The 144,179-nt window shown below is 38.2% G+C and overlaps 7 protein-coding genes across 11 annotated transcripts; 5 read left to right on the forward strand and 2 right to left on the reverse strand.

Annotated features, from left to right (window-relative positions):
- Positions 1-14,552: 14,552 nt before the first annotated feature.
- Positions 14,553-33,168, forward strand: LOC310937892 (PALM2-AKAP2 fusion protein-like). 2 transcript variants are annotated; one of them, XM_083902275.1, is made up of 9 exons: positions 14,553-14,699; positions 21,083-21,283; positions 22,335-22,700; positions 23,126-23,224; positions 23,336-23,437; positions 24,242-25,589; positions 25,797-25,975; positions 27,923-27,961; positions 29,358-33,168. In XM_083902275.1, exons 2-9 carry the CDS (start codon positions 21,194-21,196, stop codon positions 29,490-29,492), a joined length of 2,358 nt encoding a protein of 785 aa, XP_083758401.1. In that variant the 5' UTR covers positions 14,553-14,699; positions 21,083-21,193; the 3' UTR covers positions 29,493-33,168. The 2 variants fall into 2 exon arrangements, with proteins under 2 accessions (XP_083758401.1, XP_083758402.1); XM_083902276.1 differs by lacking the exon at positions 27,923-27,961.
- A 1,287-nt stretch (positions 33,169-34,455) lies between these two features.
- Positions 34,456-51,028, forward strand: slc46a2 (solute carrier family 46 member 2; the record flags this gene model as incomplete). The annotated part of the gene is made up of 7 exons (XM_083902359.1): positions 34,456-34,929; positions 35,838-36,008; positions 36,182-36,406; positions 37,197-37,368; positions 37,718-37,801; positions 47,422-47,578; positions 50,971-51,028. The coding sequence occupies 7 exons, from the start codon at positions 34,456-34,458 to the stop codon at positions 51,026-51,028; spliced, it is 1,341 nt and encodes a 446-aa protein (XP_083758485.1).
- Positions 51,029-58,399: 7,371 nt separating this feature from the next.
- Positions 58,400-80,887, reverse strand: snx30 (sorting nexin family member 30; the record flags this gene model as incomplete). Its single annotated transcript, XM_083902752.1, has 9 exons — positions 58,400-58,477; positions 58,936-59,088; positions 62,827-62,916; positions 63,308-63,507; positions 64,975-65,164; positions 67,475-67,633; positions 67,739-67,849; positions 69,169-69,384; positions 80,753-80,887. 9 exons carry the CDS (start codon positions 80,885-80,887, stop codon positions 58,400-58,402), a joined length of 1,332 nt encoding a protein of 443 aa, XP_083758878.1.
- Positions 80,888-81,942: 1,055 nt separating this feature from the next.
- Positions 81,943-84,396, forward strand: LOC310938619 (SOSS complex subunit C-like). Its single transcript, XM_083903158.1, has 4 exons — positions 81,943-82,227; positions 83,244-83,340; positions 83,457-83,529; positions 84,118-84,396. The coding sequence occupies exons 1-4, from the start codon at positions 82,203-82,205 to the stop codon at positions 84,214-84,216; spliced, it is 294 nt and encodes a 97-aa protein (XP_083759284.1). The 5' UTR covers positions 81,943-82,202; the 3' UTR covers positions 84,217-84,396.
- Positions 84,397-86,268: 1,872 nt separating this feature from the next.
- On the forward strand, positions 86,269-96,774 carry LOC310937971 (sorting nexin-18-like; the record flags this gene model as incomplete). The annotated part of the gene is made up of 4 exons (XM_083902361.1): positions 86,269-87,047; positions 89,433-89,726; positions 90,124-90,506; positions 96,542-96,774. The coding sequence occupies 4 exons, from the start codon at positions 86,269-86,271 to the stop codon at positions 96,772-96,774; spliced, it is 1,689 nt and encodes a 562-aa protein (XP_083758487.1).
- A 3,921-nt stretch (positions 96,775-100,695) lies between these two features.
- Positions 100,696-101,671, reverse strand: LOC310938111 (heat shock protein 30-like). The gene is given in 2 exon segments (XM_083902551.1): positions 100,696-101,078; positions 101,080-101,671. Coding segments are annotated over 2 exon segments (591 nt in total). The 5' UTR covers positions 101,604-101,671; the 3' UTR covers positions 100,696-101,011.
- A 2,455-nt stretch (positions 101,672-104,126) lies between these two features.
- Positions 104,127-120,017, forward strand: stbd1 (starch binding domain 1). Of its 4 annotated transcripts, none has more exons than XM_083902131.1 (4): positions 104,127-104,654; positions 107,546-107,751; positions 111,409-113,568; positions 119,974-120,017. In XM_083902131.1, exons 1-3 carry the CDS (start codon positions 104,324-104,326, stop codon positions 113,536-113,538), a joined length of 2,667 nt encoding a protein of 888 aa, XP_083758257.1. In that variant the 5' UTR covers positions 104,127-104,323; the 3' UTR covers positions 113,539-113,568; positions 119,974-120,017. The 4 variants fall into 4 exon arrangements, with proteins under 4 accessions (XP_083758257.1, XP_083758258.1, XP_083758256.1 ...); XM_083902132.1 differs by lacking the exon at positions 119,974-120,017 and adding an exon at positions 117,018-117,124; XM_083902130.1 differs by lacking the exon at positions 119,974-120,017 and adding an exon at positions 115,612-115,635.
- The last annotated feature ends 24,162 nt before the right edge of the window (positions 120,018-144,179 follow it).

The raw sequence follows: 144,179 nt of genomic DNA on the forward strand, positions 1-144,179 counted from the left end.
AGCCTAATGAGCCAGTTTCCGGAAATAGACAAGTGATTAACCCTGTAAGACCCAAATTAAGAAAAACCTAAAAAAAAAATTATTTGACCATTCAGATGTTGTTGTAGGAGGCCTTTGATGCAGAAATCAAAGAGTTTTTGGAAAAAAAATGTTTATGTATGTTTTTAGAGAAACGTTGTAATTTTGCAACGTTGGGCTTTGGTGGAAGCAGAATTTCTGTCTTTTTGCTCACTTTGTCTGAACAACAATTCACAACAACTAAGGGTTCATTTGCAAGTTTGATTGCTTACTTAGCTCCATAAATGTATATAACATTTAAAAATAATCACACATTAGTCATATTTTTATGAAATCATTTATTAAAAATAAATACATAAATAAATAAACAGGATAAAACTCTATCTTTTTCTAGCAACTTCTTCATTCCTTTTTTTCTTTTCATGACAAACTTTCATTGTTAGTGAAAGTCCTAAAAACAGTTCTTGTCCTCTGAAAAGCAAAGGCACTTGCTGCATTGTGTGTTGGTGAATCCTTTATCGCAGCATCCTCTCCCTGTCTTCATGTCCTTGTGTTCATCCAATAACAGGTGTGCACATCTCTTGGATGGTCTCTTCTGAGCATTCAGAGGCTTCATGATGTCACTGTCTGTGTTGCTGGGCTCTCTTTGCCTGAAGATCTTATCCAGACCAGAAAAATCTGTATTGTGACTGATGAAATATTTCTTCGGCCAGCGACACCTGTCACGGTGCATGGTGTGTTTGTGTGTTTTTGGCTCGATGTCCACGTAATTATCAGCTGGACAGTCCATGGGTGGTTGGTTTTCTTTGTCCACTTGTTGACAGACATCTTCATCTGAGTCTTCATCACTCTCATCAGTGTCATTGAGTTCCATCTCAATTTCACTCTCTCCAGTTTGGATGATATCAATCACATCCTGCACACTGTATCATGGCTCTCTCCTTGCTGGTGGCATTCTGGGGAAAAAAAGCAATGAATTAACATGTATAAATATGCTTTGTATATTGTAGTACATAACCTGAAGGAATAGATAGGGTGATAGACCAAGTCCTCTGGGTAGAAATGCTTTCAAGGCAGACAATACTGTCTGCTGATTGTAAGTCGCTTTGGACTAAAGGCCACATTATACTTCTCCGACTGCGTATGCGTTATCCGTCTGCGTCACCACGGAGACGCCTCGAGCATTTATACTTCTGCGTCGTGGTGACGGACACTCGCTGCAATTTCCCGCCCGATCAGTAGGGGTCGCTGCGCAAGGTTGTTGTGCTTCTGGCTACAGTGAGCAATGGCGTCCGAGAAAGAAAGAGAGAGAAAGACTGTTGTTGTTGAAACAGTAGCCGTTTCTCACTTTTCTGTGTGACGGAACGCAGTTTTAAGATAATTTGAGGCGAGAAATTGGCCATTTAGGGTCTAAACATGTGCTGTGTGTGTATAGATATGACGTATTTATAGTTCGGCAGCGGCGTTATCGGCGGGGATCAGCTCCGCCTCTGTCGGGACGCCCGGAGCGCACTGAGAGCCGGCACAGAGCAGCTTCGCTCGGCCTGTCCTGAGGACCAATCGCAGCTCTTGCCGTCTCCGTTGTCCCTTGACGGAGTGACGGACACTTAAAAAATATTTCGTGCAGACGGAGACGACGCAGAGGCTCTTCGACAGTCTCTGCGTCGACGCAGAGTCTCTACGTAGCCTACGCAGAGCACTTTACGCAGAAGTATAAATTGGGCTTAAAGCATCTGCTAAATGCCCTAAATGTAAATGTAATTGTCTTAGCCTATGGTCACTACTTATCATACTAAAAGAAAGCATGCAAACCCCCACTTACATCCACACCCCACATTCAGGAACATTTACACCTTTCCCAGAACTGAATTGTCTGTTGAAATCCTCTTTGTGGACAAAGACAGGGGATTTTAGCTCAGTCTGATCAAATTAACTACACATAAAACTTTAAAAACAGTTAAATTTGACCAGAACACAACACAAGGGTATAATGTATGTAATGTATACTGTTCATGTATAAAGAAAATCCTCTGTTTCAGGCAGTGGTGTTGTGGAGTGAATATCACATGTTTGTGTCCATTGAAACAAGCCTGCTATTTTTGCTACCACCAAGACCCAGTGTTGTAAAATTACAACAATTATGTAACATGCTCTAAATGAAATTTGATGCATCTATTCCACAATAACTAAATATGTACATGCTCTACATATTATAATAACATCCAAAAAAAATATAAAAGACATTTTACTTACTTTAATCTGATGAATCCAGTCCAATGAAACAAAGAGGTTTTGTTCGGAGGAAATCTTGAAAAGTTGTATGCGTTCATGGCCATTAAGTGGAACTAATAAACAAATGTAACATCCACTAACAGTGTTAGACTGAACAATAAGACCCAATGACTATGTACATGTGGTAAAAAACCAGATAAAATATAACAGATAGTTTTTAGGGATGGCTAAAGTTAACGTAAATTTACAACCGTGGGTCTTACAGGGTTAACAGGCTGCTCCACTCAGTGTGAGCCACAGCAGTGCTATTGATGCTATGAGCTAGCACTGAGAAGCAGCTCACTCTCAAGCCCAATTCCTACTCCTGCGTATAGTGCTCTGCGTAGGTTACACAGAGCCCTCTGCGTCGACGCAGAGCCTGTCGTAGAGTCTCTGCGTCGTCTCCGACTGCACAAAATATCTTTTAAGTGTTTACTCTGTAACTATAAAGTTTTCATATTTGGCAGTATATTTTGCCAATTGATAAATTGGTTGGACTCTACTTCAGCTATTGTTTAACTATGTTTGTCAATATAGGGCTCTTGGAGGAAGGAGATGTTTTCCTCGTACTACGCCAGCTTGTCGCCTAGTGATAAAGGAAGTTATGCTTGGAAATTCACCTTGGTGAATGGGATACAGCTTGATGACACATATGCTTAAGTGAGCACTGTAAATTCTTGCTTCTTATCATTTGTTCGTTCCAGTCGCTTCTTAAATGTGAATATTTTCTGGTTCCTTTGTTCCATATAACAAAGAAATCACTAAAATGGAATAGTTGGTTTGGTGGACAAACCAAGACATTCAAGGACATCATCATGTCCAGGTTTGGGGAATACTGAGCAACATTTTCTGATATTTTATGGACTAAATAAGTACTCAGTTCAGCGTTAATTGCAGCACTGGTTGTCACTGATGCTTGGAAATAGAGGTTGTTGAGCTTTTGTAGAATCACTGTGTGGTCTCTTGAGTGAAAGCCTTGAGACCAAACACGAAAATCGCCTGATTCATGTAAAGAAAAGGATTAGAATGATATGCTCAGTCATCCATGTGTCTGCTCCTGATCCAGTAAGATCATGTGAGACATTACACTTTGTTTTTTAATAATGTCTGACTCTAATGAGACTCATTTGTCTTGTTCTGAGATGACTTTTCTGGATTGTGGATTGTGTTTTTTGATTTGTTGCATTCACCGAGTGTTTCTGTGTGTCATCTGATATGAAACAAAGGGAGTGATAGCTGACATATACTCTGTGTCCTGCTTGATTAACAGCAGGGGGGAACTGAACAGTTATGTAACCATTGGAGGCCGAGGGAAGGAAGGAAAGGGTACAGCTTGTAAAAAAAAAAAAAGTTATTTGAAAGGGTGTGACATTTTCTTATTCCTGTTTAAGGTGGAAAATCAGAGATATGATGACAGATAGAAAGGCTGTGGAAATTAAATACTTCTGACTTCATGACATATCTACAAACTTTTACATAACAAAGGGCAGGAACATGTGAATTGGATATGTTCTCTGCAGGCTTCTTGATTCTTACAGGAATACATCTCTAATCTTCGATTTTTAATCAATAATTTGTGTGTGGATCACACACAAAAGTTCACTCTTATTACTTATTACAAGATTGCATGCCAATCATTTGCCTGACTAATGCCAGACTGTTTTTCAATCTCATTTTAGATTGTAAGTAAGTAATTGGACAAATCTACAACCAATCAGATGAATGATCCGGCAAAACCATGTCATCATTCCATTAAGCTCGACTTTAGCACCAGTTTATGATTGGTTCCCTTTTTTTTGGGAGAGCCTGTACTGTGTGCACAGATCCAGGTCCTAGATTTATTTAAAGAGCGATACAATTACTGCTTTGACAGAACACCAGAAAGTTCTTAAAGATATGTGGCAGGTCAGTGTTGCTGCTTCTCTGGGATGCTCTTCCTTGCTCTTGTTCTCTCAAGGGTTAATCTGGTTCGGGGTCGTACCTTTTTTTTAAAAAAAAGGGTCCGATGTTCCCCGTTTTTCCCAAAAAATGTCCTATGTTCCCCACTTTGTGGAAGCCTGGGTGTGGAGCTCCAGGGTAAAGGGTTAGGGTTAGGGTTAGGGTTAGGGTTTGGGTTAGAGAGAGAGAGTGAGATGTTCACCGCTGTTCACCCAAAGGGTCCTATGTTCCCCGCTTTGTATGTGACCGGGGAACATAGGACCCTTTTTTAGGGTCCTTTTGGTGAAAGCATCTCTGAGTGTTGTGTGTGTGTGTGTGTGTGTGTGTGTGTGTGTGTGTGTGTGTGTGTGTGTGTGTGTGTGTGTGTGTGTGTGTGTGTGTGTGTGCTTGTGTGTGTAATACCTCTGTCCCTACACTAGGTAAAACTCATAGTTTAAGGTCCAGGTTAGAATTATGGTTTGGATGAAGAGGCAAGAGGGCAGATATTATGTCAATGAGTGTCCTCGTAGCTGAGAAAGATAAGTATGTTTGTGAGCAAAGTGCAGCATTAGTATTCAGGCTGGTGAGTCCTCGCTGAAGAGCCCAACAAGCCTTTTGTTGTTGTTCTGTGAAGGGTCTCAGGCAGGAGGTCTGGACTCTGTGTGTGGTGTGATGAGAGGCTTCAAGAAGGGACACTAAAATAGTGGCCATTAGTCCAGGCATGTCGTGCATTCCTCTGTAACACTCAAACTTCAGAAAGGCACCTGACAATGATTTCAGTCTGGTTGTTGTTTCAGGCTCTCTGGCAGTGGGTAGGTGAAAAATCAGCTTCATTCTTATTCGTTCTTATTGCACTGCAGTGTGTTGTCATTGTGCAAGACCGGGAATTACTCAATGCTTCTGGTATTGGCTGCCATGTGTTAACTCCACACAAGTCAGTGTGGGTTTTGTCACGATTGCTTTGATTTGGCTTAACTTTTGAATATGAACAAAGTCCTGTTGCATTATTGTCAAATGATATCACGCAATGATTGAGTCTATCTGTCTGTCTCTTCTCAGTACAACAGTTTTATGTCAAGGCCCTTTGAAGATTGCCTAGACATGGGTCCTTGCAAGTGCTTGTATTTTGTGCAGATTGATATTTAGGTAAATGTCTACCTGGTTTGTTACGACGCCACCTACTGTTGCATGCCCTGCATTGCTTGATGTACGTAGAGTAGGCCTTACTAGCAGTGTTGTGGATACTATGTCTACTCTCTTCGCCATTGTTGTTAGATTCCATGCAGAACAATGAGCGAGTAAAGTTAAAGGTGAAGTAAGTAGTTTATAGTAACATAGAGGAGAGGCTGAAATTTACAACTAAGAACTGCTCCTCTGCTCACCCCCTCCCTTCCCTGAGCACTACGGTGTCCGCAGCTTGTCAAATGTCTTCCTCGTCTTTCTCCATGTCAGCAGATGAGGTTTGTACGGTGGCCGACAGGGGCAAACGCACTGCAAACCCCAAAACACCAGCCAATAAGAAAACACTGGCAAACAAGAAAACACCGACATTGCATCTCGTCGATCTATTTATATCAAAAATAAAATAAAATAAAATAAATAAAATCTACAAGGCTTTGTTGAGAATAAATACAACAGTGAAAACAAATCAATCACAACAAGGCAATAAAGGTTACACTCGAGGTATCCTTTCTAAATGACAAGATGCAATTTTATATTCCCTTTGAGGTATTTTGTATATGTGTATATGTGTACTGGAAAAGTTTAAATAAAGTTTGTAAAAAAAAAAAGTTTTGACCCAACACTGCGATAGTACCCAGCTGCAGCCACGGAGACCAACACCCTGGCGTGACAGATTTTATTTAGTTAGTTTTGCAAACAAACTTACAACAATAATCACCGTTCAAACAATAAAAAATAGAAACCTTTATTGTAAAATTACGACATGACAATTTTTTAAATTTTATTTTTAAGATTTAGTTTAGTTAGTTTTACAAATAAACAATGAGTAGTAGTATAGGGAAGAAACATTGATATCTGACAAGGTTTTATTAGTTAATAGTGTGAAAAATGTGTAAAACGGTGAAAAAAGTATAACAGCGGAGCTCCAGGGGGTGTGTGTATGTGGTGCTTGTTGTATCCGCTCTGGGGCTCCAGGGAGGCGGTTAGGTGGTGGTTGTTGTCCCTGCTGTGGCGCTCAATATATGGACAGGCTAACATACTTTTATATTCTTCCTCTGTTCTTGTTTAAGATAAAAATCACTTCTGTCAAACCACTCCCGTCGTTTCGGTGTGTATATAAAGTTTTTAGAAAAAAATCCCGTACATTAAACCACTATTATCACGCCAGGGTGTTGTTGTCACGCCAGGGTGTTGGTCTCCGGGGCTGCAGCTGGATGCTACTCCAACAGTGCGAGTCAACAGGTTGGTCGAAGACCTGCACGACAGCGCCCCCACAGACCCGGAGCACTTCCGTTTTGTTACTTGCTGGTGTTTTCTTACTTGCCGGTGTTTTCTTATTTGCTGGTGTTTTCTTAATTGCCGGTGTTTTCTTACTTGCCGGTGTTTTCTTACTTGCCGGTGTTTTCTTATTTGCTGGTGTTTTCTTTTTGCTGGCGTTTTATTACTTGCTGGCGTTTTCTTACTTGCTGGCGTTTTCTTATTTGCTGGTGTTTTCTTAATTGCCGGTGTTTTCTTACTTGCCGGTGTTTTCTTACTTGCCGGTGTTTTCTTATTTGCTGGTGTTTTCTTAATTGCCGGTGTTTTCTTACTTGCCGGTGTTTTCTTTATTGCCGGTGTTTTCTTACTTGCTGGTGTTTTCTTTTTGCTGGCGTTTTATTACTTGCTGGTGTTTTCTTACTTGCCAGCGTTTTCTTATTTGCTGGTGTTTTCTTACTTGCCGGTGTTTTCTTACTTGCCGGTGTTTTCTTATTTGCTGGCGTTTTGTTACTTGCTGGTGTTTTCTTATTTGCTGGCATTTTGTTACTTGCTGGCGTTTTCTTATATGCTGGCGTTTTCTTATTTGCTGGTGTTTTGGGGTTTGCAGTGCATTTGCCCCTGTCGGCCACCGTAGGTTTGTGAGGCGAGGGAGAGGGCGAGCTACCGCGGCCGTAGCAGACGAAGCGGAGAGGGTGGAGGCGGGATCGCTTGATTTGTTCTCTCGCGTTTGTCCTTACAGGCTCCGGTAGAAACATGGCGTCTCGCTGCTAACAGTGGCAATGCAACCGCGGCCCGCGACCATGTTATTTTACATGACTTTTTGAAACAAAACGAAAATGAAACAAAAGATATAATACAGCGACTAGACAATGCAGGAGCACATAATATGTATAAAAAAGTGGATTTTGGGTTATATAAACCCATAAATACTACACAGTGTCCCTTTAAGCAAGAGCGAGCAAATGACGACGGGATGCATGGGAAATACAAAAGACTGACATTGACCAAGATCCCAAGGAAGATCGATCACTTGTCCGAACGTAGAGCGTGCTGCAAATGTGGCAGCCATGGGAGAAGCAGCTCTTACAATTTGCCCTCCCATCTCTTGAACATTTGGGCCTTGAATTTGAGGGAATTGGTCCAAGAAAGTCCTTGAAAGGCCCTTGACATTGATATCAACCAAGGTGTGGGAACCCTTGGTTGACTGAAAACACAAAGAAGCTTCTATGAAATGCTTCATTTCTGATAGTGTTGCCTGACAGAGACCAGAATAATAACATTATCAACAACCAAAAAAATCAAATCCATCGATTCATTTTGTTTCTATTTCCCAAACATTGACCTCAGTGAACTTCACAGCATGCTGCCAGCACCTTGTGTTTTTGTTAGTCCTGGCAGAGGTGGCCTCTAGTTTTTGGTGCATTTCCAACCTTGAGGGCCATTTCCGTGGATACAAGTCAGCGCTGCTTCCTGGTTTCCTGTTTAGATGAACCTGAGTGCTCTGATAGGCTTTTATCCAATCAGTCGTTTCCTTTTTACTTCGCAGCATCATTTGTTTTAGTCTCTCTCAAGGCGTGTCCACTGCCCTTCTTTTTATTTTGTTGTCACCGTCTTTATCCTCCAGAAAGATTTGAGTGTTTTGAGAGTGAAGACTGAAGAGTTTACAAGGATTCACTGAAGATTGTGTGAACTCTGTATTTGGTAAATTTTGTGTGAAGGAGTTGGCGTCGATTTGACTTTATAGCCTTCGTAAAAGCAATTATATGCAACTGAGTTTGCTCCAGACAGTCATTACATCAGTTACAGGAATGGTAATTTTCTTGCAAACTCAGACCCTTGGTTTGTCCTCTAAAAATAGTTTTTTAACTGTTATAAATGGTACTGAAATATGTCTCTTTTTTATTTTAACAAACTGAGGCTAAAGTGGCAGGTTTATCGCCTTCTTTTGGCTTGAAATGTGAATAGTTCATAATAACTCATACTCTGTTGTGGAGATTCCTCCAAACCAACATTCTTTCCTCTCCACCCTCACTGTTGGAGCTTAAAATCCATCTGAATCAGTACAACTTCAGTGTTCAAAGATTGGTAGCACCTGTACAAAAGTACACATTTCCAGTGTTCTAATGGTACATTGTGTGTGTTTGCTAATCGCGTTAGAAGGCTATTGGATGATTAGAAAACCCTTGTGTAATTATGTTAGCACAGCTGAAAACAGTTCTGCTGGTTCTTAGACAAAAGCGCAAAACTTATTATTTTGAATAAATATCATTATTTCTAATCTTGTCAATGGCTTGACATAACTTTCTATTCATTTAGTAACTCTTTTGATGAATAAAAGTGTGATTTTTAATGGGAAACAGAACAAAATTCTATAGATGACCCCAAACCTTTGAATGGTAGCCTATAGAATATAAAAAATATGGTCATTTTTGGGCATACTCAATTAATTGGAGGCTAAAAGGTCAGGTTAACTTTGTACAATGCCTATTTAAAAGGGTGGTGCAGGAAGTTGTCAAGACGGATCATGTGTGGTGGTTAATTGTGTCATCTGCTGTGTTTCTAATCAATCAGCCTCCGTGATATAAAGCAGCTCTGGGCTTTGTTTTTTATCGACCTGACTGCATTGACCCAGTTACAGATATTCACACAGACACGTGTATCAGCTGTCACACACAGTTCTTCTTCAGTGTGACTTTGACAACGATGCCTTTTCATCCGTCACACATTAGTAACTCTCGAGTCATTATCTTTTGCTCCCTGTAAAACCGCTCGTGCTGGGATAATGACACCGGTCTCTTTTGTGTGTTACGAGCCATTCGGGGTATTGAAATCTTCCATACAGTAATTAGGTCACTGTCCTGATTTTCTGTGACCAACTTCTCGCTCACTGTCATGTGGTTGGATAATGCTATCCTGGGAGTTTCACTAAGAACTCGGAATCTGTTATTTAAACCAGACAATTGAATGTGGGGGGGGGGGGTGTGACACAGCTCACATTCTAATTTATTTTTCCTTTGTTCCCCTGTTGTTTTTTTTAATGTTTCCCTTAGAAAATCACAGGAAGATGTAAAGGGACAGCAGCAGTGTGATGCACTCCTGACAGGGGATAATGCTAAAAATGGGCACACGTGGCGTTTTCCTCTGCAGCTACGATGTAGGATAACCCCTCTGACCTTTAGACCACCCTGCTCATATCCTTCACGCTGCCACCATTTCATTCAGTTTTTAGCGCAGATGCAAAGTTACAGAGAAGCAGGGGCTGATCTACTGGGTACATAGATAAATCAGGCACTTTTCTGGGGGGCCTAAACTGTGAGGAGAACCCCAAGAATGGCAACATGGCGACTCGCACTCACAGGCGATTAGTACACGTCATCCTCACAAGTTTCTTCTTCAATTGCCCGCAGTAGCTTCGTTACAAACTCTTGTGTAAGTCCATGATTTCACCCATTATTGATTTGCTCGTCACAGACATCGGCTATTGACTACAGCGATCTGTCCCTTCCTGGGTTTCGGCACCAAAATGTAGGGGACTGAACTGTGACGGCCTTTCATGCTTTACCAAATTGATGACAAACGATACAGAAGCTGGTACACACAACTCGAGACGCTTCTTCTTGGTTGGTTCGTGTATTGGGGTTTAAATGGGTGGAGACGTTCCTTGTTTGTCCTTTCATGGTGGCAGAATATTATTCTGCCACCCTCTTCTGCTTCCTCTTCTGTGCTGTAACCTTTGGTGCTGGGCATGTGAAGTCTTTTGCCTCATCAGAACAGAAAGGCCTGATTTTTTCAAAAAGATACGTCTGCCTGTCCATGGTCAGTCAAGGTGGGGCCAGGACGGGAAGACTGTCAACAGGGGGCAGAACTCCTGAGTTGCGCAGTAGCTGAAACTCGTGAGTTTGAGCAAGCACCACACCTGGTCTGTTGACATCAAAGCTGTGACAGAATAGAAGCACACAACAGGATATTTAAAACATGGCTCACTGTTCACATGGAACACTATTATGTCCATTCATGATTTTTTTATTTATAAAATGCAGAAGTTTGAATATAAATACCTAAAGGGCTGATAACTCTTGATCTGTGGGAGCTTTCCAAAGTAGGGACTCAGATGTGTCTGCCAGTCGATGGTCTTTACTATCACTCTGCCATCTGCCGTTCGAACAAGCTGTGGAATATTGAGGCGACTTTCAGGAGAGCTGTGTTCCACTACCTAAGAACCACAATGAAAATAATTATTTTACTTTTCCCAAAAAAAATCACATTGTACACATTACATATTGCAGTCTAATAAAATGAACTAACCTGAGCGATGTCTGCCAAAGTATTGACTCTGGTCCTCATGAATGCTTGCTTGATTAGTCCAAAGCCACAGTCGGGGGCAAATTTGGTGTGGCCAACAATCAGGAAGTGGATGCTGAGCGTGGAGTGAAGCTTGGTGTCCAACACGCCAGGCACCGTACCAGAGCATGAAGTTGTTTTTGTTTTGTCCACTGCAGTTGTCACAATGAAGATCCACATCTGTTTCTCCAACTCCAAAGTTGCTGAAGAAATGATGCATGTAGCTGATGACTTCATTGCTCCCTTTACTTGACGACAGTGCTTTGAAGCTTGATTTACAAACTGCACGTTCACCTGAAAAGACAAATATTATGTTTATGTTCATTCTAATGGCTCATAGTGTTACTGGTCAATATAAGCATTTGGCTATTGTTTAGAAATTAATTTTTACACATACCTAGAGCCTTAGCCTCATGTATAGACGCCACACTGAGGTCTTGGACACATGGGTTGGCAGCAACTTCACATGCCAATCCTTATGCCCAGGATTCTGAAAAAAAATAAATACTTGTTTCAGATCATGGTTCATGTTAACAGGCACTTTATCACTGAATCAGTATAGATTGATCAGTAGTATTGCATTGAATGATGTGTGAATGCCACACCTTTGCATGCATGAATCACACGTGATTAACACAATGTGTGATTCATGCATGCAAAGGTGTGGCATTCACACATCATTCAATGCAATGTTAGGTTTCGAACACGGGAGATCGTCTCAAAGCATATGAATTATCAAACTGAACCTGCGGGTGTACAAAATCTCAAAGAGGGCTGTGACATGCTCCCCTTACGGTATTATTTTTAACACACCAATAGTGAGCTAGCCAATCTCTTGTATAGCTAATAACCGTTATGGCAACATAACGTTCTGAAACGCACCAGAAGTGTGTTATCCACACGTTATTCTTGCACAGCAGAGGTCATATGCTCCCGTACATATCGATCAGATGATCGTAGCTTATAATACGAGTGCCGAGCTAGCAAGCTAGGGAGCTAAGCAGGCACAGCTAATAACAATGTAGCCAAACGGCGTTATGAAACGCACAGTGGATTATTAAAAGACAGCGTCCCTATGTGCGTCTGTATGTGACTTTGAATGAACACTAACATAACATAGATAAACAACGTTAATGAAAACTCACCCCATAAGAAACTGAAACATGTTTCAGTTTCTTATGGGGCAGACTTCAGTGCCTCCGATCAGATAAGAGGCCCAGGCGTGCTTCCTTTTCGTCGCAGTTTTACGTCTGTTCGCCTCCAAATGTCCAATTAGATAGGAGATAGAGCGGTGCTGGCGTCATTTCATCATCTCAGACAACTACCGTGTCTGTCCTGCTCTCTTTCAGCCGCTGAATAATCGATCTGTTTGTTGTTTTTGTGACGATGAAGTCTGCTAACACGTTAGCATAAAGATCGCTAGCTTAAAATGCTAACAGTCCACACACCAGCCGTCTCTCTGCTGTCTCTGTCTTTGTGCCACAGCTGACTTATTCTCCAGTTTTCTTTGTTTTCCTTTGTTCAACAAAGCTTTGATGATGACTGCTTTGATGACAATCATGATTTTTGAATTTCACACTGCACACATACACTGCACACACACATACTGCGCCAACACACACACAACTGCTGGACAGACAATCTCTCCCCCTCGTGCATATTAATTAGCCATGTGTATTCTCCATCTCGTCAGCTGATTGGCTGAAAAAGCAACAAAGGCTCTGGAATGTGAGATCGCCACACCCAAACTAGGAGCGATTCACAGCGATAAAACAACCTTAATTCAAACACAAAGTTTATGGTTTTAAGACCCACAATACTGTGATTTGAAGCATGTAGTGGCTTCTTCAAAACTTCAACTTGTGTAATTTTGAAAAAAACAGAAATCCCTAATTTTGGAAAAAAAAACTTTTTCCTGTTTTTTCTCGTTTTGCGCTTTGCCGACTTGTTCCCGCGTAGTCCGTGGCGGGTCACATATGGCAGACTATTAAAGCAAAGCCCTTTTCTTAAAGCACTCTTTAAAAGGTAATGAAAGTAATAAAAACTTTGTTCATTTTCGATTCCAATCAGCTACACTGGCATCATAGTCAGAAAATGTATTGATACCTTAAGCAACAAAGTTGCTGCTAACATTTCTTAACTTCTTCATAATTTCAGAATAAGACTGTAGGTCAGTGTAATGTTGGTATGTTTAATAAATTATCTTTGACAAGAAAAGTTTAATTTATAACAGCATAATAATGGGATGTTCAGTGAGTTAATAATTAGTTAATAGTAATCCTTTCAGGACAGTTTATAAGTAAAATATTTTAAAACAGTGCACACAATTGTCACTTGAAATTGAAAGTTAAAACAAATTATCTTCCTTCAGTGCACTTATTTTCTTAATTAATAACAAAGTGTAAATTAGCATTGCACACCAAATGTTACAAACAAATTATTTTCTTTCAAGTAGAAAGGGATGATTCAATGGGATAAGTGTATTATTTCAAGGTCTTGGCATACTTTACACTTTTTTGAGTTGGCTAAAGTAACAAATTACCGGACAGGACAGGAACTGAAGTATCGATATTATTACGCTGGTATTGATCAATATCAATACCAACGTTAGATCCATATATCAATATTTTTGGACGAGGGAATGTAGGCAATTCAAAGAGAGACGTGTTGTACATTTTTGTTTTCAGGGTCATAAAAATGTATTATCGATTGCACTGAATTTCGTAGCTGCATTATTCAACCGCCGGCGACACAATATCGCTAACCGGTTGTGTAAATTGGAAGGAAAGTGTTTCCACTTCCATTGCGTCTCCCTTGTTGTTGCATTTGTGAGCAGTGAGAGTGAACCATGACTCAGGTTCAGCTCTGGTTTCCACCGGCCTGATCCTATGACCTGACACACACACACACACACACACACACACACACACACACACACACACACACACACACACACACACACACACACACACACACACACACACACACACACACACGTAACCTTAACCTAGCACTAATAATAATAAAATACACAGAAATGATTAGGTTGTTATTAAAATGTGAATACAACCAGAATATGAGTCCTGATGATGGCTTTATCATCGTGTCCTCCTCCTCTTTTTGTCACTCATCATCTCCTCATCAACTGTTGGGTTCTGACAGGAGCTGCAGGTTAAAGGAGGGGAAAACATGGGGGCAAGAGACAGACACAGGGCTGAGGTGGAGGAGAAGGACTGGTCATACACAGGAAGGGAGGAGCGGGGAGTTACAGGGTGGATGTTGTCCTCCACAGAGGGGTCTTTGTGGGTGAGGGCATCTGGACACACACACAAAACACACTGGGCCCATGACATCACAGCCTGCAGAATAGGCCTCTCCTTTACTGGAGAGCCTCTCCTTTACTGAGAAAGGAGAGGCTTTGTGGAGGAGAGGAAAGAGACGGGAGGGCAGGAAAAGGAGGAGAAGAAGAGTAGGAAAGAAAGGCTTGGCTGGGGGAAAAAGTCCAGCACTCCCACAATCTGGAGCAGGACGGACTGAAGTGAGCAGAGCTGAGTGAGGGAAACAGGGTGAAGCTTAAGAAAAGGAAGCACATCGTTATTGTGTTTTTTTTTGTTTTTTTAATAATTCATGTCATATTATAGGATTATAGGAGGCTCATTTTTGAGAATGACACCATGGATGTACTGATATCACAAAACCTGTAAGAGCAAAAGGTGAGTACTGATCATCTTTATGGAGTTTACAAATCAGTTTATCTATCAATACACTGATTTTAGTCTGTTTTGATGAGGAAAAAAAGAGGAGCAGTAGTTTAACAGCTGTTCTGTTGAAAATAATTCAGTTTGCGCTTCTTCTTTTTGAATCCAGTGTTGGAAAAGCTGTAACTCTCTAAGCTGTTCCCTATTTAGCCACAGAGGGAACTGGATTAACTGTAATGGGAAAAAGGAGGATGTGTCGTAATATAGAAAAGACAGTGTTTAACAAATGTATTGTTTGAGTGGTGATTTTATTTTTGGTGTTGATGTTATCATTCTGCCTCTGTTTGGAATGATGTAACTTGAAGTCAAGCAAAAGTGTCAGACCTGACGGAGAGAGTGTTTGTGTGTATACAGCAGCAGGACAGCAAAAATGTTGACATAAAACACTTATTTTGAGTTTGTGTCACTTTTGTGTTTAAAACAAAGAGCCTGAGTGCATCAGACCATCTGAAGTAATCCTCTTTGAATCGTTAAGAAAGATAAGACAGTAGTCTTGGCCATGTCATATCCACTGATGTGTAAATGCAGTAAAAAGATCACTTTTGTGATAAACTTTTATAGAGACACAACGTTTTTTTAGCAATATTTGAGAGGTTTCTTGAAATGTAGCTGTTTTTTACAGCGATATTTAGGTTTTGCGCATTTCTATGGATAATGGAAACCCAAACTAGTGACAATATTGCTCTCCACACTGGGTTTGTGCTTTGAAAATGGGGCGAACACAAGGAAACTAAACTTTCCTCCTGAGCGGACAATTATGACAGTAAAGCATCTATCTGTAAGGAACAAATCTGTAGTCATTAGCTTAGCCGTTAGCGCCACCCTAATCAAGCGGCATATCCAAATGTTTTTAAAAATATTTTGGTTGAAACATCTTTACTTTTTTTTTGAAAAAGTGATAGTCTAAGTGTCCAACACAGGGATGTCGCCGGGTGACACGAGGTCACCGCTATCATTGTTACACCTAATAATCCACTAGACTCAGTTCGATTGGGGGTTGCAACATTCAGTAAGTTGAGTTTACGTTCAGTTTTGCACTTTAGTGAACTGAAACGAAACCTTTTGAATAACGTATAACGTATTCCCTGAATCAGAATTACTGAAGGAGAAGACGAGACTCATCAGCTCATCTGTTTGTTAATGCAGGACAACTTCTGTTTTCAGGCCTCATAAGAGCAAAAACATGGAGCGGAATCAAATCCCATCGCTCTTGGGTTTTTCCTCAGATTGTCCTCCTGCCTCTCGAGCAGATAAACACTCTGTCAACTCAGCCAATTATGTATTTTATCACTGTTACTCAAGCAGACCCACACTGAAATCATGAATAAGTACACAACAGCACTGTCAGGGTTCTGTGTGGAGCACCGGGGCTCCAGTTACTGCACAGGATCGTATTTAACCAGGAGACAGAGACGAGGGAAACGCTGACTCTGTCTCTCTCTGTGTGTGTGTGTGTGAGTAGACATTTATCATCAGGCTCTTATTTTTTTTACATCTGTCCACAGTGGGTGAGCACTTTAACAGACCACGACTGTATGACGTGGTATTAAAGGAACGTTCGAATTGTGAAACCTGAATGATGGTGTCTGTCAGACGTCGTATGGATTTGTATTTGTGATGTAGTTTTATTTCAGTTTTATTTTCAGTGTTTTGCGCTCGTGAATCCCCCTAAGCGTCTGTGGCATGCAGCCAAGTGTGTATGCTTAAAGTTTGTGTGTGTCCGTGTGTGTATTTTGTAATATTTGTGCATCAGAGTCTAAGTATCTCCAGATGTGATGGAAATGAATTCAGACAGAGAATGAGACAGCAGATGGACAGAGTATTAGACAAGAAACAGTCAGCTGACTCTGACAGACTCACTTTTGTATTACTGAAGACTCTCTTTTGACTTCATTGGCTAATTCTTGATATTACTGACCCCATGCACACAGTTACATACCTGAACTAACTTGTGCGCCTTCTAAAGATATGTACCTATAAAAGAAAACCTCCAGCGCAGCATAAACCAACTCTAGATTAATCATAATGTGAGTAACTGAGCTTTATTTCCAGTTCCTTTTTTCTATTTTGCATTTTTTGCTCTGCTTTTTGTGAAATATATATATATATATATATATATATATATATATATATATATATATATATATATATATATATGTATACATATCCAATTGATAAAATCTAATTATCCATCACTATTGATGTCAGAAACCCAATCCTACCCCTGGTCTCTGATTAGTTCAACAGTTTTAGATACTCATTGTTTTCCCTGAGTGTTTCATGATTAGATAAAAACTAAACTATTATCTCTGTTGTGAAGTTCTGATTTTAGAAGACTTTAACATCCATGTCTGTTGCTCAGAATATTTTACTTTAATACTTTAATCAATTTATTGATTACTAAATTTTTGGCCATTTTTTTTATTTCAGTGCATTGAATGAGAATGTTTCTGGTTTCTTTGCTTAATGTAACATTGAAATCATTAATCATCATGACTTTTAATCTTTAAACTCAGGCTTGTTTCAGGACCTTTTCATATCAGCGGCCAAACTCTTGATCTCCTCCTTTCTCACGGCTTCTCATTAGATGTGTTCTTATGTAAAGAGTGAGTCTGTAACTTTGATCACATCTGTGTCCAACTGTGACTTCCATATAATCAATTCAATAATCAAGCGAACTAACCGTCCAAGATCCAACCCCAGCCTGAACCAAATCCTCTGATCTTACTTCTTCAACCAAATGTACACAGATTCTAAAATTAAAACCTTAAAGGCCTCACGCCGGCTGCCAAGAAACGATTTACCTTCAACTTTTCTCCCTTTTTTGGAAGAAATCTCAAACCACAGCCGATCGTGGTGATCCTGCAGGTCCATTATGTAATGTAATGTACCAAAGTGCTTTACAAAATAAAAGCATGACAGACAAACAGCGTTGAAACAGCATGAAAATACAAATTAAAATATATCACTATCGATGCTGTATATCACCATAAATCAAAATGTCCCAAACATAGACTGAAGGAGACTTGACCTTTAACCCTAACCCTGCCATTCTGACTGTGTAACATTAAAAACACACAGCTGCACAGTTCCCTTCATCGCTTGTATTAAGTTCAGAGATTTGAGGACAGACAGGTATTCCTGGAATGTCTGTTCACCGCAGCGAGAGACACACACTCACACACACACACACACACACACACACACACACACACACACACACACAGACGGACACATTGACACACACCTGCTACAATTACAAGACACACTGATGCACAACTACAATCCCATACACATTACCTCTGCATGTGTGTGTGTGTGCAGCGGAGCAGCATTGCATATGAGACATTCCTGTCCTCTTGTACTGTTTTCCTGAGGCAGTAACAGGATATCCTCCCCCTCTGTACTGTCCTGCTGTTGGACACACACTCCTACACTTACACATTCCAGCACATATTATTAACTTAATCGACTTCAAACTATTTTTTGACAAGTTGTCTGATTTCAGCCTCTTAAATTGGATTATATTCTGGGTTCTTTGCTATTTTTATTCAGATTGTAAGGATGTTATCATTTATAGGTTTGGAATTTTCATTTTGCGAAATCTAATGACCAAATGTATTTACAGATTGATCGATGATTAAAAATGATGATTAGTTGTCACACACATCAATACATATAGTGAATAAATTCAATTTACGTATAAAAAGGCCAGAATGCTTTAGTAAGAATGTAACATACAAAAACAGGAGACCTTACCAGTTAGCTACAGGAGATGCCCATTATAAAATAGTAAATTAATCACAATCACATACTCGCTCAGAAATTCACAAACTAGCTCAGAAAACCTTTTTCTGAAGTCGAAACAGATCTAATAAATGCTGACCTAAGAGCAGTGAAATTAAAATGTCATGGATCTGTAACTTCAGTAGATTTGAACTGCACATCTGCTGCAGTGTTTTCCTTGAAGGGGATGCTTTTATTTTGACGTCTGCGCCACATTTTGGTTTGATGAGACAGTGAAAGACGAGCGGCCTGCATGTGACTTTCAGATGGATCAGCGTGACTCCACTGACTACTGTTCCTTCTCTTGAAAAGTCCCAGCGAGGAAGGAACAGATGCACGAGTAGTGAAGAACAAGAGAGATGAAGTAAAGTTTCAATTAAAAAAAATGTGAGAAAAAAGTGTGATTAGTGAATTAGAAATAACATTTATTTGGAATTGGTTTTAAAAAATGTCTATTCGATCGTTCAGATCTTTCTCTGTAAACCTTCGATAATCAACACAACTGACACCAATAGGGCTCGACCACTTATACTAACAACATATCATTAAGTACTTACAAAGTGCTCTCAGTGGTAATTAGAATCCATTACCAAATCTCCATATAAATGACAAAATAAACAAAACAACAAAAGAATAATAGGGTTATATTTTTGAATTTAGCTCATTAGAGGGCAGGTCCAGAATTAGAGGACAGCTTACACACCATTGCATTTATGATTTTGTATTTATTAATTTGATTTAATCAACAGTTTTGTTGATTAAGATAAAATGTTGGTTATCTGCTTCATTAAATAGGAATGATCTATCGATATTGGTCGACCACTAGACACCAACGACCTTCACGCCTAAATGCATTGATTTGCTGCCATGTAATTGGCAAGTGTTTCCCATGAAGCATTTTTTAAAGTTCTTTCAAGTTTAAAAGTATGTTAAAAAGTGTTTCCTCCCTGTGACTGTGTGTGTGTGTGCGTGCGTGCGTGCGTGCGTGCGTGCGTGCGTGCGTGTAGTAACTAAACAAAGAATGCTCCTCATTAAATCCCCTCACACACACTTAAGCATGTCACAAAGACTGGGGTCAACAGTTCCTCGTGGAGGCAAACACCCTCTGAGTGGACGTGTAATAAGTACAAGGCAGTAAAACCATTTGTTTGTTTGTTTGTGTAGAAAACAGAAAAGACAAAGAAGAGAAAGACTTTCCTCTGGAATGTGTAATTCCTGTACTTCACTGCGTTTTCTAGTGTGTTCTCTGACATAAATCTTGGTTTCTCTCAAATAATACATCACATATACAACACATTTTGGTGAAATCTGTAGCCTATGTTCAGTATTTACTGTTTTATAGATTTAAATCAAGATGGAGCATCTCTACAAAATACCATAGAAATATTAATAATACATTGTAATTATAATATAATATAATAATGTAATGTCTTTACTTTTAATTCTGCTATAGTATTCATACTGGGTAAATGCAATTTGTCATTATTACTTAATCAAACCAGAGAAAACTGTAACAAGACAAAATGTAATGCGCCAACATCTCTTGCATTTGTTCTTTGAATTTTAATACATAACAGTCACAGACTTCATTTTGTTTCTGAGGCTTTTTAGATGGACACTGTGCTGCATTCTGACAGCTTATTTATCTGTTATACAATCAGGGACAACAGGCTTTGTCTCTAATTCAGTGGGGACATTTTAATTTTTTAGAAATCAATGAGAATTGTGTCCTCGAGCCAGCAACTTAATCCAGAGACATATAATGTGAAGAGAAAGTCTCTCACATCCTAAATGTCTCTATAGCTGCATGATGTGAAGTAAACGTTTTAGCCAGTTTTTTCACATATACATATACATATACATATTTTTATACCACACTGGCTAATGAAATAATATAATCACTGGCTAATGAAAGAAAAAAATATATATACATATATTATTAATATTATATTAGGTTGTTTGTGGTCTGTCAGGGAAAGAAAAAGCATATGCATCGCTCCCCCTAGTGGTGGTAACCAGTCAGAACACACTCTGCTGCAGAGTTTTCACTGAACACACAGTACTGCAATGCAGACAGATCTGTGTGCGTGTGTGTGTGTGGGGGGGGGGTGTGTGTGTGTGTGCGTGTGCGTGTGCGTGTGCGTGTGCGTGTGCGTGTGCGTGTGCGTGTGCGTGTGCGTGTGCGTGTGCGTGTGCGTGTGCGTGTAAACACCTTTGTGAGGACCCTCACAAAGGTGTTTACAGTTAGGAGTACAATTTGGTTTAGGTTAGGGTTCGGATTCTGAGAAAAAAGTCAGAATTATGAGCAAATAAATAGAATTCTGACTTTCATCTGAGAAGTCAGGTTGTTTTCCAATTTATATATTTTTTACATTTGGCCCTAATCCTCTTCAGGACTGTGCAATTTGTCTGCATATACCAACCAAATATTCACCCAACACACAAACTATATTATAGTTTGTGTGTTGGGTGAATATTTGGTTGTAAAATGTGTTAATATATTAATCGTTGTTAAAGTGTTTGTTTGTTTTTTGTTTTTTTTGTTGACACAGAAATCGTGGCCGGCAGCCGAGGATGCCAGTGACGCATCGCCGAGAGAGAAAGCCCTGAAGAGCGTCAGTTTCCAGGAATCGGTCAGCGTTATCACTGACACACCTACGACCATGGAAGTGGAGAGCCAGCACATGCAACATGGCTGCCTCCGTAACCGAGGCAACAGTGAAGGCGAGACTCCAGACAATGAAGTGGTTCAGGTACGCAGGTTCTGTTTTATTTAATTAAGTCCAAGGACAGTGTACCTATTTTATATATATATATCTATATATATATATATGTACGTATGTGTGGGATATCACGTGTATATATTGGATATCACGCACTACTCAAGGGCAACAGCATGTGTACTCAGCACAACTCAGTATTCCCAACGGCATTTTCTGAAGAAATGCACATGCTCTAGTTTCTATTAGTTGGTTATGCTGAGTCATCATCTTCTGTCCATTTTTTATCACCATCTCATTTTACAGTTTTCAGCTCCAGGGTTCCTACGCAGTATGGAAAAGTATGGAATTTAATTTGAGATTTGAGTAATTTCCAGGTCTGGTATGGAAAAAGGGACTAATCAAGCTTGGTTACCGTTCGCCGTACAACTGCAATTCTCATTTATTGAATTTTTTTCCATAACTGTCGTCGAGCCAGCAAGTTTTCCAAGGGCTGGCTTCATGAAGAATGAGTGAAGGATTTTAAAACCATTTATTTACATAATAAGCATCTAACAATTGATATTCAGATGTTTAATATTGACTGAAAAATCCCCAGAAAAGTCTGGAAATTTGAGTCTGGAAAATTACGGAATTTTGAAATGGAAAATGTGTAGGAGCTTATTTCAGTAATGCATACATCAAAATGTTTGGGCTTGTTCAAGACACTGTTTGTCCTACAAATGATTTTTGTTTCAGGTTTTTAATACATAGAAATAAATATTCAACATATCTTCAACTTCTCTCACATAGAGAAATTAATTGATTAATTAAAAGTAAAGTTTTTTGATTCAACTCTGCAATAATGTATCAGGATTAAATAAAATTAGTATTTGGATCAAATTTGTATTTATTTATGATTCACCCACTTCTTAATCTGCAGTTTTTTAAATTTGTGAACGTAGTTCAGTGCGAGGACTCAATGTTGCCAACTTTTTTCCTGGAATATGAACAAATTCTCTATTTTAACCACTGAATCTGATATTAGGAGTTTTATAAATATTGTTGTATATTACAGCATTCAGAGCATCTACTGTGTCTACAGGAGATTCGTTATCTGGACCAGGTGTTAGACGCAGCCTCCGAGATGCCCAAAAACGGGAACTCCTCGCCGTCAGAAAACACTAAACAATTCAGTGTTGATGGAATATCCCCCTCCGTCTGCGTGTCCTCGTCCTTCCCCATCGATCACTGGCCCGTCATCGTGGACGGCCAGAGACAAGCGACGACGTTTGTCCACCACAACGACACCGACGTCAGGACCAACGGGAACATGCAGGGGGAGGAGCCGGGGCACGGCCGGGCGAAGTTTGAGCTGAGGGCGTTTCAGGAGGAACGGCGGCCGGCGAAACTGTTCACGCCCGGAGAGGAGCAGCAGGTCAGGGTGACGAGGAGACGGCCTTCAGAGGAGGTAAAACCCGAAAGTCATTCATCCTCTGAAGGTCCAATATGTAAGATCTGACTGGTTTGTAACATAACGTGACTTTAAAAACAATTAATCCTACTTTAAATGTTGTGTTAATTTGTTCTATACCATTATTTGAGTTCCAAAAACCAAGAAACCAAGAAAATATTCACATGTAAGAAGCTAAAACAATCAGAAATCTTGTTTTAATCATGAAAAAAGCTTCAAACCGATTAACGATTATCAAAATAGTTGAGTAAGAAATTATGCAACAGCCGTGGTCAAAAGGTTGGTAAGAAGGTCACGTTTTTCTCTCATAGATAAAGACACAGTAACCATGGGAAGCCACCAAACTGCTGTCGCCGAAAAACGAAAAGTAAATTAAATTCATTGAGTTCATTGAGCTTAAGTTGTTGTCCTGGTTTGTTCAGGTTCAGGAGTTGGAGCGCGAGCGTCAGGAGCTGATCAAAGACCAGGCAGTGAAGAAGAACCCCGGGATCGCCCAGCGCTGGTGGAACCCTCCTCAGGAGGTGGTTGTCCATTCAATTCCCTTCAACTGTTTGTTGCTGACATTATTGATAAATGGCTTATTGACCAACTGACTGACTTGGTACATCTTTATTTATGGTATATCTCTGAAGGTTCCTTTGGAGGATCAGTTGGAAACAGAGCAGCTCCAGTCGTTGAGGAAATACCAGGAGAGGAAGCAACAGAAACAGATTCACACCTATACATACACACAGGTAACATACATACACATCTTTTACATCGTGATTTATGGTTTGCAGCCATGTTCAACTGAAAATCCATAATTGTAAATATGGCCTGTGAAATCATGTGTGTTCAAAATGCAGGTGAAACAAAAGTATTTTGTCAAACTGTCCTCAGGAGGGCGCCATAGAGCTGCCACAGTAGTAACAATACTGTATATATACACACATAGCACTACAGTTCACAAGTTTGGGGTCACCTATACAATTTGTTTGTGTTTTCCATTAAAAGTCACACTTTTATTCATCAAAAAGTTGCAAAATTAATAGAAAATATAGTCAAGACATTGACAAGATTAGAAATAATGATTTTTAATTCTAGATAATAATTTGCCCTTCAAAGTTTGCTTTCGTCAAAGAACCAGCAAAACTGTTCCAAAACAAGGTTTTTCTAATCATCCAATAGCCTTCTAACGCGATTAGCAAACACAATGTACCATTAGAACACTGGAAATGGACCTCTATACACCTATATACATATTCCATTAAAAACCAGACGTTTGCTGCTAGAATAGTCGTTTACCACATTAACAATGTATGTGTATTTCTGATTCATTTAATTTAATTCATTCATTTAAAAAAGTGATTTTCCTTCAAAAACAAGGACATTTCTAATTGACTGCAAACTTTTGAATGGTGGTGCACTATTTTATAGCTTTTATATTATCTCCATTAGGGATTGATTTATCTTTTACAGATGCCTCAATCTAATGAAGCTAAAATCAGTTGTCTTGCTCTGGTGTCGGTTAAAAGCCAGGTGTCTGTTTTTCTCTGCAGCCACAGGTGACCGGTCCACCCACAGTGGTGTCCTTGGATCCAGAGCTGCGAGAGGACATCGTGGAGAAGCAGATCGACTTCTCCGCTGCCAGGAAGCAGTTTCTACAAGCAGAAACCAACAGGAAAGACGTGGCTCCTCAGATCTACACGGCTAAGCCTTTCTCCAAATCCGTAACCAGGAGCAACCAAGTCAGCAGCGACATCATGGCAGAGACCGGAGAAAGTCACGTGACGTGGTCTGACGAAGGCATTGGCGGAGAGTTCACGTGCGCACGAGCCGTGATGGCGATCCTGCCTGACGAGGAAGAAGGGAAGGGTCACTTCCACCTGGCTTTTCACCCAGAGGAGTCTGACTCAGGATTGGACGAGTTGTCTCTCCGCTCTCAGGACACCACGGTGTTTAGCTTGGATAACATCTCCGATAGCGGGGCTTCGCTACCACTGACCCCAGTGTCGCCTCCGACCCCACAGCCCACCACACCAGTCAACGGTCAGAACAGCAGCAGTCCAGTAAATGACGATCTGGAGTACCGCGCCGGGGTTCTCGTCCAAAACGCCATCCAGAATGCTCTGGCTGCTCAGAACGGCGGCAGCGAAGACTGGCAGCCATCAGATTTGGATTCTTCACAGCTCAGCACTCCTGTGTCTCCATCCTCAGCTTCCACGAGCAGTCCATTACCAGCTTGTTTCACCCCAATGTCTTCCAGTGGAACTCCAAGTCTTCAGTCGCCTGTGTCCTCCAGTCCTGCGCTGTCCGAAGATGTTTCCCAGGAGAAATTGTCAGAATCACAGGAAGCACAGATCCAGACTCCTTCTCCTCCTGCTTCTCAGCCTGTCTCACCTCCACAGAGACCCAGAAACGGAGGCCCCAGGATCAAAATCCAGTCCTCTTACGCCCGAGCACTTGCCTCCTCGACTACGGCTCCAGCTCCAGATCCAGCTCTGGCCTCAGCAGCTCCGGTCCCCAGGCCCACCCCGGTCTACCGTCCACCTTCCCCACCAGGCCCAGAGAAAAACGAATTCAGCTACTTCAGCAAGTACTCGGAGGCAGCCGAGCTGCGCAGCACAGCGGTGGCTCCACGAGGCCCAGAGGTGGAGGCCAGTGGGCCGTTCCGCCTGCGCTCCAAGAAGCAGAGAACTCTGTCCATGATCGAGGAGGAGATCCGAGCGGCTCAGCAAAGGGAGGAGGAGCTGAAGAAGCAGCGGGAGACGCAGCCGGCAGTCGCCGTGCGAGACAGTCAGGGACAGATGAGAACGGGTGTGCGGAAAACCACCACCACACCTGCAGATAAGATGAAGAGCAACAGCCTCCCATCGAGACTCTCCCTGACGACGAAGACAGCACCAGGTGAGTGCAACTTCTCAAATTTCATTTTTATCAGAAAGCGGAACTCTTACCACATTAACAATGTATAGAGTGTATTTCTGATTCATTAAATGTTATATTCATTGAAAAAAGGTGCTTTTCCTTCAAAAAGGACATTTCTAAGTTACCCCAAACTTTTGGTCAAATCCCACAAAAAAACTTAAGGTAACTCTTTGTGCAATTTCGCAGGAAAGATCGAAAAGATTCGACCTGCGCCACCGGTCTCACCCTCGCCATCCGACGGAGCCTTGTCTGACGCCGGCAGCGAGGACTCGGTCGGCTCGCGGCCCAGAAACTTCATGCAGACACTCATGGAAGACTATGAATCACACAAGGTGAAGAGGAGGGAGAAGCTGGAGGACAACAGTGTGAGTATTCACAGCTGACAATGACTCATCAACACAGAAGTTGGTCAGATGTCTGTGCTTCGAGGATTTTAAGAAAAAACTAAAAAGGTCATGAGAATCAAAATAACACTATGGTACAACACTGTAACTAGAGATATTTTTGTGATTATTTTCATGGATCTCAGAGCCGCATAATACACAGTCATTATAAAACCTGCAAATGAGTAAAAAACTATTATAGCTATCAAAACACAAATTAAAGTGAAAAAAGTCTCACGTCTTGTGAGGTGTTTAAATTAAAAAACGCGACAATGTGTTAAAGTTTGACGACACTGAGAGGCTCCATACCACGCTGGGTTTTTGATTATCACCAGATTTTCTATTCATTCCTGTAAGACATTACTTTGCAGTATTTCACAATTTTAGATGTCATGGTGACACAAAAAGTGAAGAAAAGCATACAATATGTTTTTTTCTCAAAGCTGTATGACAAAAATGTAATAATACATGCAGTTATATTTACAATAAAATGACATTTTATTAAAGCGGACCTTCTAATTAACGCTGTTTTTTAGTCTGTATCTGCGTCATTACCTTGTTTATGAAGCCCTGAAGTTTCTCAGCCACTGCTGAGAACGCTGTGTTTTATTGTAATCTTGGGCTCAGCGAGATCTCTGAAAATCCCGTTATAGTTACGTAAACACGGGTTCTAACAGATCCTCCTGCTCCGGGCACTAGTCCGGACACATCCGGTTGCGCACATTGAACCGCAGAAGAAGAATAACATCCGTTGTGTAGGTGTTTCACGAGCGACAGTGTCTTCTGACTCTGGGTCTGACTCCGGGTCAAAGTCATAAAAGGGACTGCGGCGGGGAGTCGTGAAGAAGCTATTTTTAATCATTGTTAAAACAATGTTTTGATAATGAGGAGCAGTGCATCCACCGTTCCAGAAGGGGGAGCTGTGCTTCTGAGAGCGGGTGTGCTAATCCGTCACTTCCAGGTATTGGCCAATCACAAGACAGTTGGGACAGCTCTTGCTGGCTGGGCACAGCACAGTCTGTCTTGGGGGTGAGATTTCAGTCTGAAATATCGCGGCTGAGGAACAGCGTCAGAAAAGAGGATTTCTATCAGATTGTTTACAGCAACTAAGAGGTTTTTGACCATAAAAACAAGTTAATGTATGTAAGTAGACCTCCATAACTAACATATATGTGCAACAGGACCACTCTATGGGAGCTTTAATTTTTTTTCCCTTATTTACACTTTCTTAGACACTAAATTCCCAAATATTGAAACGTCACATAGAAATCTGCAATAAAAAAAAACAACATAATAAAGCTTCTCCTTTAGCTTCTGTTGTCAGAAGACAGACAGAGAGAAAATATTTCAAAATGTTCCTCAGTGTTACTCAAATAACAAGAAAAAGTAAAGTGAAAGTAGCTCAGAGGGAGTCAACCGCAGTTCATGAATCCCTGCGCCTGTGACTCACTGACATGAGCTAATACTGTACAACACCAGAGACCAAAGGGAAATGCCCAGACTGAAACCTGACATGAACCTGAAACAAAGTCAGGGACACACAACATCTCCTTTTAAGTGGGTTTTTTTTTAAAGATTTTTGGCATTGGTCGAGTTAGTGATAATTAGTGACATTTTTAGCACATATTTTAAAGCATTTATACACTTACACAAACATTACTTACAATTCCAGCCAATAATTCCTCCTCCTAAAATGTGGCACACTGGACCTTTAATTTCAAAATAAAGGTTTAAAAAAAAGGATGTTCAGGTCCTGTATATTCTCAGAAATCACATTTACAAAAAACACTTTGTTTTCAGTATTTCTCACTGATTAAATCCTGAATGGAGCTGTCCGTGTTGTTGTTTTTGTTGTTGTTTGTCCATGATGACATCACACATGTTGACATCTGTGTACTGTTGCTTCTCTCCTGCCGCTCGCTCGCTCAGTACGCCCGCTTGTTGCTGGCTAATGAGGTAACCACTGAGGTACCTGTTCACCCGTTCACCTGTCCACACACACACACACACAGACCTGGGCCAAACACAATCAAATACACTCATGTGTACATTTCTGCACTGTGTCTATTTCCATACAGCTGTAATATCACTGTGTCAACTCTACTTTTATACAACATAAACGTTTCTATCTCAGTGGAAAAGCTTCACATTCTGGATGATTGTTTGGTTACATGAGTCTTTTCACTCATTCTTCTACAGTATGTTTGAAACCAGTGCAGAAAATGATACATGGGGAAGTATGAAGTGGTGCCAGGTCTCACGGTGTTGTTGTTCTGCTCTGTGGTGTTGGTGCTGCATGTCCACTGATTTATGTGGGTGTGTGAGTGTGTGGGAGTGTGTGTGCGTGTGTGACCTCAACTTTAAAACACCTTAAAATGGAGTACACAAACATTTACACCTATAGCATCTGTCCAAATGTATTAAACAGCTATTAAATGACATAATTTTAAATAAAAGTCAATATTTACAAAGAATACATTTAAAAATCAGATCAATTTAATACATTTTATGGGTAAACACACATTATCTCAGTTAGGGCATACACTCTTAGAAATAAAATTGCTAAGTAGAACCATATAAGTTCTTCGGCTTGTCCTTGTCCCTTTTAAAACCCTTTATTCAGGAAAGGGGTTTTAAAAGGTTCCTTGGATCAAAATGGTTCTTACTGGAAGATGACTTTTATTGTGATGCTAATATGACTCGCAATAATTTTTTATATTTAGGAAAGTTCCCATTGAGCTACAAGATCTTTTCTTCCAGGGAGTTCCTGGTCAATATTCACAGCACAAATAGTGACACAAATGAGACAATTCCTTATGTAAAACTCAAAAAACTGAATGTAAAAGTTAAAATGAGGTTATTAAAAGAGAGCTATAATAAAGTAAAGTGGAAGATCCTTAATCCGAACCCCTAAATAATTAAAAAAGTGTAGTGTCCACAATGTTAATGTCTTTGTGTTTTGAGAATATTGGTCCTGGAAAGTCCGGTTTGGTTGTTAGTGTCTACCATTATTTGCCATAATGTCAGATATTAACACTTAAAACACACCACAGAATTTACTTCACCTTCACCCTGAATCTCCCCCATCCTTGTTTTTAAGGGCGTGTGATTGTGTGTTTGTGTGTTTTACTGTCAAATGGTGCAGGTGCTCTTCATTTATGGTGGTTGATTTGAACAAAAAGGGAAACATCTTTTCTTGCAGGGTGATTAAACCAAGCGCTCCCTCAGCGTTTGACAAGCACTGCATGTTTTTATTAAAGTCACAGTGGTGTGGGGTTGTTTTTTTTGTGATTGAGCTTGGAAAAAACATGGATTCAATCGAGTTGGTAGTGAAATTAGCTGATTTATTGTTTGTTTTGGTCAGGTTCTGGAGGCCACGCGCGTCACACGGAGGAAAAGTGACATGGCGCTGAGGTGGGAAGCCGGTATCTATACTAACGAGGATGGAGTGGGAGAACAAGAGGAAGGAGAAGAGGAGGAGGAGGAAGAGGAGGAGTAAACATCTCCTATTTTTTAAGAAGACGGTAAAAAGGATTGAAGGAAGGAGAAAGAAAGGAAACAGTATTTATTTTACGAAAAGTATTCTGACGACCGCATCGTCGAGGATTGAAGATTTGAGCATGTTACTAAAGACTAAAAGCATGACGTGTTGAAGTGAGATTGAAGAGGAAGTGATGGAAGAGACACTCTGGAAGGTTTTTCACAAAACTAGAGTCGGTTGACGCTGAATGACTGAAGTATTCAGAGAATGTGTTTTTTTCTAATCAAACTAAGGGGTTTTTACTTTGACAGATTTGACTGAGCCTTGATGGTGTCGGGAATGTGCGTTTTAATAAGTTTCTCTGAAGGTCCAGTGTGTAACATTTACTGTCGGAGGGATTATCGACTAGAATATTCTACTCGTACGTGTGTTTCTCCTGGTGTTTAATTGTGTAAAAATAGAGGTAAAAATTGGTTTATGTAGTTTCAGAGTAAGCCTTTAAGGCACATGTGTCAAACTCAAGGCCCGGGGGCCAGATGTGGCCCGCCACGTCATTTTATGTGGCCCGAAAGTGATTAATTGGTCTTAAAAATCTATGTTAAAATAGGTCTATGCTGCTTTAAGGCATGCCTTGACCATAAACTACATTTCCCACAATGCATGGCGATTGTGTTACCCGCAAAGTGACAGCAACGCCACTAGATCGGAGTGTATCATTGTATATGCATCATGCGACGAGTGAAATTGAACAAGTAATAAATACAGAAAGTTATTTAGCAATATGTTACCTTTATTTTACATTATATTTGGTTACATTTAGTTACATTTATTCTGTATGACAGTTACATCTGGCCCTTTGAGGGTAACCATTATGCTGATGTGGCCCTCAGTGAAAATGAGTTTGACACCCCTGCTTTAAGGCAAGGGTCTTGCTTAATGGAGGCGGCCATTTCGTGCCGCCACTGACGTCCATTTCACATTTAAATTTTTTTAGCAAAGCAACTAATTCTGAAAGAGGACTGGCAGAGCGAATGGTATGTGAAGGCCACTGTAGTTCCCTGTCGCATTTGGACGAACGTAGACCGCAATCTGCAGTCTCACCAGTAGATGTCTCACACACTGGACCTTTAAAAATGTGAGAAAGAGAGAGTTTTTTTGTGCGTAATTTGGGAATTTGACGACACTACGGGAAGCATGTGATGTTTGGTTGTTTTTTTTGCCCCACATTTTTGTTTATTCCTTTCACGCTTTCACTGCGTTAAGTCCAATCATAAGTGCCGGTTCCACAGAAGGTGTGCGACTTTGCCTCAGAGCCACTAGTCGTTTGAACGCATGATACGTATGATGTATTTTTTACCTTCTTTACCTATCGTCGTATTAACTACACTTTGAGTAGTGTTTAGAAGAAAAATATTAGCTGCCACATTTGATAGATTCTCCGTAGACTTCACGGAAGTGAGCGTAACTGTAGGTCGTGGCTGTGTCACTTCACTCAGTGTGTAATGAAAAGGGCTGGGTCCGGGGATTTTATATTCTTTAAAAAGAAATGAAGAGAAATCACTTATATTACTTTCGCTGTCGTCGTTGACCTGTGCTTCTTTCTTGGTTCAGAGAGCTTGTTTTTTTAATGTATTATACTAAGGTAGGACTGTGTATTTGATATATTATGAACATGTAAAGTTGAGGTTTTTTTTTTTGCCATCTGTCAACTAAACCTCGCGAGCTGAGGATAAAGTTTGGTGAGAAATATTTAAAGAAAATATGATTTTTTGTGTGTGTGTGATAACCAAAACAGTCAATGGTCAACCTTAGTTCTTATGTCTATTTTAAAAAAAAAAGAAAAGAAAAAAAGACTGATAGTGTGCATGGCATTTGATTTACTTCCTAATGTAAAACAAGCACAGACAAACAGAGGACTTGTGGTTTGTGTCTTTATAAAGTATTATGAGCTTTGATGATGAGGAGGATGTGATACTATTTTCCTGTGTTTTCTGATGATACTGTGGACCATCCTGATAGAATCCATGGAAAAACAAAACTGTCACCTTTGAGACTACAAGTCTAAGAGTGAAACGTAGAAAAGTGTCAATGTGGACTTTTAATACAGTGTTTTGAAAGCCTTTGACATTTCTCTCTCAGTATTAGAATGTATTTGCCCCTGTAAACCAAAGGTTACACTGAAAAATGTTTTTTCATCAACGTTTAAACAATAACTTCAATTGTTGACACCTAAAGAAAACTAATGAACTAAAATAAATTCATTCAAACTAAAGGAAGTGAAACAAAAGTAGAAATATGACTTTTATTTCAGTGTTTCTGGACAAAATCAAGCCTTTAGTATTAAATATTATTGTCCCTGTAAACCAAATGACTTAAATTGGTGACATGTAACAAACTAAAATAAGTTCATTCAAACTAAAAGGTAGAGAGTAGAAATGTGACTTTTATTTCAGTGTTTCTGGACATTGTTGTCCCTTTAAACCAAAGTGTACACTTAACATAACACAATAAATAAAATCTTACTCTTAAAAATGACTTAATGAATTAAGTTAATTCAAAGAAAATTGGAAATGTGAGTTTTGATTTTCCTCACCAAATGGGAAGTTTTAAAATGATAAAATTTGCATTTTTAGATGACAGCTCGCTCAATTTAGTTTGAATTAACTTCGCTCAGTTACCAATTTTAGTATTTTTAAGTTCCTTATTAGTGCAGTTTTTCCTGTTCAAGTGTCCTTCAGTCTTTAGTCCTTCATCTGCTCACGTATGCCAAAAAAACAAATAAAAAATACAAAATGTATATGAACTTACAGAAAATATAAAAAAGTGCAGAGCAGGACCATATACTTCTGTGCTTTATTTATTCAGTTATGAGTTTGAAGTTTGTCTCTGTGAGAAAACGTGGTGCCACCCTTTTAACTGAACAGAAGTGAAAACCAACGACTTCTGCCTCTGTGATGAAATCATTTCCCCTTGAAACAAAGAATCAACATACATGTTCTTGGTTTTTTATACAAACCTTTAATAATATATATTTTTATGGGGGGGGGGTGTTAAATGTAACGGAAGTGTCATTGAAGCAATAACTGATGGAACAGAAGTGCAGCGTTGCTGATTTGAGATTAATGTTGACACAAGACGACAAAGCGTTTTTTCCAGGAAGAGGAACGGGATTAAAGCTGACTAAAGATGTTTTAAATTAAAGAAAAGCACTCGTCATTGTTGTTTTCTGGTGGGAAATATAAGATTTTAGTCGTAACATGAGCTTTTGTTTTCATGAAACAGGTCGTGTCTTGAATGATTGTTTTTACTGTGGCCTAATCTGCTTTAGTCAATCAATCAATCACTCCAAAATTACGTTTAATTACAGCACCTAGTTTTACACCACAGTAAGTGTTGCACACAAACACTTAAATAAAAAACACTATCAGACATGGTGGACACTATAGGAGCTATAATTGTGTTGTTTATTATAATAATTATTATTACTATTATGCTTTTGTTGTTTGAATTGATGGTGCAGAGACGATTTATTTATCATTTGAAATGCTGGTGTTGCCTGTTGTGACGCCTGTGACGAAGCGATCCTGTCAATCATGTATGCGAGCATAACCTCTGACCCCCCCATATTTTAACCACTTGTACTTGTACTCATACTCTGCTTTGTTATTTTATAGCACATGTACGGCTCACAGTTATACACCTACTATATGAATATTTTCTCATTAAAAACAAAAACATGGAGATGTCAGACGTCTGAGTGGTTCATTCTCTTATTTTGTTAAAAGTAGAAAATGTGTTTCTCACATCAGTCTAGGATCGCCTCTGTCTATAGCTCCAGTACCAGAAATTTTACCTGGAACGCCGCCTCTGGATGCTTTTCCAACATCACAAATCCCACCACGGGATTCCAAAATGGAAGTATCAAGTATCTGGACAACGTTCTATTTTTGTTGACAACTTTAGTGGACTATGGGCTAACATTCTTTAAACATTTTGTTGAAACTCACGTTAGGGGACCCATGGGCTAACATTCTTTTTAGGAGAACCACGGGCTAACATTCTTTTTAGATGAACCACAGGCTAACGTTAGTTTTAGGAGAACCATGGGCTAACATTCTTTTTAGGAGAACCACGGGCTAACGTTAGTTTTAGGAGAACCATGGGCTAACATTCTTTTTAGGAGAACCACGGGCTAACGTTAGTTTTAGGAGAACCATGGGCTAAGACTCTTTTTAGGAGAACCATGTGCTAACATTCTTTTTAGGAGAACAACGGGCTAACATTCTTTTTAGGAGAACCACGGGCTAACATTATTTTTAGGAGAATGTTCTTTGAGCATTACTGTTCCAACTAACCTTAGAGAAAGTACGGCTAACTTTTGGTGCTAGTAGGGTAGCCTATAATCTGCTTTCTTTACTGATTTAAATAAGGTTAACAGTATCATTTGGTGTTTATATTTACAGGAATACAGTAAGGAATGGGAGGGTTTTTATCCCCATGTAAATGTCCTTCCTGGACTTTTTGATGCATGGACTTGGAAGGTAAGGTGACACCTCCGTGCTTCATACAAATATTCAAATATCTGTTGTATTTTTACAATCAAACAAATACAACCGCACGTAGAAGGTTTCAGTTTTTGGTTACCACATTTAGGGAACGTTGTCTTAAGTTGTTTTGGTTTGATTCTAGCTAACCATAGGATAACTATGGCCTATAAACTTCATTGGAAGTGTTGTGTTTGTTGAAAAATCTGCTTTATTCAGTCTTTAAATGGGGTCATTTTACAGGAACAGCTGTGTGTTAAGTGTGTTTGTGTCCACATATAAATATGTCCCTCATACACTGTGGACATGAAGAGGAAGTGGGAGTGACGCATTTATTATAACAACAGACACTTCTGTGTTTCTCCTCAGTTCGTCTGTCGCTTCACGTGTAAACTTCGAGTTACTTTAAAAACACATTTAAAAAAAAAGAAAAGAAAATGGTTCTGCTGAACTTGTGTCAAACCACCCTCGCGGTTCTCCGCCACATTGAGCCGATCATCGTGCTCGAGCAGCTGGGGAACTCCTTGTTTGACACCGCGCTGCAGCTTGTGGTCAAAGACCGGTACGCGAACGTCTCTTATCCCGGGGGGTCCCCGGAGCAGAGTCAGCAGAGAGCCATGGCGGACTTCTTCATGAACTACAACCTCATCATCCGCCTCGTGCCCATCTTACCCGCGCTTCTGCTCGCCAAACTCAGCGACCGCGGCTGGAGGAGAGCCCCCATCGTGGTGCCGCTCAGCGGGTACCTGCTCTCCAGGATCGTCCTGCTCATGGTGCTCCTCTTCCGGCTGCCGCTGCAGCTCATGTACGGCGCCGCGGTTCTCTTCGGTCTCTCCGGAGGATTCTGCGCCTTCTGGCCGGGAGTGATGACGCTGGTGTCGCTGAAATCCACAGCCACGGACCGATCCAAGGTCAGTGATTTAGTTTGATTTAACAGCAGTTATTATGGGCAATATTATATAGTATATATATATATATATATATAGAGAGAGAGAGTTTTTGTAAATGTTTATAGGAATAAAAGCGTAATTAAAAGTTAATGTGTAGTGTTAGGGCTGCAACTAATTCTTATTTTCATAATTGATTAATCTGGCGATTATTTTCTCGATTAATCAAAAGTAAAATGTAATAATAATAATAATGATGGGGGGAAAAAAGCAAGAAAATATTAACATTTAAGAAGCTGGAAAGTCATAAACATTTATTTATTATCAAAATGGTTGATGATTAATTTAGTAATTGATTAATCAAATTATCCTTGCAAAATACCACATTAATTTATTTTATGTACATATCACCTTCAGCTACAACATTAAGAACACTATAATAATAATAATAATAATAAGATAACAGTAATAAACTGGATAACAATTCTCAAAGCAAAGTTATATACTGTGTATATATTTGTTTGTTATTGACCTTGTTTATGTGATTTATTGATTTTATATTACCATTTTTTTTTTACATTGTTTCATATTCTGTTACAAAGTTCATAAAGTTTAAAAATCCTGTTGAAAATGCAAATATTGCACAGATAAGAATTTATCAAATGAAATATCAGTTTGTTAATGTTTGCAATAAGACCAAGAGCTAATATTATTTTGAAAGATTAAGGTTTGCTTTCATAAGTGTGTTAACTACGTTAATAAAGACAATAATAATGTAATGGCAAATGTCCTGATGTAGTCAGTCACCAGTTCAGAGGTGGCAGGTTTCTACATGTACAAGACAAATTAAAGTGAAAATAAATAGAAAAACAGAAAAGAAAATGTGGTCCATCTGTGCACGTCCGTGACCTTCACTTTCACCTCTGTGTCAGGTGATGATGAGGGTGGAGCTGCTGTACGGAGCGGCAGGTGTGGTGGGCAGTTTAGTGTCAGGTCATCTGTTCCTGTTGTACACGGTCAAACTGGCACAAGGAATCATTCTGCTGATCGTGAGTTCACTCATTCACCTGCTCATCCTCATCCTCTCCATCGTCCTGCTGCAGGTCAGTGTGTGTGCGTGTGTTCATATTATTCTGTATTCTCGTAATGTTGCACCTTTTTCTCCTCATTTATTCTCAAAAGCTTGAATATGTATTTTTTTTCTGTTGAAAAACAGGAAAAAAATACAATGACTGTCCCTTTGAGTCCCTAAAAACAGTGTCTCTGTCTTTAAAAGGTCAAACAAGTGTCCTCGTCAGAGTCAGAGGACAGTCACCTCCTGTCTCACAATAACGACGATGATGGAGACAACGACGGTGTCATAGTTCCTGCTGTGATCAACAAGGTGAACATGGTTCTTCTGTTCGCCGCCGCCATCTTGTACGACTTTGCGGTGGGCGGAGCTGTAGAGATACTGGGCATCTTTGTGTTGAAGGAGCCACTCAGCTGGACGGCCACGCAGGTGACACTCAATGTTCTTCTTCTTCTTCTGTCAAACTGGTTTTGTCTGGAAAAAACATTTGTCTCACCCGATTTTGAATTTTAAGTTTTTTTTTGTTTTGTTTTTTTTTAAATCGACTCCTGGAATTGTATAATTCACAGTTTTACTTTTATTTTTCAGCATCATTTGTTGTTGAAAACACAACAATTTAAAGTATTCGATTCATATACATTCAACAAGCTTAAAAATATGGGGGTATATTAACATCATTTGTTTAATGTAATTTTCTTATTTTTTGTGTGTTAAAAATTAGAAATTCAACAAATTCAAGGTCTAAAATATTCAAATAATCATACTCATATCCACTGTGCTTGAATAGGATACATTCACATTCACACCTGTGAATTCAACCAGTAATTCAAAATGTAATTTTTACATTAATTTTTCAGTATTCAAATATCTTTTATTTTGATAATTCAAGGTTTAAAAACATTCAAATAGTAAACATATAACCTGCTGCAACATTAAAAAGCCAACATCCTGAAATGTAAAGGTGTTTTTTTAACTAAATTTTAGATAAATAAGATTCAGAATCAACTTTAAATCTGAGATTTTTTTAATTTCTCAATTTTGTGGGTCACACTAAATTATTATAAATTAATTTACCCTGTTTTCTTTTAACATTGAAAAATAACACATAACATATTGAATTCAGAGGCAAAAAGTTCATCATTTAAATGCAGAAAGAAGAAAATCAGTCAGTGCCAGAAACGCCAGACTCACGTCCATGTTTTTGACCCCCTGTCCTCAGGTTGGTTATGGAAACGCCGCAGGCTGCACCATCTTCCTCACCAGCTTCCTCGGCGTCATGCTGTTCCGCCGCTGCTGCAGCGACATCATGCTCATCCTCATCGGCATGCTGTCGTTCGCCACGGGGATCTACTTCATGTCCTTCGTCACGGTGACGTATATGTTCTACCTCGGTGAGAATTGAGCTAAAACGCGGTTTTAACTGTTAAGGTTTATTCCTAAATACTTCTGGATTAAATGTGGGTTTCAAAACAGTTAAATTGACTGAAATAAAACTGTTATTAACCTTCTTTTGTATATAAGTCATTGATTTAAATCATCTGTTTATTGGATAGATGTCTATCTGTGACATATTAAGGCATCAATCTTGATAGATTTTTGCCTTCGTACTTTTGAACATTTTTAACCAACTAAGCTTCATTTAGCTGCCTGTAACAGCATCATATTACACAGCTGTGACTGAATTATTTTGTGAAACTGCTGACTGTGCAGGAAATTGCATTTATTATCTCCCCTCTGCAGCTCGATTGCTCACCCTTTTCGCTCTCATCCCAATGCCGACGATCAGATCTCTGCTCTCACAGCAGGTGCAGTCGACCTCGTATGGTGAGTTTGTGTGGAATTATTATTTACAGTGTTCACCGCTGCTGTTTTAAATTTACACTTCAATTCATTATTTAAGTCTCGTATTTGTTCCAAAAAAAACAACAGTCACAGGAACCAAAACGTGTTTAATGCGATGTAGTGTGCTGATATAAAGTATTCTCCATGTTTTCCTCTGAACAGCAGTTTTCCCACAGACTGTGGATTGATTTTCCAACTCAGTGATGTCACCAGTGTTGTTATTCTGTCGGGGTGTCTGTTGAGGTTTGTTTGTTTTAATATCAGCTGACTCGCTGGCACTCAGAGGAGTGGCAGCGTACAGGAATGTAAGGCCAGTCAGACTCGTTTAAATATGAAAAAACATGGACCAGCTTTTGGTCACATGTACTACTGGTCCAGACAGGAACAGTGTTTATGACAGAAAAGGGTCATAAGAAGGTCACAAAGTACACACTGACTTCTTACCACTAACTTAACTCAATTTTAACCCTAAATCCAGGTCTTAACCCTCAAAATGTCCTTTTAAATTTGCTCAAGTGTCCTCACAGAGACAGTTGTGTCCTCAACTGTACTACAAACACACACAGGTCTGCTCAGCTATTCTTCTCAGGAGACTACATTGACTTCCATTCATTTTGGACAAAGCCTTAACCATAATATAATGCATTATTATTATTATTATAATCTCAATCCAAATCTTGCTCTAAACTTAGTTCCAGTTCCTCAGAAATGATGTTCTGCCTCATTAGGACCAGGTTTTGGGTCTCAATGAGGACGACTGGTCCTGACAGGGATACTGTTTATGACAGAAAAGGTGCTAAAGAGGTCACAAAGTACTCACACTAACTCCTTAATGCCAATGTTAACCTTAAACCCAGGTCTTTATGCTCAAAATATCCTTTTAAAGTTGCGAGGACAAGCTCAAGAGTCCTCACAGAGACAGTTTTGTCCTCACAGCCTTTTACACACACACACACACACACACACACACACACACACACACACACACACACACACACACACACACACTGAGTTTACTGTTCATTACAGTTTTTCTTAATTGTTTACACACAAATTCTGGTACTTGAGACACAATGACCACAACAGGTAACTCATGAACCAACCCCTTCACCAACTCTGCTAAACTACAAGCACAATTCCTGCTTTACACTCAAGTTGCAGTTGTAAAACACACTTTTTTCAAAACAATACACACAATTATCTGCATTTGGCACATGAAGAAAATCTCTTGTTTTCACAAGGAACACACTGTCATTCAAAATTCTAAAGTTAATTTCCCTACTATGCAAACTGACTCATCACATGGGAAAACACCTGTGACACAGGTTTACAATGTGCAATCAGTGCGTTAGCATAAAAGGGTTCTGTTGACCACTGTGCAGACCACTGTGCAACTTTGTGTTGGTTGGGATGTACACTGTGTACATTGTTTTTGTGGGAAATATATAGGAATAAAATATATTTGTTACTGTGTATTTGTGTGTTTTGAGTATAAAAATAATCCATCCATTATCTAACGCTTCATCCTCCAGCGGAAGGTCGCAGGGTGACATAGGGCGATCTCTAGGGTCACACCCTGGACAGTTCACCAGTCCATCACAGGGCCTATAAAACGAAAGTTACGTATGTAACTACGGTTCTATGAATCCTGGATGACCGCCAGAGGCGGTGCTTTAGCACTGAATGTCTCCATCTTGCGCATGCGCAGGTTGAGTGTTTATACCAACAAAGTCACCCATGACCCCTGATGACGCCGGCTAGCCTATATCTTCCGGTGACATCAGAGGATCTGTTCCTGCAGAATCTTCTCGCGAAACCACGAGGATTCTGAGTGACAGAACGCTCTGGCGGTCATCCAGGATTCATAGAACCGTAGTTACATTCGTAACTTTCGTTCTATTTCATCCTTACTGACCGCCAGAGGCGGTGCTTTAGCACTGGATGACCCATAACAACAAAGTCACGAGGAATGCCTGTACGTACCTCAGTGAGAGTAAAGGGTAGAGGCGGCACATTCACCCTAAAGAATCTGGAGAGGGAAGCTGGTGATGCCCACCAGGGGCACGCCGCGCAGAGCATGATGTAGCGACAGCCCTAGTAGAGTGGCACCTCCCCCGGATGGCAGGGGATAACCACCGTGTTTGTACACCTGAGTGATGACGTCCATAATTCTGTGTGAGAGTAGCTGTTTGGAGGGAGCACGGCCTTATTAGGACGGCGTAGTAGAGAAACAGCTGTTCTGACCGTCTCAAGCTCGCGGTCGAAGTTATATAGACTCTTAAGGCCTGGACAGGGCACGGCCGTCATGGCCTTTCCTCCCCTGCTGGGAGGATAAACTGTGCCAGGTTTTTAAGGTTTGACGATGACAGAACCTGAGGAAGAAAAGCCCGTATTCGGCCACAGAGTGACCCCTGAGCCATCTGAGTCTGAGTTCGACCTCAGACATGAGTCCCACACAGAGAGAGCATGTAGCTCCTCAACACTCCTTACTAAAGTGATGGTGAGGAGAAAGGCAGTCTTCAACTCAAGGGGGTACAGAATTCTCTGTACCCTTGGTAGTTGTAGCCTTGAGGCTTCCCTTTAAGGAAAAAGACACGAGTCTGTGGCACTCCACGGTGTTGTCATCAACTTGAGTGTGTCGAGAGGAAAAGCCCGCCACATAAGCCCTCCCGTCCGCCATTCGGGAGTGGCTGTAGGAACTACAGAATTGTTGTAGTTGTATAGTAGACGGGGTCCTCGCCCCTGTCGGAACACCAGGCAGACAGTTTACACCTGTTCACATACTGCATTTGGGTAGAAAGCTCCATAGTTTTCAGTGTGGTACATTGGGCTGTGTCTGAACACTCTGCCCGGAGGTCGTGCCCTGCAGTGGCCAACCCAGAGCTGGAGGCAATGAGGGTCAGGATGCCAGACCTGGCCCCCTAACTGAGACAGGATATCCAACCTGTCGGGGAGACGCCGCGATGAGCTGCAGCAGAGCCTGTGCAGCAGAGGAAAACATGTCATCCCTGGCCAGAAAAGGGGGCCACCAGTAGCAGGTTGTGGCCCTGCTGGAGGACCCTCTGCAGTGTTGGAGGAATCAGCGGCTCTGTGGGAAGGCATAGATAAGAGCATCTGGGCGATCGTGGGCGAGAGCATCCTCGCGGCTGAGAAGGGCTGGCCTTCTCTTTCAAGGAGAACCGGGGGGGGGGGGCAATGGGTCGACTCCTCTGTGGCAAAATGATCCACCTCTGCCCTGCCGAAAAAACATCCCAGATATTAAATACCACCTCTACATCAGAGTGTGTGCAATTACGTCAGAGAGACGGTTGAGACATTGTCTGACCGTACTAGCACATGCCTCTACTGAAGGAACTGAAGAAAAAGCTGCAGTGCCATGTGCACTTCCCGTAGCTGTGAGGGATACATCAGTGTGACAGTCTCCCGAAGGGATGTAATGGAGCCCATGGGCGTGCCCTGAGGAAGAAACCATCTCACCCTCCGTGGGGCCAGAGCAGGCCTAGGAGGCAGGAGGCCAAGGAGGCAGCGTTGTGATGCCTTAAGCTTCCTGTGCTGGTGAACCCCCTGGTGACAGGGGTTTTTTCTGCCGGGTCGCGCATAATAGGCTGTAGGTTGGGGGTATCGGAACGGAAATTTGTACCCGTGGGGTTAAGGTGGAATCACCTAAGGGCCTGTGGTGAAAGCAGTCCAGTAGCTGAGCTGCTGCTGGAAAAAAGAAGCCGATAATCAGCCCCGGACTCTCCCCTGAGCTAGCCACTGGCGGCGAGTCTAAACAGTGGGGGAGCTGGGCTGGTTCACGCCTGAAGAGGCACTGGCAGGAGCCGGCTGAGCCTGTGGGGCCATGCGAATGGTGGCACCCATGGAGTTATACCCGCCACTGCTGGCTGGAGAGCGGGAGCTCACCCCAGAGGTGTGCGAGGCAGCATCTTGGGGAACCACATTGGCCCCATAGTTGGTGAACTCGGTGGCTGAAGCCACCACGGAGAGCACATCTTCCTCCGGTTCGACCGTGGCAGCGGGGAAGCGGAAAAACCTGCGTCTACTGCACCGGTCCCAGAACTGGACGGCTAGGAAGAGGGTCTTCATCTAGTTTAACTCCTCAGTCAGCTGGTCCACCCTGGAGGCCAGTTTAGACTCCTCGACCCTCTTCCCAGAGGGGGCGCCCAGAGCCTCTGCAGCCCGACGCTTAGGTCGGTTAGGCTGTGCTGGTGGCAGTCGCTGGGCTGGGGTCGGCTGGTCCGGTTCCGGAACATGACCCAGCAGGTGTTCAACCTCAGCCAGTCTGGCAACCTGCACTGCCCTGGGCATGAAGCTGCAGTTCATGCACGGATCCTCCGACAGCCCCTCCCTCAGGTGTTCGAGGCCAAGGCACGGAGGGCACCTATCATGACCGTCCTCCGGCTGCAGGGAGGCCATACAGGTCGCACAGGAGTGGTCACCAAGCATGGTGACAGTCGGCGGCTGTAGAGTGGGAGAAGCAACAGATGCTGGGAGAGGGAGCGAGCACACTGCCTTCACCAACAGGTGTCGCACAGCCGAATACAGTCAGGATTAGTGGTTCTTCACACTAACTATGAGGGCAACAGCATCCGCCTATGCTGGGAGCGGGAGCGAGAGCACTGCCTTCACCGGCAAAGGTCAGCTTGCTGCGCCAATACAGACCGTCGCCACCGAGCAGACGCAGCTCGAGATGTGGCTGTTACTGACAGTAAGTAGCATACACCTGTGATGGGAGAGGGAACGAGCGCACTGCCTTCACCAACAGGTGTCGCACAGACAAATACAGTTAGCCTTAGTGGGCTCTTCACACTTCTGCTAACTGGAGGGCAACAGCAGCCGCCTATGCTGGGAGTGGGAGCGAGAGCACTGCCTTCACCAGCAAAAGGTCGGCTTGCTGCGCCGAATACAACCATCCTGCCTAGCAACACAGCTCAAGATGTGGCTTTTACTAGAGGTAGTAGTATACACCTGCGATGGGAAAGGGAGCGAACACACTGCCTTCACAAACAGGTATCTAATGCAGTTAGCCTTAGTGGCACACGTCTGCTTACTACAGGGGACTAGAATGAAGAGTACAGCCAACGGTGTATCATCATCATCAACACAGTAAAAACCCAAAGCAAAAGCGGTACTCACTGTACAGTTACTCCCAGATAACTGTAGTACAGATGTCAGGAGAGGGAGCGAATACACTGGCTTCACCGACATATGTATAATGTACCGATTACACATACGCAAGGTCAAGCAAGCAGTGCTGACACTAGCGCCTGTAACTAAAAACACAAATGTCGGGAGAGAGAGCGCACACGCTGTCTTCACCGACACAGGAGAGTAAAAAAGAGAGACAGTACACATCGTACAGTTACTCATAGATACAGCAGAAGTACAAAGTTGGAAGAGGGAGCGAGTACGCTGGCTTCACAAACATACAACCACCACGAAAGGCGGGCCGGGTACAACCAGCTGTGTACCGATTACACAGACTCTAGGTCAAGCTTTTACGGATATAGCAGAAATACAGATGTCAGGAGAGGGAGCGAGTACGCTGGCTTCACCGACATTTGAAGCTACAACTGGAGGTGGGTACAAACAGCGGTGTAGCGATAACGCAGACGCTAGGTCAAGCAAGCAATGTTGACCGCCAGCGCAACAACCAAATGTCGGGAGAGAGAGCGCACACGCTGTCTTCACCAACACGTGAAAAGAAAAAAACAAAGCGAGAAACGGTACTCACTGTACAGTTACTCACGGATAAGAGTAGTACAGATGTCAGGAGAGGGAGCGAGTACACTGGCTTCACTGACATGTATAATGTACAGATTACGCAGACGCTAGATTAAGCAGCAGTGCTGACACTAGTGCCTGTAATTAAAACACAAATGTCGAAGAGAGAGCACACACGCTGTCTGCACTGACACATGACAATAAAAAGGAGAGAGGCAGTACACGTTGTTACTCATAGATACAGCATAAGTGCGGATGTCGGGAGAGGGAGCGAATACACTGGCTTCACCGACATACAACTACAACAAAAGGCGGGTACAACTTATTGTGTAGCAATTACACAGACTCTGTGTCAGCCTCTGCAGGTATAGCAGAAGTTCAGATGTCGGGAGAGGGAGCGAGTACGCTGGCTTCACCGACATATAAAGTACAACCGAAGGTGGGTACAACCGTCGGTGTAGCGATTAAAGCAATGCTGTCTTCATAACATGGATAAGTACAGATAAAAAACGGTACAAGTTGTACAATTACTCACAGATATAGGAGAAGTACAGATGTGGGGAGAGGGTGCAAGTACACTTTCTTCACCAACATATGACCGCAACAAAGCGGGTACGATCAGCTGTGTACCGATTATACAGACGCTAGGTCGAGCAGGCAATGCTAACCGCTAGCGCCCGTAACTAACACACAGAAATGTCGGGAGAGAGCGAGCACAACGCCTTCACTGACTTAATTTTACAGAGAAGACATATTCTCAAAGGAGGCGAAAGACGCCTGGTATACTCAGTCAGTTGTAGCGTTGGCTGATCCAACTTCTATTTCGGGGTGTTCACGGCAAACCGCCGTGAACACCCCGAAATAGAAGTTGCCACAAGCCACAAGTTGGCTCGTCGCCGCTCGTCGCAGCCCTTGGAGGGCGAGCAGCTCGCAGCTCCGACAGATTGTCACAAGGCTACCAGCGACGGAGCGGCAATGGACGCTTTAAGTTCAGCTAGCTTTTCGCTGACATGCGTCTACCTGCGAAAGCGAGAAGATGAAAAGGAACAGATCCTCTGATGTCACCGGAAGATATAGGCTAGCCGGCGTCATCAGGGGTCATGGGTGACTTTGTTGGTATAAACACTCGACCTGCGCATGCGCAAGATGGAGACATTCAGTGCTAAAGCACCGCCTCTGGCGGTCAGTTAGGATGAAATAGAAACAATATTCTAAAATATTTTATACACTTATGTATGTACTGTCTGTCTTAAGTGTAACACTAAACACTAAAAAAGGCCTAAGTCATTATGATCGATGAAGAAGAAGTGTTTTTCATTCATCATAGTGTTTTACGTTGATCACATCAGTGTTCAACTGGTTCTTATAAATGTCTATTGATATTATGGTTTGTGTGTGTCATTTGAAAACAAAATACCATTTTGAGAAGAAATAACATTGTTTTGAGTGTTACAGTTTTTTCTGATTGCATTTTTTCCAACCCATTTTTTGTAACTATTGGCTATTTTTGCAAAACTCTACACACAAATAAGAAAACCTTTCACCAAATTAGCAAAACATTGTACTTCTCTTGCAAAAGCGAACACAGCTAGATTAACTCTTCACACCTTCGTAAAAATTGTGTTTTTGTATCAAACAGTAAACACAAGCCATCATCTACTAAGCACACAATGTGCCAACTACACACTGATGGTATGAATACAAAACACATCTGGCTTTTGCTTTCTCTGTGCACAGATGTCAATTTGAGGTCATACTTTTGTCATAGTTCTGTAAACATACAAGGATCCAAACTTCAAGTATTGGTGTTTATTCACACTCATCAAAACCAAGACAAAGTCAGAACACAAAATAGTAATTTCACAAATAAAAAAGACAATCAGCCTACATCATGTCGCCTCTCTGGGTTCGGCCACAAAATTTCGTCCACATCACATGCGATATCATTCAGTCCAAGGCACCGGGGAAAATATCTCCTTGAATGCCGTATTCCAGGCCTGACATAGTCAATATCCCCACATGCTTCCTCCATTGCCTGTAAAAGAGCTACCTGTTGATGGGGATGACGTCGTACACTTTCCAGCGCCAGGCAGAGAAGAACTCTTCAATGGGATTTAAGAATCGAGAGTATGGAGGGAGGTTGAGTGCCATGAAGGGTGGGTGGTCTGTAAACCAGTTGCGGACCAAAGCAGCCCTATGGAAACTAACATTGTCCCATATGATGACATATCGGGTATGCTCTGGTCTCTGAACAGTGAGCATGTCATGTAAGGTGTCCAGGAATGCAATAATGTGTGCAGTGTTACATGGGCCTATGGTTGCATGATGGTGAACAACACCATTTTGGCTTATAGCTGCACACATGGTTATGTTACCACCACGTTGTCCTGGGACATTGATGATGGCACGGTGTCCAATAATGTTCCTGCCACGTCTCCTTGTTTTATTGAGGTTAAAACCGGCCTCATCTCCAAAAAACAGCTCATGTCCCATGGCATCTGCTTCCAGTTCCATCACTCTCTGGACAAGACAAAACAAATGCAACACATCAGGCCCATGCACAGCACTACAGCATGCACTTCCAGATTTACACGTTCAGTGTTTCTCTCGAAAGGAACTCTGTAAATTTGCTTCATTCTTATTCTGTGGCGCGCAAGTACACGACTTAGTGCAGAAAGGCTCACACTGTATATGGGTCTCTTGCGAGTGTGTTGGAAATTTGGTAATTGAGTGTAAGCAGTGAGTTGGGTTGAAAGTTCCGCAAAAAGGGTGTTGTGCAGTGAATTGTGCCTACAGTTTTGCAAAGTGTGTGTTACACAATTGCAAACTGAGTTTAAAGCAGGGTTTGTGCTTTTAGTTTTGCAAACTCAGTGAGAGGTTTTGCTATACGTATTAATAGTTTTAGAAATTGTGCTACAAGAATCACGATTAGCGCTTAAGCATTCAGAAAAAACTGTAAGTTTCATTTTGCAGGAGAATTGAGTGGTTTTGCCCATTGTGTGTGTTTTTTTGGATTTTGTGTGTAGAGTTCTGAGAGCATGAGGCAAGGTTTCAGAAAATGTGTGTGAACAATCGAGAAAAACTGTAACAGACCAGGGTTATATTATTATATTGTTATTATGTTTGCTTTGATGTGACGCTCATCAATGCAAACACACACACACACACACACCTACACAAACACTTGTGACCCTTTCCCGTCAACTCACACACATAGGAAGTTACACATTTTAAATAATGTACCTTTAATCAAAAAATAAGCACATAACATTAAGAAGATTTCAGAAAATAACCGTTTTTATTGAGTCTTTACCTGCACAGAGAGGATCTTCAGCAGTTGTCCATCATTAATGCAATAATTTCACATTTTTGAACATTTATTTCTCCAGAGTGAAAGCTTAAGAAACCATTTGATCATCATCATGGTTTAAAAATATACATCTGAGGTCAAACATTCAAAGTTTTGTACATATTTTGATTGAATTACTGTTTGTTACTCATTGTGCTAATTAACAATGTCGGACACATGAATGATTGACTGTAAAAGCCTTAACAATCGCCAAGTACTTATGTGTATATAAGTATATTTATACGTGTTTATAAATGATTAATAGTCTTTCCAGCTTCTTAAATGTGAATATTATCTGGGTTTCTTTGCTCCACATCACAAAGAAATCATTGAAAATAATTGTACTATTTTTTTGGACGTTACTCCCTGGTTGTTACCAGAAGTTTTCTGTATTTTGTTCCATGAATCATCTGCACTAAAAAAAAAGTTTCCATATTTAGAGAGAACTTGTGGAACATTTAGTCAAAGAAAAGAGAGGAGTCATTTCTTCTTCTTCTTTAACCATTTTTCCCTCTTTCCTTCCCATCAGGCACCATCCTTACATCCCTGCAGTTGGCTCTGAAGTTCGCAGGTCTGGCCTACATCCCCGCCTTCACGAAGATCTACCAGGGGACACTGGACTGGTTCCCGGGCTTTGTCTTCATGCTGTCCAGTGTCTTCACCGTCCTGGCAATGATTCCCATCAGGTAACTTTAATACCTAAAATACTAAAGGGGTTGGGGTCATAAAAATGATATATCCTTCCTCGTGCACAATGCGATAATCTATACTCCAGGGCAATTATTTGATCACATCGCGATAGTATTGGAATCTTGGACCATGTCTCACGTATCACATCGCGTTATTATTTGTATCTTGGACCATGTATCACGTATCCCATTGCGATATTATTGGTATCTTGAAGCATGTATCACATATCGTATCGTGATATTATTGGTATCTTGACGCATGTATCACATTGCGATAGTATTGGTATCTTGGACCATGGTCCAAGATTATTGATATCTTGGACCATATCGTCTCGCATCGCGTTATTATTGATATCTTGGACCATGTATCACATATCGCATCGTGTTATTATTGGTATCTTGGACCATGTATCACGTATCGTATTGTGATGTTATTGGTATCTTGGACGATGTATCACGTATCCCATTGCGATATTATTGGTATCTTGAAGTATGTATCACGTATCGTATCGTGATGTTATTGGTATCTTGGACCATGTATCACGTATCGTATTGTGATATTATTGGTATCTTGAAGCATGTATCACATTGCGATAGAATTGGTATCTTGGACCATGTATCATGTATCGCATCACGTTATTATTGGTATCTTGGAGCATGTATCACGTATCGTATTGTGATGTTATTGGTATCTTGGACCATGTATCACGTATCGTATTGTGATGTTATTGGTATCTTGGACCATGTATCCTATATGCGAAATTATTGGTATCTTGAAGCATGTATCACGTATTGTATCATGATGTTATTGATATCTTGAAGCATGTATCACATTGCGATAGTATTGTTGTCTTGGACCTTGTATCACATATTGTATCACAAAATTATTAGTATCTTGGGCCATGTATCGCGTATCGTATCACAACATTATTGGTATCTTGAGCCATGTATCGTGTATCATATTGCAATATTATTGGTATCTTGAAGCATCTATCACATTGCGATAGTATTGGTGTCTTGAACCATGTATCACTTATCATATCACAAAATTATTGGTATCTTGAACCATGTACCACATATCATATCACAAAATTATTGGTATCATGGACCATGTATTGCATATCGTATCGCAATATTATTGGTATCATGGACCATGTATTGCATATCGTATCGCAATATTATTGGTATCTTGGACCATGTATTGCATATCGTATCGCAATATTATTGGTATCTTGGACCATGTATTGCATATCGTATCGCAATATTATTGTATCATGGACCATGTATTGCATATCGTATCGCAATATTATTGGTATCTTGGACCATATATCAGGTATCGTATTGTGATATTATTGGTATCTTGAAGCATGTATCACATTGCGATAGTATTGGTGTCTTGGACCATGTATCACATATTGTATCACAAAATTATTGGTATCTTGGGCCATGTATCGTGTATCGTATTGCAATATTATTGGTATCTTGAAGCATCTATCACATTGCGATAGTATTGGTGTCTTGGACCATGTATCACATATCATATCACAAAATTATTGGTATCTTGGACCATGTATTGAATATCGTATCGCAATATTATTGATATCTTGGACCATGTATCAGGTATCGTATTGTGATATTATTGGTATCTTGAAGCATGTATCACATTGCGATAGTATTGGTGTCTTGGACCATGTATCACATATTGTATCACAAAATTATTGGTATCTTGGGCCATGTATTGTGTATCGTATTGCAATATTATTGGTATCTTGAAGCATCTATCACATTGCGATAGTATTGGTGTCTTGGACCATGTATCACATATCATATCACAAAATTATTGGTATCTTGGACCATGTATTGCATATCGTATCGCAATATTATTGGTATCTTGGACCATGTATTGCATATCGTATCGCAATATTATTGTATCATGGACCATGTATTGCATATCGTATCGCAATATTATTGGTATCTTGGACCATATATCAGGTATCGTATTGTGATATTATTGGTATCTTGAAGCATGTATCACATTACGATAGTATTGGTGTTTTGGACCATGTATCACATATTGTATCACAAAATTATTGGTAACTTGGGCCATGTATCGTGTATCGTATTGCAATATTATTGGTATCTTGAAGCATCTATCACATTGCGATAGTATTGGTGTCTTGGACCATGTATCACATATCATATCACAAAATTATTGGTATCTTGGACCATGTATTGAATATCGTATTGCAATATTATTGATATCTTGGACCATGTATCGGGTATCGTATCGCAATATTATTGGTATATTGGACCATGTATCGCATAACGTATCGCAATGTTATTGGTGTCTTGGACCATATATCAGGTATTATATTGCAATATTATTGGTATATTGGCTTTTTTGTCCGTCCCAACCTAATAAACGCGTGTACCAAAGTCCTGATCCATGCTGTCCCACTTTTTGGCAACATTCTAGGAGGGGTTGTCTGGCACATAAAAAGGGGCAGAGCTAGACACACTGCAGTTCTGTGATTGGTCAAAAATGTCACTTCTGTTCATGACGTCAGAGAAAGGGCGTTTGTTTGTTCACGGCATTACAGCACCACACACAGGCCTGGCATAGACACTACAGCATTCACAGCTGTTTTAGGGTGTGGGTTTAAACGTATGAAGGACCCTCACTTAAAGGTGAAGTACGTAGTTTATAGTGCCATCTAGAGGAGAGGCTGAAATTTACAAAATCTGCTCACCCCCTCCCTTCCCTGAGCGCTACGATATCCGCAACTGGTCAAATGTCGTCCTCGTCGTCTTTCTCCGTGTTAGCAGATGAGGTTCGTGAGGCGAGGGAGAGGACGAGCTACCGCGGCCGTAGCAGACGAAGCGGAGAGAGTGGAGGCGGGACTTCCGCTACAAGTAAAGAGACGCTTGATTTGTTCTCTCGCGTTTGTCCTTACAGGCTCCGGTAGAAACATGGCGTCTCGCTGCTAACTGTGGCTATGCAACCGCGGCCTGCAACCATCTTATTTTACATGACTTTTTGAAACACTACGAAAATGAAAAAAAAACTATTATACAGCGACTAGACAATGCAGGAGCACATAATATGTATAAAAAAGTGGATTTTGGGTTATATAAACCCATAAATACGACACAGTGTCCCTTTAAAATGAGGAAGTGGTTAAAAAAAATGCTTTAAAAACAAAACAATTTAGGATTTGACTGCTAATATTGTTTAAATAAAGTCGATTGAACTCCAAAAGAAACTTGTTAAACTTTTTTTTATAGTTTTGATTGACAGACACATCCACAGTGGGAGCTAAAGCCACACAAAGGTTTTTGATAAAACCTGAAATGGACTTTGTTTTTTGTCTTTTTTTTTCTCCCTCCAGCATCATGGGCTGCAGATCACCTCACAGTCAACGCTACAAGAGGATTCAGGGAGACTGAGCTCACACTGACTGATACAACAGGAAGTGAAACATGGAACTAGGGGGAAAAAAAGTGGGGGAGACTCACTTCCTTTGTAAACTTACGCTGTTCAATTTTATGTTTACAAGAGCATTTTTATTAAGAGACAGAGGTGATGCTGCCGCTGTGGGTTTGAAACACAACTTGTTGAAATGTGTCCATGACCTTTTCATGACCCCCAGCACATGAAGACAAACTCTGACCTCGGTCCACAGGGACTCACAGGGGTCAGTGACCCGGACACAACAACAACTCCACACCCTCAGTGATTTCGACATAAAGTAGACTTTGTGGTGAAGACGTCACACATAAAGAAAGTAAAAGTCCCTGATGAGACACAGTTGCCACTGTCCTAATCCATGTGTTTCTGCCTCCAAAACACTAGGTGGCAGTATTTCCCCCATTATCTAAAATATCCCATTCTTTAAAGGTTTAACAAAACAAAAAAACACGGTTCTTGCCATGTTTTTCTTGCTTTTCTTTTCTTGGTTTGTGTGTGTTCCAGCTTTGTGTGTCATTTCTCAAATGCGGTGGTTCAAACTGGAGGTATGTGGGTGAATGCACTAGTAGTTAAGCCAGATGTGTTTGTCCGACTCCGAGTAATGTTTTAGTGCAAGTTTAGCACACGTTTGCACTTATTTTACAGTTTGATTTTAATCCATTCAACACAATAATTCAAGTTAGTGTAAGTTTAGCACGTTTACACTCGTTTTTCACTTGGATTTTAGTCCATTCCACAGGACAATTAGGTTTAGTGCAAGTTAGCACGTTTGCACTTATTTTACAGTCTGATTTTAGTCAATTCCACAAAATAATTCAGTTCAGTGCAGGTTTAGCACACATTTGCACTTAGTTTACACAATTTAGCCCATGTTTGCACTTATTTCTGATTTTAGTCCATTCTGCACAATAATTTAATTTTTTTTAATGTCATGTATGATTTATTATTACAAAGTGACCTCTGTTTTGTTGTTGTTTGGGAAACTAACAAAATCACAAAACTCTGCTTCAAATAGTTTGTTCTTTTTCTAAGAAAAAGTCTACAAATTCACCCGGTAGTTCTTTCCAAATGATAATTGAACAAACATGCTAAGCCCAAAATTACAGACAACAAAGTTTAAAACACAACCAACCCAGATTAAAATGATTTAAAAACAGAGAGTCAGCACCTTCATGACATGACAACAAAATGAGCAGCATTTCTCTCACTCTACTGCTTTTATCTCCTGATCCAGACTGATGATTGCCCTCAGCTGTGAGAGCGACACAGGTTAACAAACAAAACCCTGACACCAAGATACTGGATTATGGTTCTTAAACAAGTGCCTTAAAAAAATAAAATAAAAAAGTACTATGAATAGTTTGTTGGACTTGTTGGATTAAAATGAAACAGCTTCTGTTATACAACAGGATTATGAAAGTGAGATTTAAATGTTTTTACCAGTTGGATTTACTGTAATATCCACCCATGCTGATATAACCTGCATAATCTTGTGATGTGTTTTGTATAAAGACTAAACATGTTAGGTAATGTTAGGAAGTTACTGTATGTTACCACCTTTTTTTTATTTTTTTATTCTTTTTTTTTTTATCTGTTTTTTTTATTCTATTTTGCAGAATTATGCTAAAATTTGGGATTTAAACCATTAACTGCAAGTGCAGATTATGGATTAAGTTGCAGCTGTAGAATAGAATTTTTTTTAAATAAAATGCACTTTATGGTATTTTTAGGTGACGGGTTAAAACCTGCAGGCCAGGAAATGCTGAAGATTTTGATTTAAAATGAGATTTTGGAACACGTTGGATACTTTTATTTGTATCCAACGTATTATTATTTGAGCTGTTTTAATCTGTTTTAATCTGTTTCACCGTGCACAGTTCGATTGTTTCACTAATTTAAATATCAATAACAAAAAGTCATGCAATACTGTTACTTTTTTCCCCTGACTTCCAGTGTAATAATCCATGATTAACAGTTTTAACAGTTATTATACACAACTGTGGAGCAGAAGGGAAGAAAATACACTTTATGTTATCATCCATTTTATTGCAAAGCACGTTTTTATGATTTTGTAAAAGTTTTTCGCATTAATGTCGCTGCTCCTGTGACTACATCATTTTATGTTTTGGGGTAAAAGGACATTTTTAAGTATGCAGTAATAATTATATCCGCGAGAAATTCGCGCGGATATTATGGAATCGGTCTCGCGCGTCGTCGTCGTCCGTGTCCGCAGATTTTTGCCGTTAACGCGATAACTGGAAAGGCGTTTGAGATAAAAAAAAATTTATGGGTCACATACCCCCTGTAGATGATCCCTATTGATTTTGAGCTGTCTACCATTATTATTAATTAGTTAATTAATTAATTAATTAATTAATTAATTAATTAATGATATAAAAACCATATTTTCGCCTGTATCATCCAAAGTATTGCAGGTATTGGCTTCAAATTTTGCATGGGCATCACATACCACCTGAGAACTATCCCTATCTTTGTAGCTTTATTATTAATTAGCAAATTAATTAATTTATTATGCTAAAAACACATTTTCGGCTTTATCTTCCAGACTGATAGAGATATTGCCTTCAAATGTTGTACAATGATTCATGTAACAACTATCTACAAGTACAATCATTATTACTTTGGCTATGATTGGTAATAGTTACATAATAAGTTAACTGGTTAACTTATTAGTGAACACAGAAAAAATAGTTAAGGCATTTTTTATTTATTTTATTATTGAGCTCATTTGGACACATTGAGGATATCATGGGTTTATTTAGCACTTATTCATAATATTTATTACATTATAATATACATTTATTAATTATCATATAAAAAAAGATTCAGCCTCCATTTCTTTATTAATGCATTGAATGGAAAGTTTGAACATATTGTATGCTTTTTCATGAAATTTAATAAACATAGTGTATGCTTTTTCATGAAATTTGGACACTTTGAAGATATGGCAGGTGTGGTTAGCATTTTAATATTCATAATATTTAACAAGGTATAATAGGTTAACTAATTTTATTAAAAACTAGAGAGAAATGTATGAGTTCAGGTATTCTGTGTTCAAAATCGAGTTTATATGGATACTTTGAACATGTATAAAGTGTAGTCAGCATTATATCATAATATTTAACCGTTATTTTGTTGAATTTATTAATAATTAATTAAAACAGTTAGTGGCAGGTGCGAGTGCGTATACTTTGGGTATATTGGAAGGTTGAGGATTGGACAAGTTCACGGATATACCCCTTGCTGTCGGCCCCCGACAGCGTAGGCTAGTTAATCATGAAGGTTGTTTTTCTTTTTAATAAAAGTTTTTTTTATTACTTTCTTTGTTGCTCAAGAAATAAATCCTGGATACCTCAATACCACTTCTTTGTGTGAAACAAATATCACAACCTTGATTATGCACAGACACTGAGATTACAGTCAGAAAATGGGAACTCTGAGATTAGAAGGTTGAAAAATCATATTGGGTTTTACTTTTTCTTGTTCCGATATATCGACTGAAATTCATCTTAATTCTACTTATAAAGGTGAAATAAATGAAAAAATAGACTACAGCTTCATTTCATGCATATATGGCCAGCCATGACAAAACCAAGAACAAGTCTGCCGAGGAACATTTCGAATTATTTACAGATTTCTCACAGATTTCACACAGAAGTGTGATTTCTTAGCTATTAAGTTCAACAGCTGAAAACCCATAAGTACAATGCGACAAAGGAAAAACAAAAATCACACCAGAGCAGCTGAGAAATATCAAATGAACTCATTATTTTTTTTATTATTATTATTGGTCCAATATATCCAAAAAAGAAATTAATTTGAGGTAAAGATAAATTGCATCAAAAACAACATCAAATATACAAGCGTATTTATAATTACAACAAGGTGTTATTCACATCCAAATGTACATTATTAGGAACTCTGAACGTAAACAGAACAGAAAGTTAAGAAAGACCAAAAAGACTGGATTTCACGCGTTCACGAGTCGTATGAGTTTAAAATTATATATAAGTTCCCCACTTTGATTGTTCACGTTTTTCCTGTGCTTCATGTGCGAGAAAGAGTGTGCAAGGAAGATGGGACGGGACATAAAGAACGGGAAATTTGGCTTAAAAATGATCGATTTGTACATTTAGAAAAAAGGAAATGTCAATGTTTTTCCTCCGTTTACAGGTTTTGTACAGTGGCGGCCATCTTAGTTGACCATTTTATAGGCGTATACAGTGGCGGCCATCTTTGTCAACCATTTTATAAGCATATACAGTGGCGGCCATTTTATAGGCGTATACAGTGGCGGCCATCTTAGTCGTCGATTTTATAGGCGTATACAGTGGCGGCCATTTTAGTACTCCATTTTGTAGGCATATACAGTGGTGGCCATTTTATAGGCTTATACAGTGGCGTCCATTTTAGTCGTCCATTTCATAGGCGTATACAGTGGCAGCCATCTTAGTCATCGATTCTATAGGCGTATACAGTGGCGGCCATTTTAGACCTCCCTTTTGTAGGCATATACAGTGGAGGCCATTTTATAGGCGTATACAGTGGCGTCCATTTTATAGGCGTATACAGTGGCATCCATTTTAGTCGTCCATTTTATAGGTGTATACAGTGGCGGCCATTTTAGCAGATCTAAACTGAATCAATCACTGAATCACACAAAATATGTCTCTCCTTTTTTTTTGGCAGGTTATCGAACTGATTTCTTATTTTGATCAGGCATTTCTGACAGGAGGTGGTGCTACATACATATATATATATATAAATATATATAGTGCAAACAATAATGAGCGGGCACACAGTATATATAGATATAATACAGGGCTTTTACAATGGCTATGGTTTAAGAGGGCGAAAAAACCAAGAGCATCAAGAATAAAGAAAAATTTTACCGACTTTGTTTTTGCCAGATTTACAAAAGAATCCCATCTAAAATGATAATATTCACATTCTCATCAGAACAACTTACAATATCCCTTTTTTGATACAAAAATAGACTACGCTGTACATTGGGGTAAACTGAATATACAGAATATTATCATTAGAGCAAAACAAAAGCGAAACAAAAGTTGTCGTCACTCAGCTACTTCATTTATACTGTGTAAATCCAATCTATTTTCGACACACGCATGTATGTAAACTTGTAACAATTAAAAGAATGCAAAGAGTGGAAAAGTAGCATTATGGTCATTTCAAGGCATGTAAATACAGTTATTTAGCCTTTTTAGCATCAGCCTCCATCCAACCTGCTGCTTTCTCTGCACTCCATTACATACACAACATTTGTGTCTTTAAAGCAGAACGAGGGACACAGGGAGGAGAATTGAGTTAACCATGGCTCAGGAAAGCAACATTAGCTCCAAATTAAAGCAAAGAGCAAAAATGCATGATTTAAAAGAGAATAATGCTGTTTTATGTTTTAAATAAAGAAAAAAAAACTACCAATGTTGCTGCCCCTGATGTCTAAAAGTCTGCTATAGAGATATTTTCAAACAGAAATTATGACCGTGGGATTTAAAAATGCAACATTTCTGCCATTTTTTAAGGTCACAACACGTGATTGTCAGGTAAATTATCACCTGCTCGAGAATCACCAGTCAAATATGGAGGATATAGGATTAAATTGTTGACATTATAGGTGTCATTCATGCTCAAACTCTCACTTACTTACAGTCTCTACAGTCAACAACAATCTCAGAAAAAGTCACCGTCATTGATGTCAGATTATCACAGATTAAGGCCAAACAACATGAGCTCGATTCGAGCCCAACAACAAATGTGACACATACGAGTCGACATCACATTACCAGACGTCTAGATCTGTGACTCATTTAAGTCTATATGTGAAATCAAGTGTCATTCATTTTTTTTTTTTTTTTTTTTTTATATCCCCCACGTCCAGGATTGAGTCACATCTAGTGCTGACACTGCAGAATAGATTCTCTTTTACGGGGCTTATGTAGCAACGTGGCAGACCCTGACAGAGAGACTTCCAATATATGCAGATAAATCAGACAATAAGGGTTTAAAACACAAATAGAAAATCAAACACACTGTGCCTTTAAATGTACCATTCCAACAGGCATAAACAATAAACCCAACGTGTGCAGAGAGAATTATTTAAATTATAACCAAAAAAAAAAAATATTATAATAATGGGAAGTGGAGATGTTTTGAAAGCAGTGTTTAGTTACAAGAAAATGGCATTTGAATAAAAAAAAAAAAACTGGATAAATTCAATTGTAATTGTGTCTCTTTATCACCAACTGAGAGCAGAAGTCCACAAAAACCATTGGTCATAAAGCATGGACACTATACAGAGTTTGACCACCAGGTGGCGCTGCCGCACTGTGCTTAAATTACAACACAGACATACAACGAAACACTAAATAAAAGAGAACAAGGAGACTCGAGGTATTCGACTCCGACATTCACACCATTGCCATCATTGTCAAAATCATCTTTGCCTCCAAAGAAATAATCCTTAAAATTGAGGAGAAAATTTGGTTTAAGTAGCTGTAGATTAAGCTTTTAATCCCCCCTATTCAAATAAGGAAATAATGATGTCCTTTCTGGTCTGTGAAGGCCACCGTAGTTCCCTGGTTCTCATGAAGAAAGGGGCAGATTTCTGCAGTCTCACCACTAGATGTCACTGTTTCTTACACTCGCTGCCTCTCATTACATGAACCGCTAATACCACGAAAACATTAGCTTCTTTTTTTTTGTACATTTTAACAATAGTGGAAGGGAAAAAAGAAGTAGTAGAAAAATGATCAACCATAACAAAACATGCAAGAATAACAAGTGTGGATGTGGAGTATAACATTAGCTTCCTTATTTATAGCAGATGAGACGCATTTCAGAATAATTTCTGTATCAGTGGAGCGTTTTAGTGTCCTTTAAGGAACTTCACATCCTCTCCAAAGAACAGTTCAGTCTGCCTTCAAAATAAAAGCTTAATTGTTCACCCTTCACATTTGGCTCAATGTGAAAATGGATGGAAAATAAACTGCGGTTAAATAAACACACGCAAAAAAAAACCCAACAAAAAAACATTGGCAACCGACAGAAAATAAGAAGTAGAAAAAGTTAATGTACACTGAGCAGAGATGTCCCGTGTCCCTGCTGTCCTTGAACGCACTGTTTGTTACCTCTGTTGCAGGACGATGGTGACGATGTCACCCGCTGTACAATCATCTCAGCGAACAGGAGCGGCTGCTCGGCTGTTCCTTTTCCTTGGCGTGACATTGAGTGTGTGTGTGATACAGAGAGTGTGAGAGAGAGAGAAAAGTCAGAGGCAGAAACAGGAGGAGGAGAAGTGTTGTCTCTCAGTTCGTCTCACTCCGTTTGTCTTCAGTCTGTTTGTCCTGGAGCAGAGTGATGAGCGACTCCCACGCTGCCTGACTCTGTGGACGAAGACCATTTGATACCATTTTCAGTTTCAGTTTCTTGTCCTGACTTTTAAGTTGCTTAACATTGAACCGTTCCTAACATTTATTGGAGTGTTTTAAACAAATTACACGGCCCTACGAGATGTGGAAACCTTTTCCTACTGGGCAATAAACTCATGGAAACACTGGTGTTCACAATTACACTGAACATTTTACAAGAGAGGTCTGTCTGACTTTATATCTGTCTTTGATTGAACTCATCTCTGGTGTATTTGAAACTGTGTGTGTGTGGATTATCAAGCTACCAGTTTGTTTTCACCACCATGTTGGCAGGAAAACTCTCCACAGAGATGCAGCTGTATACTGGCTGTATTAAATCGTAGAACCTGACAGACTGAATATATCTGACCTCATATAAAGCTGCCGGATGCAGGTGCAATTACAAGTCTGAAGTATTATTACTCGAGTTGTACCTTTTCGTAGTAGTTGATGTTTTTGTCGGCCATGCCGGTGAGGAGCTGCTTGAAGTCCTGCCGCTTGTTGCTCTGCCAGCGTTCCCAGTCGGCCTTCAGGTCAGCGTTGAAACATTCCAGCTTGTCCTGGCATTTCTCCACCTCCACGGGCATCTACAGAGACACAGAGAAAACTACAGCTACGGGGGGTTTGAAGGGACATAATACAACACTGCGTTTTACTATGGTCACAGGGAGAGTGTGTGGCTGGTTGTATGGAAGTGGACTGTTGGTTCACAGAAGCATATTGAAGGAAAACAGAGCTTTTTATTATTATTATTATTATTGTTATTATTATTAATAAAAAAAAGCTCAGTTTTTTTACGAAAAAAATGTATGCTCTATTTTCCCAAATTATGTAGACATTTTTTCATTAAAAAAATAAATCTCAGCTCTGTTTTTCTGAAATATCAAGAAACTCTTTATTTCATTGACATTACTTATATTAATTCAGGTGGGATTTTCTCATGGTTTTGTATGATATCTTTAATCCAGAATGACAGAACTGAAGTTTACTGGGGGTAATGTATTTTGAAAATTCAAGAAAAATTGATCTGAAATAGGGCTGTAAACCTTTAATAATTGAGTGTCGTTTTTTTTTTTTCAATAATTACAACAAGTTTTCGATTTTTCAGCTCCTTAAATGTGAATATTTTCGAGTTGCTTTCCTCCTTGTTACAAATAAATAAAACTGATCAACATCTTTTAAATTTCACAACATTTTATGGACCAAACAACTAATCGATAAATCTGTGGATTTTTTTTTGTTAAAGGGACACCGCGTAGTATTTATGGGTTTATATGACCCAAAATCCACTTTTTTATACATATTATGTGCTCCTGCATTGTCTAGTCGATGTATAAAAGTTTTTGTTTCATTTTTGTAGTGTTTCAATAAGTCATGTTAAATAACATGGTCACGGGCCGCTGTTGCATTGCCACTGTTCAGCAGCGAGATGCCATGTTTCTACTGGAGCCTGTATGGACAAACCTGAGAGAACAAATCAAGCGTCGCTTTACTTGTAGCGGAAGTCCCGCCTCCACTGACGGAGCAGAAGTCTGAGGTATAAACAGAGTGGAAAATACTGGTCGAGAAGAGGCTGAGAGCGGATCTTTTTACGTGTTTAGAATAGAGGACCACACGTATTTTGCAGCGATATACAAAAGACACACTTATACATCTGAATAAATACTAGAACCTCATCTGCTGACACGGAGAAAGAAGACGAGGATGACATTTGACCAGCTGAGTATACCGTAGCGCTCAGGGAAGTGAGGGGGTGAGCGCAGGAGCAGTTCGTTGTTGTAAATTTCAGCCTCTCCTCTAGATGTCACTATACACTATTTACTTCAACTTTAATTCAGAAAAACTGAGTTGAAATCATGTGTTGGGCCCAGCATGACTGTGAGGCCTCACTGTCCTCTTTGGGAAAACCTGAATGCAGCCCGGACCTAAAATGGCGGTCTGAAAGACCCCAGGAGCCACATGGGAAGAACAAAAGAGAAGGAATCTTTTCCCCCAAGGCGTCCAGCTGTGAGGCACTCATCCCCCACAACCCACTGCGGCAGATGACGTCCACGGCAGTCAGCCGTTCACCCATTGGTGGACACCACAGGATGCCCCGCCCCCTAGGCAAAGGTAATAAAACTGAACGGACCCCAGAGTTCGGTCTCTTCACCATATTTTCCTAGCGAGAGTGGATGTATGTGTTTAAGAAGAGGAAAACATCAAGAACATCTACATCCTTGCTGGCCAAGCTTTGAAGATTTTTCTTTGTTCACTCCTACTCCATTTTTGGTTTTTTCCCTTTTTGCTTTCTTTTGTTTTGATCAAAGACTGAGCGAATAACTCCCTGCGAGTTATTCCTCATCATTCCTGCAGAAGAGGAGATCGTGTTTGCTATACACACTCCTAACCACCGTCGACCTGCTGTTTCCTACCGTGAGTCGGTTGACTACGAGTAACACAGCTCTAGAGCCGCGCATGCAAGTGCTCTCTTATCTCTCCCATTCCGGCAGAACCAGCCGACGCACGGAGCAGAATTGCGCACCAAGGCGCTACTTTCGTCTCTCCCATTCCGGCAGAACCAGCCGACGCACGGAGCAAAATCGAACAACGCGATCCCAGCACCCCCTTTCTTACTCGGTGGAAGGCAACTCAACGAAGCTTGGCAACTCACTCAATTAGCTTATTTAAACTTGGTATAAACACGGGAGTGCACCCCGGTAGTTTAATTTTGTTGTTTATTGTTCGTACTTTTGTTTTCTTCATCGCCGCCGTGCGCATTACACACACGGCTGTACTGTTAGAATAGTGTTGATGTATTAAGTAAACTGTAGTTAACTCATTGATGTTAAGTCGCGGAGCTATCTGCACAACTGTTGAGTGTTTCCTGTTCTGTGTCTTGCGCTACGCGCGCACCAACAGCGCGATTGTAATAGGAGTCCCCATTCGACCGGTAAAACTACAGGCTTACTAGATAAACTCTAGCTAAACCTGTGTGGTTGAATCTGGCTCCTATTCCACCCATGTGATCCCCCCTTTGTGTACTGTGAGGTGTCCCCGTGTATCGCGATCCTGTGTCCTCAACACAGCCCGCGATCACTCATTGAGAGGAAACTTCCGTGATCTGTAAGAACCACAGTTTAAGTCGGACAAGCCGAATAAACTGTGTGATTACAGAAGTTTTCTGATCAGACTCGTTCCTTTGTCTATTTCACTTCTTGCCGCCATTACCTTTAAATTTTCCACGTCACTGCTGACTTCATTTCCTCCTTCAACTCTCCTCTTTTACTCAGCGCTTCCGCTGGTGAAAGACGGAAGAGCGTAGTGAAGAAATCAGAGCACGAGCGCCATCTCGCGTAGCCTCACGGTAACAGCGAGTGACGCCATTTTCACGTGACGTAACTTTTGGTAACCCGGAAGTGGGAGGCGCGTCGCCGTGACAACCGTCACGTCAGAGACCCCTCCTTCCTTTACCTTTTGGCTTTGTTTGTTGCTTCCTGTTTTACTTTGGCTTTGTTTTGTTCACTTCCTGTTACCTGCTGCTAAAGTGACACGCCCCCTTTTCACACATACACACACACACACACACACACACACACGCACGCACACACACACACACACACACACACACACACACACACACACACACACACACACACACACACACACACACACACACACACACACACACACACACACACACACACACACATTCCTGCACTCAGCTCCATACCCCTTTTTTTTTTATTTTACTTTCTTTCTTTTATATTGAAACGTTTTTACCAGCAGTTATTTTAGATTAAGGGATTGTTGTTTGTTGCTGTTATTAATTAATTTGAATGCTTTAATAAATGTTGAACCTTTACTTTAAAAGTACCGTTTCTGTCTTTTGTGCTTGCTTGTTTGTAACAAAGGGTAATTGAAAGAAGCCAGTGTACGATCTCACACCTTCTTTGTTATTTATTAATTAATATTAATATACTTATCATTAATTAGTTATAACTGATAGTCAAGAGACACTTGAAGGTTGTAAAGTAACAGTTTCTCAAATAAAATAATTAATCATTTGTGTTAATATTTTCCCACCAATTACTAAGTTGAATCACAACACATGTGTGAGTTAAAACATTACACTTCAGTGCACCTTGATGTCTTCATGTGTCAGTTAGACACATTTAAATTTAAATTAAAACAGTGTGGTGAATAATCAACTCTGGTTCACTGGTCTGGATAAACAACAGGGACACTTTGGGTGAAAATAACTTCAAAGTAAAGACACTTAAGGACATGTGAAAAGAAAACGCAGCCATTTTAAAAACGTCCACATGGGACAGGGAGACGCTTACAGGCATTTTGTCCTCCTGTCTGCGCAGTATGGCCGCCTCTAGCCGTCCCTCGTACTCGGCCTGGCTCTGGTCCCTCTTCCTCAAAACAGTCTGTAATCAAACATCAGAGTCGCATGTTATTAATAGCAAGGATCTGCTGAGTCATGAGTTAGAACAGGATGTGACATGAGCAGAATTCACAGATGACACTTCCATTTTAGGAGGGGTCAAAAGTAACACGTCTGCATCTGTGTGTGTGTGTGTCAAAGGATTACGGGTCTAAGGACGGCTTCTCTTTAACATATTTTACTGCTTTAACAACAAATCTGTGCGGAAAAACGAACAAATGTAATGAAAGTAAGAGATGAGCACTGCTTTAAACCTTCACCTTCATTGTGTACCTTCACATGAAAACTCTCTCTGTCTCTCTCTCTCTCTCGCTCTCTCTCTCCCTCTCTCTCTCTCTGTCTCTCTCTCTCTCTCTCTCTCTCGAGCGTCTCACCTTCATGGACTCCACGTAGAGAACGTACTCTCGGAGCACAGGCAGAAAGTCCTGGCTCATGTTCTCGCTCAGGTCCTCCATGGCACAGCAGCACTTTGACACGGTGGTGGCCACGCCCTCCAGGGGGCGATGCAGCTCCTCCTCCGAGCCCGCCCAGCTGGAGTACACGGAGCCGTATTCACGCTGCTCTGTCAGGTACTCTGGAGCAAAAATCGAGACATTACTTTTTGATACTTAAGCACAGAAAATGTCATAATACTTTAAGACTTTTACTTTTACAACGTTAACGCACGTTAACGCATGACATGTTTCCATCGCTACTGACCGGAAAAAGATGTGCGTGACGTCATGTTTATGTGCAGCAGCATCGATGTCCAGGCTCAATTTACCAGTTAGCTCCGTTATCTCCTTTAGTGCCGTGAGCACACATACAATCGAACAGGAGCTCTGTTTATTAAAGCTCCCATATGGTGTCCTATCGCACATATGTGTGAGTTATGGAGGTCTACTAACATACATTAACTTGTTTTTATGGTCAAAAACCTCCTAGTTGCTGTAAATGAGGCGACAGAAATCTCTCCTCACTGACGCTCTCGTCAGCTGCACTGTTTCAGACTGAAATCTCACACCAAGAAGACAGACAGCTTTCCCAACTGTCTTGTGATCGGCCAATACCTGTAAGTGACGTAATGAGCACACCAGCTCTCAGAAGCCCAGCTCCTACTCCTGCTACTCATTATCAAAACATTGTTTTAAAGCTCACACAGAGTGGTCCTGTTGCACATATGTTAGTTATGGAGGTCTACATACATTAACTTGTTTTTATGGTCAAAAGCCTCCTAGTTGCTGTAAACGAGCCAACAGAAATCTGTCTTTTCCAACGCTGCCCTGAGCCGCGATGTTTCAGACATAAATCTCACACCCAGAAGACAGAGTGTGTTGTGATTGGCCAGCCAGCGCAGAGCCTTACCAACTGTGTTGTGATTGGCCAGTACCCGGAAGTGACATATTCAGCAAACCAGCTCTCAGAAGCGCAGCTCCCCTCTCTGGAATGGTGGATGCACTGCTACTCATTATCAAAATATTGTTTTAACAATGTTTAAAAATAGCTTCTTCACGACTCCCCGCTGCAGTCCCTTTTATTACTTTGACCCGGAGTCAGACCCAGATTCAGAAGACACTGTCGCTCGTGAAACACCTCCACAACGGACGTTATTCTTCTTCTGCGGTTCAATTTACGCAACTGGATGTACCCGGACTAGTGCCCAGAGCAGGATGATCTGCTGCTCAGGAGAACCGTTGTTTACGTAACCGGATCTGTTTTTTTCAGAAATCTCGCTGAGCCCGAGATTACAATACAACACAGTGGAACATCCGTCCTATGGCCGTTTTAAACAAAAAGAGCAGCGCTACAAATAACCAACGTTCCTGTGTACTGCGTACGTGTGTCTCTTTTTTTAAAGTTTAGCATTACTTTAGAGACTAATTTTAACAATCGGGAGGCACTTGACCTCACGCGCATCTTTTTTTCCGTCAGTCATCATGGAAATGATAATGTAATCTAATGTGCATTATCGTTGACACTGACATGTTCACGGCGGCACCAAGAAAAAAAACGCATTTTCTGGTAACATACTTAGTTTTATAAAGTAGTTTTACTTTGTTACCTGACTGCTCCTTGAGGATCCTCTGAGCGATGCGGTCAATGGTCCCCAGTTTCTGCGTGAACGTGTCCAGGTACTCGCCCATGGCGCAGAACTCCGGCGGCCGTGCTCGCAGCTTGTAGCCTCCGGCCACGTGCTTCACCGACTCGCCCACTTTGGTCAGCAGAGCCAGACCCTGACGCTTGTTCAGGTCCTGCAGTCACAGAAGAAACTCGCCATGTTACACTGTCGCTCATGCTCTGCTTTCTCTTCCTTCACTGCCAGGTTTTCCCCTCGTAGGGATCAATAGAGTCTTGTCTCGCGTCTCTCTCACTACTTAGAGGCTGAATTTGTGGTTGCAGTAAGACGTGGCAACAATCGTGAGCCAAGTCGAGAGGCAGAGGAAGCAGCCCTGCATTCTGTGATTGTGCATCCGACTGGAAGGACTCAGAGTTTTGATTTGTATTGGACAGGCAGGAGAATAAAAAACCCAGCAGGAAAAGCTGAGTAATACAAGAAAGCGTGTTGTGGAGCCAAGTTCACAGTACAGAAATTGCTGTGGAAAACCCACACCACACTACACGACACGATGTCATGTGATTGGAAGATCTGTGGCGAGGCTCACATGCTACACCGTCTTTCACCAGGAGGAGGCGCCGGCTGATGTGTCTCATCACGGAATCACACAAGTGATGGCAGATAAAGTGGAAAACCTAGATTTAATTCTACAGCTGCACTGGTTTTTCTTCTTCTTCTTCTTCTTTAGATGGTTGTATTTTCTTATTATTATTCTTTCTGAACTGCTGTTGTTTTCTTGTTTAGTTTCAGCCATAAACTGTGTATAAAATACATAATACACCCTCCTAAGGCATTGATTGGCAAGTTTCCCGCATATATCGTACATAAAATAGACATACTGGAAGAATACTTCCAGTTTGAAATGGGAGGCCAGATGAAAGGTAGCAGTTTGCCACCAGGGGGTGAATCCACTAGTTGCAATGGAGAAATTAATAAGGTTTTGCTTCTCACTTGATTTTAAACATAAATGAGGAGTTAATGGTCTAAATTGCTAGTTTTATATCTTCTTCTATTTAAAATAGACAATAAAAACACAAAGTAATAGACACTAAGTGATTGACAGCTAGGGTTGTAGGCAACGTCTAAGAACGTTTGGTTTTAAAAAAAAAATCAGTCAAATCACAAATCTCAAGGCATTAAAACAGTGATTTCTCACATAAGGTCTATGAGTTTACATCTACTAAAGACTCCAGGTATCTTTTTCCTATCTTCTTATATATCTTAGATTTCTTCTTCTCTGTGATCAAACTCAGTTTTCCTGCTCAGGAAAATGAGATCAAGGGTCTAGGGGTGGAAATCTCTTGGCACCTCACGATTCGATTCAATTAAGATTCAGAGGTCAACGATTCAACGATTCTAAACCGATTATCGATGCATCTCGATCCATCTCGATGCAACAATTTTTTACTTTAATACTTAAGTACTCATTTAAAAGTAAGATAAAGCAACATAAATATAAATGTGGTAGTTCCCCCTCATTTGCCTCATCTGGTGCAGACAGTCCTTTTATTTCTGCGCACCGCCCCTGCGATGTTCTCTTCTCCCTCTCCTGCGCCGTTCGTCGCTCCTGCGTCTCCAAGCGCTCATTTGATTTTGATTTGATCTAAATCAGACTGGATCATTTCTCTACGTGTTTTATCCCCACATAAAAATAATGATCTTCATGACGAGGATGGAGTAAAGTCGCGATGAAGTGCAGGTGATCTGAGTGAAACGTGGTGACAGACTCTGAAGAGCTCCGTGGTCTTAATCTTTGTGAAAGAAGACGCCTTAACGCTGCAATTACGGGAATAAAAGATGCATCAGATGAGCTGATGTCTTTAGTTAACTGCTCAAAGAGAGAAAAGGTTCTCTGCTGTGAAGTGAATATCGCGGGGAGTTCATAATCTGTGCCGCACGCAGCCAAGTTTCACTTTTGCGCAGAGACTTTCCAGCGTTTAACAGGGGATATTCCACCGTGAACTCGCTCTGTTTCGACCGCCGAATTATCGGTGCATCCCTAAATATAATATCTTTATTGACAAGAACAATGTAACCATAATAATGACGCACTTGATAGTGTGACTTAGGTTTTAATCGGCACCTGGACAAGCGTGCGCTGCGCGGATTACATGGGGGAATGTGCGCTCTTGTTCCCCGGTATAGAAAAAGCTGAGGTGTATAAAAAAATCTATTTTAAATAAATAAACAAGCAACGCAAAGCCTGGCGGCCCGCTAGGCTTATGATACACTTTTTTTAATTCCGATTATTAACTTATCCGCATCGATTCGGAATCGTTCTAGAGAGAATCGTGATGCATCGAAGAATCGATTATTTATCCCACCCCTACAAGGGTCTATGGTACAAAGTCTTGTGTGAACCAGGCTTGATAGAACAGTGTACCGAGTGATAAATAGGACAAAAGGTACAGAAAAAAGGGACTTTCCTGTCCTCATGCAGTCTCACCTTGGCAGAGAGGAAAGTGTTCAGGTGTGGGTTAAAGGAGAGGACAGGATGGTCTGCTACTCTCTTCAGAAACTTGTCCAGCGCCTTCATCCTTGTCTCCACAAACTCTTCTGAGAAGCGGTCAACGACACCCTTCATCACAAACTTCTCTGGCAGCGGCTGAAGACACAGAGACACACAGAGGAGACAGGAGAGTGGAAAAGGTAAGTAAAACATGTTGTAAGTGGAAAACAACAGCAGTGAATGTGAGTGTGGTGAACCTACAGGGATGAGGTGAGTCGGCTGACTGTCTTCTAACTTGATCCTCAGCCAGTCAAAGTCCTGGTATCGTCGTCTCACGCAGTATTCAGGGAGGTCGAATTCTATCCGTGTCGTCTGAAGAAACATGAAGAATGTTAAGAAAAATGTAAAATAAGTACAAACGAGTTTTGATGATCCAGTCATTGGTTTCCAGTTTTGAAGAACTGGAAACCAATGTTGATATTTAGCTTTCAGTCACACGGGGCTGTGCCCAACTTTATCAGCAATTGTTCTCTAAATGGAAACATAACTTTAAAGAAAAAGACCAGAAACTATTGATTGAGACCATTAACTCCTCTCACTATAGATCAAGTGAGAGGTACTGTCGAAGCTTACTTTCAAGTCAGTACATAGGTAGGTAGATAGGTAGGTTGGTATCGACTGGTCGATTAAATTGGTCGACACGTTCTGGCTCGACTAAAACTGTGATTGGTTGACTCGATTATTTTTTTTATTTATACGTTTTTTTTATGGTGAATTTCATTAGGCGGAAAGTACCAAGTGCTAATAGGGGTGTTTTAGAGCACCCGTGTTTCGCAGGTAACGATCCAAAATCTAAATATTCCTCAACAGTTATTGTGCTGATATTACAAGTTGACATATTACATTATTTTAAGATATCACAGGCTATGGTATTGCACAGATGCACGTAATGCAAAACCGTCAGACTCTGTTGAACTCCAGCCACAGGCGCACTGCGGCTCTTTTAATTTGAAAAGAGCCCCACCCGCAAAGCACAGCCCTCCTATTAGTCGATTTTTAAACGAAATTTCAGGGATTTAGTCGACCAACAGTTTCTTTGGTTGCTGGTAAGTCAGTAAGTGCAAATCTAAAACAGAAATTCAAAGTTACTTTTCTACCAAAGAACACTTTAAAAATAGCCATCAACTCTTGTTTTAAATTAAGTCAGAGGGCCTGTAGAAGCTGATTTTCAAGTCAGTAGGTAGGTAAGTCAGAGCAAAACAGAAAATCAAAATCACTTTTCCTCCAAAGAACAGTTTAAAATAGCCATCAACTCTTGTTTTAAATCAAGCAAGAGTTACTGTCAAAGCTGATTTTCCCATAGACCTTCCACTCAAACGGAGTTCTTTTCGGCAACCAGCTGAGTCGCCCCTCAGTAGTTATTCAGTGTATTATTACGACTGGGTTTGCCTCATCCAGCAAACCAGAAGTATGAGTATGTACAACTTTTATACCATGTTCTATAATTTTAACCTCAATCTGACAGCAGACGGGGCCACGGGAAACAGAAGCTGGTTAACACATCTCAACTGAGACACAGAAAATCACTGAATAAAGTGAAATTATCAACACAAGTTTGAATAATTGAAATAAAAATGTACATCATCATCATGTTTTATCAGTAAATACGAGTGTGTAACAACATGGCCGACCTTGGTGGACACCCTGTAGGTGATGTAGGTCTCCATGGTGGACACGTGCTTCTTGGGGTCGTCCACGGTGACAAACAGGTCCTGCGTTTCCGTGGAGATGTACGGGTCGCGGCCGTCCGCCGCCAGGTCATCGTCCAGCTGCAGCCGGTTGAAGAGCGAGGACGCCGAGGCCGGGCTGGATGTCTCCACAGGCATCCCATTGGTCAACACCGCTTCCTGTGTGTGGGATAACAAGTGAAATCATATATTCGGACGCAGGACAAAGAGCCGATAGAGAGGAGCTGACGGTGAAGCGGTCGCGTCAATGATGCTCTTGTTTAGGCTTCACACACACAAGTTTACACAGCTAGTCTTATTAAGACACTGCATTGACTTCCACTCATTTGGAAAGTCAACACAAAGCGTAATCTTTGCCCTTAAGTTCTTCAGAGATGAGGTCCTGCCTCATTAGGACCAGGTTTTTTGGTCTACATGAAGACTATTAGTCGAGACGAGGTCAGTGTTTATGTAAGAACAGGTCCTAAAGAGGTAACAAATACAACACACACACACGCACGCACACACATCATCTGACACCACCCTCACCCTCCTATTTAATTGAATGATGGATGAGAAGTAAAATGTGTTTGCATTTGACGAAGACAGACATCAAACCATTTTACTGGTTTAACAATACCAAACAATCAGATTTTTTACATAATATTTCACAATATTTCTATGAAGAAACCCCCAATTTTCAGGTAATGTACATTCTTCTCCACACATTCAAAATGTGCAGATTTTAAAGATTAAACATTTATTTTATTGCATCTACTGTCTGTGTGCAAAAGAACAGATATGAGCTCAACAACAGCATTTGCAAATAACTAGAGATGTGGACGACTTTGCCAAAAAATGCTATTAGTTGATTTTGAAAGTTTTCATGATTAATCTTCAGGGAAAATCGAAGAAAGCAATAAATTGTGGTTTTAACCTCTTCTTCCCTGACCCTCTTGGAGTCCCTGCTTGAATATGATATGCCCAAACTGAATAGAGTAAATCTCCGCAGTTACAAGCTCTATGTGAATTATCTTGGTATCAAAATAAAGATAACACTGTGAGATTCCACCAGAGGTGTAAGTTTCACTGTAGATGCCGCCGTGTCAGAGTAAATATGGAACACAGCATAACTGAAGGATTTTTTTTCTCTCGCCTAAACAAATATCGCATTTTAAGCAAATATCACCTTTAAAATATGCAGTAGGAGCAAAGTCTGATGCTTTAGTAAAGAGATGTCGTGGTGTTCTCTGTTTGGCACAGTTTGGCACCATCTGTGTATATACAACCCATTTCATTTCATTTACATGTCACTATTGGTCTAAAAAGAACTTGCTTTTAAAAAAAACTTAAAAAAATAAATACATAAAAATATGATAACTCGCTGGAAATCGATGCTCCCTGTGCGAGGCGTAATAACAACTCTGCAGCGTCTTCAGTTACGCAGCGCCATAGCTCTGGCTTACCTTGGTCAATTTGTGTGATGGACAGCTCGTTTTAAACCTCTAAACCGGTGGAATCAGACCCCGGTCTCCAAATACGTATGAATCACTTCATTAGTGAGTCAAAAGGAGATAAATGCATATGATGCATTTGTGCGGACATTCTCCCTTCTCTAATCAGAACGATTTAATATCGCTCTGTAATGATCAATCAGACCGGGATTTGTTCCCAAAGCATGCTGGGAAGTGTAGTTCTTCATTAGAAGTGGTTTTGTTCCGGTGGAAATAACTTGTTTTGATAAACAGCAAAGGTAAGACAACATTTCTGTTTGCATTTCTTGAAAGTCAGTTGTTGTTTTGCTCTTATTTTGGGTCTGGATCCGTGAATCTTGGTATCGCTGGAATATGTAGATTTTCCACTGTCCAGTCGACACATGGTTTTTTTTGTTTACATAATCACGCTGGTGCTCCGGTGCCGCTTTTCAATGTGTGCACTGTAACGGTTTTTTTCGCTCCTGCTGTTTGATCCATGGGTGTTTTAACTGTTTGGTGAACATAAGAATGGTTTATATGAGCTTTTCGCTGAGTTTCTGACCTTTCTGTGGGTATGCAGCATGTCTGTGTTTGTTAAAGTTAGATATGGTTCTATGACGCTTTTGTCGCTGCGTCTGACGCTGCCCCCGGTACCGGGGGCAACCGTGAAGAAGAGGTAAATCTTCTTTTACGGACATAAAACTATGAAAATGTCACACATCAGAGATACAGAATTTAAAGTAATTATGACAACATGTATTGAACCTGTTGTGATATTGCCATTTTAGAAAATGATATATCCTAATAAATACAGTTTTAAACTGGACAAAAGTGCAAACTACGTCTCTTAAACTGAAGACACGACCTGTAGACTGTAGGAGAAAAGAGAATTTAGTGGTTAAATAGTATTTAATCTCCATTACACTCATAGATCACAGAGGGTATTAAAGAAATACATTACTGCAAGAGACTCGGGAGTGAAAAACATGATGGATTTGATGATGGCTTTTGTTGGGGTTTTTTCTCCCGCACATTAAGACAGGACTCTGAAGATCTCATTAGACGAGCAGCAGGAAGCAGAATGTTGAAAGCAAACAGTGACCAAAGTGCAAACTCTGTAACAGGAAGGTGGGAAAAAAAACACTGAGGCAGCAGCAGAACCGCATAATCACGACTGCTACAAAAACTTCACTTCACACGAGAGGAAGAAAAGACTTTTTCCCTGATATAATCTTCATCCGGTGTTTGGTATAATCTGACCAATTTGTACTTTTGTTTTCTGTTTCGTTACATCCTGTTCACATGTTAATAACGCATACATTCAAGCTCATTCTTTTACAAAAACGGTTAATCATTGCGCTTAAAACCTCATGTTATCCTCCACACTGAGCATTTGAATAACACAAAACTGCTAATCACCACTTTTTATTGGTTTTACCAAATGAATGGGTGAGACTATTTTATGGTCATCAAACAGATGGAAAACATTTTCATAAACACACACCACCACATAATGTAGCACTGATTTATGGGATGTGTGTGTTGATATAATTGCAGTTTCATACACTGGTTTTGGGTTAAAGCTAGCATCTAGCTTGTTAGCTAATGGGTGTTGTGATAAAGTGCCCATAGAACGGAAGTACCAATTAACGCTGTTTTTTTGGTGTGTATCTGCGCCATTGGGCTGTTTATGAAGCCCTGAAGGTTAGAAACAAACAGTTCAACCATTGCTGAGGACGTTGTGTTGTATTGTAATCTCGGGCTCAGCGAGATCTCTGAAAAAAACAGTTATGGTTACATAAACAGCAGTTCTCCTAAAGAGCAGATCCTCCTGCCCCGGGCACTAGTCCGGGCACATCGGGTTGCGTACATTGAACCGCCCCAAGTTGTGGAGGTGTTTGACGAGTGACAGTGTCTTCTGACTCTGGGTCTGACCCCGGGTCAAAGTCATAAAGGGACTGCAGTGGGAGTCGTGACGAAGCTATTGTTAAAACAATGTTTTGATAATGAGTAGCAGTGCATCCACCATTCCAGAGGGGGGAGCTGTGCTTCTGAGAGCTGGTGTGCTAATTACGTCACTTCCAGGTATTGGCCAATCACAAGACAGTTGGGACAGCTCTTGCTGGCTGGTCAATCACAACACAGTCTGTCTTCTGGGGGTGAGATTTCAATCTGAAACAGTGCGACTGACGAGAGCGTCAGTGAGGAGAGATTTGTATCGGCTCATTTACAACAACTAGGAGGATTTTGACCATAAAAACAAGTTAATGTATGTAAGTAGACCTGCATAACTCATGTGCGATAGGACCACTCTATGGTATCTTTAATATACAAGTAATAAAACACACACCGGTCACTAGATAAGTAGATTTTTGTATTGCTATTATAAGCTATATACAGTTAGGCCCATAAATATTTGGACATCGACACAGTTCTCTTTATTTTGGCTCAATGCACCACTACAATGGATTTGAAATGAAACGAACAAGATGTGCTTTAACTGCACACTTTCAGCTTTAATTTGAGGGCATTTACATCCAAATCAAGTGTAGGTGTAGGAATTACAACACTTTCTATATGTGCCTACCACTTTTTAGGGGACCAAAAGTAATTGGACAATTGACTGAAAAGCTATTTCATGGACAATTGTGGGCTATTCCCTCATTATTTCATCTTCAATGACACAGGTAAAGTTCTGGAGTTGATTCCAGGAGTGACATTTGCATTTTGAATATGTTGCTGTTAACTTTCTATATAAGATCCAAGGAGCTGTCACTGTCAGTGAAGCAAGCCATCATTAGGCTGAAAAATCAAAACAAACCCATCAGAGAAATAGCAAAAACATTAGGTGTGGCCAAATCAACTGTTTGGAACATTCTTTAAAAGAAAGAATGCACCGGTGAGCTCAGCAACACCAAAGGACCTGGAAGACCACAGAAAACCACTGTGGTGGACGACAGAAGAATTATTTCCCTGGTGAAGAAAAAGCCCTTCACAACAGTTGGCCAGATCAAAAACACTCTCCAGGAGGTAGGCGTTTGTGTTTCAAAGTCAACAATCAAAAGAAGACTTCACCAGAGTGAATACAGAGGGTTCACCACAAGATGGAAACCATTGGTGAGTCTCAAAAACAGGAAGACAAGATCAGAATTTGCCAAACAACACCTAAAAAAGCCATTATAATTCTGGAAGAACATCCTCTGGACAGATGAGACCAAGATCAACGTGTACCACATTGATGGGAAGAGAAGAGTGTGGAGAAGGAAAGGAACTGCTCATGATCCACAACATACCACCTCATCAGTGAAGCATCGTGGTGGTAGTGTCATGGCGTGGGCATGTATGGCTGCTAATGGAACTGGATCCCTTGTGTTTATTGATGATGTAACTGCTGACAAAAGCAGCAGGATGAATTCTGAAGTGTTTCCAGCAATATTATCTGCTCATATTCAGCCAAATGCTTCAGAACTCATTGGACGGAGCTTCATAGTGCAGATGCACAATGACCCAAATCATACTGCAAAAGCAACCAAAGAGTTTTTTAAGGCAAATATGGAATGTTATCAGTCAATCACCTGACCTGAATCTGATTGAGCATGCATTTCACTTGCTGGAGACCAAACTGAAGGGAAAATGCCCCAAGAACAAGCAGGAACTGAAGACCGTGTCAGTAGAGGCCTGACAGAGCATCACCAGGGATGATACCCAGCGTCTGGTGATGTCTATGCCTTCCAGACTTCAGGCTGGAATTGACTGCAAAGGATTTGTAACAAAGTATTAAACAATGAAAGTTTGATTTATGATTGTTTAGTTTGTCCAATTATTTTTGGTCCCCTAAAAAGTGGGAGGCACAAATAGAAAGTGTTGTAATTCCTACAGTTCACTTGATTTGGATGTAAATGCCCTCAAATTAAAGCTGAAAGTGTGCAGTTAAAGCACATCTTGTTCGTTTCATTTCAAATCCTTTGTAGTGGTGTATAGAGCCAAAATAAAGAGAACTGTGTCGATGTCCAAATATTTATGGGCCTAACTGTATAATGAAAACTTTGTTCGTGCTGAAGAATATCGATAAAAGCAACCAGCTAGCTTGCTAGCCAATGGGTTTTGTGTTAAAATATGAGCAATTAAAACACATATTATAACAATATTCATAAAAGCAAAAATAGGTAGCTAGAGTTTTGTGTTAATATAAGAGCAGTGATTATGTAAACAAAAAAACTAGGGCTGTCAAAAGATTAAAATTTTTAATCGTGATTAATCATAGGGTAGCTGTGGATTAATTACGATTAATTACCATTCGTAAATATGCCAGAAAAATTCTAATTATATTGTTGTAGGAACGGAGAGATAATTAAAGTATTTGAAAATATAAATGTAAAGAACAATAAAATACTGTAAAAAACTTGTAAAAACCTATACAAACTTAGTAACATTACATTGTCAAGAACCCACATTATAAGACATACATAGAAAAAATAAAATACTGTAAATAACTTTGAAAAACCTTTTTTTTTAAACTTCACATTGCACTGTAAATAACTCACATTATAAACAAATAGGTTAGGGGGGTTACCGACTGCGATGTCATTGTTGTTTAAGGTGGACGGGGATGCGGCTGCTCACTGGGGAATTTAGGCGAGTGTCGGGAGCCCCCCTTATCGGCTCGGGGCCCCAAGCAGTTGCCCGCCGCCTTGTCTGTTCATAAACTGCCCGTCTACCCGTAGCGCGATGAAAGTGAGAAAGTGCGTTAATGCGTTAAAAAAATGAATGCGTTAATTCCACAAATTAATCATCCTGCGTTAACACGTTAATTTTGACAGCCCTAAAAAAACATGTGTCGGCTGGACAGCGCAGAATAAACAGATTCCAGTGGTACCATTTTTATCACTCTACAACCAAAATTCACAGATCCAGCCCCAAAATAAGAGCAAAACAACAACTGACTTTCAAGAAATACAAGCAGAAATGTTGTCTTACCTTTGCTGTTTATCAAAACAAGTTATTTCCACCGGAACAAAACCACTTCTAATGAAGAACTACACTTTCCAGCATGCTTTGGGAACAAATCCCGGTCTGATTGATCATTACAGAGCGATATTAAATCGTTCTGATTAGAGAAGGGAGAATGTCCGCACAAATGCGTCACATGCATTTATGTCCTTTTGACTCGCTAATGAAGTGATTCACACGCATTTGGAGACCGGGGTCTGATTCCACCGGTTTAGAGGTTTAAAACGAGCTGTCCATCACACAAATTGACCAAGGTAAGCCAGAGCTATGGCGCTGCGTAGAGTTGTTATTACGCACCGCACGGGAAGCATTGATTTACAGCGAGTTATCATTCTTTTTTCTTTTCTTTCTTTTCAAAACAAGTTCTTTTTAGACCTGTAGTGACATATAAATAAAATTAAATGGGTTTTTAATAATCTGGTAGCTAAGAAATCTCAAATGGCACAGATGGTGCCAAACTGTGCCAAAAGTGAGAACGCCCAGACATATCTTCACTAAAACCTCTGTAATTTCACTCTGCTTCATTTCAGCAACATCAGACTTTGCACAGCTCATGTCCACATTTTGTTACATGACCTCCATGTGTTTTTAAGTTCCTCCTGCATATTTTAAAGGTGATATTTGCTTTAAAATGCAAAAAAAATTTAGGCGAGAGAAAAATATCCTTCAGTTATGCTGTGTTCCATGTACATTTGATGTTGCGATCTTATGGAGTTAGATTTGTGTCTTTATTATTCAATCAAAGAAGAAGTTGCTTCAAAAAAAAAAAAAATATTTTCAATTAAAAAAAATCACTTCAATCAAAAAAATAATTTTCAATCAAAGAAAAAAAGTGTTTGATTGCAAAAAATATTTTAGACTTTTTTTTCTTTGATTGAAAATGTTTTTTTTGATTGAAGTGAAAAAAGTTTTGAAGTAGTTTTTTTTTTGATTGAATAATTTTGACACAAACTTTCCGCAGTGAGCGGAGCCATGGGCTAACGCTATCAGCTAGCCGTTTGTGCACTATGACGGCGTGAGATATCTAACACCAAGCTTTATGTTTAATCGAAATATCAAACAGAGTGGGATAATAACACGACACAAATCATTTTAATACTGTTTTGCCACTGCACTGCGACCTTACTTGCTGGTGACCATGACTTGCTTGTCAGAAAGACATCGTTGGTGTAGACACTTGTCACTCAAACATGTCTGACCAATGGGGTAGCACCCACCGACTGTGGAACGTTTGTGTCAAAATGATTCAATCAAAAAAAAAGACTTCAAAACTTTTTTCACTTCAAATTGAAAAAAAACCCATTTTCAATCAAAAACAACCACACTTAATTTTTTTTCTTTGATTGAAAATATTTTTTTTGATTGAAGCAACTTTTTTTGCGATTGAATAATTAAGACACAACTGTCCTACCCATAATATGGCCCAAACGCAAAACAGCATTACTTCAATCAAAAACTTGCTTCAAACCAAAAAAACCTTCACTTCGATCAAAGAAAACATTTTCAATCAAAGAAAAAACAGTGTTCAAATGCATTTTTTTGAGTCTCAAATATATTTTTGCATCCAAACAATTTTTTTCTTTGATTAAAAAGGTTTTTTTTGATTGAAGTGAATGTTTTTTTGATTGAAAAAAATGTTTTTGATTGAAGCAAACTTTTTTTTGATTGAATAATAAAGACACAAATCTAACTCCATACGATCTTAGTTTCCCTGCTGATATAGTGTATAATATATACAGCCACCTTTGCCTGACCCAGACGATATCAATGCTTTTTTAGATTTTTCCTGCGTTTAAAACCAGTCCAAAAGAACGAACAAACAAAAGAAAGGTACATAGGTAGGTCAGTAAGTGAGTAGGTACATAGATAGCGTAGGTAGATCAGAAGGTCAGGAGGTAGGTAGTTCAGAAGGTAGATAGGTAGGTAGGTTGGTAGGTCAGAAAGTCAGTAGGTACATAGGAAGGTAGGTAAGTAAGTAGGTAGGTAGGTCAGAAGGTCAGGTGCATAGGTAGTTCAGGAGGTAGGTAGGTTTTTTAGTTAAGTGCATATCTAAAACAGATAAGCTAAATCACTCTTAGTGTAAACAAGCACATTTTCCTGATTCAAAAGTGCTTCACCTCCTCTTCTCCTCTCCCACTCCACCACACACTCTCTCTAACTGTACCCATTGACCACACTCATTTTCTCACCACTCTCTGTCTCTCACACTCGCTGCACTTGACGTTCTAAGTGCTTTATTTGTGTGTGTGTTGTTTTTTTTCCCACAGCAGTGCTACAGTAACCTGCTCTGATAATCACAGCTCGGATAATTGTGTCGCGTTGCATCAGCGTGCAATGAACAACCGGGTCACAGAGACACGGACGAGCGACCATGCTGAGGCAAACGGGAAGGAGGAATCTGAAGTATTCACACGGGGAGGGGATACCATGTGGTGTTCTGCTCATCTTGAAACCATGGAGGATGCTAAGTGTCGCATGTTTATGGCAGATGTTTTTGTTCAGACTGTTTTAACAAACAAAGATAATGAGTGACAAACGTGTGCACTGTTGTTCTAACTGAATAGATACTCTATATGGAAATTAACTATCATTATTTTTATCATTTACCCCAGTGTTTTTCCTTCTTAGACGTACAAAAACTGTTCCGCACGTGAATCTTTCACTCACTGACATCAAAGCGTGGAATATGATTCAATATTATGTGTAAACGCACAAAACAACAGCTCATTATTGACATAGTAAACAAAGTCACATGTCATAGTTCTGGGCTGTGCAAACGGGTCTGGCCACAACAATTATGGGATAATTATTAATTATTATTACATTTATTTTATAGTTCGTATATGACTATAAGTCATGGTTCTTTTGAGCTATTTTGGCCAGTTTTTTTTTTCTCAGGAAAAACGCATTTTAACATCAAATAACGTTAAATAAAGCTTAAATTAAAAATTAAAAGTGCCAAAAGTCTTGTTAATCTGTTATAGGTGAATATTATCAGATTTCTATACTTCTTTAGAATTTTTTTTACATTTTGTGGACCAAACAGTCATCAAAACGTGTCCTTGTTCGTGAAAATACCTTTCAAGCTTTTAAAGAACAGTGCAAATCTGAATAAATAATTAAACTATAAAACAACACTTTCATGCCAAGAAATTTATAATTTGTGTCCTGTCACTTGATTTAAACCTCCACCAAATTGATTTGTATGGTTAAAATCAGAACTTTATTCATGCTCTGGTTAAAAACATGACATTTTTAATGTGAGGGTAGAGATTGTTTTGTTCCCTGAGGATGATGAAAAAATAAAACCATCATCAAAATGTTCGGCATAAAACAGTCACCTTGCAAACTGGCTTTATAGAAGGGCAGTGGAGGATTATAGCATCTCCTACAGGTAATTATTAACTAACAAAAACAACACAGTGGTTGCTAAGGTTATGGCTCTGCAGTAAAAACAACAGCAGGTGGAGTAAAAGCTTTGGTCAAGTGTTTGCTCTGTCCACCCATCTGTGTTTACACAGCACAAGCCTGAAATCGGTTTTCTGACCAAAAACGATGCCATAAACTCGAGTCGGTGGTTTTGCTGTTGCTTTGCAAGTTCGAGATTATGTCGTTGACATTTGAGTTTCTATAACGTTGTAATTCATCGAGATATTCAGACGGTTTAGGCTCAACGATGATTTTATCGTACACCACGATTAAAATCGGGAATTAGCATTTTCGTGCAAAGCCTGAACGGAGAGCTCTGCAAATATTTTACATGAGTGATACAGTGCAAGTGATTTATTGTTATTTAAGTGATTTAAGTGCCACAAGGGGGAGCCACATCTTTCCAGTCAGTCAAAAAAATATTTTTAAGATTATTTTTTTTATAAAAAAAACAACCTGTATGTTATGTACACTTATATTTTGATTTCTTAAATTTTTGGATGAACATTATATATCGTTAAAGGTGCAATATGTAAGAATTTGGCCAAAAACAGTTACTACATTCAAATTCAAAGGGGAGGTCTTTTAGGTTTCGTTTTTTGACGTAACTGGCAACCCGTGGTTGCTCGGAAGCTGAGACCTCTACTGACTGCATGTTTGGTAGACGGCGGTAGGTGGCGCCACATGCCAAAACATGATTTCAAAACATAAACATGATTTGCAGTCTGCAAAATATTTTTGAAATGCAAATATTTTGGTTGTACTGTTGTTGATGGTGAGTTCAGTTTGTTATATGAACATTAATCCTGATTCTCTGTGACATATTAGGAGGATTTTATGGCCAGTAGCTTCAGATTTATTACATAATGCACCTTTAACATTTTTGATAACATACATTATTTTTGTAACATTAGTAACAATATTATTTAAACATTGTTTTTGCAATTAGTGGCATGTTTCACATGTTGTAACATGTTCCGACAATAAAAGTAAAGTAACATGATTTTATAACAATATTTTTGATTATGCAAGTCATTTTTTAGTGTATATATTTTTATTTTTTTAACGTAACATCAGTAACATGATTTTGTAAAACATTTTGCTATTTGTTTTCTCATAATTTTGCTAACATTACAATATTGTCCAACCATGTAAATATTTATTTTCGAATGTTAGCAGCGTGATTTTAGAACACTCGGAAAATGTAAAAGTAATTTTTAAGACATTGGTCAAATTTTCTTGTGTCCATATATGAAAATTAGGATATGAAAAGAAATCAAATGCTGGTAAATATGGACATAAGGTGATGCCCAAGCTCATGTATTCATTAATGAACAAAACAGAGGAATTTAAAGCACTTTTTAAATGTTTATCGCAATAAAATCGACCTTGAGAGGACATTTTCTTTTCTAGTTCGATATCTACTCCAGTCAATACACAGTAAACCTTAAATACACACAAAATACCCAACATTGACCAGAGAAAGTATTAATTAATGATTTATCCCTGTTTATTTAACATGTAAACACTGACTGGAAACAGGCTTGTACACAGAGAACAGTTTGGTTCTCTTGACTTATTCAGGGTCACTGGCCTCTATCCGCCTGGCTCGGTTCGGCCCCAGAGGAACCTACCTTGTCCCCATCGATGTTGACTGTGACATCTGGCCCCGGGGAGAGCGGCTCCTCCGCGGCGCACAGCGGGTGGAGGATCTCCGAGATGGGCTTCTGCCCCGAGCTGGCCAGGCCTCTCGGAGCACCGACACTCATCCTGCGGGAGGCCGGGAAGACGTGGCCGCACAGTGGGGGACGGCGGTCCGGTTCTCCGTGCCTGGTAACGGTCAGCGGAGACTGAGCAGAGAGTCTGGTGTTTGGATGATGGTTGAGATGTTCACATCCGCTGCCGCTGCTGCTGCTGTCAGCTGACTCACACTGCGCAGCTGCGGAACTTCAACCCCGGGGGCCCGGATGTAAACATACGCGTCACGTGACTAGTATTGCCCTTCAAAGATCGTCTATTGACAGTAGTCAACCCCGCTCATTTAAACCAAGTTGAGCAACTGTCAGAACTCATTGTTGACTGACTATTCTTTCTCGTTTATTGATTTAATTACCATAATGTATACTTTCATTCTAACGAGGTTTGGTGAACACTGACTGACATTTTCTTTAACCATTTTGTTTTTTTGTTCTTTTACGTTTTATGGAGCAAACAACAAGGAAATCGTTAAAAAATTATAACTGAGTCACTCGTATCCCCTGACACTAGTCACTTGATCTAAACCTCTACCAAATTGATTTGTATGGTCAACATGAGCATTTCCATCTTATTGTTTTGAATAACTGTGAGTATTTATACCTTTATTCTAAGGATGACCATGTGTCTGTTCTATTGATGTTGCCATTATAGCGCTAACTACTGTTTCAAAACAACAGTAATAATAATAATACGCTAGAGGCATTTAGATACAAATGTGCGCATGTATTGTTGCTCTTTAATAAACCCATCTGGTCATTTTGTTAAGCATTTAAACTTAAAGCTTTGAGGAAATTGTGTTTTAAGGACACCAATGCTCACATTCAAATGCATTTTTTCTTAACTGGATGAAAAGGTAGGCTTCATTTAAGTTATAATTGTACACGTTTTGATAATAATTCATATAGCTAATTTCTATGTAGTATTCTCCACTCATTGTATTAGTTTTCTAGGTTTTTGTGCCGCTCATGATGTTATCAGAAAAGGCTCCGGAAAAGGGGAGTGGAGTGAGACATTGTCTTTTTTAACACTATATCTTCGCTTAACACAAAAACCGGTCCGAGTACACGATGAAATAAGACGGACTGTCCTGCTCATAATCGACACCTTTTGTCGTCATTTTTAAGAAAAACGCTTAACTGGTAAAATACATAATAACACGAAAAAGAAACGCAGTGTTGTTAATCCAGCAGCTTCCAGTTTTATTCGTCACAGAGTGAGGTTTTTTTTTGTTTTTTTTAATCGTTGTTCGCTAACAGTCACCTGTACAACATTAGCCGAGCAGAAAAGAAACAAACATAAACAGACCTGAGCTAAACGCGCTGCGTCATGGCTGCTAATCCTCCAGGACAAGGTAATGGTTAAAGTTTAAGCGCTAAAACAATGTTAGCACCGAAGTTATTTCGTCTTTACCGGCCAGTTTGTTCAGACAAGAGAGTGGAGCTGGAAATTCCGTGTGCCATGAAGGCAACATAGAGGCAGCGATGCCTTCAAGGCTTCCGTTGATAACATTTTTACAGTAAATATAATTTAACATTTGACATGAACGATGACGTGGGAGACAAGAAAAAGACTTAAGGGGGAGGTTTTTGTTTTTACAGCCGTTAAAGATTTTTTTGTAATAAATATTGTACAATAGTAAATTACAGATATCATTTTTGAAGTTCGAGCTAAATTTCCCCTTATTTTTTTCAAAATTTGTGTCACTTTTTATTGAAAAAGTTTACGTTTCTACAGGGAAATTGCTTGAAAGTTAACCAGACGACAGTAGTAAAGGCCTGGAATAAGACACATTTTAGGAATCTTTAATGAATATTGTATGTGAATATGTGAAGCTTTAGATAAAATCATTGGAGGTTTTCTGTTAAATTTGGTGCTTTGAATCCTTGACTGTGCTTCACTTTTAATGTTGTGTTTCCAAGGTTTGAAAACTTACTATTTAATTTCTTTCACAATAAACAGCTGTCTGACTGATAGTTCCCATATTAGATGGAGGAATAAAATGAAATCTGGTTCATCTGGAACTCACTTGTGTGACTGTGATGATAATCAAACATGGTTTTTGATTGTTTTTAGCAAAATAAAATGTATTTTATTGTAAACTCAGTAAGTAGTAAGTAAAACAATATTTTGTTTGTCGTATGTATGTTTCATGTGCCACTGTTGTACTGGAAACCTTGAAAGTGCTTGAATTTGACATTATTAAAGTTTGAATGCATGATCCCTTAAATTTTCTCAATTTTTCAACAGCGAATTTGCTAGAAATTTGACACGAAAGCAGGATTACTTTGTTCTCAGCACAATCCTCCAAAGTCATTGTTCCCAGATATAGAGAAATTAAATGATTGTATTCTCCTTTCTTAAATCCAGCTTTTCCTAACAAAGCACGTGTTGCAATCCTGGCTGAGCTGGAGAAGGAGCGGAGGAGGCTTCTGCAGAATCCATCTCTGAACACACCTGGAGCCAGGTATGGACAGTACTTTTGTCGGTGTTTTCAAACCTTTTTTTTTATCATGAGAAATTAAAAAGTGAAGCCAATATTTGTCTAATGTTAACCTGTGTATCATCATCGTGTTGTTGTAGACTGGGTCTGAAGGATTTCAGGGACAACGCTGAACAGCAGCACATCGCAGCCCAGCAGAAGGCCGCCCTGCAGGTGAGAGAAACACACACAGAAATGAGGTTCTGTCTTATTAGGACCAGGTTTTTAGTCTCCATGGTCAGTGTTAATGCCAGAAAAATGTCAGAAAAGAGTGAACAAACAGAAATACATATACTAATGCAACATTTAAGGATCACAACAAACATTACATCAAATATTTAGAATTCTCTCTTCTGTTGATGATTATCTGACCTTAATTCTGATAATACATAAAATTAGGCATGTATTTTATTTTTGTATTTAAAGAAAGAATCACAGTCACCAAAGCAATTAAAGATTAATAATTTAACTGAACTTTATATATATATATATATGTGTGTGTGTGTGTGTGTGTGTGTGTGTGTATATATATATATATATATATATATATATACATATATATATTTGAACACATTTCTTTTATTGAAGTCCATTTTCATTTTATTTCTTCTCGCCTCATTTGATAAATATAGTGTTGACAGTTTCACAATTACCTGTCTTTTCTGTATTTATTTATCTATTTAATTGTTTATGTGTTATTCCTGCCAGGATCTGGTTATTCATCACTTTCTATAACTTGTGTGTTCTCTCTGTGTTCTGCAGCACGCACACACTCACTCCTCAGGCTTTTTCATTACTCAGGACTCGTCCTTTGGAAACCTCATCCTCCCTGTTCTCCCACGCCTGGAACCCGAATCATGACTTTTTATTTCAATTATTATAATTAGACTGTCCCTCCTCCTTCCGCCTGATCTTTTTTCTCCACATTGCCTGAAAGAAAAAATCTCACAGTTTCCTCTTTTTAAGTCAAACTCTGTCAAATCATGTTGTAAATAATCTCAGGGGAAAACAAAATCCATCAATTTTTCCACATTAAAAAAGCTGCAAAGAAGCAGAAAAATCATGTTCACTCATCCAACGATGGAGGAAAGATCGTCCTGCTGTGTTGCCATATCACAACGATCATCAGGTTTTAACATTTGTAACTGAGTCGTGTTGATTTTTGGATAATAAAAGTGTTGTATCTACTGAATTTGCAGCTTTTTTTGCCAATATATGAGCACAGACACAGTTTTATTTCTATAAACTACAATAAACCGTGTGTTTAAATTTGTCCCTGATGAGTTATTTTTCCTGCAGATATGAGAATCCTTGGCGGTGTCTTGTGAAACACGGCTGTGACGGCTCCACAGCTGATTCTCGACCACGCTCACATCTTTTTCCCAGATGTTTCACACAGCTGCACCAAAACAAATCAATTTGACAGGAGGAAGAAAAAGTTATTCACTCACTGCACTGATTCCAACATTTACAGAGCTTAAAGTTTAAAACTTTGTTAAAGTTATACCTTTATTATATCTTTGTTCCTTTTTGTTACTTTGTTCATACGGTCTATGTTTGATGAACTAACACGTTGCTTTACTGCCATCAACTGGACAGAAAGAGGAACTGTCGTTTCCTACTGTTGTGTGATAAATGCTGACCTCTGGTGACCGCAGTAGCAAAACACACCTATATTAATTATAGTAATCGTCAATTTTGTCTGTTGTATTCTGTTATATCATATTCTACTGTATTTAAGGTTAATATCTCTATTTAATTATATTATTCTTCTGCAATTATATTATGGAGTATATTTAATTATATCATAAATCACATTGTACTGCATTCTAGTGTATACAATTGCATTATATTATATATTAAATTAAGATGTATTATATGTTATTATACAATACACATTTGTCCATTGTATTCTATTCTAAGAAAACTGTTTTTTAGTCATGTTTGTGTAGATTCTCCTTCATTCAGGTCATGGAGTCAGTGGCAACTGGAATTGATTTTTTTTCCTGAAGATGAGAGGTGAGAAAAACTTACTCTGTGTTTGATTTGTATTTAAATCACTTTTTAAATGATTCTTTTTCATCTACTTTAATTGTGGTGTGTTATAATGAGATATTTCCAGTCTATAATAGTGGGATCTTGCCGTTAAAAGGGTTGGTGTTGAAGATAAATGTGATAATGATGATGATGGAGAGGATGAAAATGGGCTTTTTAAACTGTGGTTTACGTGGGTTTTTTCCATGAGTAACTCCTCCACCACCAACGACTTGACTCAACTCGCTCGTGGCTCCTCCCACTATTACTCACACACACAGTCTACTACGTGTTAGGACTGGTCCTTTAAAAGTTCCAAGCATCTGGGAGAGAGAGGATTTATACCCCCCTCCCTCCCCCCTTCTCTCCTCTCCTCTGTGACTCTTATCTGGAGAATTCACGCAGTCGCTTCACTTCGTCAAGTTCGCCTGCTCCGGTTCTTTGATCTGGATCTTTTCTCCACTGGTAAAGGCAGGGTTTTTCCTCCGACCTGGATTAAGTTCTGCATTGGAAACAAGTGATATTTGAAGCCTCAGAGAAAGAGAGAGGAGGTGCGTGTCGGGTAGCCTCCTCCTCCTCCTCCTGCTGCTGCTGTTCCTGCTCTTGTTCCTGAACGCACGGATACACGTCTGTTTGAGTTTGACAGCACTGGAGAAACAGACATTTCACTCTCATTCTCATCAACATTATTATTTATTTCCTCCTCCTCCTCCTCCTGCTGCTGCTGCTAGATCCAGATATAATCCAAGATCTTCAAGAGATTTTCAAAAGGTTTGATCCAAGGAAGAAGAAGAAGAAAAAGTTATTGAGGGAAAAATCAGGACGTAACACAGGGATAAGCTTTTAAGAAGAGGTTTTTTGGTCACAGCGTGTTGAATTATGGCGCTGAAGGCCAGGGTGTTGTACGATTTCCACTCTGAAAACCCAGGAGAGATCTCCATAAGTGAGAATGAGCTGGTGACTCTGTTCAGTGAGGAGGAGCTGGAGGGCTGGTTGGAGGGGGAGAACAGCAGGGGGCAGGCTGGCCTCTTCCCCGCCTCCTATGTGGAGATCATCAGGGACCACATCACCTCCAACAACAACAACGGCTTCTCCTCAAAAACAAAAAAAGCCGTTCCAGCAACGCAGACGTCCTTCCCGCCCGCTGACTCCCATCCCCAGAGAGGAGTCGGGGTTGGAAGTGTTGGCAGTGGGGGATGCAGCTTCAACACCAGCCAGGACAGCGATGACGACTGGGACGAAGACTGGGACGACAACTCTCCTGCCACTGATGTTCCTCAGGGGTTTGGCACCTCGCCGCCCCTGTACCCGGTCACCACCTCCCTGCCGGCGCGGCGTGAAAGTGGCCAGCAGCAACATCACCACCACCACCAGCAGGCCAAGAGCTCGGCCACGGTGGGCAGGAACCTCAACAGGTTCTCCACCTTTGTCAAGTCCGGAGGCGAGGCCTTCCTCCTCGGGGAAGCCTCTGCTTTTGTCAAGGACGTGGACCGGATCTGCGTGGTAATGGGGAAACATGGACCCGAGTGGCAGGAGGACCCGTACCCGTTCACTTGCACCATTGATGACCCCACCAAGCAGACCAAGTTCAAAGGCATGAAGAGCTACATGTCATACGGCCTGACCCCCACGCACACAAACGTTCAAGTCAACCGCAGGTAAATACTTCTTCTTCTTCTTCTTCTTGGGTCTTCTGGTCCTGATATGGTTAAAGGTCCAGGTGGGACTGCTGAATGCAACTCAAGAAAAACTCCCCCCAAATACCACTCCCTTTCTCGGCACATCAAGGACTGCTGTGGCCTTCGCATACCACAAAGTATCTTAGCAATCTTTCTCAACCTTCTGCCTGTTATCCATTATGGAACAGTTCAGTACAGTACAGTTTGGAACGGTTAAGCCCTGGATCGAGCTTGCGTATAAACTGAGAACAGTACCTTTACTTGGTAAGCTGTGGCCTATGGCCGCGTCAGCGAGATACGTAGCGTGTCGTCCAATCAGCTGACTGCATACCGTACCATTTTAGGGTGAATCCCAATTCCTTTCTTAACCCTCAATATTAACCCTCAATCTCAAAAATGCGTGCTCCCGCTAGTGCAAGTGCTGTCCCGATTCTCAGAAAAATGAAGTTGAGGGGCAGGTTTAAGGGCTGTATCTCCCTCAATATTGAGATTTTCCGAGACCACCCTTGGGAGCAAGGGCTACCCAGAATGCATTGCGTGGTTTCACATAAGAAAGATGACGTCGAAAGCAGTGAAACGAGTATGCTACAAATTAAGTATTTTCTTTGTTAATAGAGATATAAAAAATATGAAAACCATTGTATTATCTTAGTTTAGGCCCATATTATGGATTACTGACGTCATTGTTGCGTAACATTTATTTTTATTTTACAATCTTTTGTCAATGGCCGGCCGGTGCGGACAAGGGATCGTTTGCTATGGTTTACTTTTCAATAAGCCGTGGTGTGTGGTAACTGTCAGCTGAATATGTCTGTGGTTGTGGTATTTGTATGAGTATCATCTTATAACTTACTGACAACCTAATAACTTGACTGACAAACGGATCGTAATAAATAATCGTGACGTAAATGTGTTCTTCTTCTTCTTTTTTGGAGTTGACAGACTGGACGCAGCTTTCGCGTTATTCTGCCCCCCACAGTCTGAAGACATATCTGCATTTAAGGGGTGTCCCATTTCTAAGTGACAAAATAACCCTCAACACTTGGTTTTGAGGGCCAGTTAAGATTAAGGGTTCCTCTGGGTTCTGAGAAGGGTGTCACGAGTGGAACAGTTTTTTGGGACTATTCCTAATGATGCAAGAAAGAATATGTATCGTACCGTACCAAACCAAATTATTCTCTATCTACTGTATGTGTGTAACAATGTATAACAAATCACATCAAACTCTCATTTGGAGTATGGGACCAATACCAGCTCATCCCTTTGAACACTATACCTTCAAAGTAAATGTTTCTGCCTGTGGCCACAATTATCCCTAAGAAATAGCTTAACCCTGTAAGAACCAAATTAAGGAAAACCTAAAAAAAAAAATATTTGACCTTTCAGATGTTGTTGTAGGAGGCCTCAGATGCATAAATCAAAGAGTTTTTGGGAAAAAAATGTTTATGTACGTTTTTAGAGAAACGTTGTAATTTTACAACGTTGGGCTTTGGTGGTAGCAGAATTTCTGTATTTTGTACTCACTTTGTCTGAACAACAATTCACAACAACTAAGGGTTCATTTGCAAGTTTGATTGCTTACTTAGCTCCATAAATGTATATAACATTTAAAAATAATCACACATTATTCATATTTTTATGAAATCATTTATTAAGAATAAATACATAAATAAATAAACAGGATAAAATTCTGGCTTTTTCTGGCTTTCTTGTGTCCACTGCAACAAGCCTGCTATTTTTGCTACCACCAAGACCCAGTGTTGTAAAATTACAAATATGTAACAAGCTCTAAATGAAATTTGATGCATCTATTCCACAATAACTAAATATGTACATGCTCTACACATTGTAATAACATCCAAAAAATATAAGAGAGATTTTACTTACTTTAATTTGATGAATCCTGTCCAATGAAACAAAGAGATTTTGTTCGGAGGAAATCTTGAAAAGTTGTGTGCGTTCATGGTCATAAATCAGGACTTATAAACAAATGTAACATCCACTAACATTGTTAGACTGAACAATAAGACTCAATGACTATGTACATGTGGTAAAAAAACAGATAAAATATAACAGATTGTTTTTTGGGATGGCTAAAGGTAACGTTGTAATTTTACAACCATGGGTCTTACAGGGTTAAACAGGGTTGAGTGTGGCCCTTTGCCCAGTGGAGTCTTCAGAAATCTCCACGTTTCCTCTCTGAGATTCCCTCTGCACCTTCCATCTTGTTTTCCTGTCATTTCAACACATGTTCATTTGTTTCAGTGTCAGCCAGGGAGAAAAATTATTTCTCCTTCATCCTCACACCTTCTCACCTTCTCGCCTCCCACTTCTCATCCCCTCTCCCTCCAATCGTTCCCCCAGGTATAAACACTTTGACTGGCTGTACGCTCGCCTAGTGGAGCGTTTCCCCGTCATCTCTGTGCCCCACCTGCCGGAGAAGCAGGCCACGGGGCGCTTCGAGGAGGACTTCATCTCCAAGAGGAGGAAAGGTTTGATCTGGTGGATGAACCACATGACCAGTCACCCTGTGTTGGCGAGGTGTGACGTCTTCCAGCATTTCCTGACCTGCGGGGCAGACGAGAAAGCCTGGAAACAGGGCAAGAGGAAGGCGGAGAGGGACGAACTGGTCGGTGCCAATTTCTTCCTCACAATCAGGTAGGAGTTTGAGTCATGGATTTTGGTTATATGGCACGTGCAGGAAATCAGAAACTTGTACAGTATATTTAAAATGAACAGGCTATTATGTATGAAACCACTGTGTAACCATAGCTCCGTTTAATTATTGAAGTGTGGTGCTACGAGGCACTGACACGCAGTCACTTTCCGTCATTTCTGTGAAACCAGCCTGGGACCCAGACACTTCCTTTCACTGATAACATGGCTGCTGGCAGGAGCAGAAGGGAAAACCAGAGGCTAACCTAACAAAGAACTCATGCCTGCTTGAGCTTTATCTTCCATTCAGACAACCTTATTTGACTTGAAATTCAAAGGTGTAAAACGCTCACTCTCAGCACCAAATCCAACTCTTGTTTTCCTCACATTTCCTCCTCAGCACACCCGACATTCCTCTGGACCTCCAGGAGGTGGAGAGCAAAATTGAAGGTTTCAAGACCTTTACCAAAAGGATGGATGAGAACATCGTTGTTGTGAACACCACCATCAACGAGTTTGGCCGCAAACAGATGGCCGGGTTCAAGAAGGAGTACCAGAAAGTGGGACAGTCTTTCAGACTCCTGGGCCAGTCCTTCGAGCTGGACCAGCAGGTGTATTCAACCGGTCTGAACAAGGCCATCGCTTACACTGGTGAATCCTACGAGGTCATAGGAGAGTATTTTGCTGAGCAGCCACGCCAGGACCTGGATCCCATTTCTGACCTGCTGGACCTCTACAGAGGACACTTGGCCAATTTTCCTGACATCATCCATGTACAGAAAGGTGGGGATGTGTGTGTGTGTGTGTGTTTGTTTCTGTGTTCAAGTGGCAAATGCAAACATACAATGGCTGCCATATAGCATCATTAGTCTGAGGGACATCGAGCACAGATTAATTATACAAAGTGTTTTAAACATTAAAATTGTACCAGGTAATATAAGTAGTTTTGGGCTTGTGGTAGAGTAACGCTGAATTTAATGGAATTTATTCTTAACATTGTTGCTGAATTTTTTTTTTTACTGCTCACATGTATCCAACTATAACTAAGGGATGGTTAGCTTAGCTTAGCTTAACAATAGGATGAAGGTGGAAGACCTAGTCTAACCGTAGCCAAATAATTGCCTTATTACCGCCTGTAAACTTTTCCTGTATGTTTTATAAAACTTATAAATTTGAAGTTTGAAGTCAAGAACTTAGTTTAGATGTTACTTGCTTACTAAATTTGAAAACATGTTGAAGTTTTGTTGTACTAAGATATGCTAGTGTCTCAAAAACGTAGCTTTTATGTTTGCTAATTATTTAAAAAACAAGTTTAAGTTTAACTGTGGGAAGCTAAGCTAATACTGGCTTAAAAATGAATCTTGTGTGTACTTACTAACTTAAAGAAAAGTTGGAGTTTTGTTGTGGTAAGCTAAGCTAATCCTGGCTGAATACAAACTAAATTTGAAAACAAGCTTTGTTGTGGTAAGCGAAGCCAGTACCAGTTCAAAACTAATTTTGTGTGATACATTTTTTTTAACCCAATTTGAAAACAGGAAGCGCCAGTTTAATATAGATCGTATTTTAAACATTAAAATAGCAACGAACCACAATGTGGTTTTTTTTATGTGCAAACATATAGTGAGGTAATGTTGCTGTAAGCACAGTCACACAGTTACTCTATGTGCTGTAACCTGAGCTTCCTTTTACTTTGTTTTGAAGCAGGTCACGCCACATGTACATGTTAGTACATGTTAGTGCCTCTTTATGAAACAGTTTTTTTCCTCATATATGTAATGTGAGATGTCCAGAGCAGGACAGAGCGACGCCCTCAGGTGAAAGCGACATGCCACTACAAGAGCAATTGTTTAAGGCGGTAGCGGTTTGGAGCGACATCTAGCTTAACATAGAGGCCACGAGGGCAATGTGGAGAGTTGTGTGAAAGTAATGGAAATTAGTTTGTATGAGGTATGACAACAAGCTTTATAAACTGCTCGCTCTCCTGCACCAAAGTCAATTGATAAAATCAGTGTTTTCAGCTCAGGTGATACAGGAGAGTCTGGTCTACTGCTGCCTCGTGTGGTCAGTTTGTGACACTGAAGTAAATTCAAACAAATGACTTTCAAACACTGAAATAATACATTTGAACTTACTGATGTAGATCAAGAACTTCTTTGTGCTGTTTTATAAAAATGTGGATTTTCTTAATGGACTTTGGTTTGGGGAGTGGGTGGTTTAACTACAAGAAACTACAAGAAAACATTGTCTACAGAAATTGTTGACGTCAGCATGCATAGATTTTATTTGGTGAGGTGTCAGTATTATCGTACTACACCTGTAATCCTCCAACTATGTGTGTGAGAAGAAAAAAATCAAATGCAAAACCAAGCAAAGGAGCTGGAAGGAACTGAGAGCCATGACTCTCACTCTTTGTTTTCCAAACAGCAGACATTAATTGACTTAGGAACAAGAGACGCACCGATTTAGCTATTTTGCTTTAAAAGAATAATGATGCTCCTAAAAGACGCCGTCCTATTTTTATGTTGCCATAAAGGCAGACAATACACAGAGACCCAGTTTCCTAACCAAGGGCAACATCTGTTTTCGTTTACGTCAATCTGCAGAGTCGAAAAACTTGAAACCCTGGGCCTGTCCATTGTAACAGCCTGGATACTGTGAGACTCTGTGCTCGCTCATTTGAAAACACACAGAAAAACACACACACATACAAAGGACTTGCAGATGAGTTAGCTTGTTAGTGCTCTGCAGGTCGGGAGGAGGGAGTCACTCCTGGCACGTAAACGCCTGACGTTTGCCAAACCTGGAGGCTCTGTTTCTAAAGGGCGCTGAGAGCTCAGCTCTCTCCAGATACAATCACAGCGCCTGACTATGGAAACACACAGCCTGAATGGTTCCAGTGGTCTCTGTGATGGACACAACTCACCTACTTCCTGTTTGACAAATAACACATTACTGGCTCAAAAACCTAGTTTATATGTTAAGCTAAATTTGAAAACATGTTGAAGTTTTGTTGTGCTAAGATAAGTGCTTTTATGTTTGCTAATTATTTTAAAAACAAGTTTAAGTTTAATTGTTGTAAGCTAAGCGAATACTGACTTAGCTTACACACAACTCACCTACTTCCTGTTTGACAAATAACACATTACTGGCTCAAAAACCTAGTTTAGATGTTAACTAAATTTGAAAACATGTTGAAGTTTTGTTGTGCTAAGATAAGCTAGTGTCTCAAAAACGTAGCTTTTATGTTTGCTAATTATTTTAAAAACAAGTTTAAGTTTAATTGTGGTAAGCTAAGCTAATACTGACGGGACCGTACCTATGTTCCCCGGGTCCTATGTTCCCCGCTTTGTATGTGACCGGGGAACATAGGACCCTTTCTCTAACCCTAATCCTAACCCTACCCTTTTTCAAAAAAAGGGTCCTATGTTCCCCTGTCACATACAAAGTGGACCTTTTTTGGGAAAAACGGGGAACATAGGACCCGGGGAACATAGGTACGACCCCATACTGACTTAGCTTACACACAACTCACCTACTTCCTGTTTGACAAATAACACACATTAACCCATCTATGTAACGAACAACACTACTGTTACACTGATAATTTGGCAAAAAAGGGCTTGCATTGTAAGTGATTTAAAAAAAAAAAGAAAGAAAGTAAAAAAGGTTGAATTAAGCAAAGATGAGGAAAAACCTATTGTTACCAGACCATGGTAGTGTAATATGATATGATATATTAATACTGCGTTTACAGGACTTCATGGCAAAGAACATCGGCTACAAACTTAGTAAAACCTGGTTTTCATTTCAGGAAAACCAGGTTTTCATTTCAGGAAAACCTGAGCTGCAAGTGATTTATGAGGAAACACTTGTTGGAGAAGGAAAAGCAGCCTTTCTTCACTTCTTTATTACGCAACTAAAAAAAGGAAAATTGTCATATCCACACCCAGATTTATTTATTTTATAGATTTAATTAAAAACTGTCAAAGTAATCTTGCCACAAAGCTACCAAGAACAAAGACTTTGTAGCTGTTAATTAAAAAAAAGTTTATTACTTGCACGAAAAGGAATTTAAGATTCCAGTGTGAGTGGAGGGATGAAAGCGAGAGGCTCTGATTAATCCAAGGCTGCTGTCATAGAAGAGTCTGATGAGTAACGCCCATGAACACATGCCCACGATGCAGCAGAAGGAAAAAAAGATCTGCAAATCTGCACCCCTGTCACAATTACCTCTGACAAAATGGCCAGTTTAGTCACAGTTAAGCCACAGTTTCCATCACCAGCTGATTTTGATGAAGGCCCCTCAGTAAACAAACAGAATGAAACAAGACTCCGGAGGTTTGACGATTCTCTTTCTTCTCCCTGAAACTCTCTGTGTATCAGTGAATATCAGCCCACCTCATGTTTACAGTCCTGGGTACTAAAAGGTGGACAACTGTGTTTTTGTGGAGCACCCAAATGTTCCTGCACTGTTTGGACTCAGAGAGAGTTTACATGTGATAAGAATGAGTCAGATTCCAGGGCCTCTTGTACTCTGTTGCCCTGGGACTGCAGGAATGCAAAATGGAGCAGTCTCAGGATTAGTTTCCCCTCCTCCCTCTTTTATTCTCCCTCTTTTGCTTCTTCCTCCTGGTGGTGGTTGAAGAGAAGAAGGAAGAAGTAGAAAGAAGGAGGGAGGGAGGTCGTAGTGTGTGTGTGCGTGCGTGCGCATGTGTGTGTGTGCTTGTTGCCTCTTTAGGACATTTTCTGGTATAAATAACTGACCTTCTCAGGACCAGTAGTCCTCATGGAGACCAACATCTGGTTCTAATGGGGAAGAACCTCATTTTTGAAGAGCTGGTTAAGTTTTGGGCAAATATTTGAATTGTGGTTAGGGTTAACATGAGGAAAAATGTATTGTTTTGGTTGTCCTAATGAATTGGAAGTCAATGTAGTGTCCCAAGAAGAATAGCTACACACACCTGTGTGTGTATGTGTGTGTATGTCTGTAGACGGCAGTGAGGACACATTTTGTTTCAAACCGATCTTTATCAGAACATTTTGGCTGGCAAATTTAAAGGGCTTTTTGAGCTTTTTTAAGGGGTATTTTGGGGTTTAAGCACATCTTTTGGATGGCTCAGGGTTTGGGTTGGGTTGAGATTAAGATTTTAGTTGGATGGTTGAAGTTGTGTGTGTATCTGTATTTATATCACTGATGTCCATTTTTTACAAAACCTATTGTTTTGATGACATTTTGACCTTGTGGGGACATTTTGTCTTCAGGGTTAGGGTTAGAATAGGGTTTAGGGTAAGGCACCTGTTGTGATAGTTAAGTTTAGGGCAAGGGGCTAGGTCATTATGTCCTTACTAAGATAGAAAAACAAGTATTTTTGTCTGAAGGGATTCAGGTAACTTCACCAATCTTCAGAGTTCAGATTACAATTCCCTAATCACTTTGGCAGCCACAAGAGCAAAGTCCAACTTGTTTCTCAGTTTACATGCTCGTGTCGAGACGGTGTTTATTTATAATGTGTTTGTGTGTGTGTGCATGTGCGAAATTACGTTAAGAGTGACACTCTTGGACCACATTTTTGACTTTATTCAGGCTCTTGTATGTGTGCCAGATCCTTTGACCCACATACAGCAAACTGTCAGCTGTGATAATTCCACATCTGGACCAATACTGGATCAACAGCAGGGTTTAGCCCATATGTGGAAGTTTATGAACCTTATTTGGACCAGTTAGGAACAAGAGTTTTCAGTCTGGGCTGTATGTTTACAGCAATGACTTTGATGTGACAGGAAAAACACAGAATCACAGTTGAAATGTCTGCTGTTAAAAAGCTATAAGAATGCAGACTGTAACAGAGTATTCCTCCGTTCACCTTTCTCTTTCTCAGACACATCAGGAAACTAAGGTTTGCGAAGTCAACTTTTACTTCAAAACATAAAAAATACTGTCACACTCACACTTAGTTTGAAATATTTCATGTTTGTCTAAAGCTAGAAACAGTGGATGGTTAGCTTAGCTTAACATTGTTGAAGGTGGAGGAGAGTGGGGTCCTATGTCCCCCGTTTTTTCCAAAAAGGGTCCTATGTTCCCCACTTTGTGGAAGCCTGGGTGTGGAGCTCCAGGCTAAAGGGTTAGGGTTAGGGTAAGAGGGTTAGGGGTTATGAATAGCGGGAAACATAGGACCCTATTTTAGAGAAAGGGTCCTATGTTCCCCGGTCACATAAAAAGCGGGGAACATAGGACCCGGGGAACATAGGACCCGGGGAACATAGGTACGGTCCCTCCTAACCCTACCCTTTTTCAAAAAAAGGGTCCTATGTTCCCCTGTCACATACAAAGTGGACCTTTTTTGGGAAAAACGGGGAACATAGGACCCGGGGAACATAGGTACGACCCCCTCGAAAACCTCTATGGTGTCAAGTTTTTCTTCTTTTTTTTGCTGACCTAAGCTCATACTGGCTCATCGTTGGTCTTGCATCTTCACCGTTTACTAAATTTAAAAACAACTTTAAGTTTTCCTGTGGTAAGCTAAGCTAAAACTGGCTAAAAACATATCAGTACTTATATGAAAACAAAACTTGTTTTGTATCATAATTGCTTACTAAATTTGCAAACAGGAAAAAAGTTGAAGATTTGTTGTGCTAAGCTAAGCTATTTTGTTGTGTCACGTGAGTTTGATATTGTCTCATTTTACCTTCTAAAGCAAAAAGGCTAGTTAAAGGCTGGTAAAATAAGAATATTACACACAAATATTACAAATTAAGTCAGTTTTTTATTTTTGAATCTCAGACTTTTTCTCTTAAACCTGATTCTCCTCCTCTTTCAGGTGCACTGACTAAAGTGAGGGACTGTCCGAAGCAGGAAGGGGAGCTCCACGACCGCTGCAACATCATTTCATGCGCCACGCTGGCGGAAATTCAACATTTCCATCGCACACGTGTACGGGACTTCCGTGCGCAGATGCAGCACCATCTCCGTCAGCAGATCAGTTTCTTCCAGAAGATCACGGCCAAGCTGGAAGACGCGCTTCAGAGATACGACGATGACCATGACCAGTAGGAGGAGGGAGAGGGTGAAGTTGGACTAAAACAAAAATGCGTTAAAGGAAGTGGGAGAAAAGCCTGAAGAGGGAAACAGGCAGAGTTTGATTGATGTTCTCAGCGGCATCTAATCGACCTGCACCTGAAGAAAAAACAACCCTGGAGACTTATGTTGTCATGGATCCTGGGTCTGGGATGAGTGTTTGGGAGAAAACTGTCCCTCTGTAGAAAAATATAGGCCACTTGTCTGTGGAATGACAAGCTCTTGTATAATGTGGACAGCTCTGATGAATGTACCAGTTGCAGGGATTTTGCTGACGCTCTGTGAACATCTTGAAACTCAGCAGAACGGCAAAGATGTTGAAAACAGCTGCTCTCCATCGGCCACGGCTGCCTCTCTGAGGTGATCACTACATGTCTTTCACCATTTCACCATTTCACCACTTCATTCATCATTTCACCTCCTCCTTCTACAGGAACACAGCATGTAAAGACACAAACACAGACGTGGATCCTTCATTGTTATGTTTTCATGGGTGGAACTGGACTGGACTGCATGAATTTATCTTGACGCTTGTTTTGTTTTTACTTGAATTACCTGCTCAGTATTGTTTTCGATGGGAGGTGACAGTTTTCCTTCTCTTCAGCTGACACAGTTTAGTACAGTTACTGTTTGAAATCTGAACACTGTGATGACTAACGTCGCTGAAATCTCACTGATGTTGTCACATCTGTACTAAATTACAAGCCTGAACCCCTTAAGTGCCTTAACTGACCTAAAAACGATGGTGGACCGAGTTCAAACTGGTTTTATGTCTCTTATTGACCATGTTGCTTGTGTTGACAGGCTGCTCCACAGCTGTTTTTCTTTTCTGTTTTTTTTTTCTCTTTTTTTGGGGGGGTTGTTTTATTGAAACCATCTGCGTATGTGATTGTTTTCTCTCCGTCCAGGGAGAGGTCAGAGTTCAGGCTCAGGATACGGACACTTTGATGCTTTCTCGTGAGGAAGCTTTTTGAACTCAGCTTAACAAAGCCATTATATGCTCCTGATTATTATGGTATTACATTGCATTTCTAATGCTTCTTTTGACAATCTAGTTGTTACAGTTTGTCAGCATCACTGAAATATTGGGAGGTTATTTTTGTTTACATGAAGCTTTAGACATTTTGGTTTCCCTGATTCCCAAACATTGTAATCTAAACTGTGGATGGTAGATGACAGATATACTGAATAGTTCTGATTTCACTGAGCCTCACTTGTGCTGCAATACCCCAACATAGTCAACAGGGGGCTTCAAAATGAGCACATGGGACAGTCAGATGTGGTAGATTTATACAGGGCGGGGAAATATTTTTATTTTTTAAAAAGAAGGAAAAAAAGCAGGTTTTATTACATTGAATTTTTTTTTAAATCAGTAAATATTGATAGTTATTGTGTGTGTGTGTGTGTGTGTGTGTGTGTGTGTGTGTGTGTGTGTGTGTGTGTGTGTGTGTGTGTGTGTATTATTTGTGAGGACCAAAAAATCTTAAAAACCACAGGAAGTGAGAACATTTTTGCTTGGTTTTCACTTACTTAAAAGGTCTGTTTATGGGAGTGTGTAAGCAAGTAAGTCAGTGCCTTTACGTGGATAAATAGTCATAATAATGATGTATAAATACAGTTTTGTAATGTAGCTATTGAAGTAAATGAATTATATAAATAAAATTAGTGTTACTGACTTATTGCCCAGCCCTTAATCTCTATTAAAATTGAGTATTAATCGCTGAAAGGACTGTATTATGGTCATGATATTGTAATAAGGTGGTACTATTGTGGTAAAACCATCTTCTCTATAATACAAATACTTAAAAACAATGGTATTATACTGTTATTTTCGCAGTAATAGCTTGGTTATGACAGTTAACATCATGTACTTCATCATTTCTCATTGTTTTCCTTTGTTATGACCGTGTAAAAAAACTGCAGACGTTCTGACTTGTGAGCACTTTTATTAACACAGATTTAGGGGTCAGGTTTCCTTTTTGTTTGAGTTCCACATCTGTAAAGCTTTAAAAAGTTGTGATGCGTCCGTGGCGGTGATGAGAATCTGAGCGTCCACGTACAGACATGTTAGTTCTGTCACGTTTACTCTCATATAGTATTTTTATTTTTACCTGTTTTTTTTTATTATCTGTAATTCCATGTGTGCCTTGACATTCCTCTCCTGTGAATCGACTCTGAAGGTCAATAACAGCGTGAATTTTTTCTGACATCAAAAACATTTCTTAACACTTGTAATGTAACACAGTGGGACGACATTTCAATATATATGTGTACGTAAGATTATTGTTTTCCTGAAATATAACTTATACTTTCACCTGCTTTGTGTCCTTAATTTCTGCTTTAAAGTCTTATATTCTTTTAAATTTAACACAGTAATTTAAACTCATATTTGTTGATTTTCTTTACAAAATTTCAGAATAAGTGTCCGTTTTAATATGGAATAATAAAATAAAATCACAATAAAAGCATGGACCTATGGAATCAAAAGTTAAAGGTACAATATGTAGTATTTATGGGTTTATATAACTCAAAATCCACTTTTTTATACATATTATGTGCTCCTGCATTGTCTAGTCGCTGTATAATAGTTTTTGTTTCATTTTCGTAGTGTTTCAAAAAGTCATGTTAAATAACATGACCGCGGACCGCGGTTGCATAGCCACTGTTAGCGGCGAGACGCCATGTTTCTACCGGAGCCTGTAAGGACAAACGCGAGAGAACAAAACAAGCGTCTCTTTACTTGTAGCGGAAGTCCCGCCTCCTCTCTCTCCGCTTCGTCTGCTACGGCCGTGGTAGCTCGCCCTCTCCCTCGCCTCACGAACCTCATCTGCTGACACGGAGAAAGACAACGAGGACGACATTTGACCAGCTGTGGATACCGTAGCGCTCAGGGAAGGGAGGGGTGAGCAGAGCAGCAGGTCTTTGTTGTAAATTTCAGCCTCTCCTCTAGATGGCACTATAAACTACTTATTTCCCCTTTAAAACACTAAACAAGCTGTAATACGTTTAATAATATAATTATTATTAATTATTATAACCTTGCCTTGTTCTTTGATATTAAGTGTAATAATTTAATGATTTAAAAGGTTGTTATTGATTGTCATAAACAGACTTTGAGAAGATTGGCGTTACATATTTCAGGTCATGTCATATTCTCACTCTTCTCTTTCTTTGTAAAGTCTGGAGTGCAGTGACTTCATGGTTGATCGATGTCTGTGTCTCCTGTGATATCTGACACCACAGTGTCACACACTTCAGCTCAGGTTTCTGCAGCCGCAGGCGTCCATTACCAAGAGACCTTTTGAATTTTTAAAGAGGTAAATAGAAATAGAACATTTGGATTGTTTTAATACTTGAAGAATTACTTACTAAAAACATTGTTAAAAATACAGAAATATTTATATGAAATGCAAATTGTGTCCTCAGTGGGTTATATGGTGACATGGTTACCTTTGAAGAGTCTTTGTTTTTTTTTAAATTATAATACTGATATTTAAGACCTTATAATGGATTCATATTTACATAAAATATAAGAAGCTGCGTCATTGACTCCTACACATGTCACATGATACGGAAGCTAATAAAAACAATATCAATATTGAATCTCAAAAAAGAAAAATTAGAAAAATATGAATTTATAATGTATAGTTTATGTATGAGAGTAACAAGAAAACATGATACAAATAGATGTTAGCTGTTATACACCAAGAAATATTATTTTGAGGATTAAAATTGCTTTAATACTATAGGGTTTGTGTTTTCTGAATGATCATGTACAGTATATAACTAATCAATATTTGTGTTTGGTTATATGTATGTTTTATAGGAATAAAATATATTTAGTGGTCCCAATAACAGCTGCCAACTGAGAGGAAATGGAAAGTGAATGCCTCATAGTTTAGTTTGTACATTTATTTTACATGTATTTATGACTTAGATACATTGTAAAATGCATCATAGTAATGCTAAATGTATTTATAATTTTAATAATTAAAAAATCACAATTTCACTTAAATTGTGTTTATTTATGACATTTATTTCACTCATTGACTTATCAATGTACAAAATCACCACCACCATCATTAAGTAACATTAGTATGAAAACATGATGTTTGACACAGACACAGTAAGATTGTGATCAGTCCATGTGTCCAGGTTTGTCCTGTTTGCTGTCTTGAGTCTCAGAGCTGCTGCTGCTGCTGATGTTGTTTTCTTAGGTGTGTGAAGACAAACTCTGCTGTGTTTCCTCCTCCGTGCTCCTCTTGATGCTCAGCTCTCTCAGCCTCCTCAGCACATGGAGGAGCTCTGGCTGCCTGGATGTGGAGCTTCCCGTCTGGACTCAGGCAGCAGGTGATGTCTTCAGGGTTCACATCTTTAGGCAGATCAAACTCCTGTCTGAACTCCTGGAGTCTGTAAGAGTAGGAGCCTTTGCCGTCCTCCTGCTTCTTCTCCGTCTTGCCGCTGACTCTCAGCTTCCTGCCCACCTGCCTGACAGACAGGTCCTCTGGAGAAAAGCCTTCAGTGTTCAGGATCAGGCCAAAGTTCTCCTCATGTTTCTCCAGCTGGAAGGAAAGTGGCTGCAAGGCTTCACTGCTTTGGACAGACTTCTTCTTCTCCTCCTCCTCCAGGATCTGCTGTTGAAGTTTGTCCATCAGCTCCAGACTGCTGCACAGCTCCTGCAGGTGTCTCTGCAGTCCATGCTGCTGGCAGAGACGAGGTTTGTCCTCAGGCCAGAGACTGCGCACAGGAAAGTGGACGAGCATCAATGGACTGAGGCCAGACTGGAATCCACAAGAGCACAGCATCTTCAGTGTGGCTTTGGAGTTGATTCCTCTTCTTGTTGTGAGATGTGTTGTGTTGGATTCTTGTGTTGTCTTCTGTCTCAGCTGTGAGACTGTCCCCGCTTTTATATTCTACCTGGAGGAGCTCCAGAGTTTTCAGGAACTTTCCAGTCATTACCCCACCTCTCCACTGGGTAGAGCTGTTTTTACAGATACCTGACGTTGCTGGATCTTTCTTGTTCTTTCAGGAAGCTTCCTGCATTTGCAGGACTCCACCACTAGATGTCACTAATATTCTAGTCATTATAATATCTGTAACTGATCCGAGTAATGTTTTGTTCCTTTATAGAAGATTCACTATCATCAATGCATGTAAAAATCTGTTTTTTTATATCAATAATAATATAATTCAACACCGATCAATATCATTTATCATCAAGTTAACTGGAATTTTCTTGACCACAGTGTTTATAATATTCCAGTGACAGTCTACTGAGAGGAAATTAAGGATATGATAAGAAAAAAATTGATTTTGTTAGATTTGTTGATTTGAAAAGTGCAAAACAGTGTTTTTAAAATTAAAGTGATATATTAACAACAACAATTTACATTTCATATAAGAATCAAGTAATATATATATATTCATACAAATATGAAACGCAAAACAATAAGTACATAATATCAAACATATACTGTGCATAAATAACCGATCATCAACAAATGTAAATATTAAACAGCTAGTTCACTATCTAACATAATAGATACAAAGACAGCTAGTTAGCTATCTAATGTAATAGATACATAGTAGCTAATTAGCTAGCTAACATAATAGATACATAGACAGCTAGTTAACTATCTACCGTAAAAGATACATAGACAGCTAGTTAGCTATCTTACGTAAAAGATACATAGACAGCTAGTTAGCTATCTAACGTAATAGATACATAGACAGCTAGTTAGATATCTAACATAATAGATACATAGACAGCTAGTTAGCTATCTTACGTAATAGATATATAGACAGCTAGTTAGCTATCTTATGTAATAGATACATAGACAGCTAGTTAGCTATCTAACGAAATGGATACATAGACAGCTAGTTAGCTATCTAACGTAATAGATACATAGACTGCTAGTTAGCTATTTGACGTAATAGATACATAGACAGCTAGTTAGCTATCTAACGAAATGGATACATAGACAGCTAGTTAGCTATCTAACGAAATGGATACATAGCTAGCTAGTTAGCTATGTTACGTAATAGATACATAGACAGCTAGTTAGATATCTAAAGAAATGGATACATAGACAGCTAGTTAGCTATCTAACGAAATGGATAGATAGACAGCTAGTTAGCTATCTTACGTAATAAATAAATAGACAGCTAGTTAGCTATTGAAGTGTATTAGACACTTTAACACAGCAAATATGTTACTATAATTCTGTGGGTTCACATGCTCTGTGAACTGGGGTTTACAATGCCCTACAATTAAGTTTTATGACAGATGTCTGTAGATTTTGTCTGAGCAGGTACTGCTCAGATGAATCATCGGTTGACCATAAAGTGGAGGTGTAGGTTAGGCATTGGTCCTGGCATTTGTCCTTTGATGTGCTCCCTAGAGGAGACTGGAGGTCGAATGGCTAACCAAGGGCATAGGAAGATGTAGGAGGAGCAGGTAACCTTTATTAAGTGTGGCTTTGCTCAGGAGAAGTTAGTGCTTCTTAGGATTTTGGCTGAGGCACTCCCGAGCAACTGCAGCGCTTGGAATTGACACTTGACTTGTTACAGAATAAAGATCTCTTTGTTTGGTAAAATGTCTTGTGTCACGGAGTCTCATTCTACGTCATCATCTCATCACCTGGTGTTCTCAAGAAGAAGGAAGCCTGACAAAAACGACACTAACAAAATGGATACATAGACAGCTAGTTAGCTATCTAATGTAATAGATACATAGACAGCTAGTTAGCTATCTAACGAAATGGATACATAGACAGCTAGTTAGCTATCTTACGTAATAGATACATAGACAGCTAGTTAGCTATCTAACGAAATGGATACATAGACAGCTAGTTAGCTATCTAACAAAATGGATACATAGACAGCTAGTTAGCTATCTTACGTAATAGATACATAGACAGCTAGTTAGCTATCTAACGAAATGGATACATAGACAGCTAGTTAGCTATTTAATGTAATAGATACATAGACAGCTAGTTAGCTATCTAATGTAATAGATACATAGACATCTAGTTAGCTATCTAGTATAATTTCCTGTTGAAGAACAACACTGCCCTCTACAATTCAAAGCTCTCCATCACAGTTTAAAACCCTCCTCACTCCTCCATCCTTGTCTAAATAAGTCATCGCTTGATTGATTGATTGCAGAGAACTTTAGGAGGGATTTACCTGATTCCAAGACTTTAATATCAGATCAGACTTTAAATCCAGTCAGAACCAAACAGAGTGGGTTTATCACTCACGCTCCCACCCCCTCCCGTGTCTCCTTCTCTCCTCTTTTATGAATGAATAAACGCCGAGTCGTCGTCATTTGTTTCAGCCAATCGGGAGCTCGCACCTGCAGCCGTGCGCAGCAACACGACAGAGGTCAGTGCACTTTGGAGCGTGGTGGAGAGAGTCCACGGGAATCCACGGGAGTCCACGGGAGGAGGACCAGCGGAGGATCAGCGGGAGCAGGAGCAGCTTTATTCCCACCATCAGGCCTCCTTCATGATCACCACCTGAAATGACTCCAAATATGTCGCCGGAAAACAGCAACAGCGCCGCGGCTGCAGAGACACGCGTGGACCTGGCCTCGCTCTTCTGCATGGTCGGACGCCACGGTCCCGCCATGGGTCTGGCTCTGATCGCGGCCGCGTCTCTGCTGCTGGTGGCTGTCATCGTCTACCGGACCGTGCGGTGGACGCGGAGGAGGAAGGCCACGACCACGTCCGCGGACAAGACCACGGCCACAGCAGGCGACGGTGACAGCGGCAGCCCCGTGAACCGCCCACGACACGAGCCGAACACCGAGGAACCACGCAGCAGCAGCAGCAGCAGCTCCGTGGAGTCAACAGGTAACAAAAACAATAATAACAATCATAAAAAAAAGAGACATAAATAGAGATTTGACTAGCGCGAGGCTGGCGCGTGGAGCAGGTGTGAGGAATAATGAGTTATCATAGCACTATAAACCAGTAATATGGACTATGGTGGTCCTTTATGATGAATATGATAATAATAATAATAATAATAATAATAATAATCTGAGCAATTTCAATAGGTTCCTCGCCACCTTTGTGTACGAGGTCCCTAATAACAATATTACTACTAATAATAGTGATGATAATAATGATTATAATATGTAGAAAAAACAGTCTTAAATCTCTGCTGCCTGTGATATAAATAGATTGAACTGCAGTTTATGTTCTTTCTTTAAAATATTTAAATATTACTATTTTTACTTTACTCATATTTTACCTTTATTTATCCTTAAACTGGATCGTAATGTAATAAATAATAAAATGTAAACATTTAATTACCCAAAAACTATCAATAAATTCACGACTCTAGCTTAAAAACAGAAGAAATAAATAAATAAATCCAAGTCAGATTAAACAAAAATGGTTATATTATATGTATATGTGTATATATATATAACTATATGTACAGACATATAGATATGTATGCAAAAAAATGTTCAATGTTGTCATGTACACTCTCGCTTTACTTAGTTGAAAAAAGGTTGAACAATTTGGAAAAAAATGGGACTGTGGTTTTTCTGACAGATATTACAAATTAAATTTGCAATAAAAAAAGTGATATTTACATGTAGCATCGAAAGCATCGAAAGCATCGAAGCGCTCTCTCTCTATATATACAGTTAGGCCCATAAATATTTGGACATCGACACAGTTCTCTTTATTTTGGCTCTATACACCACTACAATGGATTTGAAATGAAACGAACAAGATGTGCTTTAACTGCACACTTTCAGCTTTAATTTGAGAGTATTTACTTTCAAATCAAGTGAACGGTGTAGGAATTACAACACTTTCTATATGTGACTCCCACTTTTTAGGGGACCAAAAGTAATTGGACAATTGACTAAAAAGCTATTTCATGGACAATTGTGGGCTATTTCCTCATTATTTCATCTCCAATGACACAGGTAAAAGTTCTGACATTTGCATTTGCATTTTGAATCTGTTGCTGTTAACTTTCTATATGAGATCCAAGGAGCTGTCACTGTCAGTGAAGAAGCCATCATTAGGCTGAAAAATCAAAACAAACCCATCAGAGAAATAGCAAAAACATTAGGTGTGGCCAAATCAACTGTTTCGAACATTCTTAAAAGGAACCCCGGCTATAAAACTTGTAGTTCTTAAAAGATAAATGTTAGTATCAGTTTTAATAAATTGATATAAAAAACCTTCTTGAAGTCTTCGTTTTTATAAAATTTGTAAAAATAGTTTAACTCGTAGGTCGCCATTGTTGTTTACGTCGCAATGCACTCTGGGTAGTGACGTAAAAAGGTTGTCTGCTCAGGAGAGCATCCAGCGTCTCTCGTCTCTGCCGCTTTTTAACGCGAATTTCACTCGCTTCACGCGGGCGTTTAGGCTCCTTATGTGGGAGAATTGTCGGACAGGCATTTGGTTTAAGTCTCTGTTTGTATCCACCCGCTCCGGTGAGGTCTTTTAGCAGCTGTGGGCGACTTTCGATTGGCTTTTATCGAAAGGCAACAAGGGAAGTGCTGTGAGTTTACACAGCTTTCCCACTGACAAGAGGAGAAAGGAGTGGGAAGATGCCTGTGGAAGGACAACTTCCTAAAGATCCGCGGCTGTGTTCTCGACATTTTTCGCCATAAGCATTTGAGGCTTTTAGTCGACCACAGCTGCTAAAAGACCTCACCGGAGCGGGTGGATACAAACGGAGACTTAAACCAAATGCCTGTCCGACAATTCTCCCACATAAGGAGCCTAAGGAGGAGTGAAATCCGCGTTAAAAAGCGGCAGAGATGAGAGACGCTGGATGCTCTCCTGAGCAGACAACCCGCGTCTGCAGTCGCCGCGTCACTGTATATCCATATATGGAGACGCAGTTGCCGCACGTACACCACCGGTTTTGTCCCACTCTCGCCTCATCCCGTCTTTCTTGCGCTTCATTTTGATGCTCGTTTTGTGAAACATTGTCAGTGCTGTCCTCCTCCTGTATGTTTCGCTCGGGTTCAAATTGAAAAGGCTGAACAGATTACATGTTTGTGCTGAACAGTCACAACAGGGTCCCGAAGCCCCCAGTACAACCTTTTTACGTCACTACCCAGAGTGCATTGCGACGTAAACAACAACGGCGACATACGAGTTAAACTATTTTTACAAATTTTATAAAAACGAAGACATCAAGAAGGTTTTTTATATCAATTTATTAAAACTGATACTAACATTTATCTTTTAAGAACTACAAGTTTTATAGCCGGGGTTCCTTTTAAAAAGAAAGAATGCACCGGTGAGCTCAGAAACACCAATAGACCTAGAAGCATGGTCAGCACAGTGCAGATGGACAATGACCCCAAAGCAATCTGCAAAAGCAACCAAAGAGTTTTTAAAGGCAAATATGGAATGTTATCAGTCAATCACCTGACCTGAATCTGATTGAGCATGCATTTCACTTGTTGAAGACCAAACTGAAGGGAAAATGCCCCAAGAACAAACTGAAGACCATGTCAGTAGAGGCCTGACAGAGCATCACCAGGGATGAAACCCAGTGTCTGGTGATGTCTATGCCTTCCAGACTTCAGGCTGGAATTGACTGCAAAGGATTTGCAACCACGTATTAAACAATGAGAGTTTGCAGTAGCATTATACTCTTAATTTAAATTAAATATCAGATGCTTGATTAAAAAATCACTACAGAGGACAAAGATTGTAGAATCAGTTTACATCAACATTGTTTTTTCTTTCTTCTACAGATGGAGTACAGTCAGGTATGAAGGAGGAAGGTGATCCAAAAGTCAGGCATCGCCATGTAGCTGCAACTCCTGCTGCTCGTCCTCTTTATTATTGTTCTTCTCCTTCTCCTGCGAGCGACATCCAAATGACAGGAGACAAACACGCGGCGTCAGATCACACAGACACAATGACAGTCGAGCAGGACTCTCATAAAGAAGCACCAAAGGTCAGTCATAATCTGATATGAGTTAACTATGATGGTTTGAAGGCCCCCCTAGTGGCCAAAAATCAATAAATGCAGCTTTGATGGAACTTTTAAGACACTTATCTATTAATTAGGGCTGTCAAAGTATTAACATTTTTAATCAGATTAATCACAGGGTAGCTGTGGATAAATCATGATTAATTACCATTCGTAAATATGCCAGAAAAATTCACATTTTCTCTTTATATTGTTGTAGGAACTATATATATATAAATGTAAAGAACAATAAAATACTGTAAATAACTTTTTAAAAAACCTAAACAAATTTAGTAAAAAATAAACATTACATTGTAAATAACCCACATTATAAGACAATATACATATATAGGAAAAATTAAATGCTGTAAATAATTTAATGTATAATTAAAAAAATTATACATTGCGCTCACATTATAAACAAAATATAAAGTATTGAAGTTATATAGTTTCCTTGGGGGTACTAAACCCACAGCAGGAAATTCCTCATCAGCACCTTTGAAGCACTGCTTCTACTAGTTAGCGTTAGCGTCAGCTAGCATTCTGACGCTAATGTTAGCTGCTGTTCAAGTCTGTGTCCCCGTTAGTTAGACAAAGTAACTGTTCAGTAACAGCAGTCATCTACTGTTAATGTTATGATTACATCATTATCTGCGCCAGCAGCCCCACTTACAACTGTGTCTTTCTTTCTTTCTTTCTTTTTTCTTCATCCTCTTTTTTTTCTTCCTCTTCTAACTACCTGATTGATAACTCCTCTTCATTTTCCTTTAGCTTAATTTACAACTTGCAGAATGATAACTTCACACAGGTTAACGTGAGGTGACATGGGGCCCCTTTAGGGAGGTTTCCTACTGAGATGTCATTGCAAAGCAACCATTGTTGTTTAAAGCGGACCTAGACCGGAAGTTCCAATTAACGCTGTTTTTTAGTGTGTATCTGCGTCCTTACCTTGTTTAAGAAGCACTGAAGGTTCTAAACAAACAGTTCAGCCACTGCTGAGAACGCTGTGTTTTATTGTAATCTCGGGCTCAGTGAGATCTCTGAAAAAACCTGGTCCGGTTACGTAAACAGCTGTTCTCCTGAACAGCAGATCTTCCTGCTCCGGGCACTAGTCCGGGCACATCCGGTTGCGTACATTGAACTGCAGAGGTTTCATGAGCGACAGTATCTTCTGACTCTGGGTCTGACTCCGGGTCAAAGTCATAAAAGGGACTGCGGCAGGGAGTCGTGACGAAGCTATTTTTAAACATTGTTAAAACAATGTTTTGATAATGAGTAGCAGTGCATCCACCGTTCCAGAGGGGGAGCTGTGCTTCTGAGAGCAGGTGTGCTGAATATGTCACTTTCGGGTACTGGCCAATCACAAGACTCTGTCTTCTGGGTGTGAGAGTTGTGTCTCAAATCTCGCGGCTGGGAAACACCGTCAGAAAAGACAGATTTCTATCGGCTCGTTTACAGCAACTAGGAGGTTTTTGACCATAAAAACAAGTTAATGTATGTAAGTAGACCTCCATAACTAACATATATGTGCAACAGGACCACTCTAGGTGACCTTTAAGGGGGACGGGGATGCAGCTGGTCACTGATGCATTTAGGCAACAGCCCTCAGGCTCCGGGTGTCGGGTGCCCCCCTATCGGCTCAGGGCCCAAAGCAGTTGCCTGCCTTGCCTGTTCATAAACTGCACGTCTACCCGTAGAGCAATGAAAGTGAGAAAGTGCGTTAATGCGTTTAAAAAAAATTAATGCGTTAATTCCACAAATTAATCATCCTGCGTTAACGCGTTAATTTTGACAGCCCTAGTATTAATATGTATGTTATAGCCAAGAGGTAGTTGAGTAGCTCCCTTTCCAAAGGTTATAAAATCAGCCTACCAAAGCTAACTAGTTACCACAGTTATCACTTGTTTTCTGAAGCTGTTTTCTCCCACTTCAGACACTGAATAATTTTAAGTGGACAATCTGAGCACATTTACATCTTATCTAATGCGTGTACATTGTCCTATTTGATTGCACCATTTCATTATGGATTTGCGGCACCGACACAACGGGAACATCTGAGTATAACCTACATTTAGCTCTCATTCTCTCTCTGGGCTAAAAGCAGATTTGTCTTGTGAAACCTTTTGTATGTTGGGAAGATTACTTTGGAAATGTAATTGGTTACAATTACAAGTTACCCTGTTGAAAATGTAATAGTAGTGTAATTATTTCAATTACTTTGTAAAAGTAATGTAACTAATTACATTTGATTTCATTTGATTACTTTTCTTAATTTTGAATGAAATCTCTTAACTGTTAACCATTTTCACATTTTAAGACCTATAGTGTGATAAACCTTTCAGCAGTACTTAAGACTATATAAAAACAATTTTTTTTTAACCATATGTTATGAGTCTGACTTTAGGAGGCTCACTTCCTCACTAAATGGAGCGACAATGGGCTGATTTCAGCCAAGAGGAGCAAGTTGTTTTAATGGAGAGAGTATGAGCGATACAAAAAAGCCTGATCACAGCCTGAAGCAACAGTGTTGCTGCAAATATGACAAGAGGCTGATTTTAATTTCTGACAGATCTACATTGAGCTTCTTTTAAATATGAACCTTTAGAGCAAACTCTAGCAAAACTAGAGTAAACTGTGTTTTATATTGTTTTCATTGTTTCACTGATCACAATTATAAAATGCCAGTGTGTGTTTTATTCAAAGCGAGGCTGGGTGTGCGTATGAAAATAGGTAACGGTGGGTTTTTTAGGTGCTGTAGCTACAAGCAAATATTATGTTGTCTCTGTACAAAGACCTTTTTTAATGTGAGAAAACAGAGTAGACCTACTCAAGATTTGCGTTTGGGCAACACATTACAGGCGAAACAATTAATTTATTCATGGCCACATTTAGTTAAATTAAATTTAAATTAACTTCTTTCAGTGGTGACTGTATATAAAGGTAAACAGGCTATAGCCTAATAAATGACCTCCTGACGCTGAGCAGCTGAACATCTGTAGGCGGACACGCTCACAGAGAAAGTAAACAGCAGCGGATCAGCGCGATCTCTCCCTCCGTACAAATGCTCAGTTCTGATCCAGCTCCACTGGACTTTGGTGACGCCAGCTGTAAATGAGTTAAATAGTGAAACAGCGGCGCTTTTATAGCCGGTGTTATGATTAAACTGGTCGGGACCCGGTTCTGGTCTGTCTGTATGAAGTGTTTTTTGTATTTCCAGCCCAGGAACATCTTGTGCGCTGCCGACATTATCGCTGCTGAGTCTGACTGCCGCCGTACGGTTTGTCAGTTGAGTCGAAAGGCACATGACCAGAGAGAGCCAATCACAAGCGTCAGTTTTGGAAGGAGAAAAAAGTTTAAAAAAACTAAAAACAAACATGAATCCATGGGGAGGAAAAAACTCTGAGCTCTTGTGGCGATTTTTCAAATGTAACTTAAGTTGTAATCATTGAAATTTCCAAAAGCAACTGTAATTTAATTACATATTTTCTCCCAGTAATGTAACTTATTACAATTACGTAGTAATTGTTGTAAGTTGTAATTAAATTACGTAACGTCGTTACATGTAATTCGTTACTCCCCAACACTGTGTATAACTTATCTAATTCTAAATCCTGTCATGTTTCTTCTCATGTGTCCTTTCAGGCATTTGAAGGAGAAGATCGAAGAAAAGACGAGAAAACCAAACAAGAGAAGGAGTATTTTCAGTGCGTGTCAAGCAGCCAAGTGATCTTTGACCCCCCAATGCTTTGCGTGAATGATAATGTTGTTAATGACGGACGACAACAAGATAACAAAGCTGCACCAGAGATAATAAATGGCACAGAGTGTAACTCTGAAGACCAGTCAGATAGTCTTGATCACAGTGAACGCTCCTGCAATCACGCCTTTCCAGAAGAAGAACCTTGTGGAGTTCAACAACGAGTTTCTCGGCAAGAGACCTGTCCCTCCAAATTTGTACTTAACCTGTCGTCTTCACAGCAGGACGAGGCGACACCACCTGTTTTGGACTCGGATGAAGGTTGTGAAGAGACTGGAAAAGATTTAGGTGACGACCAAGCTGCCAAATTTGACACCCGTCCACCAAAGACTTGTCAAACGGAACAAGAAGAAGAACATGGTCTTGTGGATCAAGATGAATGTGTGATCTTAACTGAGGCTGATCAGGTTAAAGAGAAAAAAACAACTTTTGATGACTCTGATAGTCCAAGTGTGGAACTGAAACCTTCGCATTTCAATGAGCCTATAGAGGTTGATCATCTTGAGGAAGTCTCAGGCCTAGAAGGTTACCCTGACGTGTCAGTGGATCTTCAGCCTCTACAGAGTGGAGTTGAAGAGTTGGCCACGTCTTTGGATAAAGAAACAGATTTGACTATTCCTGACTCTTACCTGCCATCTAACGAGAAAGAATTGAAGTACGAAAAGAAAGAAACTGCTGCAGAAGAAAGCTCTGACCTTAATGTGCCACCATCTTACAAAGACCAAACGGTAAATGGTGGTCCTGATTCTTCAGAAACAGTAAATGCTCCTCTAACAGGAGAGGAAACATCTTGTTCTCCCCTCCCTTCTGTTTGCCAAGAGCCAAAAAGTGACCGCAAGGAAATTATTGAAACTTTTACTGAGACTCAAATTCCTGTGACTAACGCAGGTGTTAATATTGTGATGTCTTTAGAAATGTCCGACCCTGACATGTGGACTTTGTCCCAAAACCAAGAAAGTGACCAAATACAAAACAAAGACGATCCTCCTGTTGTGGCTCAGGACCTAATTCCTCCCTTTAGTCAGATTAAATTGCAGCCTTTTGAGCAAAGCGAGTTGAGCGTCAACATCAACAACAACATACCATCTCCTGGTGTCGGAGAAGAGAGCGGGATCTCAAGCCTGGCTGTTAGTCCTGACGTGCAAGACTCTGTTAATGACTTTGGCATGATCGTTGACGATATGGTCGATTGTGATCCAGAGTCTGAAGAAACGACCAAGGCTCAAAACAGCCTCTTTGCCAATGATATAGTCTTATCCGTCACAGGTGTCACGCTCCGTCACACACATGATTCGTTTGCAATCAACGAGGACGTGTTTGGCCATGAGATTGAGTGCAACTACCACTCAACGCTGGAACAGTTCATGATGCAGATTGCAGGAAAAGGTTTGACCTCGGCTGATGAGCCCAAAAAACTGTCAGACCTGAAAGGAGGCACCTTTGAGGTCATGGAGATTAAGGAGAAGAAAAAAGTCATCAGAATTACAAAGAAAACGGAAACTGGTGCAGAAAATGAAATGGAAGAGTTGAATGAAAAGACTGAAATCAGTATCATGGAAGCGACGATGGATAATAACGAATGGATCATGGACACTAACTACCAATTCCCGTCCTGGATGAGCCCTTATATCGCACCTACTGCACAAGACCACACAAAAACCAGACAGCGTCCAACTGAAGACGCCACAGATGGCGTTTGTAGAGTTCAGCCGATCTCCCAGAACATTAATGTGACCTTCCGCATCCACTATGTCACTCACTCACCGAACCAGATGGTGGCCGTCACAGGAAACCAGCAGGAGCTCGGCAACTGGAAGAAATACCTCCTGATGGAGAGAGCCAAGGACGGACTGTGGACCACCGTGGTCAGTCTGCCCACAGAGAGCCATGTGGAGTGGAAGTTTGTGGTCGTGGACAGCGGCGAGGTGTGTCGCTGGGAGGAGTGCGACAACCGTCTCCTTGATACAGGCTGTGGGGACGACCTGACGGTGCACAAACTGTGGGGGGTTTTGTAGGAGGAGGACTGGGATGAAAGAGTGGCAGAGGTGAGTGGCTGAAAAGCTGGGTTTTCGTCATGGTTCAGTTCGGTTTTGGTACAGTACAGTACATTTGGCTGAGAACTTGATAGGCGAGTGTGGGCTGTGCCCGATGACCGCGTAGTGCAACGTCGTAGCGGTGTAACGACAATGACAATGACAATGATTTAATGAGTGGTAGAGTGTTTTTTGAAAAATTGCCTCGAATTCCATGGAATATTTACACCAAACGCAAGGGACTGACATTTTTCAGTCGCCCAATCATCTGACTTGTTAGTGGAGCTAGCCTCACCGTACCATTTAACTCTGGTACCCCAAAACATGAAATGGTAGGGAGCGGTTAGTTTGGTGCTATTCCTAACGGAAATGCAAAAGAAACCAACCTAAAAAACTTACGAAACCGAACCGTTCCACGCGATGGAAACACGCTTAAAGTGAAATTAATTGTCCGCTTTGGTCCTGGACACTGGACCAGGTCCATTTCAGAATGATTGGAAGAACCTAATGAAGATACAGTAGATTAAAACTGAAATGTGATATTCTGGATTAAAATGATGCCTACAGGCCTATGTTAAAGCTACAGTGCGTAACTTTTGCCGATGTTTTGTCGCTGAACTATCGAAATATGAGACCCGACTGTAGAACAAGAAGCGTGTGGACGCAGTCGTCTCACATTGCGAGTGTGAATGACTTCCTGTGTGCAGTGCGGGAGTGTCACCGGCCGACACCAGACCTAGTCATTTAACAGTAGTGTGACTGTAACATTTGTTTTACATATGTTTGTATTCAAAAGTTATGCACTGAAGCATTAAAACTTGGCTTAATTTGATTGTTTTTAGTATTTCAAGACAATTTTGTTGGAATGTGAAAATGATTTTACTCAGAGTTGGTGGTTGCACTTAAAAGCCATTAAATCAAACGCTTTAATCTAAGTCTGGTGGCTTTTTTTTATATAAACGGACAATTTCTAATTAATATAATGGACTTCCCTAAGAGGATTCCCCTCTAACAGCCAGTGATTACGTAGAATTTTCAGTGACCTGAACACAGAGCCATCGATAGACAGAAGCTTTTACGTACTTTTATTTTTTTCCCTGTGGCAATATTTTTGAAACTGCTCCGCTTTAAAAGTGACTTAATGAAAGTGTCAATCTTTTCTAAGTGTAAACATAAATGTATATATATACGTATATATATATATACATATTACTGTCCATATGCTGCTTAAATACCCTCTTAACAATCTTTAATAATACAATGCACATAGTTCACTTTTACACAGCAATAATGGAAGCAATAATTGTGGAGTATCTGCTGTTTGGCTGGTGTGATTTCAGGTAATCTCACGTGTTTTAAACATTAAACTGTGACACCGTCTGCTTCTAGCTTGTGTGCATGCGAGATCATCCCATTGATGTTCTATGAATGTGCCTTTTCAACATGATTTGTGTCTCACACTTAAAACGCTGTCAGTGTTTTGCTCCCGAGTTCTTAAATCAGTGTCGACTCTATCTCAGATTATCTCAATATGCAATTATTCTGATGTTATTACTACTCTTGAATGTTGTTGATTAAAATGAGAGTTTACCAAACAACAAAACGAGAATGAGAGTTTGTTTCCTTAAAACTCACACTGTTCTTTCCCTAGAGTGTCGGGGAACTACGGTGGCCCTCACATACCACAAAGGATGGGGTTGTTACACTAAGACTGTCAGAGGTTCTCAAACTCATATGAGTTTGTCTAGTTTGGTTCAAGTGAAAAGAAAAGTTTAAATTCTTGAGGAAAAAGATACAGAAATAACAATATTTATGATGAATATTTCACGTAATTTTAAAATAAAAGTGTTTGTTTTGATATGGTATAATAAATAGCTCACATTATGAACGTATTTATAATGCAAAATCAATGTATTAAAGCAGACCTAGACCGGAAGTTCCAATTAACGCTGTTTTTTAGTGTGTATCTGCGTCATTACCTTGTTTAAGAAGCCCTGAAGTTTCGAAACAAACAGTTCAGCCACTGCTGAGAACGCTGTTTTATTGTAATCTCAGGCTCAACGAGATCTCTGAAAAAACCTGGTCCGGTCACGTAAACAGCAGTTCTCCGTAACATCAGATCCTCTTGCTCCGGGCACTAGTCCGGGCACATCCGGTTGGGTACATTGAACCGCAGAAGAAGAATAACGTCCGTTGTGGAGGTGTTTCACGAGCGACAGTGTCTTCTGACTCTGGGTCTGACTCCGGGTCAAAGTCATAAAAGGGACTGCGGCAGGGAGTCGTGAAGAAGCTATTTTTAAACATTGTTAAAACAATGTTTTGACAATGAGTAGCAGTGCATCCACAGGGGGGAGCTGCGCTTCTGAGAGTGGGTGTGCTGAATGTGTCACTTCCGGGTACTGGCCAATCACAAGACTCTGGGTGAGAGAATTGAGTCTCAAATCTCGCGGCTGGGAAACACCGTCAGAAAAGAGGATTTCAATCGCCTCGTTTACAGCAACTAGGAGGTTTTTGACCATAAAAACAAGTTAATATATGTAAGTAGACCTCCATAACTAACATATATGTGCAACAGGAGCACTCTATGTGACCTTTAATAAAAAAAAAACCCATACAGAAATAACTGATTGAGAATGATTTTAAGTTCCTAGATTAAGGCTATGAAAAAACAAACAATAGTTGTTTTAACATGGATTATACACTTACAAATATACTTGAGGTAGTAAATTGGATTTCTGCTGTGCATTTAAAAGATTAAAAGTTTTCTTTAGCTGCACGTAAAGGAAATGTCCTGCTGACTTGTTTTTCCCATTAATATAAAGCCTGGACACAAAAGCAGACACAGAGAGACAGGGAGCGGCTAACTAAAGACTTGTTCAGTTCAGTTATTTGTGAAGATAGCGAGGCTCTGGTGAGGGGGGAAACATTATGGTCTGCAGACAAATGTGAACAAGAAAACTGGATCTGGGTTTGTGTTGCTGGATGATTTGCAGCCATGTGAGGGGAAACCACGAAGCAGCAGAACAACCTGATGCTGAGTGAACGAGAGACCAGGGTTTATAAGCTGCTGTTGATGAGGTGATGAGACTCAGGGGTTCAGTCAAGGAACCAGGTGCCACGCCCACTTTCTTGCTGAAGAGCAAAGTGTGGTAGCAAATTAATGCTTTTGAAATGAGAATAAAACAAATTAAAAGAGGCAAGAAAATCAGGAGAAATCCATATTATAACAGAATTTCGATAACTTTATGAATGTGTTATGAGTCTAAAATGACATTATTATCAGATTCACTCTATTAATTGTTAACTAAACATGTGCACAACTGCTGCTGCTGCTGCCATGGTCCAAAGTTTTGTGGTTGAAAAACCCACATCCAGATCAGACATTGATGCTGTTGTTGTCATTGTGAGTCCAGTTGGCTCTGATCACACATATTTTTATTTATTCATTATTTTCATGCCAGGTTGTCAGCTCCACTCAGCTCAGCTCAGGACTGAAGGTGACTCTGCTGCATCTGAACACAAGAGCTGTTTGAGCGGCGTACGTGCAGTCACACACACACACAAGAGCAATTTCTGCCAGTAAATGATTAATGTCCTCTGTGGGAAGAAAGACGTGTTGTGTGTTGTGTGAAGAGATTTCACAGCATAAACAGTAAGTAATTATAAGTAAAGTGGGACATGGACGAATGAAGTCTGAAATCTGACTGTTTATCTTAATTATTATAATTATTGTTATTATTATTATTATTATTATTAATAATAATAATAACAATAATAATAGTAATAATAATAATAATAATAATAACAATAAGAAATACCCAAACTAATTAATCCATTATATGCATAGACAGTTAATTTAGTAGTAGTAATTAACTGTTGCAGCCCTATATCATATTGTATTTTAGCAGCAAAATATCATAGACAGCAAAATATCATGGACAGCAAGATATCATGTACTAAATGTTACAACCATATTTATGACACCTGATATTGTTTTGAATTGGTAAACAACATTTTATGCATGTTATTTTAAACATATACACATCAATATTAACTTAACGGTTGGGAAAATTCAAAGATAAAATTATTTGTGGACCCAAAAACATTCTCCCACGACCTATCTGTGGGTCCCGACCCAGTGTTTGTGAATCCCCGTTTATATAAATACAGTATGTGTGTGTGTGTCTCATCCCCACGTAAACGTAGATGTGTGTGATATGTGAACCTCTACTCCACATTAGGAAAACCCTCCTCCTCTTCAGTGACACTCACACTACACTGAATATCGAGCTCTGAACCTCCTGCAGGATCAACACCAAACACCAAACCTGTCCACTGGGACCTGTTTGACCCACTTTAAACCGGGTCAGTGGAGCTCATGTTGGAATCGAACAAAGTGCAAATACTTTGTTATTGTACTTAAGTACAAAAATGCACATTATGTGTACTTTATACACAGCTGCACAGCGCGTGATCGCCCTCTTTTTTCAGTGAACTGTTGCCTCTTTTTCCAGTGAAAACAACAAAAACACATCTGATGACACACCTGAGTCAGTGTTTACTCTGCAGAGACACAGACAAACTGACCTTGACAGGCTACGCTCTTACTTTCTAAGGTTGAAGGTAATCCTGGTATATAGACACGAGCTTGACGAGTGAACCTTCTTCTCTTTGTCAGGAAGTCGTCCACACAGTTTTAAATCTGCGTTAAGGCAGAGAGTCTTAACTGTTTGTCTGAATCTTCACACGCATTCACAACAAAGTCCTCGCATCAAAACTCGAACACATGGAGAGTGATACAGCACTCTGTCGTTCATTAACAGACTTTACTGTTATTATCACCACTTACAGGCTTTAAAGGAGGAGTTTTAAAGTGTATTTATGTTGTAAAGTATGTTTATTCTCTGATTGTTATTGTGAAGAGAAGCAAGAGAAAGTACAAAATAGTAACTTTGTTTTAGCCAAAACCTTCAAACCTATCAAGCGAAAAGAAAAAGTCCAAAGTTTCTCGTTTATTACAGACTGCACCCTTAAAATTATAACTTTAAAGCAGCTATAATCAATATTTTCATAATGACAACTGCAGGAATGACTACCAAAGAGAAGCAAACCATTGTGGATCAAATGAATGTTATGTTTATGTTATTCTATACTTTATCTCAATATCTACACTACTAGACTACATATTATTATTATTACAATGTTTTGTGTATTTTTAACTTAAATACAGTGAAAGTTTAATACTTTTTAAAAATTCATTTGAAGAGTTTAATTCAAGTGAGAAAACATTCAAATATATTTAATTTTGATGCAAAATAAGGGACATTTAAAAGCTTTTAATATAATCGAAACTGCGATAATACATTTGGTTTGTTGGAGACTAAAAACCAAGAAAAAGGGATGTTGGATTTAAAGTCCAGAAACACAGGTTTAGTTTCTCCACAGGACAGACAGGCAGATCTGGAGCTGAAGATCAGTGAGTGTGAAATTCTCCTCCTCGTCTCCTCTTACAGAAGCAAACCACTCAAACCACAGCACTACTGCTTTACACTTAACCTTTGATCTTTGTGGGTTTTTTTTAATGATGAAATCAGAGCGCAGACATGTTTTGAGTTTAGCATAAGCCTCAAAATGTCCGTCTGGCTTATTTTAACCATAAATGGGCCAGAAAATAATCAGAATAACTCTCAACATCTGGCAGTTATGTAGAATTAGAGTAACTGCATTAAAATGTGAAATTTTAACAATATAAAAATGTATATAAAATAACTATGTACAGGCTTTTTTCCAACTCTCTCCTCTGTGGTGATAAAAACGCTGATTCGTCGGCTTCTTGCAACAGCGTGAGTGAAATTACCGTAATTACACAACACGTTGATGTTGAATATTTCCACTAGTACACTCAAATGTGTTGTCTGCGATACGCTCGGTGTTGAAGGGTTGAATTGATCCATATTTTTATAGTTATTTTCTGCTCTTTAATCTCTAATTACAATTATGATCTTATCTTAACATAATCATCTGTCAATGAGGAAGTCAAAGGTGAGCGTGTCCTGATAGTGGGCTCGGGTGTGTCACACTGGCAGGCTATTTATACAGCATTCCTGTTTCATACTGTGGGATCATGCAGTGACCTTCAGCAAAGTTGCTGACGCTGCTGTGCAGCACAAAGGAGGCGGAGCAACAAGAAGCCAGGGTTAAACCTGGAGAAGAAGCTAACATTTGACACCTCATTTCTTTACTTTTTTGGGGGGGAGAGAAAAATGGGATTCAGGTGCAAACGAGAGCGTTCTTATAAAGTCTACTTTGTCTATATTGTGTTTCCTGTCAATAAGCAGTTTTATTTAAGATATTTTATGTACATACTTTTGTACATAAACAGTTCTGATCAAACTGTTCTGGTTTCATGCCAAACAGCCCTCTCTAGCGGTGATGTCATCGTCCCAGAGGACACTGCGGTTGTGGAATGAATGCAGTGTGTGTCTGTGTGTGTATGCACATAAATCTGCAGGCGTTTCCAAAAAGAGGTCCACGTTATGAAACAGTTCCAACCATGACACACTACTTCTGTGCCTCAGATTATGGGAAAAACTCGGCTATAATAATCTGCACAGTGAGGATTATGCAGCAGCAATAATCCTGTGGATGGAATTGAAGGGTTTGAGGAAGACCATCATATTGTATTTTATCATCTAACGTTCGCATGTGTTGTTTTGTCCACAAACCAAAATGATTTAAATGAATTATTTGTTATATGGAACAAAGAAAACAGCACATTTTTACTTAAAATTAAACACAGGTGATTTCATGAAGCGCGATGTGTATTTCTGTTTCCATCCCCAGTTTTTATGACATAATGTATCTTTATACCCCAGTCCTTTAAGAAAAGTGTTCAATTATCTGGCCTAAAATGTCATAAACAAGTAATTTAATCAAATTATCTCGAGCGTAGGCATTCAAATAATTCAGCAAGTGACAAACAAGTCTCACTGTGGCAAAATAATGTGTAAGAAATAATAATAATAAAGAAGTATTTATTTGCCATTTGACACCTGTCCTTAATAGTATGACAATTAAACCCATTACTGACTCTGGAGGGGCAACACTGACCCCTGGCTGTGACCAAGTGGAACCTCCACATTATCAAAAATACAGTATCACAACAATAAAATGTTCAAAACGATTGTAAATTATTATGTAAACATGACACAGAGAAAGCAACAAACGTTCATCATAGAATTCTGTCCTCAACACATATGAAATACAATGTGCATGACATTATTTTAATCTTTTCCCTAATTTTAACACAATAAAGTACAATTGTGTTAGGCGAACGTGATGACCACTACACTACAGAAACCCTGATAAAGCAACTGAGATTTTCCCAAAATACATTGAGCCTGGTAGGATGTGTGTTTTGACAGGAGGGAGCAAAGTGTCATATTTTAGGACCCATGGGCACAGAACATGGATGTATTACATCCATGGCACAGAAGAGGAATTAGGGTTTTTACAGTAGCTCAAATATGGCCAAAAATGCCATTTGGAGGACTAAATAGGGATTTTTAATGTTGAATTTCTCCACATTGGTACAGTAAAATGCTTGATATTGACTGTGTGTGTAGTCTTAAATGTGTAGAAGAAACAGATACCATCCATAGCCAGGAATTATTGTGCAACATATTTTTACAGTAGTTCAAATATGGCCAAATATGCCACTTGTCAAATATGGACATTTATTTTGAAATTTCTCCACACACTAGTAGAGTAAATATACTTTGATCTTTTTTATTCATCATGGGAGGATGAAACACTCGGATGGAACATGTTTTATTTTAAATCTATGTTAGAATTATAGTTTTTCCGTTCTTAATACCTTTATTTTGTTAAGTTAAGTTATTCGGATAGGAAGTAAATACGCTGTTTCTATATGCCATTTCTACGTTTTTACCATAATGCTGATAGTAATAATAATACTTGTGCACTCGAAATTTAAGTGTGTAGTTGCTCAGAGCTGATGAAGAGTTTTGTGCAAACAATTTAAGGCCATGACTCTTAATTCTCCCAAATATGACAGGCTTCATTCAGTGATTGAAACAAATTAACATAGAAAAACAGAAAACAGTTCCAAACAATGAAATAATTACACAATTTTACACTGAGTGGCCAGAAGTAAGTTTAAATGATTTTATGTTCATTTTTGAGGTTTATATCATGTGGCAGAAGAAATAAAGTGAAAATCCAAAAATAAGCTTAACTCACTCTAATGCACATATAAACATAGAAAAACAGAAAACAGTTCCAAACAATGAAATAATAACAACATTTTACACTGAGTGGCCAGAAGTAGGTTTAAATGATTTAATGTTCATTTTTGAGGTTTATATCATGTGGCAGTAGAAATAAAGTGAAAATCTAAAAATGAGTTTAACTCACTCTAATGCACATATAAACATAGAAAAACAGAAAACAGTTCCAAACAATGAAATAATTACAAAATTTTACACTGAGTGGCCAGAAGTAAGTTTAAATGATTTTATGTTCATTTTTGAGGTTTATATCATGTGGCAGAAGAAACAAAGTGAAAATCCAAAAATAAGCTTAACTCACTCTAATGCACATATAAACATAGAAAAACAGAAAACAGTTCCAAACAATGTAATAATTACAATATTTTACACTGAGTGTCCAGAAGTTACATTGAATACATGTTATGGTCATTTTTAAGGTTTATATCATGTGGCAGTAGAAAAAAACTGAAAATCCAAAAATAAGCTTAACTCACTCTAATGCACATATAAACATAGAAAAACAGAAAAAAGTTCCAAACAATGAAATAATTACAAAATTTTACATTGAGTGGCCAGAAGTAAGTTTAAATAGATATTATGTTCATTTTTGAGGTTTATATCATGTGGCAGGAGAAAAAAAGTGAAAATCCAAAAATAAGCTTAACTCACTCTAATGCACATATAAACATAGAAAAACAGAAAACAGTTCCAAACAATGAAATAATTACAAAATTTTACACTGAGTGGCCAGAAGTTAGTTTAAATAGATATTATGTTCATTTTTAAGGTTTATATCATGTAGCAGGAGAAAAAAAGTGAAAATCCAAAAATAAGCTTAACTCACTCTCATGCACATATAAACATAGAAATACAGAAAACAGTCCCAAACAATGAAATAATCACAACATTTTACACTGAGTGTCGAGACGTTACATTGTATACATGTTATGTTCATTTTTAAGGTTTATATCATGTGGCAGTAGAAAAAAAGTGAAAATCCAAAAATAAGCTTAACTCACTCTAATGCACATATAAACATAGAAAAACAGAAAACAGTCCCAAACAATGCAATAATCACAACATTTTACACTGAGTGTCGAGACGTTACATTGTATACATGTTATGTTCATTTTGAAGGTTTATATCATGTGGCAGTAGAAAAAAACTGAAAATCCAAAAATAAGCTTAACTCACTCTAATGCACATATAAACATAGAAAAACAGAAAACAGTTCCAAACAATGAAATAATTCCAAAATTGTACACTGAGTGGCCAGAAGTTAGTTTAAATAGATATTATGTTCATTTTTAAGGTTTATATCATGTGGTATGAGAAAAAAAGTGAAAATCCAAAAATAAGCTTAACTCGCTCTAATGCACATATAAACATAGAAATAACAGAAAACATTTCCAAACAATGAAATAATTACAACATTTTACACTGAGTTGCCAGAAGTAAGTTTAAATGATTTTATGTTCATTTTTGAGGTTTATATCATGTGGCAGAAGAAATAAAGTGAAAATCCAAAAATAAGCTTAACTCACTCTAATGCACATATAAACATAGAAAAACAGAAAATAGTTCCAAACAATGAAATAATTACAACATTTTACACTGAGTGTCCAGAAGTTACATTGTATACATGTTATGTTCATTTTTGAGGTTTATATCATGTGGCAGGAGAAAAAAAGTGAAAATCCAAAAATAAGCTTAACTCGCTCTAATGCACATTTAAACATAGAAAAACAGAAAACAGTTCCAAACAATGAAATAATTACAAAATTTTACACTGAGTGGCCAGAAGTTAGTTTAAATAGATATTATGTTCATTTTTAAGGTTAATATCATGTGGCAGGAGAAAAAAAGTGAAAATCCAAAAATAAGCTTAACTCACTCTAATGCACATGTAAACATAGAAAAACAGAAAACAGTTCCAAACAATGAAATAATTACAAAATTTTACACTGAGTGGCCAGAAGTAAGTTTAAATAGATATTATGTTCATTTTTGAGCTTTATATGATGTGGCAGGAGAAAAAAATGGAAAATCCAAAAATATTCTTTACTCACTCTAATGCACATATAAAGATAGAAAAACAGAAAACAGTTCCAAACAATGAAATAATTACAACATTTTACACTGAGTGTCCAGACGTTACATTGTATACATGTTATGTTCTATTTTGAGGTTTATATCATGTGGCAGGAGAAAAAAATGGAAAATCCAAAAATAAGCTTAACTCACTCTAATGCACATATAAACATCGAAAAACAGAAAACAGTTCCAAACAATGAAATAATTACAACATTTTACACTGAGTGTCCAGAAGTTACATAGTATACAAGTTATGTTCATTTTTAAGGTTTATATCATGTGGCAGTAGAAAAAAAGTGAAAATCCAAAATTAAGCTTAACTCACTCTACTGCACATATAAACATCGAAAAACAGAAAACAGTTCCAAACAATGAAATAATCACAACATTTTACACTGAGTGTGCAGACGTCACATTGTATACATCTTATGTTCATTTTTAAGGTTTATTTCATGTGGCAGTAGAAAAAAACAGAAAATCCAAAAATAAGCTTAACTCACTCTAATGCACATATAAACATAGAAAAACAGAAAACAGTTCCAAACAATGAAATAAATACAACTTTTACACTGAGTGTCCAGAAGTTACATTGTATACATGGTATGGTCATTTTTAAGGTTTATATCATGTGGCAGGAGAAAAAAAGTGAAAATCCAAAAATAAGCTTAACTCACTCTAATGCACATATAAACATAGAAAAACAGAAAACAGTTCCAAACAATGAAATAATTACAACATTATACACTGAGTGTCCAGAAGTTACATAGTATACAAGTTATGTTCATTTTTAAGGTTTATATCATGTGGCAGTAGAAAAAAAGTGAAAATCCAAAAATAAGCTTAACTCACTCTAATGCACATATAAACATCGAAAAACAGAAAACAGTTCCAAACAATGAAATAATTACAACATTTTAAACTGAGTGTCCAGAAGTTACATAGTATACAAGTTATGTTCATTTTTAAGGTTTATATCATGTGGCAGTAGAAAAAAACTGAAAATCCAAAAATAAGCTTAACTCACTCTAATGCACATATAAACATAGAAAAACAGAAAACAGTTCCAAACAATGAAATAAATACAACATTTTACACTGAGTGTCCAGAAGTTACATTGTATACATCCTGTGTTCATTTTTAAGGATTATAACATGTGGCAGTAGAAAAAAACTGAAAATCCAAAAATAAGCTTAACTCACTCTAATGCACATATAAACATCAAAAAACAGAAAACAGTTCCAAACAATGAAATAATTACAACATTTTACACTGATTGTCCAGAAGTTACATTGTATACAAGTTATGTTAATTTTTAAGGTTTATATCATGTGGCTGTAGAAAAAAACAGAAAATCCAAAAATAAGCTTAACTCACTCTAATGCACATATAAACATAGAAAAACAGAAAACAGTTCCAAACAATGAAATAATTACAACATTTTACACTGAGTGTCCAGAAGTTACATTGTATACATGTTATGGTCATTTTTAAGGTTTATATCATGTGGCAGTAGAAAAAAACATAAAATCCAAAAATAAGCTTAACTCACTCTAATACACATATAAACATAGAAAAACAGAAAACAGTTCCAAACAATGAAATAATCACAACATTTTACACTGAGTGTCCAAACGTCACATTGTATACATGTTATGTTCATTTTTAAGGTTTATTTCATATGGGAGGAGAAAAAAAGTGAAAATCCAAAAATAAGCTTAACTCACTCTAATGCACATATAAACATAGAAAAACAGAAAACAGTTCCAAACAATGAAATAATTACAACATTTTACACTGAGTGTCCAGAAGTTACATTGTATACATGTTATGGTCATTTTTAAGGTTTATATCATGTGGCAGTAGAAAAAAACAGAAAATCCAAAAATAAGCTTAACTCACTCTAATACACATATAAACATAGAAAAACAGAAAACAGTTCCAAACAATGAAATAATAACGCATTTTACACTGAGTGTCCAGAAGTTACATAGTATACAAGTTATGTTCATTTTTAAGGTTTATATCATGTGGCAGTAGAAAAAAAGTGAAAATCCAAAAATAAGCTTAACTCACTCTAATGCACATATAAACATCGGAAAACAGAAAATCCAAAAATAAGCTTAACTCACTCTAATGCACATATAAACATCGAAAAACAGACAACAGTTCCAAACAATGAAATAATTACAACATTTTACACTGAGTGTCCAGAAGTTACATTGTATACATGTCGTGGTCATTTTTAAGGTTTATATCATGTGGCAGTAGAAAAAAACAGAAAATCCAAAAATAAGCTTAACTCACTCTAATGCACATATAAACATCGAAAAACAGAAAACAGTTCCAAACAATGAAATAATTACAACATTTTACACTGAGTGTCCTGAAGTTACATTGTATACATGTTATGGTCATTTTTAAGGTTTATATCATGTGGCAGTAGAAAAAAACAGAAAATCCAAAAATAAGCTTAACTCACTCTAATGCACATATAAACATAAAAAAACAGAAAACAGTTCCAAACAATGAAATAATCACAACATTTTACACTGAGTGTCCAGAAGTTACATAGTATACAAGTTATGTTCATTTTTAAGGTTTATATCATGTGGCAGTAGAAAAAAACTGAAAATCCAAAAATAAGCTTAACTCACTCTAATGCACATATAAACATCGAAAAACAGAAAACAGTTCCAAACAATGAAATAATCACAACATTTTACACTGAGTGTCCAGACGTTACATTGTATACATGTTAGTTTGATTTTTAAGGTTTATATCATGTGGCAGGAGAAAAAAAGCTGAGAATCCAAAAATAAGCTTAACTCACTCTAATGCACATATAAACATAGAAAAACAGAAAACAGTTCCAAACAATGAAATAATTACAACATTTTACACTGAGTGTCCTGAAGTTACATTGTATACATGTTATGGTCATTTTTAAGGTTTATATCATGTGGCAGTAGAAAAAAACAGAAAATCCAAAAATAAGCTTAACTCACTCTAATACACATATAAACATAGAAAAACAGAAAACAGTTCCAAACAATGAAATAATCACAACATTTTACACTGAGTGTCCAAACGTCACATTGTATACATGTTATGTTCATTTTTAAGGTTTATTTCATATGGGAGGAGAAAAAAAGTGAAAATCCAAAAATAAGCTTAACTCACTCTAATGCACATATAAACATAGAAAAACAGAAAACAGTTCCAAACAATGAAATAATTACAACATTTTACACTGAGTGTCCAGAAGTTACATTGTATACATGTTATGGTCATTTTTAAGGTTTATATCATGTGGCAGTAGAAAAAAACAGAAAATCCAAAAATAAGCTTAACTCACTCTAATACACATATAAACATAGAAAAACAGAAAACAGTTCCAAACAATGAAATAATAACAACATTTTACACTGAGTGTCCAGAAGTTACATAGTATACAAGTTATGTTCATTTTTAAGGTTTATATCATGTGGCAGTAGAAAAAAAGTGAAAATCCAAAAATAAGCTTAACTCACTCTAATGCACATATAAACATCGGAAAACAGAAAACAGTTCCAAACAATGAAATAATTACAACATTTTAAACTGAGTGTCCAGAAGTTACATAGTATACAAGTTATGTTCATTTTTAAGGTTTATATCATGTGGCAGTAGAAAAAAAACTGAAAATCCAAAAATAAGCTTAACTCACTCTAATGCACATATAAACATCAAAAAACAGAAAACAGTTCCAAACAATGAAATAATTACAACATTTTACACTGATTGTCCAGAAGTTACATTGTATACAAGTTATGTTAATTTTTATGGTTTATATCATGTGGCAGTAGAAAAAAACTGAAAATCCAAAAATAAGCTTAACTCAGTCTAATGCACATATAAACATCGAAGAAAAGAAAACAGTTCCAAACAATGAAATAATTACAACATTTTACACTGAGTGTCCAGAAGTTACATAGTATACAAGTTATGTTCATTTTTAAGGTTTATATCATGTGGCAGTAGAAAAAAAGTGAAAATCCAAAATTAAGCTTAACTCACTCTACTGCACATATAAACATCGAAAAACAGAAAACAGTTCCAAACAATGAAATAATCACAACATTTTACACTGAGTGTGCAGACGTCACATTGTATACATCTTATGTTCATTTTTAAGGTTTATTTCATGTGGCAGTAGAAAAAAACAGAAAATCCAAAAATAAGCTTAACTCACTCTAATGCACATATAAACATAGAAAAACAGAAAACAGTTCCAAACAATGAAATAAATACAACTTTTACACTGAGTGTCCAGAAGTTACATTGTATACATGGTATGGTCATTTTTAAGGTTTATATCATGTGGCAGGAGAAAAAAAGTGAAAATCCAAAAATAAGCTTAACTCACTCTAATGCACATATAAACATAGAAAAACAGAAAACAGTTCCAAACAATGAAATAATTACAACATTATACACTGAGTGTCCAGAAGTTACATAGTATACAAGTTATGTTCATTTTTAAGGTTTATATCATGTGGCAGTAGAAAAAAAGTGAAAATCCAAAAATAAGCTTAACTCACTCTAATGCACATATAAACATCGAAAAACAGAAAACAGTTCCAAACAATGAAATAATTACAACATTTTAAACTGAGTGTCCAGAAGTTACATAGTATACAAGTTATGTTCATTTTTAAGGTTTATATCATGTGGCAGTAGAAAAAAACTGAAAATCCAAAAATAAGCTTAACTCACTCTAATGCACATATAAACATAGAAAAACAGAAAACAGTTCCAAACAATGAAATAAATACAACATTTTACACTGAGTGTCCAGAAGTTACATTGTATACATCCTGTGTTCATTTTTAAGGATTATAACATGTGGCAGTAGAAAAAAACTGAAAATCCAAAAATAAGCTTAACTCACTCTAATGCACATATAAACATCAAAAAACAGAAAACAGTTCCAAACAATGAAATAATTACAACATTTTACACTGATTGTCCAGAAGTTACATTGTATACAAGTTATGTTAATTTTTAAGGTTTATATCATGTGGCTGTAGAAAAAAACAGAAAATCCAAAAATAAGCTTAACTCACTCTAATGCACATATAAACATAGAAAAACAGAAAACAGTTCCAAACAATGAAATAATTACAACATTTTACACTGAGTGTCCAGAAGTTACATTGTATACATGTTATGGTCATTTTTAAGGTTTATATCATGTGGCAGTAGAAAAAAACATAAAATCCAAAAATAAGCTTAACTCACTCTAATACACATATAAACATAGAAAAACAGAAAACAGTTCCAAACAATGAAATAATCACAACATTTTACACTGAGTGTCCAAACGTCACATTGTATACATGTTATGTTCATTTTTAAGGTTTATTTCATATGGGAGGAGAAAAAAAGTGAAAATCCAAAAATAAGCTTAACTCACTCTAATGCACATATAAACATAGAAAAACAGAAAACAGTTCCAAACAATGAAATAATTACAACATTTTACACTGAGTGTCCAGAAGTTACATTGTATACATGTTATGGTCATTTTTAAGGTTTATATCATGTGGCAGTAGAAAAAAACAGAAAATCCAAAAATAAGCTTAACTCACTCTAATACACATATAAACATAGAAAAACAGAAAACAGTTCCAAACAATGAAATAATAACGCATTTTACACTGAGTGTCCAGAAGTTACATAGTATACAAGTTATGTTCATTTTTAAGGTTTATATCATGTGGCAGTAGAAAAAAAGTGAAAATCCAAAAATAAGCTTAACTCACTCTAATGCACATATAAACATCGGAAAACAGAAAATCCAAAAATAAGCTTAACTCACTCTAATGCACATATAAACATCGAAAAACAGACAACAGTTCCAAACAATGAAATAATTACAACATTTTACACTGAGTGTCCAGAAGTTACATTGTATACATGTCGTGGTCATTTTTAAGGTTTATATCATGTGGCAGTAGAAAAAAACAGAAAATCCAAAAATAAGCTTAACTCACTCTAATGCACATATAAACATCGAAAAACAGAAAACAGTTCCAAACAATGAAATAATTACAACATTTTACACTGAGTGTCCTGAAGTTACATTGTATACATGTTATGGTCATTTTTAAGGTTTATATCATGTGGCAGTAGAAAAAAACAGAAAATCCAAAAATAAGCTTAACTCACTCTAATGCACATATAAACATAAAAAAACAGAAAACAGTTCCAAACAATGAAATAATCACAACATTTTACACTGAGTGTCCAGAAGTTACATAGTATACAAGTTATGTTCATTTTTAAGGTTTATATCATGTGGCAGTAGAAAAAAACTGAAAATCCAAAAATAAGCTTAACTCACTCTAATGCACATATAAACATCGAAAAACAGAAAACAGTTCCAAACAATGAAATAATCACAACATTTTACACTGAGTGTCCAGACGTTACATTGTATACATGTTAGTTTGATTTTTAAGGTTTATATCATGTGGCAGGAGAAAAAAAGCTGAGAATCCAAAAATAAGCTTAACTCACTCTAATGCACATATAAACATAGAAAAACAGAAAACAGTTCCAAACAATGAAATAATTACAACATTTTACACTGAGTGTCCTGAAGTTACATTGTATACATGTTATGGTCATTTTTAAGGTTTATATCATGTGGCAGTAGAAAAAAACAGAAAATCCAAAAATAAGCTTAACTCACTCTAATGCACATATAAACATCGAAAAACAGAAAACAGTTCCAAACAATGAAATAATTACAACATTTTACACTGAGTGTCCAGAAGTTACATAGTATACAAGTTATGTTCATTTTTAAGGTTTATATCATGTGGCAGTAGAAAAAAACTGAAAATCCAAAAATAAGCTTAACTCACTCTAATGCACATATAAACATCGAAAAACAGAAAACAGTTCCAAACAATGAAATAATCACAACATTTTACACTGAGTGTCCAGACGTTACATTGTATACATGTTAGTTTGATTTTTAAGGTTTATATCATGTGGCAGGAGAAAAAAACTGAGAATCCAAAAAAAAGCTTAACTCACTCTAATGCACATATAAACATGGAAAAACAGAAAACAGTTCCAAACAATGAAATAATTACAACATTTTACACCGAGTGTCCAGAAGTTACATTGTATACATGTTATTGTCATTTTTAAGGTTTATATCATGTGGCAGTAGAAAAAAACTGAAAATCCAAAAATAAGCTTAACTCACTCTAATGCACATATAAACATAAAAAAACAGAAAACAGTTCCAAACAATGAAATAATCACAACATATTACACTGAGTGTCCAGTAGTTACATAGCATACAAGTTATGTTCATTTTTAAGGTTTATATCATGTGGCAGTAGAAAAAAACTGAAAATCCAAAAATAAGCTTAACTCACTCTAATGCACATATAAACATAGAAAAACAGAAAACAGTTCCAAACAATGAAATAATCACAACATTTTACACTGAGTGTCCAGACGTTACATTGTATACATGTTAGTTTGATTTTTAAGGTTTATATCATGTGGCAGGAGAAAAAAACTGAGAATCCAAAAATAAGCTTAACTCACTCTAATGCACATATAAACATAGAAAAACAGAAAACAGTTCCAAACAATGAAATAATTACAACATTTTACACCGAGTGTCCAGAAGTTACATTGTATACATGTTATTGTCATTTTTAAGGTTTATATCATGTGGCAGTAGAAAAAAACAGAAAATCCAAAAATAAGCTTAACTCACTCTAATGCACATATAAACATAGAAAAACAGAAAACAGTTCCAAACAATGAAATAATAACAACATTTTACACTGAGTGTCCAGAAGTTACATAGTATACAAGTTATGTTCATTTTTAAGGTTTATATCATGTGGCAGTAGAAAAAAAGTGAAAATCCAAAAATAAGCTTAACGCGCTCTAATGCACATATAAACATAGAAAAACAGAAAACAGTTCCAAACAATGAAATAATCACAACATTTTACACTGAGTGTCCAGAAGTTACATTGTATACATATTATGTTCATTTTTAAGGTTTATATCATGTGGCAGTAGAAAAAAACTAAAAATCCAAAAATAAGCTTAACTCACTCTAATGCACATATAAACATCGAAAAACAGAAAACAGTTCCAAACAATGAAATAATTACAAAATTTTACACTGAGTGTCCTGAAGTTACATTGTATACATGTTATGGTCATTTTTAAGGTTTATATCATGTGGCAGTAGAAAAAAACAGAAAATCCAAAAATAAGCTTAACTCACTCTAATGCACATATAAACATCGAAAAACAGAAAACAGATCCAAACAATGAAATAATTACAACATTTTACACTGAGTGTCCAGAAGTTACATTGTAAACATATTATGTTGATTTTTAAGGTTTATATCATGTGGCAGTTGAAAAAAACTGAAAATCCAAAAATAAGCTTAACTCACTCTAATGCACATATAAACATAGAAAAACAGAAAACAGTTCCAAACAATGAAATAATTACAACATTTTACACTGAGTGTCCTGAAGTTACATTGTATACATGTTATGGTCATTTTTAAGGTTTATATCATGTGGCAGTAGAAAAAAACAGAAAATCCAAAAATAAGCTTAACTCACTCTAATGCACATATAAACATAAAAAAACAGAAAACAGTTCCAAACAATGAAATAATCACAACATTTTACACTGAGTGTCCAGAAGTTACATAGTATACAAGTTATGTTCATTTTTAAGGTTTATATCATGTGGCAGTAGAAAAAAACTGAAAATCCAAAAATAAGCTTAACTCACTCTAATGCACATATAAACATCGAAAAACAGAAAACAGTTCCAAACAATGAAATAATCACAACATTTTACACCGAGTGTCCAGAAGTTACATTGTATACATGTTATTGTCATTTTTAAGGTTTATATCATGTGGCAGTAGAAAAAAACGAAAATCCAAAAATAAGCTTAACTCACTCTAATGCACATATAAACATAGAAAAACAGAAAACAGTTCCAAACAATGAAATAATAACAACATTTTACACTGAGTGTCCAGAAGTTACATTGTTTACATCTTATGTTCATTTTTAAGGTTTATATCATGTGGCAGTAGAAAAAAACTAAAAATCCAAAAATAAGCTTAACTCACTCTAATGCACATATAAACATCGAAAAACAGAAAACAGTTCCAAACAATGAAATAATTACAAAATTTTACACTGAGTGTCCTGAAGTTACATTGTATACATGTTATGGTCATTTTTAAGGTTTATATCATGTGGCAGTAGAAAAAAACAGAAAATCCAAAAATAAGCTTAACTCACTCTAATGCACATATAAACATCGAAAAACAGAAAACAGTTCCAAACAATGAAATAATTACAACATTTTACACTGAGTGTCCTGAAGTTACATTGTATACATGTTATGGTCATTTTTAAGGTTTATATCATGTGGCAGTAGAAAAAAACAGAAAATCCAAAAATAAGCTTAACTCACTCTAATGCACATATAAACATAAAAAAACAGAAAACAGTTCCAAACAATGAAATAATCACAACATTTTACACTGAGTGTCCAGAAGTTACATAGTATACAAGTTATGTTCATTTTTAAGGTTTATATCATGTGGCAGTAGAAAAAAACTGAAAATCCAAAAATAAGCTTAACTCACTCTAATGCACATATAAACATAGAAAAACAGAAAACAGTTCCAAACAATGAAATAATCACAACATATTACACTGAGTGTCCAGTAGTTACATAGCATACAAGTTATGTTCATTTTTAAGGTTTATATCATGTGGCAGTAGAAAAAAACTGAAAATCCAAAAATAAGCTTAACTCACTCTAATGCACATATAAACATAGAAAAACAGAAAACAGTTCCAAACAATGAAATAATCACAACATTTTACACTGAGTGTCCAGACGTTACATTGTATACATGTTAGTTTGATTTTTAAGGTTTATATCATGTGGCAGGAGAAAAAAACTGAGAATCCAAAAATAAGCTTAACTCACTCTAATGCACATATAAACATAGAAAAACAGAAAACAGTTCCAAACAATGAAATAATTACAACATTTTACACCGAGTGTCCAGAAGTTACATTGTATACATGTTATTGTCATTTTTAAGGTTTATATCATGTGGCAGTAGAAAAAAACAGAAAATCCAAAAATAAGCTTAACTCACTCTAATGCACATATAAACATAGAAAAACAGAAAACAGTTCCAAACAATGAAATAATAACAACATTTTACACTGAGTGTCCAGAAGTTACATAGTATACAAGTTATGTTCATTTTTAAGGTTTATATCATGTGGCAGTAGAAAAAAAGTGAAAATCCAAAAATAAGCTTAACGCGCTCTAATGCACATATAAACATAGAAAAACAGAAAACAGTTCCAAACAATGAAATAATCACAACATTTTACACTGAGTGTCCAGAAGTTACATTGTATACATATTATGTTCATTTTTAAGGTTTATATCATGTGGCAGTTGAAAAAAACTGAAAATCCAAAAATAAGCTTAACTCACTCTAATGCACATATAAACATAGAAAAACAGAAAACAGTTCCAAACAATGAAATAATTACAACATTTTACACTGAGTGTCCTGAAGTTACATTGTATACATGTTATGGTCATTTTTAAGGTTTATATCATGTGGCAGTAGAAAAAAACAGAAAATCCAAAAATAAGCTTAACTCACTCTAATGCACATATAAACATAAAAAAACAGAAAACAGTTCCAAACAATGAAATAATCACAACATTTTACACTGAGTGTCCAGAAGTTACATAGTATACAAGTTATGTTCATTTTTAAGGTTTATATCATGTGGCAGTAGAAAAAAACTGAAAATCCAAAAATAAGCTTAACTCACTCTAATGCACATATAAACATCGAAAAACAGAAAACAGTTCCAAACAATGAAATAATCACAACATTTTACACCGAGTGTCCAGAAGTTACATTGTATACATGTTATTGTCATTTTTAAGGTTTATATCATGTGGCAGTAGAAAAAAACGAAAATCCAAAAATAAGCTTAACTCACTCTAATGCACATATAAACATAGAAAAACAGAAAACAGTTCCAAACAATGAAATAATAACAACATTTTACACTGAGTGTCCAGAAGTTACATTGTTTACATCTTATGTTCATTTTTAAGGTTTATATCATGTGGCAGTAGAAAAAAACTAAAAATCCAAAAATAAGCTTAACTCACTCTAATGCACATATAAACATCGAAAAACAGAAAACAGTTCCAAACAATGAAATAATTACAACATTTTACACTGAGTGTTCCGAAGTTACATTGTATACATCTTATGTTCATTTTTAAGGTTTATATCATGTGGCAGTAGAAAAAAACTGAAAATCCAAAAATAAGCTTTACTCACTCTAATGCACATATAAACATCGAAAAACAGAAAACAGTTCCAAACAATGAAATAATCACAACATTTTACACTGAGTGTCCAGATGATACATTGTATACATGTTATGTTGTTTTTTAAGGTTTATATCATGTGGCAGTAGAAAAAAACAGAAAATCCAAAAATATGCTTAACTCACTCTAATGCACATATAAACATAGAAAAACAGAAAACAGTTCCAAACAATGAAATAATTACAACATTTTACACTGAGTGTCCAGAAGTTACATAGTATACAAGTTATGTTCATTTTTAAGGTTTATATCATGTGGCAGTAGAAAAAAAGTGAAAATCCAAAAATAAGCTTAACTCACTTTAATGCACATATAAACATCGAAAAACAGAAAACAGTTCCAAACAATGAAATAATCACAACATTTTACACTGAGTGTCCAGACGTCACATTGAATACATGTTATGTTCATTTTTAAGGTTTATTTCATGTGGGAGGATAAAAAAAGTGAAAATCCAAAAATAAGCTTAACTCACTCTAATGCACATATAAACATAGAAAAACAGAAAACAGTTCCAAACAATGAAATAATTACAACATTTTACACTGAGTGTCCAAAAGTTACATTGTATACATGTTATGTTCATTTTTAAGGTTTATAACATGTGGGAGGAGAAAAAAAGTGAAAATCCAAAAATAAGCTCAACTCACTCTAATGCACATATAAACATAGAAAAACAGAAAACAGTTCCAAACAATGAAATAATTACAACATTTTACACTGAGTGCCGAAAAGTTACATTGTATACATGTTATGTTCATTTTTAAGGTTTATATCATGTGGCAGTAGAAAAAAACTGAAAATCCAAAAATAAGCTTAACTCACTCTAATCCACATATAAACATAGCAAAGCAGAAAACAGTTCCAAACAGTGAAATAATTACAACATTTTACACTGAGTGTCCAGAAGTTACATTGTATACATGTTATGTTCATTTTTAAGGTTTATTTCATGTGGGAGGAGAAAAAAAGTGAAAATCCAAAAATAAGCTTAACTCACTCTAATGCACATTTAAACATCGAAAAACAGAAAACAGTTCCAAACAATGAAATAATCACAACATTTACACTGAGTGTCCAGACGTTACATTGTATACATGTTATGTTCATTTTTAAGCTTTATATCATGTGGGAGGAGAAAAAAACTAAAAATCTAAAAATAAGCTTAACTCACTCTAATGCACATATAAACATCGGAAAACAGAAAACAGTTCCAAACAATGAAATAATCACAACATTTTACACTGAGTGTCCAGACGTTACATTGTATACATGTTATGTTCATTTTTAAGGTTTATATCATGTGGCAGTAGAAAAAAAGTGAAAATCCAAAAATAAGCTTAACTCACTCTAATGCACATATAAACATAGAAAAACAGAAAACAGTCCCAAACAATGAAATAATTACATTTTACACTGAGTGTCAAGAAGTTACATTGTATACATGTTATGTTCATTTTTAAGGTTTATTTCATGTGGGAGGAGAAAAAAATGGAAAATCCAAAAATAAGCTTAACTCACTCTTATGCACATATAAACATAGAAAAACAGAAAACATTTCCAAACAATGAAATAATTACAACATTTTACACTGATTGTCCAGAAGTTACATTGTATACAAGTTATGTTAATTTTTAAGGTTTATATCATGTGGCTGTAGAAAAAAACAGAAAATCCAAAAATAAGCTTAACTCACTCTAATGCACATATAAACATAGAAAAACAGAAAACAGTTCCAAACAATGAAATAATTACAACATTTTACACTGAGTGTCCAGAAGTTACATTGTATACATGTTATGGTCATTTTTAAGGTTTATATCATGTGGCAGTAGAAAAAAACATAAAATCCAAAAATAAGCTTAACTCACTCTAATACACATATAAACATAGAAAAACAGAAAACAGTTCCAAACAATGAAATAATCACAACATTTTACACTGAGTGTCCAAACGTCACATTGTATACATGTTATGTTCATTTTTAAGGTTTATTTCATATGGGAGGAGAAAAAAAGTGAAAATCCAAAAATAAGCTTAACTCACTCTAATGCACATATAAACATAGAAAAACAGAAAACAGTTCCAAACAATGAAATAATTACAACATTTTACACTGAGTGTCCAGAAGTTACATTGTATACATGTTATGGTCATTTTTAAGGTTTATATCATGTGGCAGTAGAAAAAAACAGAAAATCCAAAAATAAGCTTAACTCACTCTAATACACATATAAACATAGAAAAACAGAAAACAGTTCCAAACAATGAAATAATAACGCATTTTACACTGAGTGTCCAGAAGTTACATAGTATACAAGTTATGTTCATTTTTAAGGTTTATATCATGTGGCAGTAGAAAAAAAGTGAAAATCCAAAAATAAGCTTAACTCACTCTAATGCACATATAAACATCGGAAAACAGAAAATCCAAAAATAAGCTTAACTCACTCTAATGCACATATAAACATCGAAAAACAGACAACAGTTCCAAACAATGAAATAATTACAACATTTTACACTGAGTGTCCAGAAGTTACATTGTATACATGTCGTGGTCATTTTTAAGGTTTATATCATGTGGCAGTAGAAAAAAACAGAAAATCCAAAAATAAGCTTAACTCACTCTAATGCACATATAAACATCGAAAAACAGAAAACAGTTCCAAACAATGAAATAATTACAACATTTTACACTGAGTGTCCTGAAGTTACATTGTATACATGTTATGGTCATTTTTAAGGTTTATATCATGTGGCAGTAGAAAAAAACAGAAAATCCAAAAATAAGCTTAACTCACTCTAATGCACATATAAACATAAAAAAACAGAAAACAGTTCCAAACAATGAAATAATCACAACATTTTACACTGAGTGTCCAGAAGTTACATAGTATACAAGTTATGTTCATTTTTAAGGTTTATATCATGTGGCAGTAGAAAAAAACTGAAAATCCAAAAATAAGCTTAACTCACTCTAATGCACATATAAACATCGAAAAACAGAAAACAGTTCCAAACAATGAAATAATCACAACATTTTACACTGAGTGTCCAGACGTTACATTGTATACATGTTAGTTTGATTTTTAAGGTTTATATCATGTGGCAGGAGAAAAAAAGCTGAGAATCCAAAAATAAGCTTAACTCACTCTAATGCACATATAAACATAGAAAAACAGAAAACAGTTCCAAACAATGAAATAATTACAACATTTTACACTGAGTGTCCTGAAGTTACATTGTATACATGTTATGGTCATTTTTAAGGTTTATATCATGTGGCAGTAGAAAAAAACAGAAAATCCAAAAATAAGCTTAACTCACTCTAATGCACATATAAACATCGAAAAACAGAAAACAGTTCCAAACAATGAAATAATTACAACATTTTACACTGAGTGTCCAGAAGTTACATAGTATACAAGTTATGTTCATTTTTAAGGTTTATATCATGTGGCAGTAGAAAAAAACTGAAAATCCAAAAATAAGCTTAACTCACTCTAATGCACATATAAACATCGAAAAACAGAAAACAGTTCCAAACAATGAAATAATCACAACATTTTACACTGAGTGTCCAGACGTTACATTGTATACATGTTAGTTTGATTTTTAAGGTTTATATCATGTGGCAGGAGAAAAAAACTGAGAATCCAAAAAAAAGCTTAACTCACTCTAATGCACATATAAACATGGAAAAACAGAAAACAGTTCCAAACAATGAAATAATTACAACATTTTACACCGAGTGTCCAGAAGTTACATTGTATACATGTTATTGTCATTTTTAAGGTTTATATCATGTGGCAGTAGAAAAAAACTGAAAATCCAAAAATAAGCTTAACTCACTCTAATGCACATATAAACATAAAAAAACAGAAAACAGTTCCAAACAATGAAATAATCACAACATATTACACTGAGTGTCCAGTAGTTACATAGCATACAAGTTATGTTCATTTTTAAGGTTTATATCATGTGGCAGTAGAAAAAAACTGAAAATCCAAAAATAAGCTTAACTCACTCTAATGCACATATAAACATAGAAAAACAGAAAACAGTTCCAAACAATGAAATAATCACAACATTTTACACTGAGTGTCCAGACGTTACATTGTATACATGTTAGTTTGATTTTTAAGGTTTATATCATGTGGCAGGAGAAAAAAACTGAGAATCCAAAAATAAGCTTAACTCACTCTAATGCACATATAAACATAGAAAAACAGAAAACAGTTCCAAACAATGAAATAATTACAACATTTTACACCGAGTGTCCAGAAGTTACATTGTATACATGTTATTGTCATTTTTAAGGTTTATATCATGTGGCAGTAGAAAAAAACAGAAAATCCAAAAATAAGCTTAACTCACTCTAATGCACATATAAACATAGAAAAACAGAAAACAGTTCCAAACAATGAAATAATAACAACATTTTACACTGAGTGTCCAGAAGTTACATAGTATACAAGTTATGTTCATTTTTAAGGTTTATATCATGTGGCAGTAGAAAAAAAGTGAAAATCCAAAAATAAGCTTAACGCGCTCTAATGCACATATAAACATAGAAAAACAGAAAACAGTTCCAAACAATGAAATAATCACAACATTTTACACTGAGTGTCCAGAAGTTACATTGTATACATATTATGTTCATTTTTAAGGTTTATATCATGTGGCAGTAGAAAAAAACTAAAAATCCAAAAATAAGCTTAACTCACTCTAATGCACATATAAACATCGAAAAACAGAAAACAGTTCCAAACAATGAAATAATTACAAAATTTTACACTGAGTGTCCTGAAGTTACATTGTATACATGTTATGGTCATTTTTAAGGTTTATATCATGTGGCAGTAGAAAAAAACAGAAAATCCAAAAATAAGCTTAACTCACTCTAATGCACATATAAACATCGAAAAACAGAAAACAGATCCAAACAATGAAATAATTACAACATTTTACACTGAGTGTCCAGAAGTTACATTGTAAACATATTATGTTGATTTTTAAGGTTTATATCATGTGGCAGTTGAAAAAAACTGAAAATCCAAAAATAAGCTTAACTCACTCTAATGCACATATAAACATAGAAAAACAGAAAACAGTTCCAAACAATGAAATAATTACAACATTTTACACTGAGTGTCCTGAAGTTACATTGTATACATGTTATGGTCATTTTTAAGGTTTATATCATGTGGCAGTAGAAAAAAACAGAAAATCCAAAAATAAGCTTAACTCACTCTAATGCACATATAAACATAAAAAAACAGAAAACAGTTCCAAACAATGAAATAATCACAACATTTTACACTGAGTGTCCAGAAGTTACATAGTATACAAGTTATGTTCATTTTTAAGGTTTATATCATGTGGCAGTAGAAAAAAACTGAAAATCCAAAAATAAGCTTAACTCACTCTAATGCACATATAAACATCGAAAAACAGAAAACAGTTCCAAACAATGAAATAATCACAACATTTTACACCGAGTGTCCAGAAGTTACATTGTATACATGTTATTGTCATTTTTAAGGTTTATATCATGTGGCAGTAGAAAAAAACGAAAATCCAAAAATAAGCTTAACTCACTCTAATGCACATATAAACATAGAAAAACAGAAAACAGTTCCAAACAATGAAATAATAACAACATTTTACACTGAGTGTCCAGAAGTTACATTGTTTACATCTTATGTTCATTTTTAAGGTTTATATCATGTGGCAGTAGAAAAAAACTAAAAATCCAAAAATAAGCTTAACTCACTCTAATGCACATATAAACATCGAAAAACAGAAAACAGTTCCAAACAATGAAATAATTACAAAATTTTACACTGAGTGTCCTGAAGTTACATTGTATACATGTTATGGTCATTTTTAAGGTTTATATCATGTGGCAGTAGAAAAAAACAGAAAATCCAAAAATAAGCTTAACTCACTCTAATGCACATATAAACATCGAAAAACAGAAAACAGTTCCAAACAATGAAATAATTACAACATTTTACACTGAGTGTCCTGAAGTTACATTGTATACATGTTATGGTCATTTTTAAGGTTTATATCATGTGGCAGTAGAAAAAAACAGAAAATCCAAAAATAAGCTTAACTCACTCTAATGCACATATAAACATAAAAAAACAGAAAACAGTTCCAAACAATGAAATAATCACAACATTTTACACTGAGTGTCCAGAAGTTACATAGTATACAAGTTATGTTCATTTTTAAGGTTTATATCATGTGGCAGTAGAAAAAAACTGAAAATCCAAAAATAAGCTTAACTCACTCTAATGCACATATAAACATAGAAAAACAGAAAACAGTTCCAAACAATGAAATAATCACAACATATTACACTGAGTGTCCAGTAGTTACATAGCATACAAGTTATGTTCATTTTTAAGGTTTATATCATGTGGCAGTAGAAAAAAACTGAAAATCCAAAAATAAGCTTAACTCACTCTAATGCACATATAAACATAGAAAAACAGAAAACAGTTCCAAACAATGAAATAATCACAACATTTTACACTGAGTGTCCAGACGTTACATTGTATACATGTTAGTTTGATTTTTAAGGTTTATATCATGTGGCAGGAGAAAAAAACTGAGAATCCAAAAATAAGCTTAACTCACTCTAATGCACATATAAACATAGAAAAACAGAAAACAGTTCCAAACAATGAAATAATTACAACATTTTACACCGAGTGTCCAGAAGTTACATTGTATACATGTTATTGTCATTTTTAAGGTTTATATCATGTGGCAGTAGAAAAAAACAGAAAATCCAAAAATAAGCTTAACTCACTCTAATGCACATATAAACATAGAAAAACAGAAAACAGTTCCAAACAATGAAATAATAACAACATTTTACACTGAGTGTCCAGAAGTTACATAGTATACAAGTTATGTTCATTTTTAAGGTTTATATCATGTGGCAGTAGAAAAAAAGTGAAAATCCAAAAATAAGCTTAACGCGCTCTAATGCACATATAAACATAGAAAAACAGAAAACAGTTCCAAACAATGAAATAATCACAACATTTTACACTGAGTGTCCAGAAGTTACATTGTATACATATTATGTTCATTTTTAAGGTTTATATCATGTGGCAGTTGAAAAAAACTGAAAATCCAAAAATAAGCTTAACTCACTCTAATGCACATATAAACATAGAAAAACAGAAAACAGTTCCAAACAATGAAATAATTACAACATTTTACACTGAGTGTCCTGAAGTTACATTGTATACATGTTATGGTCATTTTTAAGGTTTATATCATGTGGCAGTAGAAAAAAACAGAAAATCCAAAAATAAGCTTAACTCACTCTAATGCACATATAAACATAAAAAAACAGAAAACAGTTCCAAACAATGAAATAATCACAACATTTTACACTGAGTGTCCAGAAGTTACATAGTATACAAGTTATGTTCATTTTTAAGGTTTATATCATGTGGCAGTAGAAAAAAACTGAAAATCCAAAAATAAGCTTAACTCACTCTAATGCACATATAAACATCGAAAAACAGAAAACAGTTCCAAACAATGAAATAATCACAACATTTTACACCGAGTGTCCAGAAGTTACATTGTATACATGTTATTGTCATTTTTAAGGTTTATATCATGTGGCAGTAGAAAAAAACGAAAATCCAAAAATAAGCTTAACTCACTCTAATGCACATATAAACATAGAAAAACAGAAAACAGTTCCAAACAATGAAATAATAACAACATTTTACACTGAGTGTCCAGAAGTTACATTGTTTACATCTTATGTTCATTTTTAAGGTTTATATCATGTGGCAGTAGAAAAAAACTAAAAATCCAAAAATAAGCTTAACTCACTCTAATGCACATATAAACATCGAAAAACAGAAAACAGTTCCAAACAATGAAATAATTACAACATTTTACACTGAGTGTTCCGAAGTTACATTGTATACATCTTATGTTCATTTTTAAGGTTTATATCATGTGGCAGTAGAAAAAAACTGAAAATCCAAAAATAAGCTTTACTCACTCTAATGCACATATAAACATCGAAAAACAGAAAACAGTTCCAAACAATGAAATAATCACAACATTTTACACTGAGTGTCCAGATGATACATTGTATACATGTTATGTTGTTTTTTAAGGTTTATATCATGTGGCAGTAGAAAAAAACAGAAAATCCAAAAATATGCTTAACTCACTCTAATGCACATATAAACATAGAAAAACAGAAAACAGTTCCAAACAATGAAATAATTACAACATTTTACACTGAGTGTCCAGAAGTTACATAGTATACAAGTTATGTTCATTTTTAAGGTTTATATCATGTGGCAGTAGAAAAAAAGTGAAAATCCAAAAATAAGCTTAACTCACTTTAATGCACATATAAACATCGAAAAACAGAAAACAGTTCCAAACAATGAAATAATCACAACATTTTACACTGAGTGTCCAGACGTCACATTGAATACATGTTATGTTCATTTTTAAGGTTTATTTCATGTGGGAGGATAAAAAAAGTGAAAATCCAAAAATAAGCTTAACTCACTCTAATGCACATATAAACATAGAAAAACAGAAAACAGTTCCAAACAATGAAATAATTACAACATTTTACACTGAGTGTCCAAAAGTTACATTGTATACATGTTATGTTCATTTTTAAGGTTTATAACATGTGGGAGGAGAAAAAAAGTGAAAAT

This window comes from Microchirus variegatus (assembly GCF_963457635.1).
Source record: "Microchirus variegatus genome assembly, chromosome: 16".
Lineage (NCBI taxonomy): Eukaryota > Metazoa > Chordata > Actinopteri > Pleuronectiformes > Soleidae > Microchirus > Microchirus variegatus.

What these genes read in the sequence shown, in the direction of transcription:
- LOC310937892 (XM_083902275.1), top strand. Translation starts at nt 21,194, where the DNA reads ATGGAAGTGGAGAGCCAGCACATGCAACATGGCTGCCTCCGTAACCGA. An exon ending in AGAAGCTGGAGGACAACAGT is followed by an intron (nt 25,976 to 27,922) that starts GTGAGTATTCAC and finishes TCGCTCGCTCAG; the next exon opens with TACGCCCGCTTGTTGCTGGC. An exon ending in CTAATGAGGTAACCACTGAG is followed by an intron (nt 27,962 to 29,357) that starts GTACCTGTTCAC and finishes TGTTTTGGTCAG; the next exon opens with GTTCTGGAGGCCACGCGCGT.
- LOC310938619 (XM_083903158.1), top strand. Translation starts at nt 82,203, where the DNA reads ATGGCTGCTAATCCTCCAGGACAAG. An exon ending in TGCTAATCCTCCAGGACAAG is followed by an intron (nt 82,228 to 83,243) that starts GTAATGGTTAAA and finishes TCTTAAATCCAG; the next exon opens with CTTTTCCTAACAAAGCACGT. An exon ending in AGCAGAAGGCCGCCCTGCAG is followed by an intron (nt 83,530 to 84,117) that starts GTGAGAGAAACA and finishes TGTGTTCTGCAG; the next exon opens with CACGCACACACTCACTCCTC.
- stbd1 (XM_083902131.1), top strand. Translation starts at nt 104,324, where the DNA reads ATGACTCCAAATATGTCGCCGGAAAACAGCAACAGCGCCGCGGCTGCA. An exon ending in CAGCTCCGTGGAGTCAACAG is followed by an intron (nt 104,655 to 107,545) that starts GTAACAAAAACA and finishes TTTCTTCTACAG; the next exon opens with ATGGAGTACAGTCAGGTATG. An exon ending in CTCATAAAGAAGCACCAAAG is followed by an intron (nt 107,752 to 111,408) that starts GTCAGTCATAAT and finishes GTGTCCTTTCAG; the next exon opens with GCATTTGAAGGAGAAGATCG.